This window comes from Lynx rufus, unplaced genomic scaffold, assembly GCF_022079265.1.
Source record: "Lynx rufus isolate CCGP_SWC_20201006 ecotype Redwood Valley unplaced genomic scaffold, mLynRuf1.p SCAF_24, whole genome shotgun sequence".
NCBI lineage: Eukaryota > Metazoa > Chordata > Mammalia > Carnivora > Felidae > Lynx > Lynx rufus.
The window spans coordinates 12,584,437-12,726,580 of record NW_025814839.1 but is presented as its reverse complement, the minus strand read 5'-3'; the positions used below and the strand labels follow the sequence as shown (position 1 = coordinate 12,726,580).

General features: G+C 47.7%; 4 protein-coding genes across 7 annotated transcripts; 2 read left to right on the top strand and 2 right to left on the bottom strand.

Moving 5' to 3' along the window:
* Positions 1-3,367: 3,367 nt before the first annotated feature.
* On the bottom strand, positions 3,368-13,486 carry UNG (uracil DNA glycosylase). The gene is made up of 7 exons (XM_047088449.1): positions 13,355-13,486; positions 12,508-12,714; positions 11,853-11,948; positions 9,486-9,583; positions 8,487-8,575; positions 7,024-7,202; positions 3,368-4,418 (listed from the first exon to the last, which is right to left on the bottom strand). The coding sequence occupies exons 1-7, from the start codon at positions 13,484-13,486 to the stop codon at positions 4,278-4,280; spliced, it is 942 nt and encodes a 313-aa protein (XP_046944405.1). The 3' UTR covers positions 3,368-4,277.
* Positions 13,487-15,748: 2,262 nt separating this feature from the next.
* On the top strand, positions 15,749-20,385 carry ALKBH2 (alkB homolog 2, alpha-ketoglutarate dependent dioxygenase). Of its 2 annotated transcripts, none has more exons than XM_047088147.1 (4): positions 15,749-15,869; positions 16,213-16,644; positions 17,633-17,831; positions 18,876-20,385. In XM_047088147.1, exons 2-4 carry the CDS (start codon positions 16,368-16,370, stop codon positions 19,180-19,182), a joined length of 783 nt encoding a protein of 260 aa, XP_046944103.1. In that variant the 5' UTR covers positions 15,749-15,869; positions 16,213-16,367; the 3' UTR covers positions 19,183-20,385. The 2 variants fall into 2 exon arrangements, with proteins under 2 accessions (XP_046944103.1, XP_046944104.1); XM_047088148.1 differs by having other exon boundaries at positions 15,749-16,078.
* USP30 (ubiquitin specific peptidase 30) lies at positions 19,374-48,546 on the bottom strand. Of its 3 annotated transcripts, none has more exons than XM_047088146.1 (13): positions 48,356-48,546; positions 44,596-44,705; positions 43,295-43,477; positions 38,308-38,411; positions 34,648-34,746; positions 33,798-33,843; positions 32,201-32,295; positions 26,426-26,485; positions 25,854-25,940; positions 25,175-25,255; positions 24,860-25,049; positions 22,357-22,477; positions 19,374-21,803 (listed from the first exon to the last, which is right to left on the bottom strand). In XM_047088146.1, the coding sequence occupies exons 1-13, from the start codon at positions 48,436-48,438 to the stop codon at positions 21,539-21,541; spliced, it is 1,524 nt and encodes a 507-aa protein (XP_046944102.1). In that variant the 5' UTR covers positions 48,439-48,546; the 3' UTR covers positions 19,374-21,538. The 3 variants fall into 3 exon arrangements, with proteins under 3 accessions (XP_046944102.1, XP_046944101.1, XP_046944100.1); XM_047088145.1 differs by having other exon boundaries at positions 24,860-25,079; positions 33,798-33,840; XM_047088144.1 differs by having other exon boundaries at positions 24,860-25,079; positions 48,356-48,545.
* Positions 48,547-80,010: 31,464 nt separating this feature from the next.
* SVOP (SV2 related protein) lies at positions 80,011-141,178 on the top strand. Its single transcript, XM_047088506.1, has 15 exons — positions 80,011-80,197; positions 85,555-85,640; positions 87,181-87,279; positions 92,707-92,778; positions 102,349-102,473; positions 117,398-117,461; positions 119,353-119,478; positions 120,180-120,308; positions 121,849-121,922; positions 125,419-125,495; positions 129,166-129,273; positions 132,759-132,870; positions 133,775-133,856; positions 139,090-139,179; positions 140,972-141,178. The coding sequence occupies exons 1-15, from the start codon at positions 80,011-80,013 to the stop codon at positions 141,176-141,178; spliced, it is 1,638 nt and encodes a 545-aa protein (XP_046944462.1).
* The last annotated feature ends 966 nt before the right edge of the window (positions 141,179-142,144 follow it).

The window sequence follows — 142,144 nt, the reverse complement described above, 5'->3', positions numbered from 1 at the left end:
ATTCCGGGCTCAGACCTTTGGAGAAACAGTCTCCTCTGAGCCCGCCGGCGTAAAACCAATCTCCAGTCCACCAAGATCTCCAAGGGCCGCTCGGTTTTTCCGCCAGTGTTCCAGCCTGGTTCCGTAACATACAGAACACAGGGCATCTGGTCAAAGAAGCTGCTGGTTGGGCTGCAAACCTGACCCTTCATAAAAACGCCCATATCTCCTTTTCACCCCAAGAACCACTTAAATCACAATTTCTGGGAGCGGGACTGGCATTCATGTTTTTGTTTCCCCAGGAGACAGGGAAATGAAATGGACCCCATGAAAGAAAAGGCTGGGTTTTTTTTCCCCCCTTACTTCTTTTCCCGCTTCTATTCTCGTTAGGACCTGCACCCCCACCCTATCCATGGCTTCATGTATGTCCTCCTTGCGAGGGACAGGGAGTTAATAATATCTCTGGAGTCTTCCAGCACGACAGAGAACCTCTCAGGCGGGACCGGGTGAAGCCTTCATGCACACATTCCAGACCGCTCGTGTTGGACATCGATGCCAAGACCCCCTGGCTCCAAGGAATAAGTGATTTATGAGGGACACCTGGACCCTGTCCTGGTTCTGACCGGTCCCCGGATGCCTGGAGGGACACACGCACCAGACCACAATCCTCAGTAAAAACCCCAGGCCCCAGGCAAAAACGAGACTTCATGCTCTTCCTTCCCAAGTCTTGCCAGATGCTCCCTCGGTCTCTGCTCTCGCTTCCTGCGGGCTCACGTTTGATTTCCATTTTGCCAAGAACCTTCTTGGCTGGTCCCCAGGGACCTCTTCTGGGTCCTCACACCCAGCCTGCCTGCATCGCCCAGGTGAGCATCCGTGGGGAGTCTTAAGGCAATACAAAGGGCTTGTTTGAAGCCTGTGGATACCACCCCCCACCCCCCGACCACAAAAGCCACTAGCTGAGAGGGACAGGAAGACACAGGAAATAGACAACTGAGTAGCAAAGACTGCAAAGTATCGAACTCCTGGTCTGACCTCAAAGTTCAAAGCGTCAGAAGGACTCTAAGTAGGAAGAGAGGCCACTCAAGTTCCAGACTTTTCTCAGCATGCGTCACCACCAATCAACATGCCAGGACCCTCCGAAGTAGCCCAGAGCCTCCTACCTGTTCTCCCTTGTACATCTCGAAGGTTTGACAAGGATGGAAAGTCACTGCCAAACACCGAAAAGTTTGCTTCCCCAAGTCCAAAACTCTACTTTTTTATACTAGGTGCAAACTGAAGCAGAAATCAAATTTTAAGAGGGACAGAATGTCCCATGTAATAATGGGAGCATATTAACAACATGTCTAAAAAAGCAAAAACAAAACAAAACAAAAAAACCCCACATTCTCTGACTTTGCCCTGCTGGACTCTGTTCAGATAGTGACTTTCACATAATTAGTTTACAACTCGGGGTTCCCAGGGCATTTTGCATTGCGGACTTCCTGGTTTCCAAAAGCCCTCGGCAAATACTCTTCCCCTTGCCTGAGAAGGGAGACAGAACGATTCTGGCCGGGTTCTCACCTGCTCCCACAGTGAGCCACGCGGAACTGACCGGTGGCAGGATGCCACAGATGGGCACTGTCACTGCAGACATCTGAGTGGGAGTTCCTAGGACAGGTGTCTTCGACCTGTTTCCCTATGGCAGTCAAACGAAGAGCGGTCTTTACATGTTAAATGCTCAAGGGGGGGAAAAAAAAATCAAGATTTCGTGACACGTGCAAATCACATTCAGCTCCAATCTCAGTATCCGGGAAGTTTTATTGGAAAACAGCCACACCTGCTCATTTACGTTTACCACATGGCTGCTTTGTCTGCAAAAGAGAGTGGAGTGGTTCTCACGGACAGAACCAGGGCAGACCCTAGAATACTGACTACCTGACCCTTTATATAGAAAAAGTATGCTGACCCCTGACCTAAAAGGCCAAGATTGCCTTTTATCCATTTCTGCAAACCTAGTGCTGTGATCATAGCAAATCCCAAAACATGAAAGAAAACGACCACTCCAGAAACCAGTGATCAAATCTGCATTTCTTTTGGGGGAGGGGCAGTCATAAACCACTGAACCCACAGCTCTGTGTTCTGTTTAAAGTATCACTAGGGGCGCCTGGGTGGCTCAGTCGGTTAAGAGGCCGACTTCAGCTCAGGTCACGATCTCGCACTCCGTGAGTTCGAGCCCCGCGTCGGGCTCTGGGCTGATGGCTCAGAGCCTGGAGCCTGCTTCCAGTTCTGTGTCTCCCTCTCTCTCTGCCCCTCCCCCGTTCATGCTCTGTCTCTCTCTCTCAAAAATAAATAAAACGTTAAAAAAAATTAAAAAAAAAATAAAGTATCACTAGATGTCTAAGGCTCACTATTAAACAAGAAAAAGCAAACGAGTTCACTTTCTGAATGATTTACAGTAACCCAGAGTTCACCGCCTCTCCCCTATGGACAGCATTGTGTCGGGAGCCAAGCATCAAAGCCTAACTGATGTAGAAATATCACCTCTTCATTCCTCACTTGGATAAGGGAGCTGTCCCCCCCCCCCCCCCCAAGTTACCAGAGGGCAAACTGAGAATGCATCTTTGTTCTAGATCTTCCTTCTGTTGAAAGCCTGCTTGCCCATGGCAGTGTGGGATCACATACCCTCCTTCTGAAATGTTTAGAAAACGAAGGCCTGGATGGGAAGCAACGTTCTCGAGCAAAAGGTTTCCAAATCCCTGGGCAGAGAGGAGGTGGGGCCGTTAGCACTGGATGCGTTCTCGCCCACTTAAATACTAGCACGTGTTAACCAGGCCCTTCATATACTTCTGGCTTCCTTCTTCATCAGACACCAGGGGAGTCCAGGCTTTGAGCGTGAGGATCCACCCACCACCCCGACTCCCAGCCAAGTGCTGGCAGGTCAGTGGGCCATCAGGGCTTCTTCCTAGTGCCCTAGCCTCACACCTCCAGTCCAGAGTCCCAGGGAAGAGTCTGCAAACACTAACGGGATGGGGGCGGGGGAGCTCCCCTTGCGCTGTCCCAAGGCTTGGCAGGACTCGCAGCCACGATCCCCGGAGAAACGCTTTTCCGGCCCCATTCGGCCTCTTTAGGGTCTCCGCAGTTCCTGACCGCCTACGTACGGCCCCCCGGCCCCATCTCCATCTCCCTCCCAGCTCGGGTGAAGCCCAGCGGATGGTGACCCTCCTGAAACCCGCCCAGGGCTTACCCGGCCTGGAGAGGTGGGCGGCTCCATCCGAGGGGCGGGGCGGAAGGGTGGGAGGGGGCAGCACTTCCTGCCCACAAAGGTTGCTGCAGCGATCCCACCCGCCAAATCCCTGCCCGGCCCGAGGGAGCTGACAGAAAGGGCACTGGGCACGAAGTGAAACTTCAACTATCTTTTTATTGCCAAGCTCACTCGGAGTTAACGCCCCCTTTCCCCCAACTAACACAGCAACAGCATCTCTAACAGGATGTAGGACGGAGGTACAGACCTAATAAAAGACGGTCTCCCCGACAAAGGATTAAAAAATATATACATCTCCAGAAGTATTTTTAAAACAGCAAAATTCACCAGTGTTGAAAAAAAAATCCCCATGTGATTTCAGTCCATAAAAAAACAGCAATTGGCACTCTGTGCTTCCTGAAATCCCCCAACTCGAGATACTCCAGAGAAGAAAAGCATTTCCTCTTTAAAAAAGAAAAAATAATAATAAAAAAAACCCAAAATAACTCCCCTTTCTCTTTCTTCCAGTTCAACTTCCACTGTTCATTCCTAGGAACACCCATAGAGTAACTAGAAAACAAGCCCCAGTTCACTTCCCTCTCCCTATCTGTTGAAGGCTCACTCAGAGATCAGTCCTCAAGAACTTTCAGCCCCAAATTTCTGGGAACTTGCAAAATGTCCTGCTTCCTGCAAGGAGGAGCCTCGGGGCTCTCAGAAGGATGCGGGGAGCAGTGTACTTGGCCAAGAACGGGAAGCCAAGCTGGGCAAAGGAGGGCCTTGCTAAATAAACACACCCAACACTTTACAACCTAAAGTCCAACTAAAGTAACAGCTGGCTGTACCACAAGGTGCTTCTGTCTCCTGTCCCCTTTTACCATAAAGGTGACACAGAGAGCGGTGGTCTGGAGTATTTGACCGCCTCTCTCTCCCAAATACCGTGAAGGTATATTTTAGTCCAAAGGCGTGTTGCAAAGACAGACATAAGGTCCCAGAGTAGAGCCTCTGCTGCCACTCTTGGCGAGTAACTTCACTAGCAGCTTCTAAAAGACGGCCCAGGGACAGCCTCCCCAGTTTAGGGTCACAGATCCTTCCAGTTGATGGGCTCCTTGCCAGACTTCTGCAGCAACTCATTGGTTTTAGAGAAGTGTCTACATCCAAAGAACCCTCTGTACACCGACAACGGGGAGGGGTGAGCAGTCTGCAGCACATGGTGACGTTTCTGAAAGAGAACGAGAGAATCAAAGTCGGCACGTCTAGGACCGGAGGCACTGCCTACGCAGCGGTCAAGTGCCCGTATCTTAGGATCTAGCGATCCCACTGCTAAGAGTACGTTTGCCAACGGACCCCACGGGGTATAGACCCACGTGGAGATGCAGGCATGAGGTTCCACGGCTTAGGTCAGGAAGACCTCACATCATAAACCCAGGGTTAGGCAACTGGCTGCAAACATTTCCCTGAACTTCTTACAAGGGGACACCACGAGGATATCAGAAGAACAAGGTTGAGCTACGTGGGCTGATGTGGAAAGACCTAAATATCGCAAGTAGAAGAAAAAAGGGATAATTACACAAAAAGGTTTTTTTGGGAAAATATCTAAGACACTAATTATAGTTCCTTTAGGGAAAAGAAATAGTGGAAGGCATTTATCTACTTTCTGTTTTACACTTTCCTGTATTACCTGAACTGTCAACAAAAACAGAACACTTTGATTTTTTAAATGTCAACTCTAGTTAATGGAGCAGGAAGACCAGGGACGTTTGTTTTCGTGCTTCTTTTCTGTATGTAAATAAAAACCTCGGGGCACCTGGGGCGCTCAGTGGGTTGAGCATCCAACTTTGGCTCAGGTCATGATCTCATGGTTCCTGAGTTCAATCCCCGGCATCAGGCTTTCGGCTGTCAGCACCGAGCCGGCTTCAGATCCTCTGCCCCTCCTCTCTCTGCCCCTCCCCCATCCACGCTCCGGCAAAAATAAAAATATTAAAAATAAATAAATGCTAGTTCACAAGTGTTTTCACAACATCCCTGCCTTCAAACACCTCCATCCAGGAGGGGCCATAATTAAAGCCAGGCAGCGCAGTGTGGTTAAGAACCGGAGCCTGAAGGGGCACCTGGCTGGCTCAGTCAGAAGAGCACGCGACCCCCGATGTCAGGGTCAGGGGTTCAAGCCCCACACTGGGGGTAAATATTACTTATATAAAAAAAAAAAAAAAAACACGGAGCCGGGAGCCAGATGGCCTGGGTTCAAGTTCTGACTGCCGCGTCGTGTGGCCCCAGAGAAGTCAAGGAGTCCAGCCCGCACTTCAGTCTTCATCTGTAAACGGGGAAGAAGAGTGCCCGACTTGTGGAGATGCCGCGAAGGGACAAAGAAGGCCCGTGGGTCTTGATGCAGCCTGACAGGTAACGCAGGTTAAGTGCTTACTAGCCTGGCCCTGAAAATGTGAGCCATGCTGGGCTCTGAAGGAAGTCTCTGGACCGAGGAGGCACGATATTCAAAGGCAGGCAGGGAAGCGGGACACAGGGAAGAGGTGGGGGGGGGGGGGAGTGTGGGAGCTGCGGCTGAGAGGCAGCCCGGGGCGTGCTCGTGCTCAAGACCCCACCCAAGGCAAGGCCTTCCACGGGGGGACTCCATGGGACACTCCGGCAAGATCAGGTGAGGGCCCGGGCCAGGCACAGACAGGTGGGGAGGCGTCTGAGAGCAGGGGAAAGGCTCTGAAGGCCTGACACCTGCGGGATGGGGAGGAGGGAGGGAGAGTGCGGGATGGGACTTCTGTTTGGACAAGCGCCTCGGCGGTACCCTCCACCCTTGGGGAGTACGTGGGAGCAGGTTCAGCGAGGCCGGCTGAGGAAATGAGAGCGTTAACTCGGGAAGCTCCGAATGTGACGTGCTTCGTGGCAGCCGGACAGACAGACCCAGCGCTCGGGAAAGCCACTGGGCTGGACCCGCAACTTGCTTCTACTGACCAAGCTTTTATAAGCGCCTCCCGTCCAACCGGACCATTGTCGATAATAAAGATTCAAACATGAAGAGCCACGCGGCCCTTCAGTCTCCCCAAGGCAGAGATGGAGACGGCTCGCACGGACACTTCCTACTTGCCTAGAGAATCAGATCTCAGCAGTTAGTTCATTCATGCCAGATTTTATTATGCGCTGCCTCACAACACCTGAAAACGTCTGGTTCCTTGACACAGACCCTCTGTAGAGAGAGAAGCGCCTTCGCGTGACTCCTACTCGGTTGCCGTTCACGTAAAGGCGCGGGGAGTAGACCCCAGAAACAGAAAGCCTTTGGTGGCACCGTCAACGGTGAGCGGGAGGAGGACTGGCATCAGGGGAGGCAAGGGGACAGGATTTAAGGCCGGGAGGGAAAGGAGAGATTCAAGGATGGCGTCTGGCTTTTAATCTCAGCACCAGGTATGCTGCTCCTTCTGGAAACAGAGGGAGAAGAGCAGAGAAGGAGCACGTGGGGGGAAGCCGAGGGCGGGCGGCTCGGTGGTCACGGGGTCCTTGGCCTTATTTGCCACTTACTGCATCGCTTGCACCGAACGGTGCCCGCATCATTCTACGTATGTGGCAGGTCCACGCCCGTGTTACTAACGCTATTGAATCAGAAGTTGGCCCGGTGCTTTCCTCTCACACAATTCATCATTCTTGTAATTTGTCTGAATTTTGCTTAATTTTCAATGGCAAACCTGACCCTAACTCTTAAGTCTTTAGGGAGAATAAGCTTCATCTTAGGACATGGGTTTTCCAAGACCACACAACAGAAAATTCCTAAGATTTTCTCAACTGGCTTAAAGTGTTTAAAAGACAAAACACAACAACCATACCCTATCGATGGCACTGCCTTTCTTCTGAGCGTAAGAGCCCCAGAGCAGGAAGATGAGGCCGCTGGAGTTGTGATTTAGCCAGGACACAACCGCATCCGTAAACTCCTCCCATCCTCTCTCCTTATGCGAATTAGCCTGATGTGCCCGGACGGTGAGGACTGCGTTGAGTAAGAGAACACCTACAGACACACAGCAAAGAAACGGGTGAAAAGACAAACGAGCCAGCCCAGACACCTGACAACAGGGGCTGTGCCCGTGGAACCGTTCCCGTGTCGGGGTCCAGCACAGCTGTCTGAAACCGGCTCCCAACATGACTGCTGGGCACCTCTGGGCAAGACCAGTGAGCATTTTATTTTCACCTCTGCAATTTCAACATCTTCTAAGTTTGTAACAGTGAACGTGCCTTACATCAGTCATCAGGGTTGTTTCAAACATCTATCTATCCCAAGTGGGGCGCCTGGGTGGCTCAGTTGGTTGAGCCTCCAACTTCGGCTCAGGTCATGATCTCAAGGCTTGTGAGTTCAAGCCCCACGTCGGGCTCTGTGCTAACAGCTCAGAGCCTGGAGCCTGCTTCAGAGTCTGTGTCTCTCTGCCCTCTCCTGCTTATGCTAGGTCTCTCTCTCAAAAATAAACAGACATTAAAAAATTAAAAAATAATAAGAGAAAGAAAAAAGAATCTGATGGTAAATATTCTTTCCTTATCTGGTTATAGTTTATTTGTTAGAAAGGGAGGAAGGAAGAAAGTCCGGCCGGCTGTCTGCTTGGTTCAGTTGGTTAAGTGTTCTATTTTGGCTCAGATTATGACCTCACGATTCACAAGGTGGAGCCCTGCATCGAGGTTTTGGTGGCCAGCACAGAGCCTGCTTCGGATCCTCTGCTCCCAGCTTGTGCTCTCATTCTCTCTCAAAAATAAACGTTTAGGCAAGAAAGAAAGAAAAGAAAGAAAGAAAGAAAAGAACCAATGAAAGAAAAGAAAAAGGAAGAAAAAGAAAAGAAAAAGAAAAGAAAGGAAAGAAAGAAAAAGTCCTGTAAATGGTGCTCAACAGAGAAAAAACACAACCCGAGTGCTGAAATGAGAAAGGTAAGGTCACCTCCCAAGTGGTCAAAGTTAGCAAATATAAAACATTAATTACAAAGGGCACCTGGCTGGCTCAGTCGGTGGAGCATGCAACTTTGATCTTGGGGTTGTGAGTTCAAGCCCCGAGTTGGGTGTAGAGATTACTTAAAAATAAATAACAAGAAAGAACAAACTTTTCTCTTTCAAATTACAGTTAAAACACGAAAGAAAACACTGGCTGGAGGATAAAGAGGAGACACATATTTTGTCTTGTATAAATGCAGTCAGTCTGTGAGAATGTTCCAGTGCTGTGTTCTTTTATAAACATAAGCAAGCAGGGCAGGACAAGGGAAGACTGTGCTGAAATCTATCCAGAACATATCTAGCAGCCAGGTAGGTGGCTTACCTTGTTTGGCCCACCCGGACAAATCTCCGTGACCAGGATGAACAAAACCATCTATGTCTGTAGACAGCTCTTTATAAATGTTTTCCAAACTGAAAGTAAGCCAGGAGAAAAACAAAAAACAGATCTTGAGCACAATTCTGAAAATCCAGGAGCCTCCAACATACACGTGGATTCCAGCCTGCACCCCAGCCCGGGGAGGGGGAGGGCCGAACGGACCTGGCGGATTCGTGAGGAAGCATCACACTCCTCCGACCGGCAACCTTGCCAAAGACCTTTCCTTTGGTTTAGGCTTGATTTAAGGAATAGCACTTTGGATGATTTAAGTAAATCAGCCCAGGAGTTACAACCTCCCTCCCAATTAATGCTTCCAGTTTTAGATCTTTGTGTATTTGTTATGTTCTTACGTTTTATACGTCAAATTCTCCAAAGCAGTGGTTTTTTTTTTTTTTTTTTAAACATTTTTTTTTTCGTTTATTTATTTTTGGGACAGAGAGAGACAGAGCATGAACGGGGGAGGGGCAGAGAGAGAGGGAGACACAGAATCGGAAACAGGCTCCAGGCTCTGAGCCATCAGCCCAGAGCCTGACGCGGGGCTCGAACTCACTGACCGCGAGATCGTGACCTGGCTGAAGTCGGACGCTTAACCGACTGCGCCACCCAGGCGCCCCCAAAGCAGTGGTTTTTAATCAGGGGTCATTTTTGCACCCCAGGGGACTTCGGGCACTGTCCAAAGACATCCATCACTGCCATTTTACCAGCACCTCTAGTTCTGCGGGGGTGGGGGGGGGGCAGCGGGTAGAAGCCACTACTAAACACCCTTCAGTGCACAGAACGAAACCTCTCCCGCAAAAAGATCCAACCCCTGATGTCGACAGTACCAAGATGGAGAAATCCTACTCCAATGGCTATTAGAAGTCTCCCAAGTGCACTTATGATCCACAAAGCACACACCTGAAAGTAATCACACTTGGGCCCGAGCCATCTGTGAAGCAATCGTACCTGGGTGGAGGTGGAATGGGTCTTTGAACACTAAAGCAGAGACCGTGGGCTTGATTGGGTCCGTGATATGGATCTTGTCCCAGGATGACAACCTTCACCTGTGAACACCAGGTGGCAAGAGAGTAAATACTGTCGCATAGGCAGTTTACACGAACACCTGCCTGCCTGATAACCTGTACAAAGGACCGTGATGAGGAGACAGGCGGCTCTCCAACCCAACTAAGAAGCCCCAGAAGGGAGAGGGTGACCCGGCACCATTACTTTCCATTATCAAATTAGCCTTCACTCAGTCACCCTGCTGCCCGGCCCCACTCCTTCTCTGACGCAAGTGTGTGAAAACAGGTTCAGGTCTGTCTCATCCCCTTCGTTTTTCAAATTTCAAAAAATGTGCCCTTGGCACAAGTACAACCATCCAGAAACACACAGAGTGGTTCGGGGCCTCCTGCTCTTCCTTTATCCCCTCCTGAGTCAACGCTGTAAAGTGACCTATACAATAGGGGTTATTGTACTCATCACCCTACATTTTTGTTCCTCATATCGTGCCTTTTACGCGTCCTCCAATCCCCAAAGCACTCAGCCACTAATAAGTAGTTGGCTTGTTTCCTAAGTTTTTTCTGTCACAAGAAAAATACTGCAGCAAACACCCTAATATGTGTATCCTTACACAGTTTCTCTACGTATGGAACAGATTCAGAAGAGCGGAGGCGCTGGTCCCAGGACAGGTGTATTTTACAAATTGCTTTTCAATGAGGGGAGGCAATTCAAATTCCGTACCAGCAACACAGGAAGAGGCCTGTTCCCCCATATCCTGAGGGATGGAACAGAAGAAGGTCAAAGGTGCTGGAGCAGGTGGCAACATGCAATTTCAAGGAATGAGGTCACTGTCACAGGCAGTATTAAAATACAGCTAGTCCGTTCGATCCAGTGCCGGCCCACCTCCTCATTCTCATGTTTCTGGCCCTGCTGTTCCTTCTCAGAAGCTTCTCTCATGCCTAACATACACCACATCCTTCACAACCCAACCTTCAGACATCGGGAAGTTTCTGTGGACCCCCTGCTCCTCCCATTGGTGCACACTCTGTCCTCAGCATGTTCTCCCTTGTGAAGCAGCCAGTCCCAGCAGGGAAGCCTTCGGTTCCGGTCCTGGATAAGGGACGACCCTGAAGGAGTCACTAAACCTCCCCGTCTGTCAAGACAACTCACTGAGCCACCTGATCCACAGAACTGTCACGTTCTCCTTTTCCTGTTGACAGTGGTCACTGGTATTCAAAACAGGACCCACTGTTCAAACAAGGCACCAACTCGTACTGAATTAAACAGGACTTGGTTTCTTTAACTTTAGAAAACTGGGAGCTCTATTCAAAGCTCTTGCTCTAAAGTGAAAAACTGTCAAGTCTGCTAAATATTAGGTGTGACAGACTTATCTAAATGGGTTATTCACCTAATCTCATTTCTATGAGATTTAACAGAGACAGGATTTACCAAATCACACATTCCTGCCCTTGGCTTACAAGACGGGGAAGGGAACAGGATAAGAACAAAATATAAAATCTCAAGCCCCGAGCTGGGTGTAGAGAGTACTCCAGCATGAAAAGACACTAAATGTACTGGAGAGGAAGCCCAGATCACAAAGGTAGTGGGTAACAGGCTTCCAGGAGGTGCCATAGATGGATCTCATCGAGTTTTTCAAAAGACAGAAGAGAGGATTCTTGTCACACTGTCCAACTCTGAAGCAAGAGGGTTGGGGGTGGAGGACAGGCCGGGCAGTAGGCCACGGCTATTTTCATGTTCAGCTTCTGTCGTTCATACAGTGTGAAGCCATAAACAAGCTTCTGAGCAGGAGACTGAAGTGACCAGACCAAGCCAGTCAGTAGATGTTGCACGGAATGAACCAGAGCAAAGGGGTCTGTTAAAAGGGCAGCAGAATTGCTGAGGCCGGAAGAGCTTGAAAGCATCACCTATGAAACACAGTGTGGTCAGACAAAGAGAGTACTGACCTGCCGGTCAAGGTGGATGGACAATAACCAACTGAAAAAGACCTTACCGCTTCCTGCCTCAGTTTCCTCACCGCCACCACAATAAGATGTGAGGCTGGCATGGAGCTGCTTTCAGGATTAAATAAAATCCAAAAAATTAGAGCACATAGACCCAAAGTCTATGTATAATTTTTTCTTTTTTGCTGCCTTGGTGGCACATGCTAAAAGTCAGAAAGTTAACAGGCTACAAAACAGCCAGCCCAAAACTCACCACTCCAGCATTTATCACTCAATGATGGACAGTGCCTTAACTCCAGGGCCATTCACAAATGACTACTGGATTCTCACCCTCCCCCGCTTTTACTAAAACTCACCGACAACTTGTACTTACATGTCTTATGTCACACATTTGCGTCCAGGTGAAGACTTGGTGTGGGGGTGGATACACGGTGTAATGTTTTCTTTCTTCTGCAACAAATCCCATGAGCTGAGGTAAAGGCAAATTAGATTTAAAATCAGATTCTCACCGGAAAGCACGACAATTCATTAAGAAAACTTCCAATGTAAGCTAACAGAAGCACCACCTAGCTCCCTGCCGTGTTTTATACCCAAATTCTTTCGAAAAACAGCAAGGAACAACTGTACTTGCGAGTCACTGATCCCACTCCAAAGTCAGTACCCTTCCCCTCTGTTTCGACTGGGTCAGAGTTGATGGGCCTGGCTGCTTTGACTTCCTCCTGGTGCCAACCCCTCCCCTCTTTTTGTAAAGGTCGAACCGGGTGTGAATGCAGTCAGGGGTTTTCGATTTTACCACGCAGCTCTTCCCTGGAGAGCAGACCAACTGAATGGTTAACAAAGACCCCGATCATCTTACAGTAAACTCTTAAGGCGTGCAAATGCAAAACACCATGGGTGTATTTTACTCTCGTAGCTCACAAGGACGTTAAAGGAGGGAATACAGAAGCCTACGGAAGCAATATCCTACAAACGCGGACTCGGCAAGTTGTACTAGCAACACAAAAGGGCCCCGCAGCCTCCAGGCTTACCTTTATGAAATATGGTTTCCCGAACTCGGCGCTGAGGTGCTTCTTCCAACTCTCACCGAAACCCACGGGCACGTTGCGCGCGGCGAGTCTGAGCAGGGCTGCGGCCTTGTTCCTCTGGATGCGGACCAACTGTTCGGGGCTCAGCGGCGAGGTGGGGGGCGTGCCGGGGTCCTCCTGTCCGGCCCGGGCCTTCTTGGCGAGGCTGGCCTGCAAGCGATCCCCGCGCAGGCTGGTCACGAGCCGCAGCGGGCCGCGCCCGGGCGCCCGCAGCTGCCGCCCCCATCCCCAGGGCCCATTGCGCAGCACGCCCATCCGCGAGGACGCAGCCGCCAGGGGGCAAGTCGCAGCAAAAACGGAGTGAGGGAGCCCAGCCGGGAAGGCAGGCCGCTGCCCCCAGTTTTGGGTTGCGTACCAAACTGCGGCGGGCAGAGAGGCAGGAAGCAAGGCCCGCGACACCTCCGGAGGGGTACCAGGGCTGGGAGGCCGCGACCCAGGAGCCCCGCCCCCTCGGACCCGCCACCCGCGTCCCCACGTGGTCTTTTCGCGGCAAAACCACTTCGGGCTCCCGCCCCGTGTCCTCTCCGATTGGACGGCGGGCCGAGCGGGGCGGCCCCCTCGCGTCTGATTGGCGCCGTGGGCCCCGCGATCCATCCCCATTGGCTGGCCCCTCAGAATGGCCGCCGATAGAAAACTGCATGGGCTGTTTTGAACACGTGCAGGCGGCTTTGAACACTAGGACCCAAGTTAACGGGTCAGCGGTGCATCCCTGTTACCCCTCGGTCGGGCGGGACCCCGGTCCCTCCTCCCGGTCCCTTGCTCCCGGTGCCCGGTCCCCGCCGCGCCTCACCGCCGCATCCCCGCTCTCCTCAGCTACCGCCGCCACGCCGGTCCCTGGGTCGGCCGGCTCGGGGCTGCGGGTACGTCGTTTCCCGGCGGGGTTCGGGGAGAAGAAGGAGTAGAGGGTCTTCTGGCCAATCATCCCGGAGCCGGGGAGAGTGAACGCGCGCCGTCCGGGAACCCGCGGTATGCGCCGGCTGCAGCGGTCCGAAATTGGCGCCAAACGGCCCGCGCATGCTCCGATCGGGGGGGGCTGGGCAGGGGGCGGTGGGGGTCTAATGCGCATGTGCTAGAGGGCCCGCGGAGCAACGCCCCTGGCTCCTGGTGGGGCTTGGAAGCCTCTGGCGGGAGGGTGAGTTTTCTTCGGTGTTTTAGTCTTTCATTCATTGTACTCAGCAGTCACACCTCTGCCTTGGGGCCCGTCCCTTCACCTCTCCGCAGTGGAAAGGGCTGGAAGTACCTGCCCCACAGGGTTGTAGCGGGGGTGAAATTAGCATTACAATAGTAATTTGTTTTGCCCTTAGGTCCGGGTCAACGCCCCTGTTTTCACAACCTACTTTACTGATCATAAACTAGGGCCTAGTGCAGTCCTGCGTTTAGCCTAACCTATAAGATTTGGGGGAGACTGGAATTGAGGTCTTGAAGAGTAAATTCCAGAAACTCTTCCCAATACACCTGCGATTCTTCTTGTTCCCTCCCTCCCTCCCCGCGTCCAAACCATCAACAGGCCTCTTGGCTCTATCTCCAAAACAAACCCTAGATTCAATTGCCGCTGTGCGTCGCCTGGCTACCATCCTGGCCGCTCCCCTCTTTGCCGCCAGAGTGGTGCTTTTGAAATGTAAATGACATCGTGGTAATCCCCAGGTAAAATCCTCCTATAGTTTTCAAATCGGTTTTAGAATTAACCCCAGCTTGTTACGCTGCTGGTAGAGCTGTTTCCCCGCTCGGACGGGAGCCCCTACTACTGCGAGGTGGCCGAATCTGGCTTTCTCACATTCACTGGACAGTCCAGCCTGTCCCTTGCCTGGCCTGTACGGCCTTGCACACGCTGCCCCCCCCCCCCCAACCTGGTAAGCTTTGGGTCTCAGGTCCCTTCCTCTGAAAGGCCTCCTCCTCCCCCACTTTCTAGCTGGTCACTCTATAGCTTCTGTACTGTCTATACTTGTTTATTTCCTTGTTCCTCTCCACCTCCAAAATTGAACCCTGCTGGGGGCAGGGACTTTTATCTGACTGCTGTTGTGCTCCAGCGCCTGGGGCAAGGAGCCCGGTGTGTAAGGAGAGAAGCCCCTAACTCAACTTCATTTGCGCTTCCGGCCACTTTGGGAAACAGTTCAGCAGCTTGCGTATCAAGTGAACCAGACGCTTACCACGCACCCCTGCGGTTCACCCAAGTGCAATTAAAATCTGCATTCGCACAAAAGCTCATGCGTGAATGGATACGGTGACTGCATTTGTAAAAACGTGCCTCATGGGGTGGGGTGGGGTGGGTAACAAACTGTGGGGCATCCATACAAGAGAATGCTACCTAGCAGAAGGAACAACCAACCAATGCAAACAAGGGGTGCGTCTTGAAAGCTTTTGGACTAAACGAAAGGCCAGACCCAAAAGGCTGTATATTGTATAGCCTTCCTAAGAAAGTCTGGAAAAGACAAAACTATAGAGACAGGCAACACCTCGGTGGTTGGAAGCTCAGGGGTGAAAGGGAGCTGATAAGTAAGAGGCTTGGGGGGATCTTGTGGGGCGACAGAACCCCAGGGAGCCTCTGGAGATTCCTTGCGCTGGTGGTCACACAACTGTGTGCTTTTGTCGAAACCTGCACAACTGTGCGCCGAGATCATTCAAAAAGAGGGCCCCGGTCTCCCCGAGCGTTCGTTCATTCCACCGGGGGAGACAGAGAGTAAACCAAAATTAGGAGCACTGACGGAACCTACCATTTATTTGGAGCACAGAAGCATTTCGCACACATCTTATCTAATAGCCCTCATGGTGCTCTCAGGGCATAGGTTTTATAGCCCTTACTGTATAGATGAAGCAATTCAAACAATTCAAAACAACTCAAGCAATTCAAAACAGAGAGTTTTAACAGCTAGGGTGGTGGAGACGGATAGAGGAGCCATGGAATCGTGCTCCCACCTGGTGGCCCAGCTCCCTGCCTGGACGCCCAGTGGCCCCCTGAGGAGAGGCGACACCCAACAGCTGCTCCCAAACCACACAGGATCCTCAGCCTGCACAGTCCAGGCAGTCGGGCTGAAACCCGGCAGTGAGTGCCGCGCGCCCAGAAGGCCAGCAGGTGGCGCCAGGAAGCCGCCACCATACTGTTTGTAGGCGCCTGCATTTCCCGGCCGGCGCCGAAATCCGCCCGGAAGCAGTGCTGCGGCACGGGTGTCGTTCGCTTCCCGACAGCCCTGCCTCCGGTGTTTGCAGGGTTCAGGGCGGCGCGGGTGCTCTCTGGGGTTTCTCAGGGCGCCCTCGCCTCCCCCTGGCCCCACGCACGGGCCGCAGTTCTTTTGGAGTTGGGCGTGCGGGTGATCACGTTTAACTGTTTTACATTCAGATTCTGAATCGTAGCCATTTGAGGATCGCTGTGCTTACCCGAGGGGGTAGTGGCGTGGGAGGGCCGGTCAGCATGTGGGTTGAAAAGGAGACACGGAATCTGCTTCTCTGAGTGACTTTAGGCGAACCCCTTCACCTCTCCAGGCGTCCCAGGAAAGGCGTCCTTTCTTTATAACGTCAGGTGCTTGGGGGTGGAATGCAGGCTTTGGGGGTTTTGCAAGCTGGCCAGCTTATTGTGATTCATAGCCAGGTGTGGGAGATCCAGGACATCCTGAGGGACCCTTCCAACTTCTACATCCTCTACTTCTGTTCTAGAACATGGTGTTAAAAGTGGGAACTTGAAAGCACCGCGGAGAAATGCAGTGGGACCACTCCTCCACCAAGCCGATTTTTGGATCTGGGACCGAGCCTGGGTAATCTCTCTCTCCTCCCTGCCTCCGGCGCCCAGGTCTTTGCTTCGTGGAGACAGGATGGACAGATTCCTGGTGAAAGGGGCGTTAGGGGACCTTTTGGGAAAGAGGGAGCGAGAGGCGAGCGGAGAAGGGCCAGCAGGCCTGCAAAAGGACCAGGAAGGTGGCAGGAAAAGGCCGAAGGCGGAGACCCCGGGGAAGGCAGGGCACCAGGCCGGCCCCAGCTGGCAGCACATCCGGGCTGAGGGCCTGAGCTGTGATTACACAGTCCTGTTTGGCAAAGCCGAAGCAGACAAGATTTTCCAGGAGCTGGAGCGGGAAGTGGAGTATTTTACAGGTAAGCAGAGGACCGTGTGTGTTGAAGACTTGTTTGATACAACTAGCGGTCTGTGTTTGGAGAAATAACGAACTCGGGAGCCATTGGTTACGGGTGACTTCATTTACTGATTCAACACCTATTCTCTGGGCCAGGCAGACACACATTCTTTGGGCGCCCCGGGACACAAACTGGAGAAAAGTTTGCCCACCCACCACTGGGAGCTGGCAGATGCTGAGAGTGACTTGCCACTTGGCCACTGATTAGAATCATCTGGGAAGGTTAAAAATAAGAAAAAAGATGCTGCGTTCTACCCGGGACCAACTGAATCACAGTAGGGTGGGGGTGCAGCCTGGGCATCGGTGTTTTTAGAAAGCTTCCAGGTGATTCTGAGGTGCAGCTGGTCTCGTAGGAGACACAGCAAATAACCAGGTAGTTCCTCCCAACGGGGGTTCTCTGCATCACCTGGAGGACCTTGTTGCTTCTGAGAACGTGGATCACCGGCCCCTCCGCCACGTTCTAGCGGCTGTTTCTGGGCGATGCCGGGTGACACGAACGCACCCTGAGAACGCCTGCAAGGTGGCAGAGCACTTGCAGGCATAGAAAAGCCCACGGAGACCCCAGCCTACAGCCTCAGCTGCATTAATTTCACTTTCTTGGGGGCTCCACACCCTCGGTCCCCGCGGTTGGCAGAATCACCCTAGCGTGCAGCCTGACTTCAGCTTGCTTGCGTTTCAGCCTCTTGATACGTTCCCACTGTAGGCAAGACAATGAAGCCACGGTATTAAAAAAAAAGAAAATGGACAAGACCGTGTTTCTGTAAGTGTAGGACAAGAATCACTGTCCTTACATGAACATTTTGGGCTAGCAACAGGGAGTTTTGTCCTTGGTCAGGAGACTAAATGTTACTTCCTGATTTAGTCCCCTTTCGATCCTGAATACTCAGGGAGCAAACGCGTGGGGTCCTCACCTGCCTGCCCTCCTGAGCTGCCATGTTCTATCTGCACAGGCGCGCTGGCCAGGGTCCAGGTGTTTGGGAAGTGGCACAGTGTGCCCAGGAAGCAGGCGACCTATGGCAACCCCGGGCTGACCTACACGTTTTCGGGCCTTACTCTGTCTCCAAAGCCCTGGATCCCAGTTCTAGAGCGCGTCCGGGATCGTGTTTCTGCGGTGACTGGAGAGACCTTCAACTTTGTGCTCGTTAACAGGTGACGTCCTACCTGCGTTTTACTTTTTCTTCTTTAGGTTGCTGGACTGAACCGTATAAATCTTCTTCTTCTGAAGGCATGAGTTTAGATTTCACCATATTTTACTCATTTGTACAAGTTATTCCTTAGTGCAGCAGGGACAGCACCAACGGTCAGTCTTCGTGGAGCCCGTGCTGCACTGGGAAGCGAGAGGGGATTGTCTGATGAACAAACAGTTGAACAAGATCATTCGAGATGCTGACAAGTGTCTGAAAGAAAATTAAACAGGCTGATTTTGCTAAAGAATGGCGAGGAGGAAGGGATCTGGGTTTAAGTCAGGGTTTCTCGGCAGCGACACTGATGTTTCAGGCCAGATGATTCCTCTTGGGACTGCCCTGTGCATCACAGGATGTGAGCAACATCCCTGGCTTCCACCCACTGGATGCCAGGGGCACCCCCTTCCCAGTCGCAGCCACCAGAGTGTCTCCAAACATTGCCAGGCGTCCCTTGGGCGGGGGACAGAATCGCTCTGCTTATGAACCCTGAGTTTAGGGGAAGGTGGTTAGCAGAGGGCTTACCGAGATGCTGATGCTGGAGTTGGAGACTAACTGGAGAGAGGGCATGAGCCACACAGACATCTGGAGGAAGAGCAGAGGGGGCTTGGGGTGCGTATAGAACGGAAATCCCACTGATGTGGCTGGAGAAGTGAGGGAGAGAGGGGTACCAGGAGCTCAGAGATGGGCACTTACGATTATCTGTGCAGAGTCTAAGTGTAGGGAGAAACCATCTTATGTTATACGGGTTTACATACACAAACTGGGAGGAGTGGAAGACGTGTTCGTGGCTTCTTTTGGTGAGGTGTGTTTTAAGGTGAGGGATCAAATAGGAAGAGGTAAAATGGAGACCAGGCGCGGTTCATCTGCGCACCCGGAGGAGGCCCCCCCGCCCCTGCAGAACCATGAGCGGGGGCTGCTCCTCGCACCTTTCACGCAGTAGGACAGCAAGCGTTCTGGCACATTCCGGGAGGGAGCCGTTTTGTACATCGTGCTTGTTTTCTCGTGGCAGGTACAAAGATGGCCGTGACCACATCGGTGAACACAGAGATGATGAAAGGGAACTGGCTCCCGGGAGCCCCATAGCCTCGGTCTCCTTTGGGGCCTGCAGAGATTTCTTCTTCCGGCATAAGGATTCTCGGGGGAAGCAGCCCTCCCGGAAGGTGGAGGTGGTCAGGCTTCAGCTGGCCCATGGAAGTTTGCTTATGATGAACCACCCGACCAACACTCACTGGTATCACAGTCTCCCCGTCCGAAAGAAGATTCTGGCTCCACGGGTCAATCTGACATTTCGCAAAATTCTGCCTACTAAAAAGTAAAAACTTTGTCAGCCGTTTGTAAGTCTGTTTTCTCCTCCCACTCTGCTCCAGGAGGGAACTGGCATCCCCTTTCCGAAAAGGGAACGCAGAAGAGGTTTAATCCAAGCGTGGGGCTTATCGCACAGCAATGCAGGATTCCGAAAGAGGACGGCTTTATCAAATTGGTCAAGTGTGAAAGAATACCAGTTGACTTTTTTTCCTAACAAAAAGATTCTTTTATTACTATAATACACAGCAGATACAAAAGGTACCTTTAGCAAATACATGAATCAGCAGTTATTATGGCATAAACTACGAGTTTAACTTCAGTTTTTTGCCAAGAGAAGCCACTTTGTAAATAACTTAAAGCCAGAAATAAGATGATGTGGCTGCTACTCAATGCCTAATAATTTACGAAATGAGGAAGTCAGCTTTAAGTCAGGTTAAGAGACTGCACAGATTATCATTCACATTTACAACCTTGGCTCCCACCCTGGCCTCTGACCAAAGATCTGCTGACAGCTAAACGTTCAGAGGATCGTCCCCTTTCGTGCCCAGCGTGTCTCTTTAGTGGCAGGCTTCAGAGAGTAAGCGGTGGCAGGAGAGCAGTGACCGAAAGCCGCGACTTTGCAACGCCGCGTAAGGTCACATAACCGGGGGTTTGTTCCACCAGACCCAGGCAAAATAGGTGGACTGGGTTCAGCGTCAAAGCCAGGGCCTGCCACGGAATCAGGAAGGGGCGTCAGCAGTGAAGGCCTCAGATGCTTCGAACTGTTCCTCTCTCCCTGATGCCCGGGGCCTGGAGAACCTTCACAGTATTTTCAATCGGTAGTGAGTCTGGAGTCCTCGGGGGTGAGTGCCGGGCCAGGCGGGATGGTGATCACCTGGGCCACTTCTGCTTTTAGCCAACACCCAGGCATCGTCTAGAAGTGTCTGCCAGCCTGCCCCCACCAGAAGGAACATGGTCCTCAGCCTTACCTCGGGGGACCTTTTAGACAGCTCTGATTCCAAATCTTAACTCTGAGGAGTCCATTTGAGTTTGGTATCTTTTTTTTTGTTTGTTTAAATAAAACTAGCTAAAACATAGATACTACTGTGTGTCCTCAAACTTCCTGTGGTCCTGAGAGGCATTCATGAGACTTATCCAAAGAGGGAAGAGAGTGCTCAATACAGTCTTTGTATCAGGCTACTAGAAACCAATAAATTTAGAGTACGGACCTGTAATGAAATGACAATACTAGATGATCAAATGTAATGATACGTTTTTTAAAAATTGAAAACTTTCTCTTTTTTTTGTGGGAAGGGCTGGGGTTTTGATGCTCACTGAGTCTTAACTGTTCACTTTACAAATGAGGAAACGGAGGCTCAGAAAGAAAGACTGCGGCCCCACGGTCAGTGCCCTTCCTTCTGAACCCAGCTCTCAAACCAAGGCTAGGACTGTCCTTTTACACAGCCCCCAGCTCCACCTGTAAACCTCAGGAGCTCTGCATGGGCCATGGAGTTAGGAACCACCGTCCAGAGTGGAGCTTTGTCCAGAGCAGAGGAGGCGCAGATGCCAGCACGGAGGCGGCCCCGTCCCGGCCATTCGCACAGTTTTAGGACGTACCGTCATCCCGTCTCTGGGGCACGGTAAGCAGAGAGTTAAGAGCGACCCGGGAGTTCACTCACAACTGACCGAGCAGTGAAAGAATTTCCCCTGGGGGCAGATCTGGCAGGTGCGCTTTTACTACATATAAAGAATCCAAAGATTAAAAAAGACCCACAGAAAGAGGAGGTGGGTGTTCTTGAGGCGTCTCGTAACTGTCCTGTTGCCATCCGTTGAGAAACTTGGAAGGAACAGAGCTTTCCAAAAGTTGTTTATAGGACTCTTGGACAACGTATATTTTCCCAAATGGACGTGCTACAAAAGCAATCGAAAGGGAAAGGCACTTTTTCTTCTAAATTGTTGCCTTTAACAATTTCACCAATTCTCGTGAACGATTTTTATGGGCCTGCTTATTAAAAATAAAAGATCTGGGCTGAAACCAATCGGAGGATTAGACAAAGTTACCTCCCCTCTGAGAACACCTAATGTGGCCGAATATAAAAAAGGTGGCTTCCAGAGTTGGATTTCTTTTAATTAGCAGGTGAGTAAAAAGACGTTCTACACAGAATGAATGCTGTCCCAGCACAAGGACACCGTCCGGTGCGCACCATTCAGGGAGCCTGATCTGGTTTGAACTGGGGCCACTGGCTCCTGCGTGGAGCCTGCTCTTAGAACACACCAGAAGGCTGAGGACTCTAGTGGGGCCTCTTGCGTGCACACACACAGTCTGATTTTGCCTTGTTCCTGGCCCGTGTGGACAGTGCCACGGCTCTAGCTCCAGAGCCGGGGTGGTCATTCCTCTGACCTGTACTCCCGGCCCTGGTGCTGCATCTTGGAAAGGACGCGCTCGTAAAACAGCAGGTAAGCGCTGGAGGACAGCACCTCCTGCAGGCTCGCCTTGCGGACGGTGTCATCGGAGATCCACAGCCACTGGTTGCTGGTGGAGAGAGGGTTCTTGGCCGAAGGAGGGGACCGTCGGTAAGTCACGAAGTGTCCTGAGTGCATGTCTCCATGGTGGACGACAACCGCCATCAGCCGGAAGAGGTACGTGGAGGAACTGAATGGGAGGAACGGATGCCAGTGGTTTACCGATAGGAAAAAGGGTTTCGGACAAAAACAAAAAGTAAGTCCTAGATGTTCAGTGACGGGGGACTGATTGGACGGTACATCCGTACAAGTGATTACTACACAGCCATGACAATAGGGACTGATACTTACTGGCATGGGAAGATGCCCATTCCGTGAGTGTATGTACCCTGTGTGTAAGCACACGTACAACTTTAGAGCGGAAGGCTTTAGGGATTTAACTGCTCATCTCTACGTGGTATCCTGAGAAATTTGAAATCTCCTTCTGCATACTCTATACATACATTCACACGTGTATACACAGAAGACATATATTTAAATTCTACGTACTTTTAGAATTCTTATTTTTAAAGTGATTTCCGTTTTGGACGAAAATAGGAATGCATAATAGTGAAATCACACCTTAAGATGAAAGAAAAATGTCCCTCCACATTGGCATTCATTTCTGTGCTAAGCTAATTTTGGAAACCAAGAGAAACAGCAGCGACAACAGATGAAGAATGTGCCCCTAAAGAGTGGCTCACCTGTAGTCAGGAACAACTGGGAGGGGGAAGGGCATTGGGGCTGGCAGGGTAGGCAATAAAGATGGGGAGCAGGCGCCATTCATAAAAATTTGTGTTTTCGGACCCCCTGGCTGATTCAAAACTGCAAGAGAAAAAGGCCCAAGGCAATTACAAGTCGCAGTAGCTGTGGGTAAACAAAACATGGCTTCGATTACCTTGAGCTTAACTCCCCAGCAATGCTACAAAGAAAAAAAACCAAGTATTTCATTTTGTGTGATGTTGATTGATAAAATGTCCTTTTTGTCCTTGGCTGTTTAATCCCAAGTAGAAAACGTGTGTCCAGCTCCTGGTCTGCTGTTCACTTGGAGAGCTCTGTGAACCTTAAAGACTCCTATCCCTGATCCCTGTTTGCTAAAGACGCACCAGAGTTAAGCTGTAGCTAATTTACTGACATTTCGACAAAGCCGAGCTTTCTCAACCTGGACGCTACTGACACGTGGGCCGGATAATTCTTGGTTGTGGCGGGGGCTGTCCTGCGTGTGACAGGATGTTTCTTGGCACCCCTGGCCTCTATCCACCAGATGCCAGTAACACCTGTCTCCCATTTGTGGCAACCAAAGACGCTACGAGCTACTGCCCAAAGTCTCCTGGGGGACAAAATTCCCTGGGGAGAACCACCGATCTAAACATTCTCTCTTCTTTCGTTGCCAGCTTCTAAAGAATACCAACGTGTAACAGCGTGAATAAATGTTTATGGATGCAGGTAAAATAATGAAGGAGATGCTGATGTCTTTTTTCCTTTCATGGGTCATTTTTGGGGGCCTGTAAGTACCAAGTCAGTCACTGTGGGTCATATGGTGGCCATAGTCAGCATGCTGTGATGACTAGCAGACCTGCACCCCGCCCCCTGCTCCCCCCAGGAAAGGAAGAACCCAGAGTGAGGCAGCCCTTGATTTAAAACAGAAGCTAAGGGGCACCTGGGTGGCTCAGTCGGTTGGGCGTTCGACTTCGGCTCAGGTCATGATCTTGCGGCTTGTGGGTTTGAGCCCCACGTCGGGCTCTCTGCTGACAGCTCAGAGCCTGGAGCCTGCTTCGGATTCTGTGTCTCCCTCTCTCTCTGCCTCTCCCCCTGCTCAAGCTCTGTCTCTCTCAAAAATAAACATTAAGAAAAAAATTTTTCAAACAGCGGCTAAGACTGAGCCCTCTTCCCACTACAGCTGCTTCTGACGTTCATCTATTGATCAACTGAGAAAAGGCAAAATACAGTCTCCCTGTGAATGATGTCCTGCCAGGCCACACAACTATGGATGCAAGAAAGAATAAAAGCAGTAAAGGACGCTGAGTCAGGAGCATCTGGGGTGCGGGGAAGACAGCCCTCTGGCTTGACTGGGAGCAAATGTGGGGGCTGAGTATGGGCTCAGAGCCCTTAGAGTCTATGGGTTTTCCTCATCTATTTAATTCTAAAGAGCTCAATGTGTTACATAAGATAGCTTTTAAAAACTCCCCAACACTGGGGCAGCTGCGTAGCTCAGTCGGTTAAGTTCCCAGCTCTTGATTTCCACCCGGGTCATGATTCATAGTTTCATGAGTTCAAGCCCCGTGTGAGCTCTGCGCTGAGGATGTGGAGCCCACTCGGGATTCTCTGTCTCTCTCCCTGCCCCTCCCCCACATGCATTCTGTCTCTCTCAAAGTAAAACAAATTTAAAAACCTGCCCATCACTACCTCTGGTTCTCTCCCAATGGACTAACGCTTGCCCTCCGACCAGTCATTTCGCCTCCTGGGGCCTCCGATTTTCCCCTCAGCGGGGCTGAGGGTCCCAAGAGCTACCTGCGGTACTGGGGCCCGACTCCATTATTCATCTCTGGTGAGGACAGCCGTGGAACTAGATCAATAAGGAATTCAGTAACGAAGAAGTCAGTGATCATTAGCCAGGACCCTCCCTCCCCGCGTCACCCGTATAAATGAGATGACCATACTGGGGGAAGAAATTCACTGGACTGCTCAGAGCCAACGAGCATTCGTCAAAAGACCAGAATAGCGATGTTAAGGTTGTCTTCCCAAATTTTTTCAACTATGATTTATCGTTTTTAAAACCATACATCTCGGGGCGCCTGGGTGGCGCAGTCGGTTAAGCGTCCGACTTCAGCCAGGTCACAATCTCGCGGTCCGTGAGTTCGAGCCCCGCGTCGGGCTCTGTGCTGACTGCTCAGAGCCTGGAGCCTGTTTCCGATTCTGTGTCTCCCTCTCTCTCTGCCCCTCCCCCGTTCATGCTCTGTCTCTCTCTGTCCCAAAAATAAATAAACGTTGAAAAAAAAAAAATTTAAAACCATACATCTCATTACTATGGACGTTTGCCCTCTTTTAAAGGGATCTTCCCCCTCACACTCCCAGTGCTGCCGTTCTCAGGTATTTAAGCCACCACCGGACAAGCTCCCTCGCGGCACAAGGGCCCCAGAAGGCGGTAACACCAAATCCCTTTTCTCTGTGCCGCACGTTCCGTGCGTCGGCTCCTGGGGCACGCACCTGATCTGGGGGCGGCCGGCCCGTCCTGCAGGTCGAGCGAGGGCCCCGCGCTCTCGCCAGGTTTAGGGCTGTGCTGCCCGGGTCTGTGCCCCAGGAGGTGGTACTTGTAGATGTCCATCATCAGGAACTCATTGAACTGCACGTGCTCATGGCGCTTCAGGGGCGTGCCGTGGCTGGACCAGCTCAGCCGCTGCAGGTGGATGCACAGACACTGAGGGAGCTGCGGGCGAGAGAAACCGAGGCAGCAGGCTGTCGGGGGCGGGACCCGGCGGGTCCCTGAGAGCTAGGCCGACAAGGTGTGTGGCGTGGGCTCACCTTCCCTAGTTTCAGCTGCTTGACAAAGGTGGTCCTCTGGTGTTCCACCTTCTCCCCATCCAACGTCCCTTTGGCTTCAATCTGAAATGAAAGAAACCTCTCTGCAGAATTTCTTGTAACGCAACATCTGCGGCAAGCCGCAGGGCCGGCCGGTGTTCCGCCTGGATTCAGCTGGCGCCCGACTTTGACCCTGCTGAAGGAGCTCAGCCCCCCAGTTAATCGTGACCTGTTGTCAGTTTTAGTCGTCAAGCGACAGTGACAGAGGGGGCAAGAGAAGCGAAGCAGCAACGCTAGAACTCTGACGTGGCCACGTCGCCTGTTCTGTGTCTTCAAAAATTCTGCTCCACACGGTTCCTCTTCTTCAGAGGATGAAACACAAATGCTTATGGGAGTCGGGCAGGGCAGGTAAGCATCAGTACAGCAGGGTGTGAGACAAGAGGGCTGGTGGCGGGGCATATGTCCTGTCTCAAAGCACAGCAGAGTCTTCCTGTAAACATTCTGTGGATGAAGTAAAACTCATCCAGAAAAGAGGTGTGGTCCATGGGCTACTGATTTCCCAGCCAAGTTACGTGACTGTGGCTAAAACGACCATCCGGGCATAGTCAGAAGAGCTCGCTGTGAGAGGCGCTCTATCAGGACACACAGGCCTAGGGGGTGACACTGGGGCTTAGGGGCATACCTGCGTACAGTTGTCACATACAACGTCCCGCACTGATTCTGATGAGATAAAGTGGTGAAGGCAGTGGTCCAGGGTCAGTGGATGCCCCTTGAAGCACCAGAAAACAAAATTCACGATTATAACTTAAAAGAGAGCTATACTGAAACTCTTAACAGATGGCAGTGTGATCCCAGAGCTTTATTTGCTTTTATGGCCAATAAAGCTTCACAGATACTACTGGACATTCCCTGAGCAAAGTGGAGCTCCAGGCACCCTAGGCCTGCTCCTACGAGCTATTACGTAACATTGTAGAAACTTAAGGACGTCTACACTGTTTTAGATATCTTTGCATTTGAGAGTAACATGTGTATGTACACTCAAAAAAGCCAAAATTCCTGCAGCCAGAGAAAAACCATCCACTTTCTTCTCCCCCCACATCGGGCCATGGTACCACACACGACAACTAAGACAGGTTCAGCCAACCAAGCGTCTGAGTAACGCACAGCACCTCAGCTACCCAAAATGCCTCAAAGCCCTTTCAGACTTAAATGTCTCCAAGACAGACCCCAAATAAACCATCGCTCAATACGTACCCATGTGGCAGCTGGAATACTCAGTGAAAGGCTATCGAAGGTATCGAATCGAACGGGACTCTGAAACAAACAGTGCAGAAAATCCAGAAAGGATGCAGGTTCAAGTCAAAGCTTTACAGATGGGAAGACACAAGCCTATGAAACAGTTTAATATTTAGATGCCCAACATTTCCATAATGGAACACAGTGTACTTACCCAGAAGCAAATTCTAGGACAAACAACCTTGTCAACGTAACAGGCACAGTAATACCGAAGCACAGCTTGTAAGGTAACTACAGAACATACCTGACCCAGCAATGTAGGGATTTTATCCTCAGGAAATAACCCTGGACAAAACTACAAGGATGTTCATCACAGCATTATTTAAATTGGCACAATGTGAATAACTGAAGTTTCTAGGGAATGACTAAATAAATTACATCATGTCCACATTAAAAACAGTATAGAAGAATCGTATGAGTATACAGAAAGATGTGCCTGTTACAGTATTAGTTGCAAAAAAAAAAACAACAAAAAACCAGATGATAAAACAGGGTAAGAGTTCCTGCTTTTGGTGATGACAGAGTAGCTTGGCTAGACTAGCTGTCCTGAGATAACGCATATAAATTCTGGACCAAAACAAAACGCGGCAACTGGAGAGCTACCGTCAACGCTTGGGAAAACAGGAACTCCGTGGGGAGATTTCCACTGTGTGACTTGTTGCCCAGGGGTGCTCCCCAGTCTCGCAGTTCAGTGTTGAGTGGAAAAAAGCAGCAGTCTTACAGGCTGGAAGTATCAGAGGACTGAGTCCAGGGCTGGTAAAGAGGCTGGAGGAAATCCCAGAAAGAGGACAGCCACAGAGAGGAGGAACCCCCAGATCAATGTATAAACCCTGCCCAATTCCAAGGCAGGCACACGCCCGTGTGCACACCCACACCAGACATGCAGGCAAACTCCAGGGGCCTGGCAAAAAGCAGAAGCTAGAAGCTGAAAACACTCAGCAGAGATTTTGCTGCCCGGTGTGGGGAAGACAGTTGGGCTTTGAGCTCAGCCAAGTTAACTGTACGCCAGAAGATAATTCATTTTTTAGAGAAACGTAACAGAATCCAAAGTCTCTACTACGATGTTAATTAATATGCAATAAGAAATGACTAGACATACACTACGAAGAAAGAAGAAAATGTGAGCCATGGTGAAGGACCCTACGGATTGACCTGGATACTGAAATGAGCACAAGGACCTTAGCGAGAACTATGACCAACATGCTCAAGGACACAAAGGAGAGAGTTATTTAGTCCTGGTGGAGGACAAACGGGCAGTCTCGGTAGATATCCAGCAACTATGAAGAACTAAAAAGAAATTATACAGCCAAGAGCACAGTAACCAAAATGAAAACTTTGCTGGACAAGCACACAAATGGTGATGGCGAGGAGTCTGTGAACTTGAAGACAAGTAAACAGAAATTATCCAATCTAAAGGACATGGAGGAAAGAGGCTGAAGAAAAGCGAACCAAGCCTCAGTGAGCTGTGGAACAGTACCACGCGAACCAACAAGTAGAGAAAGGGGCATAAAATTTGGGGGGAAATTAATGGCAAAAAATATGTACGAGTTTGGTGGAAGACATGTACAGATACATGAAATTCAGCAAATTCCAAGCAAATACAAAGAAAACCATACCTGGGCACAGCATGGACAAACTGCTGAAACTCAAAAATAGAGAGAAAACCTTGTAAGCAGGCAGAGAAAAAAAAAATGACACTGTACCTACAGGAGAACGGTATGAATCATGCCGACTGTGCATTAGAAAAACTGGAGGCCAGAAGACCACAGAACAATGCCTTCAAAGTGGTGAACTGCAAGGAAACAAGGCATGCGTGGGGGCCGCCCCTTCCACAGCTTGGAGGTAGGGGGCGGCAGGAGAGAGAATGGAGGGTGGAATTTGCGCTAAGAGGTTGGGCCCTGGCTCTGCCAGTCTGTGAGGCTGGGGCACGGCTCATGTCCTCAGGGGGCTCTGACTGGCAGGGTGGAGGGCATTCGGTGGGGAAGACGGGTGGGAGCTCAAATAGCAGCCTACGATGGTTCCGCTCCGCCCCCCAAGGGATGATGTCACTCCCACGAATCCACTTCCGGGCCTGTCTTTCTGCTTCAGTGGCTTACTCAGTTATTCTTTGCCTGATGCTCAAGTGTAATCTGTAGACTGCTTCAAACACCACAGGTGGCCGTGGCAGGATCAGAAGGGGCGGGCAGGAAGAGTGGGGAGCAAGGAGAGAGAAGGAGGACTCTGTTATCTAGAACAATTACTGGAAATTCACCAGCTACAGCCCAAGGTAAAGCTGTGAGGTTCCTTCTGTCCCTGTTAAGTTGCTCAAGAAGTAATGCGTTTTCTTTTTTTTTTTCTTTTTTAATGTGTATTTATTTTTGAGAGAGAGTGCAGGAGAGGGGCAGAGAGAGAAAGGGACAGAAGATCCGAAGCAGGCTCCGCGCTGACAGCAGCGAGCCTGATGCGGGGCTGGAACCCATGAGCTGCGAGATCATGACCTGAGCTGAAATTGGACGCTCAACCTACTGAGCCACCCAGGCGCCCCAGTAATGCGCTTTTCGGAGCTCATCAGCAAGGCACAGAGAGACGCCACAGTAACGCCTCCTTGAAGGCCTTTCTTCCCCTACAACTCTTCACCTAGACCTTCCCCTTTTCCCTTCCTTTCCCTGGCATTGTAAAACAGCAAGTCAGCTGTGGGAGGTATCTGGACACAAGGGTTTTCCTGCACCGTAAGCGGATGCGAAGCAATCCTTCGTGCCCTGCCCGGCTGGTCTTCCCTTCCACAGACTGAAATGACTTTTTGTGGTCATCCATGTCCCAATGAGACACCATGGCTGGAAACAGACGTGCCGAATTAGTTCAGTCAAAAAAGCAAACAAATCAAATCAAACCAAACCAAAACAACAGCAACCCCGAATCTGTATCTAACAAAACTATTCTCAAAAAGAAAAAAAAAAAAAGGCAAAATGGAAGCCTTTTCATGAAAATGAAAACTAAATAAACTTGTTGCCAATAGACCTAAGAAATGTTAAAGGAATCTTTTTAGGCTGAAGGGGAAAAACATCAAAGGGACTTGCGTCTACAGAAAGGACCAAAGAACACTGAGAATGGTAAATAGAAAACATTTCTTCAAAAACTTCTTTTAAACACATAAACTGCTTAAAGCAAAAATTATGACATTATCGTGGAGTTTGTAATATGTAGACGTAATACATATGACAAAAATACTACAGAAAAGGGGGTAATAGAACTCTACTTTTGTAAGTTTCCTGTATTTTACAGGGAGTATATTAACTCTAAATAGACCAGGATACATGAAAATTGCATGATGTAATCACACACACACACACACACCCCACCCCCCCCCAATGTAAAAAAGTAGAGCTAAAAAGCCAATGGAGGAATTACAATGGAATACTCAGAAGTATTCAATTAACCCAAAGGAAGGCAGGAAAGGAAGCACAGAGGAACAAAAAAATTCTATGAGACAAACAGTAAACAAACGGTAAACTAACAGACTTAAGTCCAACCACATACTTACGTTTAAACATAAATGGACTAAGCACACTAATCAAAAGGCAAATTGTCAAACTGAACCCAATTATATGCTGTCTACAAAAGCTACACTTCAAATACAAAGGCAAAAATTAGCTCAAAAATAAGAGAATAGAGGGGCGCCTGGGTGGCTCAGTCGGTTGAGTGTCCAACTTCGGCTCAGGTCATGATCTCAAGGTCCGTGAGTTCGAGCCCCACATCGGGCTCTGTGCTGACAGCTCAGAGCCTGGAGCCCGCTTCAGATTCTGTGTCTCCCTCTCTCCGCCCCTCCCCCACTCATGCTCTGTCTCTCTCTGTCAAAAATAAACTTAAAAAAAATAAGAGGATAGATAGATAGATAGATAGATAAATTAGAGAACAAAAAGAGATACCCTATAGAAACACTAGTTAGAAACTAATGGGACGAAATAGACTATTAAAACAAGGAGGCTTACCAAAGACATAGAAGGACATTTTATCAGGAAAGTAAGAGTCAACTCATCATAACAGCCCATATGTATATACCTAATAGCAAAGCCTCACAAGAAATCCTACGAAAATAAAACTAAAGAAAGAAAGAAAAACATGGGAATGCAAGCTGGTGCAGCCACTCTGGAAAACAGTATGGAGGGTCCTCAAAAAACTAAAAACAGACCTACCCTACGACCCAGCAATTGCACTACTAGGTATTTACCCAAGGGATACAGGTGTGCTGTTTCGAAGGGACACATGCACCCCCATGTTTATAGCAGCGCTATCGACAATAGCCAAAGTATGGAAAGAGCCCAAATGTCCATCGAGGGATGAATGCATAAAGAAGATGTGGTATATATACACAATGGAGTATTCCTCGGCAAACAAAAGAATGAAATCTTGCCATTTGCAAGATGTGGATGGAACTGGAGGGTATTATGCTAAGTGAAATTAGTCAGTCAGAGAAAGACAAAAGTCATATGACTTCACTCATATGAGGACTTTAAGAGACAAAAGAGATGAACATAAGGGAAGGGAAACAAAAATAATATAAAAACAGGGAAGGGGACAAAACAGAAGAGACTCATAAATATGGAGAACAAACTGAGGGTTACTGGAGTGGGGGGCGCGGATGGGCTAAACAGGTAAAGGGCATTAAAGGAATCTACTCCTGAAATCATTGTTGCACTATATGCTAACTAATTTGGATGTAAATTAAAACAAGTAAAATTAAACAAAAGACAGGAAAGAAAGAAAGAAAGAGAAAAGAAAGAAAGAAAGAAAGAAAGAAAGAAAGAAAGAAAGAAAGAAAGAAAAACAGATAATTCTAGCAAATAATTAAGGAAGAAACAATACCAAGCTTAACCAAAGTCCTTCAGGAAACAGGAGGAAGGAACACTTCCCAGCTTATTTTATGAGTATAGTATAATCCTCATAACAAAACCTGACAAAAGACATTACAAGAAACCGTAAGACCAATATTCCTCACGAACACAGACACTAATCTCCTTTAGATAATATTAGCAAACCAAACCCAGTAATATATGTAAAAGAATACATCACAATAAAGCGGGGTTTATTCTGGAAACACACGGCTGGTTTAACATTAGAAAAATCAATCACTGCAACTCACCATATTAAGAGAATAAAAGAAAAACATGATGCTGAGTGAAAGAAGCTAGTCACAAAGGAGCACATATGGTACGATTCCGTGTATGTGAAATGTCCAGAAAAGGCAAATCTATAGAGACAGAAGTAGGTCAGTGGTCGCCAGGGGCTACAAGTGTGGGGGAGATGGAGAGAAACTGCTAATGGGTATGGGCGTTTTTGGCGGGGGTTGAAAATATCCTAAAATGGATCAAGGTGCTAATTACGCAATTCTCCATTTTTGTATTTATGTCGGAAATTTTCCAAATAAAAAGTTATTTTAAAACATCAAAGCAAAAAAACAAAAACAAAAAAACGCCCAAGCAAGAGAATCTATTGTGTCTACCATCAGTAGAGACCCAGCCTTGAGACTCGAATTCCTGCCAATCCACAATGGGTCTGCCATTAGTGCAGAAAATGCCCCTGAGGGTCAAAGGACAGGTTGACACTGACTAAAGGGAAGCGGTCAGTCCACTATGTGTGCAGAGCCCAGGCGATCACAAACGCCATATACCAATGTCAGTCCATTCTCCAGATGCTTCACGAATCTTAACTTGAAAGAAAACCATAGAAAATATCAAGTTCTGCTACTGTAATTACCTGGTGCTCACAGTGTTTGCAGACCATGTTGCTCGTAAGTCTTCCATGGAAGGGATGCTGGGATTTCCAGTGATTGGACGTGGGGTGAGGTGACCCTGGAACACAGAACACGTCTGGATATGCCACCTCCAGCCCCTTGGTACCAACCTCAAAATTCACCCTCCTTTTCAGTACGTGGTAGGAACTCCCCTCTTTAGAAAAAAACGTTCCTGGAAGGTAAACTGAAATAGCTTTCCTTACTGACTTCCATCAAAAAAAAAAAAAAAACAAAAAAACAACCCGTTCCCTTTCACAGGAGAATTGATACAGGTCCTTAAATGTGGTTTCCGTATAATGGGTACAGCCACATTTAAAAAAGGAATTTGTAGGGGCGCCTGGGTGGCGCAGTCGGTTAAGCGTCCGACTTCAGCCAGGTCACGATCTCGCGGTCCGTGAGTTCGAGCCCCGCGTCGGGCTCTGGGTTGATGGCTCAGAGCCTGGAGCCTGTTTCTGATTCTGTGTCTCCCTCTCTCTCTGCCCCTCCCCAGTTCATGCTCTGTCTCTCTCTGTCCCAAAAATAAATAAACGTTGAAAAAAAAAAAAATTTAAAAAAAAAAGGAATTTGTGGGGCGCCTGGGTGGCTCGGTCGGTTAAGTGTCCGGCTTCAGCTCAGGTCATGATCTCACAGTCGGTGAGTTCGAGCCCCACGTCGGGCTCTGTGCTGACAGCTCAGAGCCTGGAGCCTGTTTCCGATTCTGTGTCTCCCTCTCTCTCTGCCCCTCCCCCGTTCATGCTCTGTCTCTCTCTGTCCCAAAAATAAATAAAAAAATGTTGGAAAAAAAAATTAAAAAAAAAAAAAAAGGAATTTGTGTTGAATAATGGATTTTCACATTCACTTTAAAATGTTTGCGATGTCCAAAGATGGATACCACAAGGCAACATTCCAGAAAGTGAGATAAACGTCTGAAAGCCATCAGAATAAGCGAGTTCTGAAAAACTGGGATTTTTTTTGATAGGATGGGAAAGGAATAAAGAGCGTGGTGTGCTAGTCAGAAAACACATACCCTAGACTCAGGCAACCCTGGGCTGGGTCCCAGCTGTGTCACCTCATCTCTGTGAGCCTCGTTAAGATGCTGCAGCCGCTGGCACCCAGTCTTGGGCTCAAAAGCTAATCGTTATTATTACTACTGATGCACAAAGGAATCAGTTTGTCTTATTTTCCCCCCTCTTAAGTTTAGGTCTTAAGAAAACAATTCCTTCTAAGGAGGACTGTGATCGTTTGCTGAGGACATGACAGTTTCAGCTTTATTAAGTTCCTCGAGTGAGATCAAGGCAAGAAGGTAGAAAGAAAACCCTTGTCTGAGGTGGAAATAGGTCCGTTACTTTTGTTCGGAGCGGGAAACCAAGCAAGGCCCTGGTGTGAGGGGAACGATTCAAGATGGTCCCAACGAACAATGGAAAGCTGTTCCCAAAACACAAGCTCCTTTGCAAGTACGCACTGTTCAAGCTGGGTTGGATGTCACCAGAAAAAAAAAAAACAATTTTTCTTAAACAACAACTCATTGTCACATCTCAAAAGTACCCATCTTCTGTGTTACAGTTCAAGGGGAGTGATTACCTCTCGTACGGCAGGTTATTTGTTTAGGAGTTATCTCTGGCTGCTGCTGTAGGGAAAAAAGAAGAATGAAAACAGACTGAAAACCCAGCCGCAATCCCTTCTACACCCTCACGCGGCTCCTAAAGCTTACAAGCTTCTCTGCTGATGGCGCCACTTAAACCCGACTTTTAACAAGAGATCCTAAAAGTAGCCCTGGTGATCCTCTCTGGTTGGTGACTGTACCCAATCATCAAATGCAATCAAAACACATTTCCTCTCTCTGGAATATTCCCTCCCATCCCTTTGCTAGTTAACTTTTACCAACTCCCTAATATCCATAGTGTTCTAGGGAAATGAGGATTCATTTAGCATTCCTATGGCTCCTTGTTCCCTAAATTAGATGGGGGGCAAGGGGGAAGAAATACCTTTTCTTCTCAAAGCCAATACAAATCGTAGTGATGAATCATTTTAAAGAGGCTTGGTACCCTAACCAAAGTCACCAATTGCAAAGTTTACAGCTTAAGACAATCCCCCAGCCCCACTCCCACTAGTAATTTTTATTGAGACTTTTTTTTTGACAGAGAGAGACAGAGTGTGCGCATATGCACGCACGGAGGGAGGGGCAGAGGGAGAAAGAGCATCCCAAATAGGGCCCAAGCCCAGCACAGTGCCCGATGCGGGGCTCGGTCCCACAACCGTGAGATCATGACCTCAGCCGACACCAAGAGCCGGATGCTTAACCGACTGAGCCACCCAGGCGCCCCGAGACTTACTGTGGAGTTGAAAGTGGTGCAAAGATTACACTTGTGCCCCCTATACCTATTAAATATGCACGAACCACATACACGTATTGAGAGGATTAATGACTTACCTCCAGGGAGTGCACATCAAACAAATGTGTGACCCGGGGCTGCCGGTCCCGCTCATCTTCCAAGGACGAGGTAATGACGTGGAATAACTCGTGGGCATCCTGTCACAGGGCAAAGCTGCCTCAGAGAGGCCCGAGGAGGCTGGGGCCGCATCAGAACCGCCCTGCGTAGACCACCAGGCACACCTGCAGCCACTGGGGCAGAATCTGCCCCCCACCTTCTCAAGGTTCAGCCCATCGACAGCTACCTCCCCGACACTTTCCCCGTAAAGGCCCTTCGACTAAGGGGCTCAAGGGGAGAGAGAAGGAAAGCAAGCTTGGGGCACAGGGCGGCCTTCACACCTGCCACCTCCCAGCCTGTCTCAGCTTTGTCAACATGGCCCTGACCTCCGCCCCGCCTACTTTTGTTGTGGTGGTGGTAAAACAAACACATCACATAAACGTTACGGCTTTAACCATTTTGAAGCGTACAGTTCCATAGGGTTAGGTACGTCCACACGTCGTGTCACCGTCACCACGGCCCATTCTCCGAACCGTCCCAGCTTCCCCAGTTGAAACTCTGTTCCAGTCAAATATCAACTCCCAGCCCCTTCCCCCCCGGGCCTGGGCACCCACCGTTCCACTCTCGGTCTCTCAAAATCTGGCCACTCTCAGAAACTCACAGAAGGAATCACACAGTATTTGTCCTTCTGTGACCGGCTTGCTACACTCAGCACAATGTCCTCAAGGCCCGTCCACGCTATAGCCCGGCTCACAATTTCCTTCCTTGTTTCCCATCTCAGGCCTGTCCTTTGCACTCCGGCCCGAGCACCCGGCCCACATCTTCACACAGGGCCCCTTCTCATCCTTCACGTTTCTGCCGGAAAGGCACCTGCGCAAGGAGACCCTCCCTCGAGGACTCTCCCCGACTCAGCCCCCTCCCCCCCAGCCGGTGCAGCGGGTCCTCTACCCGAGACACAGCCCGAATCCCAGAGGACTCTGTCTCCCCTGCCCCAACCCTCTCTGCCTCCCCTGCCTCTGAGGCAGGCCATCCCCGGCCCGGACACCTGCTCTGGCCTCTCCACTTCCCTCTCTGCTCCCTCTGCCCGGCTCCGGTCCCTCGGGTACAGCACGTGCCATTCACACATAAATCAGGTCACGGCAGGTGCCTATAAAGCCTCCAGTGGTTCCCCCACTGCACACCGAGTAGAAACCCCCCTCCGGCCCAGGGCACCGGGGGCCCCGCGCAACCGGCCCCCTGCCACCGTCTGAGCGCCCTCCCCTCCTCGGCTCTGCTACGGCCGGCCCCAGCCACACCGACCTCCCTGTCCTTCCCAAACACCGCAGCCTCGAGGCTTTCGCCCCGCACCCAGGCTCTTCACAGGACTCACTTCGTTTCAGACTTCAGGTCCCAGCAAAAATCTCGGGTCTCCAGAAGAGTCTTCTCTACCTGAAGGAGTCCCCCCACTGCTCTTCTCTCCCCGCCAGCTCCAGGCCCCTGACACTTGCACGGTCACTGTCACATTGGCGCGCTTATCTTGTGGTTAGCACATTTTGAAATGACCTCTTTACTGTCCACAGAAACCTGCAAGCCATGTTTGCCGCTACAACCCCAGGCCCCCCACAAGCCCTGCCTGAGGCAGGCATTCGATAGGTATTTGTTGCAGGGGACGAACCACTGGATTCTACGCCTGAAATCATCATTGCGCTACATGCGAACTAACTTGGATGTAAACTTAAAAAAAAATAAATATTTGTTGCACGTATAAATGAAGCCCCTCCTAGGCTACGAATGGCCGTGATGGAGAGTGATGGAAGTACAAAGCTAAAAGGCAAGGCCCTCGAAGGACGCACAACCCAGGGGTGGACGCGGCAGCCTGGCTATTTATCGAGTGACGCTGCCGCAGCCTGAAAGGGACCAGCTTTTCCAGGGCAGCTCACAGACAAGGCATCTGGACCAACCCTTGAAGCTGGAGCAGGGGTTCGCCAGAGGGAAAAATCTCAAGACAAGATGCCGTCAGACCCAACCCTATCGTGTCTGTGAGCCACGGAGCTCCTCGGCCTCGAGGAAAGGAAGGTATCGCAGACGGGGGCGGGGCTTCGGCGGGCACTTTAGCACCAGCTGGGCTCCAGCCCTGGCTCTGCCACTCGGAGAGCCGTGTGACTTCGGGCAAGCCACCCTGCTCCCCCGAACCTCGGTGTTCTCATCCGCAAGATGGGGACAGTGACCGTGAGTCCTGACGGGGCCGTTGTGAGGATTAAATCAGAGAACTCAACGGAGGCACACTGGCCCAACACAGCCGCCACAGCCCTGGCTCTAGACCCTGAAGAGTGGCTGACGGTGCGAGTCTGCTGCTGACCGACTAGGTCCGTAAAGCGGAGATGCGGACAAGGCCCTGGGCCAGTAGCTCCGGCTGCCTCCAGAGGGCAAGAGGCTGGCGGCCAGCCATGCTTGCCTCTTTCCTGTGCACAGCGCAGCACCACGTGGCTCAGTGACTGCTACCTGCGGAAGCTGCTGGAAATACATCCAAGGAGTAACTGGGACTGCAGTCAAGGGTCCTTGACAGACAAGCACGACTTAGCAAAGGTATCCGATGTCCCTGGGACTACATCTCAGCCATTCTCTCGGGTTAGAGAGAGGAAAATGCAGCTAAGTCGTGCCAGTTACCAGAGGAGGACTTAGTAAGAATTTTCTAAATGGAGAAACATTTCAACGTACAAGGGATTCGTCGAGATGCGTTGTAAGGAAGTAGAAAGAGCGTCAACGCCCGTGCAGCTTCAGACTGAAGTGGAAACAGAGGTAGTCTTTAAAAACAAGGGGGGCTGGGAAGGCTTCCCCCCCTCACTTTTCAGCGTTTTTAAACGCATTTCACTCCCGTCCCACCCTTGTGAGGACCCACGGGCTGTCTCCCATTTCTCGGGTCTATTATCTGGATGGTGGAGGCAGAAGCCGCCCACACAAAGCTGGTCCCGAGACCGTCCTGGAAAGGTAGCCAGGGAGGCCGTACCAGCACATCACCGGAAGCTAAACGCCCTGTCCCTACAACTTAACTCTCAGCTTCGGTCTCAGACTCACCGTCAGCAATAGCAGCGGTCTGAGGGTGTGGGGTGTGGTCAGGACCAAAAAAGGCAGTGACCCTGCAGTTGTGGGAAAGGGAGTACGAGTGGCTGGAAGAAGGCCCTGGGGGTGCATATGACAGCTGCTCAAGGTCTGGGGCTACTTCAATTCATCTAGCCTCTAAAAACGGATTTCTTTTTAAAAATGGGGGTGTGGTTCAAAAAAGCCCCTCTAAGCCCCAAAGGTAAAGCCACCCGCCTCTCTCTGGAAGATCCAGGTGGCCCTGGTATCCAATGACGTGCAAAGTCACTCCAGAACAAAAAAGAGGTTCGCTCTTTGGCAATGAGGTGTTCCTGCCCTATCCTGCTAACCTTTCCACCCAACGGGTAAGAAACAAACAAAAACCGTTGCATTTCTCCTCTGATCGCGAGAATGGGAACAGAACTTGCGATCTGGTCCCAGAATACTAAGGCAGGCTAGAATGCCACAGAAATGTACACTCAGGCCAGGCGAGCGCAAGGTCAATACTGGCATTTTTTTCTTCATGCCTTAGCAACGAGGCTACTTTTCAGCCGTCATCGCGAGCTCAGGCCCCAGTGCATTAGTGGGCAGAATGGGAGGTTCACCTGTTCTTCAAATGAAGAGATCTGCCATCTGTACATTCTTAAGACATCCAACAAGCAGCTCGCATCTAAGACCTCATCGTCAGTAACTTCTTGGCAGGACAAAGCTGGAAACCAAAAAGGTAACGCCATTAGTAAATTCACTAGCCTCACAACAAGCCAGGAAACCTGTCCTGCACAACATATCAAAGCTAATTAAGCCTCTCGCTGTAAGATCCACCTTGAATTATAGTTCTTTCATTATTCCTCTTTGTAGCCTCAACCACTGCACAGAGGGCTGTTAGGCACTGCGTATTTGCTGAAGGAATGTGATCTTTCATGAGGCTACAGCATTTACATGAAGTAATCGATTTCGGCTATTTGAATTATCGTCATCGATATAAATTGCTGCGAGATTCCTCCTGAATGAAATGATTTTAACTCACAACTCTGAGGGCGGAAGGCCCCTCAAGACTTCATCTAGTCCAACCCACACTCAGTGCTTAACCCCCTCGCCCCACCCCACCCAACAGGACTCTCTCTGGGGCCACGGGGCCTCTGCTAGTATCTGTCTGCACTGGAGTTTCTGATTATCACGGGACAAGCTCTACGGGGCAGCATGAAAGGGTCTGCTGAGTAGTTCACTTTTCAGTCATATGTAAAACCAAGCCTAACAAACAAAAATGAACGTGTGACGGGCTCACGAGTCTATACTGTCATCACAGCTAGATCAAGGGTTGGCAAGCTGTTTCTGTAACGTGTCCGACGGTAGGCGTTTTAGGCTCTGTGGGCTCTGCCGAGACTACTCAACGCTGCTACTGTGGCACCAAGGCAGCCAGACCGCAAGCAAGTGGGCATGGCTGTTTGAATAAAACTTTATTTGCAAAAACAGGCCGCGGAGCAGACCTGACCCACGGGCCAGAGTTTGCGGACTCCTGATCCTGACGGCCCCCTTCCGTCGCATGTCTCGCCGGCCCAGCGCTGCTAGACAGAGTGTGGGAGATAAAAATACAAGGGCCCGCCACCTCTGTGCAGTTTCCCGAGTTCAACTACCTCCAGACCGACTAAGCCAGCCTGTTGCTTCTCTTTAATTTGCAGTTGGTAAACTGGAGAGAGTCCTTTGGACACTTCGGGCTCTGACTCAAGAGCCTGAACGTGGTGGGGACTTTGGGGGGTGGGGGTAGCCTGTGGAGAAGCAGCAGCCAGGGGAGCCAGTGCTAAGTCCCGAGGCTCCTCTTAGCACTGAGGACCCTGGTGTCACATCTTTACCCTCCAGAACAAAGGGCGCCCATTAGGACAGCAACCGAACCTCCTTCTTCCTCTTACGCCCCTCAAGCAGCCTGTGTGGTAGCTTTTTTCCTCTCAAGGAAAATTTTAATGTCTCCTTTAGCCTAATTTTGCTTAAAATCCCACGAGGTGATTTAGCAATATCTACTAATTTTTATGTCCTATGATTCACGTCCTAGCAGTCTGACTTTCTCAGGATCTACTGCAGGCAAACACAGGCCCGTGTGCACTAGAGGCACGTACAAGACCATTCGCTGGGGCCCTTCTATGAGCACAAGGCACCGGAATCCAACAGCTAAGTAAACTGAGGTATCCTGACGTTCTGCATACTGCACAATTGTGAAAGTGAATGAGGTTTGCAAATCACATATCTGATAAGGGACTGATATCCAGAACGTGTTAAAAGCTCCCCAAACTCAACAACAACAAAAACACAGACAACCCAATTCAAAAACGGACAAGGGACTTGAGTAGACATTTATAAAAAACAAAACAAAACAAAACGATCAAAACAACTATACAAATGGCCACACAAAAACTTACGCGCAACATCACTTATCAGTAGGGAAATGCAGATCAAAACCACAATGAGAAATCACTTCACAGCCATTATGGCTACTATCAAAAAGACAGACGGTAACGAGTGTGAGCGAGGAGGTGGAGAACTGGAACCCTCTGCACACCTGTTGGTGTGAATGCAAACTGGTGCAGCTGCTCTGGAAAACGGTATAGTGATTCCTCAAAACATTAAACAGAATGACCATTTGGTGCAGCAATCCCACTTGGAGGTATACAACCAAAACAATAAAAAGCAGGGACACGAGGAGGTAGGTATCTGCACACCCGCGTTCACAACAGCATCATTCGCAAAAGCCAAAGGTGGAAACAACCCACACGTCCCTTGACTTATGAATGGATAAACAAAATGTGGTATGTACATACAATGGAGCATTATTCATCTTTAGCCTTAAAAAGGAACAGAATTCTGACACCTGCCACCACACGGATGAACTTCAAGGACGCTGTGCTGAGTGAAACAAGCCGGACACACAAGGACAAATATTCTATGACTCCACTTCTATGAGATACAGAGTCAAACTCAGAGACAGGGAGTAAAATAGTGGTTTCCAGGGTCTGGGGACAGAGGAGAATGGGAAGTCACTACCTAACGGATACAGAATTTCGATATGGGATGATGGAAAAGTTCTGGTGATGAAGAGGGGTATGGTTGCAGAGCAATGTGAATGTACTCAGTGCCACATAAATGTGCACTTAAAAACGGTTAAGATGGTAAATTTTATGTTATGGGTATCTTGCCACAATTTTTAAAAACTGGGCAATGGAGGGGCGCCTGGGTGGCTTAGTCTGTTAAGCATCCGACTCTTGATTTTGGCTCAAGTCACGATCTTGCGGTTTGCAGGTTCGAGCCCCACCTCGGCCTCCGCACTAGCAGTGCAGTCTGCTTGGGATTCTCCCTTTCTGTCCCTCCCCTGCTCTTTCAAAAAATGAATAAATTAAAAAAAATTTTTTTAGTTAAAAAAAAAACCCAAAAACAAAAAACCGGGCAGTGGAAATGAGTAGGCAATTCACAGAAGACAGAAGACCAATAAACTCACAAAAGAGAAAAAAAATGAAGGAGGTAAAGCTATATGTGGGGACATGGACATTTCTCCAATATGTATTATATTATTTGCTTAGGAAAAAACATAAATGAGACAATATATTATTTTTGTGGGTACTTAAAAACATATTTCAATGCATAGAAAACAGCCTGGAAGGATACACTTATATTTTACTTTGGGAAGAAAGGAGGGGAACAGGATTGGGGCAGTGATAAAGGGAACTATGGCCTTATGTAATGGTTTAATTTTCTACAAGGAGAATTTATTCATGCATTACTTGTATAATTAAAAATTACCTCTAAAAACCAAAATAAAAAGTCACTGAGAAGCAGACACAGAGAGGGGAGAACAGACTGAGGTGGAGTGGCCCTGCACGGCTCTGGCTCCCAGCACAGCATCACGCGTGTGCAAAGGGGAGACCCGAAGTCACGCTAGGACGGCTCCTGAACCTGCATTATACTGCCTTGTAGGGACATTTCAGCTTTTCACTCTGGAATGGTATTTATTTTTAACAGGGTAGTAGAAGATTTTTTTTTAATTTTTAATTTATGTTTATTTTTGAGAGAGACAGAAAGACAGAGACAGAGCGTGAGCAGGGGAGGGAGGGGCAGAGAGAGAGGGAGACACAGAATCCAAAGCAGGCTCCAGGCTCTGAGCTGTCAAAACAGAGCCCAACGTGGGGCTCAAACCCATGAACCATGAGATCATGACCTGAGCCGAAGTGGGACGCTCAACCGACTGAGGCACCCAGGCACCCCTAGAAGAAATTACTTTCAAACTGCCTGTTATACAGAACAGTAGAACTCGCTTTCCGTGTCAGGCTGGGCTCGCCGGGGAAAACACCCCAGTGAAGCAACAATGAGCTGTTTTTTAAATCCATTTTCTTCCTGACTGTGAGAGTAAGCTGTAGAAATATGGTTGTTTTGTTTTCTCTTAATGTTCCCAAGCTGTCAATTGCACAAGACCAAAACGGCCTGTCCGGCCTTTATCTGTGGACATTTTTGCTTTGCTGAAGTCAAATTACATCGTATTTTGAACACTGCTCTTTTTAAACTCGGTATTATAGCCTATGCCTCTCCCAAATTAAAAAAACAATACAACACAACACTTTATAAAGACGATTCATAACGGCTACGTAATATTTCGTTGACTGCTTAATCATTCTACTGCTGGACATCGACATTTTCTACCCCCTGCCCTCCTTTGTAACAAGGTGTTGGGAGATCTTTGTACATACAATAGCATTTCCCAAATCGTGTTCTGTGGAATGTCCTTGGGATGTCAACAGATGTTATGGGAGGAAAAACTAGTTCTACAGTCAAAAGAACTGGCCTAAAAATGAAGTTGGACTGGTGATTTCCTTTACCAATACAACCTTTACCAAGACTGTTATATGTGTGACTTCCCAAGCTCGGGGTTGCTGTTCAGCCATTCCTAAACTGGCTTGCTCTCAGAATTCCATTTCAGGCTAGTGCAAATCACGGTCGGCAGAATTATTAGGTCAAATGGAACCAGGCATTTTGCAAGCTATCACTGTGTGGTTCCAAGCTGCTTTCCAGAAAGTCTGCCCTACGTTACACCACCACCAGCACATGTGAACACGTCACCCATCGGAACTGTGGATTGTTCAGTCTTTGCTGACAAGCAAAACGACGATAACCCCTCCGGTATGCTATTTGTATTTCTCTGACGATGGCCACGTTGAATATTTGAGGGTCTGTTAGATACACTGTGAACCTGCATACAATCTGTACTATTTCTTCTGCGAATTACCTTACCTCTTAGGCTAAGACACTTCTTTTCTTTAAACTTTAATAAACCAGAGTACTTCTCACTATCAAAATGCTTATAAGTGGCAGTGGATGTGTTTTCTTCCCGAAAAAAGCTATTAATAAGCTGACGATAATTTAAAAATAAATGGCTACATCTTTAATTAAAAAAATAGCTGTTTGTATCTACTGGACCCTTCCTGTTTTGTTTGTTTGTTTTCCATAACGATCTGTACGATCTTTTTTCACACAAAGGCTATTAACCCTTTGCCTGTCGCCTGGGCTGCTGCTTTCAAAACGCACACAATCCCCTTTAAATTCCCAGTTAGATACCTTTGAGGAGGTGCAACAAGGTTAAGGATAAATACTGGTGTGGGGGGGGCTCCTTCTGATCCCTGGTGTACTGGGTGGTAAACTCTTCCAGCCACTTGATGAAAGCGGGGCAGGCAGACAAGCCTTGCAGCAGGGAGTTCATGAAGCAGGTGTTCCCTAAGTTGACCAGCCCGGGCACCAGCCCTGAAAAAGTCGGGGGGAGAAGACAACAGCACATCACATGGGACCGGCTCTTTTTTCCTCTCCCATTTGGGAGCCAGAGTTTCTGCACTGTGGCCTGGAGTTTAAGATCCCGATCTCACAAAGTCCGTGCCCACTGACATCGGGGGCCAGGCATTCGATCCGTGCCCAGGCCCGGTCCTAGTGTGGCTCCTTCAGGAGACTGTAAGCGACAGAAGGAGGTCCCCCATCACGTGTTACATCTGAAGGCCGCCACGGTGTGTGGCACAGTTTGGTTTACGCTGAGTGTACAAAAACACTCAGTAACAACATCTCTCTCTTTCGCCCCTTTTCTCCCTCCTTTGGTAAGAAAGCAACGTTTCTCAGAACAGAAGAAAACAACTGCTCTTTTGTTGCTCCCCAGGACAATGATCTTGTTCTTAGAATCAGTTCGAAAGACACCACCATAGCAACTGTGATCAGTCTTTCTGCAAAGAGATCGACAAAACCTGACATACATCCCTCTTCTGCTGAAACTTTTTTAAGAAACTTTTTTTTAATGCAAAGTTCTCAAACGTGCACAAAAGAAGAGAGGATATATAACGGACTCTAATCAGAACCACCCCCAGATTTAACAAGGATCAACATTTTGTTCCATCTATCCCTTTTTTGGTTTGCTTGTTGTTGCTGACTTTTAATCAACACAGTGAGAGCAGCATTTACAAGAGGGGGTACTTCTTTAAGGAAAGAGAATTTTGTATTAAAGACACTAACTTGAAACGTTTACTCGTGACTAGCTGCTAGTCAGTGAACCCACAAACGCGTCACACAATGAGTCAGTTGTGGCACTGAACAACACGAGTACCATGTTAAGGAGAACAGCCACGTGAACTTTTTCATTACGGAGCACGTCTCAAACTCGAGACTGTAGAGGGGGTGAAACAGAAATCTTTTCACTACAGGGTCTAAAATAATGAGTCGTTAAGATGAACTTCTCTTTAAAAGAAAGTACTGTTCAGAAACCGAAGATACAAGAGAACAACAACAACAACAAAACCCTCCCTTTTTTGTACTGTTTTGGGACGGGAAGGGCTGGGGTCAAGCGCACAGACCAGACTAGGCTGCGATGACCTCATTCTTACCTTTTCTACGCTTCTTCCTTTCTGTAATGGGACCCCAAATCACATAGATCCCTGCGGCAAGGGCAGCAGCAAGTCCCCCTATAACACCCCAGTTCTTCATGACTTTATATCTAAAAAAGAAAATAGGCTTACAGTCTTCCCTCATCATGGACACAATACGTATGACTATAGACACAGGTGCACAGAAATAACATTTCATCAAAATAACCCAATGGCCCACCAAACACCTAACTTTCAAGTTGAAGTAATGATACTGTTAGGATTATGTCTTGAAAATCAGCACGTTCAGACGTCAGGATTTAAAACCGAAGTCAGAGCACAGAAGCCCCATCTCCCTCAGGGGGCATGCCGAGGTTCTCCCCTTACTCTGCCTCCCACGCTGCTGTCACACCGGCCACCTCAGGACCTTTGCACTGCTCCTCCCTCTGCCTAGAATGCTCCCCCCTGCCGGATCACTGCATGGCTCTCTCTTACCTCCCCTTCATCTCTTTTTTTTTTTCATTTTTTAATGAAAAAAATTTATTTTTTTATTGAAAAAAATATTTTTAATGAAAAAAATTTATTTTTTATTGAAAAAAATATTTTTTAATAAAAAAATATTTATTTTTGAGAGACACAGGGTGCAAGCGGGGAAGGGGCAGAGAGAGAGGGAGACAGAATCCGAAACAGACTCTAGGCTCTGAGCTGTCAGCACAGAGCCTGACACCGGGCTCACGTGGAGCCGTGAGATCATGATGCGGGGCTCGAACTCAAGAGCCATGAGATCATGTCATCTGGGCCAAAGTGGGACACTTAGCCAACTGAGCCACCCAGGCGCCCCCCTCCCCTTCACTTCTAACCAACAATTAGAACCTGTACTCCTGGTTCCTTTTACCCAGTTGTTTTTTCTTTTTACCACCTTCTAATATAACATTCACTCATTAACTAGGGCTATTGTCCGTCTCCCCCACTGGAATGCAAGTCCCCGTGGGCAGAGATCTTTGTCTCTTTTACTCACTGGCATATCCCAAGTCTCTAGATCATGCCTGGCAACTAACAGGTTCCTAGTAATATTTACTGAATGACTGGATACTGGAGAAAACATATAGAAATACTAAATAGGGAAGGGGCATACTATATATAGCATAACCGATCTACTAAACATTTACTAAATTAAAAATTTCTTAATTTGAGGCTTGGCTTAAACACTGAAGTTATTTTACTACAAACGAAGACATTTCAGCAGTTTAAAACACTGTTTTTATGCAAAGTTATGTATTTCCACCAAATAAGACAAACTGTGTGTGTGTGTGCGTGTGTGGGTGTGTCTGTGTGTGTATACACATACATGCAACATATACTGGTATATATGTGTTAGATATGAGTACATATGTGTGTGTAATATATTCTTATGCCAATATTTGGCTCATGTGAACCTTGTTTTGAGCTCAGCTCAGTCAACATTAACTCAATGAGGAGTCACTAGTGATATGAGTAACTCTGTCTCCAACAACCAACACCTCCCTAAGGTCACAACTAATACGATACATAACTGATAACGGAATTCCAAATCAATCTTTGTTCTCCTAAGACAGAGTCCATAGAACATGCGCAGAGCTGGGTTAAGAAAGGAGAGGTGCACTAATCTGGCTCAATTCTGGTTTTCCTATTCCTCAGGGCGTCATTCCACTTTTGCAGCCTCAGTTCTGTTACCTGTGCAATGGGCACAATCATGAGATCCAGCTCATGGAGTTCTCAGAATCAAAGCACTAGTACACAGGATGCAAAGTAAGGGCTCGGGGAGCCTGGGTGCCTCAGTCAGTTAAGCATCCAACTCTTGAGAGCAGCTCAGGTCGTGATCTCAAGGTTGTGAGATCGAGCCCCGCGTCGGGACTCCGTGCTGAGCGTGGAGCCTGCTTGTGATTCTCTCTCCTTCTGCCCCTCCCACGCTCACGTGCTCTCTCTCAAAATAAGTAAATATTAAAAAGAAACAACAGAGGGCTTAATAAACGTTAGCTGCTACTATTAAGTATTATAATCTCAATTTCATTTGTGAAAGCTATTCTTGAATTTCTTAGCACACGACTGCGCTGACTTCCACACAACAGGTGCATTAACAAAACTGCCCAGAAAGGTTAAAAAGAACCATCACTGAAAGCATAAAAAAAGTTTTTTTAAATGTTTATTGATTTTTGTGAGAGAGACTGAGCATGAGCAGAGGAGGGCAGAGAGAGAGACAGACACAGAATCCGAAGCAGGCTCCGGGCTCTGAGCTGTCAGGACAGAGCCAACAGGGGGCTCGAACCCAGGAACGGTGAGATCATGACCAGAGCCGAAGTCGGCCACTCAACCGACTGAGCCACCCAGGCGCCCCTAACCAAACACCAATATTTAGGGGTGCATACTCTATGCCAGGCACTGTGATGATCTTATCCCATCCTCAGAACAATCCCACAGAGGTAGGTTCTATTATCATCTCCATTTTCACCGATGAGGAAACCAAGAGACGAGCCAACTCCGTCAAAGTGAGAGAGGCCGCGTGGATCTGAGCGCATGCCCGTCGGGCTGCCGGGTCTGTGCTGGAAACCACAAACCTCGTGCGGGAACCTGAAGGACAGAGCGTCAAAGGTATGGGAGCGGGGGCTTGCCCAGGTCCTCCGCAGGGTATGGACAAAAACCCCAGCACATGGTGACTCCGGAAACCCCAAACCCCTGCAAAATGACAACCCGAGGAGAGTAGTGGGGTCTGGGAGTAAAAAGACCTGTCTTCTCCCCCAGCTCTACTGTGAGGTCAGCTGTAGGCAAAGCCGACTCCGGGCCTGTTTGCCACCTGCAGAATGGGGGCACTGGACAAGACGGCCGCTGAGGGCTCCCAGCCCTGGGAGCTCCCTAAACCTGCTCCAGTTCCAGAGGAAGGAAGCTGAGATGAGCGGCAGGTCTCAGCCATTTAGGGTCAGGAATGGGGGTGCAGCGCTCAGCTCTCAAGCCTGGAGCTTGTGGGAGGATGAGTAAGAGAAGGGAAACAGGGACCCTGACACGTTTGGGGGACCCATACTATTGGGGTTCCTATTGGGGAATGGGAGGCAATACCAGGACTGGAAGCCTTCACAGGTTAAGGGGTGCTGATCGGTTCAGGGACTCTTGCAAGATAGAGATTCACTAACAAGATTGAGAATCAGGGATCCCTGGCTTAACTAGGCGGTGGGGAATGGGGGGCAAGAGGAATAGGGGTACTGCCCAAATCGAGGAAGACCCGGGGTGCTTTGCAGGGCGTGAGAGCACCGTGGCAGGATTGGGGAGCGCAGGCAGACCAGGAACTGACATGGCTGGGGAGTCCGGAAGGACTGGGGGTGCCCTGAAAGGATTAAGGGGTCCTGGGAGGCCTGCGAGGTCCTGAGAGGTCTGAGGGGCACTGGCAGAATTCGGGGCTTTGACGAGCCCGAGGGTGTCTGGAAGTTCTGGAGACAAGGACAGGATTGGAGGAGGCAGTGGCGGGCGGGGATGGGAGGGCAGGGCGCTGAGAGAATTTGGGGCGCTAGCAGAACTGGGGAGGGCTGACAGAATTGCGTTGCCGAACGACTGGAGGCCCTGGAGGCCCATCCCCCGTCCCGCCTCGGGGCCTGGGTCTCCTACCAAGCCCGACGCAGAAACCTCCAGAATGCTCGCTCCGGCCCCGGGGACCCTGCCAGGGTCGTGAAAAGGCCGCCACAGGCCCAGGCTGGGGACCCTGGCCCCGGCCTTTCCGGCCGCCCCCTCCCCGCCCCCCCCCCCCCAGGCTCACCTGACGGCCGCCCCGGTCCGCAGGAAGCGCTGGATGGCCCTGTCGGCCGCGGTCATCGCCGCCTGGGCCCGGGAGCTCAGCATCGCGGCCGCGCGGGAGACCCGCCGCCGCGCCCCCCGCCGCCACCACCTCGCTGGACTGAGGGCTCCGAAGGCTCCCGAGGCGGCGGAACCCGCGGCCACAGTCCCAGCTCCTCCGGGGAAGGTAGGCCGGGGACCGGCTCCCCGGAGAACCGGAAGCAGCCGCCGCCGGAGAACAAGAGACGACGGACCACATCCTTGTTTTTCTTTTTCCCCGCTTAGCAACGCGCGCGGGCGTCGGTTACCGAGGGAGGCCCTGCGGCCCGCTTGGTTTTTCAAGTTTTCGGGCTCCGTTCGTTTTACATACGGGCATCCCACTTCCAGCCCCTGGGGTCATTTTAATTTTCTTCGTTATGAAGAGGGCAGCCGAGCCCGAAAGCGGGGATCAGGCCTCGGCCACCAATAGTTATTGTCGTCAGAGTGGACATAGGTTGCAGAGGAAGGGCCTTAGTGAGCATGTGGTCCGTCTCTGACGGCATCAATGGAGAAACCCAGGCCTTTGATAACAGCCACCAAACATAAGGTGTACTTGCGTGCATTGCTGAGTACGTCACATGCATTACTTTCAGCCTTCACAGCACCCGTATCATGACCCACACTTCACATCCCAGGAGACCCACGATGCTTACAAGTAGCTTGTAAATGGAGGAAAGGAGATTGGCAGGGAAGTCTGAGTGTCCCCAGAATAGCGCTGTACGGTTGAAATATAACCAAGGTCACATTTTAAATGATCTAATAGCCACATGAAAGTTAAAAAAAAATCCAATTAATTTTATTTTTCTTTTTTTCCCCGCCCGCCCCTGAAATTAATTTTAGCAATAGCTTTTACTTGACCCGATATATCCAAGATATTGTCATTTCTTTGTAAGCATTATTAATGAGATCATTTACATTCTTTTTTTTTTTTTTTTGTCTAAGTACATCTTAATTTGAACCAGCTCCTTTTTCATGCGCTCCATAGCTGCTCATGGCCAGTGGCTACCACATTGGACAACACAACTTTTCAGCATTAGAGCCAGAGAGAATGTGTGCCCTCCCTTTTAATCACTTTCTCCAACTCCAGAGCAAGTGATGGCGCCTGCTTTAGTACAGAAATCAATGCTTTAGCTCAGTGGTTCTCAAAGTTTTTGGTCTCAGGACCCCTTGGTATACTTAAAAATTATTTGAGCTTGAAAAAAAAATTGAGAGCTTTTGTTCATGTGGGTTATATCTAACTATACTTATGCCATTACAAATTAAAATTGAGAAATAGTCGGGTTCCTTTTAAATTAAGTATAATGTATACAGTAAGACTCAACTATATTTGGTTTTGTGAATTTTGGCAAATGCATAATCATGTAACCACTACCACAATCGATACCATGATATAGAACCTTCCCACAACCTCCCCCCCACACACACACACACAAAATTACCTCCTGTCCCTTTGTAGTCCAGTCTTCCGCCCACCTTCAGCCCTAGCAACCACTGACCAAGAGTGAGAAAAGTTTTAAAATCCAAGACTCCCAAATGATTTTGCCCAACTGTAGGCTCACGTAAGCGTTCTGAGTCCATTTAAGGTAAGCTAGGCTAAGCTGTGATGTTCAGTAGGGTCGGTGCATTAAATGCATTTTTGACTTCGGATATTTTCCACCTATGATGGGTTTAGGGCAACATAACCGCATCACAGGTCAAGGAAGATCTGTACTCCTCATTCCATGAAGTTAACAATGCCTGCAGCCTGACCCCTGCTGCTCATTTGACCAGCATGGGTGCGGCTGTCATTGACTAATAGAAGTTCTTAAAAATAAAGACAGATTACTAATTTATGTTGATAACACTGCTCCCAGAAACCAGGCAGTGCCCGCTCTCACATCCATCAGGCAGATCAAGGATTTGCAGCATCCTGGGAGATCACAAGGTCATCTGTCAGAGCCTTAGGCATCTTTCAGCTGCTGGGATTGTTTTGCAGGTAAATGGCTTATTTGAGATCCTAACCTCCACCGGATAAAAACCCCAAGCGGTGTTTTCCCAATTGCCCCCACCTGTTACAGTCAGTCTCGCTCCTTTGACACCAAGGAGTAGGTCCCTAAACAACGCAACTTTGTAGCCACTGCCATCTCATTTCAATATTTTTTTTATTTAAATTTTTTTTTCAACGTTTATTTATTTTTGGGACAGAGAGAGACAGAGCATGAACGGGGGAGGGGCAGAGAGAGAGGGAGACACAGAATCGGAAACAGGCTGCAGGCTCTGAGCCATCAGCCCAGAGCCTGACGCGGGGCTCGAACTCACGGACCGCGAGATCGTGACCTGGCTGAAGTCGGACGCTTAACCGACTGCGCCACCCAGGCGCCCCTCATTTCAATATTTAAATCACTGTCCTGTTTATTTTCTTATTTAAAACTCAAACGTGATTCAAAAGTCTTCTCCCAGACTCCCGGAGGAGGGAGTGACCCGGAGAGAGAGGAGTCTAGGTCTGAATACCTTTCCCACTTTCTCTCCTACCTCCCCTGTGTCTCAGAAAGCAGACTTCAGAAATTGTGATCGCGTTGTCACACAAAGCCACAAGAAAGATCTGGAATCCAAACGAGAGCCTTTTTAGTATTTTTAAAAAGTTACCGTTGTGCTGTATTTTCCTACCACATAGGTAGACTATGAAAAAGAGCATTGAGGGGCGCCTGGGTGGCTCAGTTAGTGGAGCATCTAACTCTTGATTTCGGTTCAGGTCATGATTTCCAGTTTGTGAAATCGAGCCCCGTGTTGGGGCTCTCCCTCTCTCTCTGCCCTTCCCCTGCTCTCTAAATTAATTAATTGATTGACTGATTGATTGATTTTAAAAAGGTATTGAATTCCATTCCAGCCTTTACAACTTGATACAGGGTTTGACACAGACTTTTCCTTGGAGTACTCTCATTAGTAGAGACCTCGGTGCCCCTCTCCTCAAAAGCCACACTGACTGGGGCGCCTGGGTGGCGCAGTCGGTTAAGCGTCCGACTTCAGCCAGGTCACGATCTCGCAGTCCGTGAGTTCGAGCCCCGCGTCAGGCTCTGGGCTGATGGCTCGGAGCCTGGAGCCTGTTTCCGATTCTGTGTCTCCCTCTCTCTCTGCCCCTCCCCCGTTCATGCTCTGTCTCTCTCTGTCCCAAAAACAAATAAATGTAAAAAAAAAAAAAAAAAGCCACACTGACCCAACACCTCTTAATAAACCCTGAGGGCAGGACTGGCACAAATGGCTGGGTTTGGTTGGCAACTCTCTCAAGGTAGATTATGTAGCATTTGGTGTCTTTTCTCCTTGGCTTTGGGTCTACATGCCTGTTCTGGAAAAACAAGACAATCCTTTCACAAGTGTGAAACACCTGCTTTTTATTTCCAGGCAGAGAAAATAAAAACAGAAGGATACAAGCTGTGGTTGCTTCATAAGACTATCCCCCCCCCCAAAAAAAAACCCGAACAAAAAACCTAACAGTAACAACAAAATGACTCAAAAATGGGTAAATTCTCCCTCAAACAGCACTCCAGCACTCTCCTGCCCTCCTCTCCTGTTGTTGTCGTTTTTCCCAGAAGTCCTCTGACCACACAGTTGGCCCTCATATCAGCCAACTCCCCAGATGAGTTATGGGTTGACCCCAGGGCCAGAAGGGGATGGGGTGAAGTTGATAAGCATCGCCTCAGATTTCTAAATGTTAAGTAGAGGTGAAAAGGGTTTCTTTGCTCAACTGGACCCTTTGGGGAGTCAAATGTAGTGTTAATAATATTAAGACTACAGGTGTGAACTGGGCTTAAATAAAGAGATCCTTGGTTCTAAATCTAGACTGAAACTTCCATCTGGCTGACTGCGTGAACTTAGGCAACTCATCTTTTTCCCTGGGTGTGATGGTTAATTTTATGTGTTAACTTGGCTGGGTCCTGGTGCCCAGATATTTGGTTATTCCAGATATTTCGGTGAGATTAATTTCGGTGAGATTAATATTTAAATCTATAGACTCTGAGTAAAATCGATTGCCCTTCCTAACATAAGTGGGTTGCATCCAATCAGTGGAAGATCTGAAGAGAACAAAGAGACTGATGGCCCCCAAGCAGGAGGAAATTCTGCTAGCAGATGGCCTTCAGACTTGAACTACAATACTGGCTCTTCTCTGGGTCTCTACCTTGCTGGCCCACCCAAAATATTGGGGCTTGCTAATTTCCACAATCATGTGAGCCAATACCTTAAAATTGATCTCTCTGTCTCTGTCTCTCCCTTTCTCTGATAGAATGTATATCAGATTGGAAACATGAAAAATATAACACACAGTGATGTCGACTACATGAGGAAATAGGCACTCTTGGGCATCCCTGTGGGAGAGTAAATGACTATCTCCATCCTAGACAGTTTGAACTACTTAGAAAAATTAAAAATCTGCATATTCTGTCACCTAAGTAGGTAGCGTACACACACAAGAATAAGGATATTTAGGGCCGCCTGGGTGGCACAGTCGGTTAAGCGTCCGACTTCAGCCAGGTCACGATCTCGCGGTCCGGGAGTTCAAGCCCCGCGTCAGGCTCTGGGCTGATGGCTCAGAGCCTGCAGCCTGTTTCCGATTCTGTGTCTCCCTCTCTCTCTGCCCCTCCCCCGTTCATGCTCTGTCTCTCTCTGTCCCAAAAATAAATAAACGTTGAAAAAAAATTTTAAAAAAAAGAATAAGGATATTTATTGCAGCCTTATTGCTAATACTCAAAGATTGGAAGCAATCTAAATATTCAGCAAAATTATGGGAACCCCACGCAGCTTAGTACCGTGTACTATGAAAATAATGAGCCAGCTCTTTGTAGGTTGACAAGGAAGGTTCTAAGATTCCAAGACGTTGAGAGAGAACAGTGAGGTGCAGGACAATGAAATTGAATGCTGTTATTTGCAAGAGAGAATAAAAATTAAGTGATTATAAATATAGGGCTAATAAAGAAACTAGGAACACAGCCTGCCTCTTGTAAGGAAAATATGTTACTGAGGACAGGGAAAGACATCCTTTCGTCCTTTTGTACCATGGGCATGCATTATTTATTCAAAAAATAATTAAAAATTTAAAACCTGAAAAACATAGGGGAAACGGTATCAAAACTGACATCCCTTCTGGTAAAAAATGTTCATTAGAAACTTGTAAAAAAAAAAAAGTGAAAAAGCAAACTATCATAGGATCAGTTTGATCTCAAATTTGTAAAAAGATATTTATGTATGGGTGTCCCTGCATCACAAAATGATCGGAAGGTATACTCCCAAAGTAGTAATTCTGGTAATCTCTTTGTGGTATATAGTAGTAATATGTATTTTTTATTTTCTTCTGAACGCTTTTGCATGTTATCTGAATTTCTATACTGATCATTTATTTCTTCTAGTTAGAAAAGCAATTTTTAAGAGAAGACTATATGTAAAATTTTGCCTTTCTTTATGCAATAGTTCTGAATTGTTGCAACGTTTGTAACTCATATCCTGGTTGATCTCCAGTCTCCGGGGGATCCTAAAACTCAGCTTTTAGGCTCATCTTACCTCAGATCCTGATAATAATCATAATAAGACCACAGTTAACCTTTCCTAGGTAGTCCTTTATAAAAATAATTTGCAATTAGCAGATGCAGTCATCATTAATTTATATGGCTGATCAATTCGTACATTGTGTATATTCACCCTCTTAAACTAGCAAGCCTCTATAGGCCTTTTAGAACTCGGATATGGTTAATCGTGTATTACCATATGGTAATCGTGGTAATCGTGTTTCCTCCTATTTGATGTTAATTTATGTCTTGTCAAACAGTAACTGTATTCCTCTCTTTGTTTTTCCCCGGTAAGAATGGCATTCAAAGTCACCCACTCCTGTTCAAACAATAGTCCTGTAAGACCTTAGCACGTTGCCTCAAGAAACTGCCAGATAGTTTTCCAAAGTGTTTGTATCTGCCCCCAGTTTCTGGCACAGGGCTCCCGGAACCTTTGTAGTTTCCTAAGTGGTACGAGCACCAGGAGCGTCTTTGGTTCTACTGAGGTGATTCTGAATGGGCTCTGGATGGCTCCTGGATGATTAGAAGCTTGGAACTTTCGGCTCTACCCCTCATCCTCCAGAGGAGGGACTGGAGGACTTAATAATTGATCATGCTTATATGAAGAAGCCTCCATAAAATCCCAAAAGTAGGGGTTTGGAGAGCTTCCAGGTTGGCAAAGGCATCCCAGCTCCGTGGGAACAGAAGTTCCTACACACATGGGGCCCTCACAGTCCTCACCCTGTGTATTTCACCCTCTGTATTTATTCATCTGGCTGTTCATCCATACCCTTTAATAAACTGATGAATGTAAGGAACTATTTCCCTGAGTTCTGTGACCCACTCTAGCAAATTCAGTGAACCAGAGGAGGGGGTAATGGGAACCTCCAATTCTTAGCCAAATTGAACAGAAGCTGTGGGTAACGTGGAGACCTACTAATTGCAGATGGTATCTGTAGTGGGGTGCAAGCAGTTTTGTGGGACTGAGCCCTTCATCTGTGGGATCTGACATTCTCTCCAGGTAGACAGTGTCAGGATTGAGTTACGTCGTAAGGCATGCAGCTGGTGTTACAGAGAATCGGTGGGTGTGGGAAATCATGGTATGAGAAATCTGGTGACAGAGGTGTGGTGAGTTTGGTAGTGGTGTGAAAAGTACAAGAGCAATCCTGGAAGAGCTGGATTTTTCCCAATTCAGGAAAACTGTGCAGGTTTTCCCTACACGCGGGTTCAAAGAGCTAAAGGAACGAATGAGACCAAAGTCTCACCAAATAGAGGACGCTAATAAAGAGATAGAAATTATAAAAGGAAATCAAATAGAAATTATGAACTTGAAAGAATAACTGAAATGGAAAATTCACTAGAGGGACTCCACAACAGATTTGAGCAGGCAGAAGAAAGAATTCGTGAACACAAAAATAGATCAATCAAGATTATCCATTATAGGAACAGAAAGAAAAATAAAGAAAGAACAATGATCAGAGGCTTAGAGATCTATAGAACACCATCAAGCATGTAACACATGCACAATAGGAATCCCAGAAAAGAGGAAAAAGAAAGGGGCATAAAGAATATTTGAAAAAATGATGGCTAAAATTTGATGGGAAACACATCCAAGAAGTTCAGGGAACTCCAAGGAGGATAAATTCAAAGAGATTCACACCTAGACACATAATTAAGCTGTCAAAAGACAAAGAAAATTTGGAAGCAGAAAGAGAGGTGACTCTCAAACAAAAGGAATCTCAAAAGATTAACGACTGATTTCTCATCAGAAACCATAGGGAACAGAAGGCAGTTGGATGATATGTTCAATGTCCTAAAAGAAAAAAGAACTGTCGATCAAGAATTCTGCATCTGGCAAAACTACTCTTCAAAAATGAAGGAGAAATTAAGATATTACCAGATAAGCAAAAACTGAGATTTGTTTCTAGCAGTCTTGCCCTGCAACAAATACTAAAGGGAATCTTTCGGATTAAAATGAAAGGACACTGGGGTACCTGGGTGGCTCAGTAGGTTGAGCGTCCGACTTCGGCTCAGGTCACGATCTCACAGCTCGTGAGTTCGAGCCCGGCGTCGGGCTCTGTGCTGACAGCTCGGAGCCTGGAGCCTGCTTCGGATTCTGTGTCTCCCTCTCTCTGCCCCAACCCACTCGCATTCTGTCTCTGTCTCTCTCAAAAATAAATAAACGTTAAAAATTTTTAAATAAAAATAAAATGAAAGGACACTAGTTAGTAATTCAAATCCACCTGAAGAAATAAAGAGCATCTGTAAAGATACTTTCAAAGGTAACTTTGGTACTCAAAGGTAAATATGAAAAATGGAAAAATGTGTTTTTTGTTTGTAACTCATTTTTGTCTTCTGACTTAAAAGGCAACTACATAAAGCAATAATTATAAATCTACGTTGAACATTGTGTGCCCACACAATGCATAAAGATGTAATTTGTGGGGTGCCTCAGTGACTCGGTCAGTTAAGTGTCCAACTCTTGATCTCAGCTCAGGTCTTGAGCTCAGGGTCATGAGTTCAAGCCCCATGTTGGGCTCTGTGCTGGGCATGGAGCCTACTTTAAAAAAAAAAAAAAGATGTAATTTGTATCATAACAACTTAAAAGGTGGGAGAAATGAAGATACACAAGGGCAAAGTTTTTGTAGAATAATGAAATTAAGTTGGTATTAATCCAAACTAGATTGTTATATATTGAGATGTTAATGGTAATCTTCAGGAAACCACTAAGAAAATGACTAAAATATATATACAGTGAAGGAAATGACAAAGGAATTAAAACGGCACACTAGAAAACATATATTAACACAAAACAAGGCAATGATGGGGGGAATTGAGGAACTAAATAGACATAAAACATAATTTGTTTTCTACATGATCAGTGATCACATTAAATGTAAATGGACTAAACTCTCTAAAATCCAGAGATTGACAGAATGGATAAAACAATATGATCCAACTGTATGCTGTCTACAAGAGTTTCATTTCATTTTATTTATTTCTTAATGCTTATTTATTTTTGAGAGAGAGAGACAGAGACGAAGTGTGAGTAGGGGAGAGGCAGAAAGAGAGGGAGACACAGAATCCAAGGCAGGTTCCAGGCTCTGAGCTGTCAGCACAGAACCCAATGTGGGGCTCGAACTCATGAAGTGTGAGATCATGACCTGAGCCAAAGTCAGATGCTTAACTGACTGAGCCACCCAGGCACCCCTACAAGAGTTTCATTTTAGATTCAAAGACACAAATAGGTTGAAAGTAGAAGAATGGAAAAGGTCTTGCCATGCAAAGAGTAACCAAAAGACAGCTGAGGTGACTATGCAAATTTGAGACAAAATAGACTTTAAGACAAAAAAAAATTGTTACTAGAGACAAAGAAAGACATTTTATGATGAGAAAGGGTCAGTCCACCAAGAAGATATAACAATTGTAAGCATACACACACTTAACAACACAGCCCCAAAATACATGAAGAAAAAGAGGACAGAATTGAAGGGGAAAATGGACAACTCAAGAATAATAGTTGGAAGGGCACCTGGATGGCTCAGTCAGTTGAGCATCCGACTCTTGATCTCAGCTCAGGTCTTGATCTCCGGGTGGTGAGTTCAAGCCCTGTGTTGGGTTCTGCTGGGTGTGAAGCCTACTTAAAAAAAAGAAGGAGAAGAAGGAAAAGAAGGAGAAGGAGAAGAAGGAAGAGGAGGAGAAGAAGAAGGAGGAGGAGAAGAGGAAGAGGAGGAGGAGGAGAGTTGGAGATTCCAATACCCCACTTTCAATAATGGGTAGAACAACCAGACAGAAAATCATCCAAGAAAGAGAAGTTTGAGCAACACTGTAGACCAACCATATCTAGCAGACATCTATAGAACACTCCCCACAACAACAGCAGAATACACTCGCTTCTCAAGTGCACATGGAGCATTCTCCAAGATAGACCATATGGTAGACCATAAAGTAAGTCTCGGTGAACTTAAAAAAGATTGCAACCATGCAAAGTATGCTCTCCAACCACAATGCAATGAAATTAGAAATCAGTAACAGAAGGAAATTTGGGAAATCACTAAACCGACGGAAATGAGATAACACGTTTCTAAATAATAAATAGGTACGAGAAGAATTAACAAGGGAAATTAGGAACCACTTTGAATGAAAGAGATTGAAAATACAAGTCACAATACTGCAGAGAAAAGCCCATCCCTTCTTCCATGTTGACTCATACCTTGAACTGCTTCTGCTTGATAATCTCGTCCTCAGGTCTCGATAGGCGTCCTGCCCGCTGATTCACATTTACCTCTTGCTTATTTTATGTCCCTCTGGCAACGCAATGTCTGAGGGATCGTGGTTTTATTAGGAGAGCTTTAGAGTTGGTCTTTTGAGCCAGCCTACCAAAATGCAGGAAGAAAAACAGGACAGGATTGAAGGAAAAAACAAGTTCTCTCTGCCCTCTTCAGGCCTCTCTCCTTGTAGATTAGACATCTTGTACTTCATAGGAGAATGAGACGGATGACCAAGGGACTCTTTGAAGTTGTAAGCCTTTACATTTTTTAACAGGGCTTAACCTCCTAGCCAAGCCTTCCCTTTCTACTGGCTCCTAGGGTAAAGTCAGTAGGTAATTAACAGCTCCCCGCACAATGCCAGGGACCTGGGAATGACTCCAGGTGGAACTGCCACCCTACCAGCCTGGCTAGCAGACCGGGGATCTACCACCAAAGGTCTATTGTCCCCTTTCGGTTTTTTATCCAGTTTCAGAGAAAGAAAAAAAAATACAAATCTATTTATGAATTTAAATCCACAAGTTCCTTTTTAAAAATTAAATGCCATTTTTATAACTAGTGGAATATTACCTTAATAATAGTAAGAGGATTTAGCACACAGTTGACAGGAGAACCACTTGTACACGACACACAATTGTATAGTCAGTATCTCAGGCTAAGGGGCAGCTTGTCAGTCTTTATTCCAGCCCCTATTGATTTGTTTTAAGGATCTGAGGTGAGAGATCGTGATGCATTACTCTGATGTGAAGTAAAACCCATCTGGCTTTTGGCATGCCCCCATTTCCCAGACAGATGGATAATGTGGTTAGCTGGAAGTAACTGCCTTTATAATATTCATATCTGCTCAAGGATGTCTCAAAGATCAGAGGTCTGAACAAATATGGGTCGTATTTTTCTTGGCAGATGATCTAACCCAGATACAACTTTAGAACAGGGGGGCTCAGTATGGTCCCCAGACCAACGGAGTCAGTGTTGAACCGGGGGGAGCCTGTTCAAAACGGAAACTCTCAGGCCTTGCCCCAGACCTGCTGGATTAGAAACTCTGGGGATGGGGGCCAGTCATCTGCATGTTAACAAGCCCTCTGGGGGGCTACCGACTGACACGCGAAGGTGAAAGCCACTGCTTTAGAAAACTATAAGCATATTTCTAAGAAAGCAGAGAAAACATTAATTCTGTAAGATCTTTTAAATGCCTGTTATGTGCTAAGTACTGTTCTCCTAGTTCTCAGGAGGGGTGTGCCTCCAAAGTCTCCAGAGAGCAGGGAGGGAATCTAAATGTGGGAAGCTTGCTGTAGGCTGACTGCAGCCTTGATAGGGCCCGGCAGGCTGCCTGGAGGCCCCAGTCGCTAGTGGCCAGAGAAGAAGGCAGACCAATGGTTGAGGAACACAACTTCCCTCTTCCCCAGGAAGCTTGTGATCCTGGTACGTGAAATCTCTCCTTTTTTAACTGTTGAACAACTTGGAAGCCAAATGTTAGGATTATTAAAAAATTATTATTTTTTTTTAAAAAAAGAACAGCTCTATTGAAACGCAATTACATACCCCACAATTTGCTCTTTTTAAGCATATAATTTGATGACCAGTTGATGAACATTTGCGTTGTTTTCCACTTTTCGGTATTATAAATAATGATGCCATGAACATTTGTGCACAAGGTCTGTGTGCACTGCGTTTTCATTTTTTATGGGCACATACCTCTAAGTGGTATCACGGGGTCATGAGATAACTCAGTGTTTCCATTTTTGAGAAACTGCCAAACCGTTTTCCACAGAGGCTGCCCCATTTTACCTTCGCGGCAGCCGTGTATGAGGGGAATGTCCAGTCCCACATGCCCACCAACACTAGCTATTGTCTGGCTTTTTAATTTTAGCCATTCCGGTGGGCGTGGTGGGATTTGTCACTTTGATTTCCATTTCCCTCATGACTAACGATGTTAAGCATTTTTTCAAGTTATTATTTGTCCGTTTTTAAATTATGTTGTTGTCTTTTTTATTATTGAGTTGGACGAGTTCTTTATGTTGTTTGAAGTAAGTCTCTTATCGGGGATATGATTCGAAACTATTTTCTCCCGTGCCGTGGGTTGTCTTCTCTTAATTGTGTCCTTTGTGGCATAAAAGCTTTTAACTTTGATATAGTCCAACGTATCTAATTTTTTCTTTTGTCACTTGTGCTTTGGGTATTGTGTCTAAGAAACCACTGCCTAACTCAAGGTCCTAAGGGTCTACTCCTGTACTTTCTTCTAAGAGTTTCATAATTTTAAATCTTTATCTTTAAAGTATTCTTGTTAACCCTTCAGACTACTCAAAACACATCTCTGTGTGGATCTACCTTACAGTTGTGGAGTAAACAACTGTCAAGATTTGTCTGGGACTCAGGGCTTCCCAGGACCTGGAATTTCCAGTGCTAAAACTCAGGGTCCTGGGTAAACCAGGATGAGTTGGACACCCTACCAGGGCGCCTCCAACTTGCCACCTCTAATAGAAACCATTTCCCTGGCTTTCCGTGGCTTACAATAGATACTGAATCCCTACTCACCTGAATGAAAGATCAGTTTGTTTTCAGTTTAAGGAGCATTTATTGAGTGCACACAATGTAAAACCCTGGGGTTGAGTTTAGTGAGGGATATTAAATTCCAATTTCAGTGCCCATAAATAAAGTTTTATTGTTCTAGGCCCTTGGGGTGCATCAGCAAACCTTTATGGAGCTTAAGTTCTAAATAGGGCAGCTATTCTAGCAGGAGGGGAATGGTGAAACAGAGAGGGAGGATTTTTGAAGGCAGGGATTTGGTTTTATTAATCTTTGATTCCCCGGTGTCAGGGCTATAGAAATCAATAATGCTTGCCGAATGAATGAAGTGAGTGATCTTTGGCCTCCTCATATTTAACTTTTTTTTTTTCTTGATTCATTTCACTGGACCTGGCAGCCCCCCGATGACAGTGACATGCCTAACTTGTCGTCTCGCATATGCCCCAGTGCCTATTACAATGCCTGGCATGCAGTAGGTGCTCAATAAACAGTACCCTAACTCATGCGTACTGTCTTTACATGTTTCATTCCCTTCATGTGCTATACCAGCCTGGGTTTCAAGAATATCGAACTGAGAACAACATAAACGAATCCCTACAAATAAACATTTAGAGAGGCGGTGTCAGCCGAAGAGCGCTCATTGGTACCTCGACAGCCATTTCACAGGCTGGTGTGCCCTATAGGCACCCAGTAAAACATCACCAACCACGGAGAGCCTGTAAATTCCTCTAACCAGAAGGGCTCTCCCCGCCCCCTCTCCCCGCGCTGCCTGCTCTGCCCTCCGCCTCCTCCTCTCCGCCCACTCTCCTGGCGGCGGCGGCTTTGTCTCGTGGGCTGGTCCCCGGCGGCTCCCTCCCCCGAACAGCTGCCGCCGAGGGAGGAAGCGGCGCGGGAGCTGTCCAGCACCCCGGTGCTGAAACCCCGACCGCGAGCCATCCACCAACACCATGTAAGGGCCATGAAAAGGGCTCGTCCTGGCGCAGCGCGGACATGGAGGAGGACTTATTCCAGCTAAGGCAGCTGCCGTGAGTATCATGGGGGCGAGTGCGAGGCAGACAGGCTTTCCTTTAAAAAACGAAAACCTGCAAGGGGGCATCTCTGCATGGCTTCTTGAATTGAAAAGGAACTGTTTGAGAGGAAAGAATTAGGCCCAGAGGAGACAAGCCATTTTCCTACTCCAGGAGCCCAGCCTCTGTATCTCTGATTCAGTTCTATTTTTCAGATCCGTCAGAGTCTTATGGGGAACAAGGGGTGTTATGTTTTCCCTTTTAATTGCTCGCGATCCTAAAGGGATTTTTGAGGTCTGTGTTTTAAGAAAGCGTTAGCTGCTGTTTTGAAATGTGGACTGAATTGATGAGTCCATATGCAATGACATCGGTTTTTCCCAGCCCTTCTCCAAGGCTGTGAAATCCCTAATTTGTCTGCAAGGTCTTTGGGAAGGGAATGATACCGATGTTGCAAAGTGGTGTCTAAAAAGCCGGAATACCTTCCTAGAGGGGAGGCTTGGGCAAAGTCTTGTTGTTTATGAAGTGTGTGAATGAGAGGGCTGTGCACGGTCGCTGAAACCTCTTGCCTTCTTCTGAATGAAAAGGTTTTTGTAACAGCCAGCTAGAGTGGGACTCACTGTCGATGGCTATCCTCAAGAACATCAGGAATACAAAGCTAGAGGATGGGAATTTGTAAGGAATGTCAAATTTGCTCTGAGAATCTTGGGGGAATAAAACCAAGCAACGGAAAGGACAGGGGCCTTGTAGAGGGGGCTTACAGATTTCTCCTACTACAAGCCAATGGTGATCTGTTAAGCAAATTCCAAGACTATGAGATGGGGCATTAACAGGGATTTCTGTTTTAATTTTTAGAAGCACCAGCTATTTGGATGATACAAGTAGACATTGTTTGGATTTGTTGGAAAGGATACATCATTGTTAGTATACGTGTGTTTTCTTGACTTAAAAAATTTTTTTCCTCTCTAAGCCACCGAGAAATTCTCCCAAGTGACTTTTAGTGTGACTGATACAGCTCTCTGAGGCTCTGAAACCTGAAGGGTATTGTAATGTTTACTTCTCAATCGGTGTAAAATTAATTTTCATTTTAAAATTTTAATTATTCTTTTACGTTTTTATTAATTGATCCACAAACAGGGTATCTTATGTAATGTAGGGTTATTTCACAAATGCTAAAGGATGCTCAGTGTTAGAATTTCCAGAGGTCAATGTATGAATACGTAAAAATATTCATATCTGAGTGGAAATCTCTTAAGGGAAACATACCACTTTCGTTGAAAATAAATATGTCCAAAAACCAACCTATTAACTCAGAATAAAAAGTAATTCAGAAACTGAAATATGAAGTCTAGTACCTAGAATAGGAATACAATATATATTGGATCTGCAGTTTACTGAGATAAATTTTCAAAAAATGTCAGAGCATGTGAACTTTGCAGATTATTCAGAGACTCAGGTATAGACATGACACTATTGTGACAATTCTTTCAATTCAAAAAAAAGGCAAAAATAATCAGAGGGTTTTATTTATTTAAAATTTAAAATTAATTTAGTTTTTTATATTAATGTACAATATAAGGCACTAATAGAATCTGTACGGAGGATAAATAAAGTTCAAAAAGAAGCTCAAGAATAAAAAGTAAGTCTCTCTCTTCCCAAACTGCAGGTTAAGTTTCTTGATTGTTCTCCCTGATATTTTAACAGATAAATACATGTATTATCCATTAGAGGGGCCAGTGTACCAAGATCGCTGGCTCTTGAGTGAGACAGACTTGAGTTCAGATCCTGACTTTGCCACTTTCTGCTTATTTGACTCTGAGCAAGTGACTTAACCTTTCTGAGATTGAATTTCCCCAGCCATAAAATGGGGCTCATAATAGTACTTGATTCACAGAGTTGCTGTAATGATCCAGTGACATGACGTGTGCTGAATGCCTGGCAAACACAAAGCATTTGACGTATACTAACTAATATTATTATTACATCTAAAAAAATCATTTATAAAAATATATAGAGGCTCCCTATGCTGAAAGCTTCAAAATTGTAATCTGCAATTTGAATGAAGTCAAAATTAGCCCTGAAATGTGTTGACCACTATTTATAAAAAAAGAAGTAAAAGGAACAGCCACGTGAATCTGAGTGGGTTACAAATCACGACTTAGATGTTTTTTAAACCACACCCTGTGTATATTGTGCACAGATTGCAGGCAACAGATTTCCTGAGAGCAATATGGTTTAAAGAAAAAATCAGAATGCCTTGTAGAGGGTTGGCAAGAGTGAACTTTGGAACAGGCTCAGTCTCATGGGAAGCCAAGTGTTAATAGATTATAAGCCACTAAGTAGTTTACAGGGTTTGGGGAGGGGGAAAGGGGATAAGGATGTCTAAGAAAACAGTCCCGCCTTGCAGTTGGAAGCTCCTTCACACAGCTCTAGGATGGTTCATTTCAGGCTCCAAACAACCTCTGCTTTTCACCTGCTGTCCATTCAGGCGCAGCACCGTGTACAGGAGATTCAGGAGGCTGAGATTTTATATCCAGTTCTGCGTTATTGCGTGTCCTTGTGCGAGACTTTTCTGGGGCTCTCCTTTCTAGGATGATTTCTTGAAAGCAACTTTTGCAGACTACATTGGTTGATTGGGTGATTGATTGATTCACTCATTTCATTCATTTGGGCACCACCCTAGGTACAAGGGATTCTACGACTGAATAAGCTAGACATGGTCCTTGCCATCAAGGAGGCGACAATCTGAAGCTGCAATGTCCGATATGGTAGTCACTAACCGTATGTGGCTATTTACATTTAAACTTAAATTATGCAATTTGTACATAAAATCATTTCTATAGTATAGTATATAGCATAAAATATAATTTGTAAATAAAATATGCGAAATTTGAAAAAGTCAGTGTCTCAGTTGCACCGATGACATTTCAACTGCTCAGTAGCTACATGTGGGGACCCCTGGGTGGCTTAGTCGGTTAAGCATCTGACTCTCGATTTCAGCTCAGGTCATGATCTCACAGACTGAGTCCCTGCGTTGTCAAGCTGCATGATCAACAGCACAGAGCCTGCTTGGGATTCTCTCTCTCACTCTCTTTCTGCCTCCCCCCACCTCAAAATAAATAAATTAAAAAAAAATAGCTACATCTGGCTAGTAGGTACCATATTGGACAACACTGGTCTAGTGCTAGGAGAGGCAGACCTTGAACACATCTTGCACAGTAATTGTGAGAATTGTCTTTTTTTTTAATTTTTTAATGTTGATTTTATTTTTGAGAGACAGAGAGCATGAGCAAGGGAGGGGTAGAGAGAGAGGGAGACACAGAATCCAAAGCAGGCTCCAGGCTCTGAGCTGTCAGCACAAACACGGGGCTTGAACTCACAAACCACGAGTTCATGACCTGAGTCGAAGTCTGACGCTTAATTGACTGAGCCACCCGGGTGCTCCCAATTATGAGAATTGTCTTCAGGACAACTGCAGGGTGCGATGAGACTAGTTCTAGATGGGGGAGAGGCAGGACCAGTGAAGGATTCCTTGAGAATGTGACATTTCAGGTGAGCCCCCAGGGATCATCTAAGGAGAAGAGTGGGTATTTTGGACAAAGGGAACTGTGGAAGCAAAGGCACCAGAGTGGAAAAAAGTGTCGTGTCTCAAAATCAAGCCAGTGGGGGGAACATAATAAACTGGCGGCTTGAGGGAGACTGCAGAGGATGGCAAGGACCGGGCCATACGGGGCCCTGTAGTGTGTGACAACAAGTTGGAACTTCAGACTGTGTCTGCCCAGTTCACTTTCTTCCTCTCTCCTTTCTTACCAACTTTGTCTTCAAGATTAAACTCAAGTGCATTACCTCAATGAATCTTCCACGGACTTCTCCTGAGCTTCAGCAACAGCAGGGGTAAAAGTGTGGGCTGTGAGGTGGGCAGATGTGGGTTCAAACACCTGGGTGGCCTCGGGCCAGTGACTTCATCTCCCAAACGCTGGGTGTTCCTCCATCAAGTCAGGATAATGGCCGTATCTGCAGGGCAAGGCTGTTGTGAGTGAGAATCAGAACAGTCATCTCTGGGAAGCTCTTAGCTCAGTGCCTGGCTCCAAGTTAGGGCTCAGCGAATGGTGCTGGCGTTACCGGTCTTCCTTCACTCTAGATTTGTTTCCCTTATCCTCCAACATCACCTGGAAGCCATGGTCTCCTTTCTCAGGACACGAAGAAAATGCTCCCCAAAGGGGGAGATTCCTGGCCAAGGAGGAGAGATGGGAGTTCATTATCTACTCACTTCAGGCAAAAAGCAGAGAGTTGTTTTAATAGCCTAGGGATCCTCAAGGTCAACCCACCGAAACCTTTTAAAACCTCAAGTTCAAAGCTGCTCACACCCCATCATTTCAAACACATGCCAGCCGACCTTACCTCTAGGGGATATGTGTTTTAGTGACTTAAAGGGGAACAATCTGGAGGCCAAAGAAAGAATGTCCCCTTGCAAAGGGGACCGTGCAAAATGTCCCCTTGCAAAAAGGCCATTGCTTGGGTGATCTTAGGTTTTAGGGAGGATTGTCGCAGGGTCTGCTGGCCCGGAGAGTGGTTCTACAGCCCCTGTGAATCTCTTCTCCGTCTGTCTTAAAGAATTATGCAGATCTGACTGTGAATTACTGTGTGATCTTAGGCAGTGTATTTAGTTTCCTGAGACCTAAGGGGTTCCCCGGGCCACCTTGAGAGGCATTCTCAGCTTTAAGATTCTAAGCTCCCTAGATGGGTGCCTGGTACCACCCTGGCTTATGGAAATTATTCCGTGATAACTACTAATTATATCTCTTTCACTCTGTAGTACGTGGTTTCTCAACTTTGACATTATTCACATTTCAGACCAGATGGTACCTTGTGGGGGGGGCGTGGCTATGCATTATAGGATGTTTGGCAGCATCCCTGGCCTCTACCCACTAGATGTCACAACCTGTCCCCCCAAGTTGTGACAATCAAAAATGTCTCCAGACATTGCCAATGTCCCCTAAGAGACTAAATTGTGCCCCAATGAGAACCACTGCTCTAAAGTGTTTTAGTTTAGGTAATAAATTATTCAGTGTCTCTATTCCTACAGCATCTTTGGGTCTCTCTTCCAACCTCATTTTCTCTGACCTTAGTCCTGTCAGGACCCTAGTACGTGCTCTTTAGTCACCTTCTTCCACCCTCAGTATACTGTTGGTAAAAAAACTATGAGGTCCATAAGGACAAGAGCTCCGTCTGACACACAGAAGGTCCTTACAGCATGCTTGCTGAGTGAATGCATGAGTCAGTTACAAAGACAAACTACTTGGAAAGGTGTAGCACAGCTCTCTGCTCCCTGTCGCCCCTCCACTGAGGCCATGGCACAGAATGAGCAAGTGTGGGGGCTCTCTACTCAAGCAGACCTGGATTCAAATCCTGACTTTCCTGCTAAACTGGAAGGCCATCTTTTCTTCTCCAGGCCCCAGTTTCAAGCGCTTAGTAGAGCTACCTGCACAGAGTAAGGGCTAAATAAATGTTAACTGTTATTTATTTGTGATCGTTGCCTTTTGTCCAGAATATAAGCTAGTGGCCCACTACCCAGGGAACAAGGTCAATGCTATTCAGGTCGATGGAGGTGGTAGGAAAATACAGAGAACTAAAATCCACGGAGAACTAAGCTTTCTTCTAATTATGGACGTCTAGAGATTCTGGAATGGAAGGGATCTTAAAGGCCATCGCATCCAACCCCTCATACCTTATCGCCCCAACCCAGGGCAGGAGGGCATCAAGCGGTGGCTTTCAAACATCTGTGGCCACCCTCGGTGGGTTATTAAAATTCAGATCCCTGGGCTCTACCCTGCAGAGACGCACAAGCCTTAAATCAGGAGAATGGCCCAGGAATTGGCATTTTAATCAGCTCCCTAGGGGTGTTCTTGGCCGCAGAGAAGCATCGGCTAATTGGTTAAGACTGTGGGCTGTGGAACTTCTCCGGCCAGGGACTGTAGTACACTATATTCTCTCTAGGGATCCTGAACCAATTGATGTGATGTCCCCGAGCTTCTATTTACTTGTCTATAAACTGGGCATATTAATAACACCTCCTTCCCAGGGTTGTTGAAGAGGTTATAGAAGATTGTAAGTATATATAGCATTTAGGTGTGCTGAAATGCTGCGTGTTAAATATCATTACCCTTAGGTCCACTCGTGGATACCCGCCCACCTCTCCTAGACCGTCTCTCATAAAGGAGAGGCCCACTGCCTTCGAAAGCAGCCTTTTTCGTCTCTGGACTTCTAGCCTAAGAAGGCTCCCCATGCTGTGCTGAAATCTGCTTCCCTCTCCTCTATCCCCAGAAGCTCAAGCTCTGGTCTCAGGGTCCGAGTTGAACAAGTGCCATCTTTCACGTGCCTAAATTTGAAATATTTGAAGACAGAGGTCCAGCTCCTGGGAAGACGCTTCCCGAATCGCACGGCTCAGGGAGTGCCCAGGTCTTATCTCGAAGGGAAACGAAAAGCGAGTCCATTTTTAAATAACCTCGGCAATCTCCATTGCACTGGGCCCACGGTATCGAATCCCATTGGCCGATAGGTCTCAGATTCCTAAGAAGCCCCAACGCCACGCCGCTGAGCACGTGGGATAAAACCGAGGGATGCTGGTCCTCAGCGCTGACCGACTGAGTTCCCCAAACAAGTGGGCATTTGTTATGCCTTGTAGACGGGTCTCTCAGGGAAGGGGTCTTCCTCTACTCATCGGTGGGGGGTGGGTAGGGAGGACAAATAACAAAAGCTTCACCCCCACCCCCTTCCCCGGTTTAGTCCCCCTAATCCAAGCCACCATCACCTCTCACACAGCCAACCGGACAGCCACCTCCCTGGTCTCCCTGCTCCCTTCCTTGCCATCTTTCTGTGTTAAACATGCCTCTTATTTTCTATAGTCTAGTGTTTTGGCATCTTGGGGCCTTGCGTATCCTGGAGGGGTTGTCCCTTCCGGAATTAACTAGTCATGATTCATCTGCCAGTGCACTTTTCGTACACAAGGTAACCAACCCAGAGCCACTATCCACCTGTCCTAATCACCCCAAGGCCAAGCACCAGGCAGCCCCTGTGCCCCAGAACCTGCTGAGATTATCCACACTGAAATTACTCAAACCTCAGCCCGCTTACCCGGCCTCGCCTACTCCTTCCTGTGGAAACCAGGATAAGGGCTCTTGCCCACCTTTCCCCCTCACCCTCCCTGCCTTTTTACCAACTCAGGTGCGTCCCCATATGGCGCCTGAGGTGTGGCAGGTTCCTCTTGTGATTTGGGAGTAGAACAGAGTGTATTCTTTACCAACAGTTGTCTCCTGGTCCGTCGGTCTTGCTCTCCCTCAATAATATTATAACCTGCATTTTAAACCACCCTCCACAATCTGCTCTTCCTCTTGTGGAAACATGTGCCTGAGTGATCTTCTCAAAACTCAACTCTCATCATCTTCCGCTCTCTCTTGCCTGCTTGAAACCTTTCAATGGGATCCCCTGGGTCTTGGGATAATGTGGAAAGTCCTCACTGTGGTGTCCAACGCTTTGCATGACCCAGCCTGTCTCTCTGACCTCCATGCCTTGGCCCTGCCTCCGGGCCTTTGCACCAGCCATTCTCCCTGCCCTCTCTCCAACTGAGCCCAGCTCTCCTTGCCCTCTTGATCTCAGCCTCCTTAGGGAGGTCTACTCTGACTCCTCCTTTCGCCAGTTCTTTACCTTCCCACTCCTTTCCTTTCCTTCTCAAGATCCATTCATTGGCAAATGTATTATAATTTCTTCGCTTACCATCTCCCCAACTAGAGCACCCACCCACCAACTAGAGCATGAGGGCAGGGACCACATCTATTTTGTGCCTTTGGTATCCCAGCACCCAGCACACCGTCAGCACTCAGTAAACACCGAAATTACCGAATGATTGTGCCGGGTTGTGCAAGACACTCTTGTCTATATTGACTCCTTTCATCTCCTTGGCAACCCTGTGAGGTGGGGATTACCATCTCCATCCAATCAGGGAGGCAACCAAGACTCAGAGAGGTCAAGTAACCTCCCTAGGGTCACACAGCAGCAACTAAGTGGCACGGACAAGGAATCCAAACACAGGTCAGTCTGCTTGCCAGAGTTGGGCTCCCTTCTTCCCCAGGACAGACCATGTCTCTTCATGATGGGACACTATCTGCCACCCTGTGAAAATCACAGTGAGGGGTAAGCTTCCCTTTCAGTCTGGTAGATTCGCTAACTCAGGGGATAAAAGCCCAGAAGCTCAGATGAAAAGAGAAAAAACTTCCGTATCTGAAATACCCTAACCAAGGCTCAGACCCTAATTTAAGGAACTGGAGTGAATTACATGATGGTACAAATACGATTTTTGACAGCCATTTCCTCAAGCTCTTCTCTTCTTTAAATAGCAAAATTATGTGAAATAAATGTTCCCTGCTATTTTGGTAAATTACATGCTGTATATACACAACAAATGCCAAGAAATTTTGTAAGCCAACCTGTTTCCAAGCCCTCATACATTTAACATATGTCATTGCGATTTTCTTTATCTTTCCTATCACATTTTCCCCCCTTGGGAAGTCTTGACTCAGAGAGTTGATAAATACTTTCAGGAACCCGACCGAGTCGAAATGTAGTCTGCTTTTCTGAGAGTCATTTGGTGTCAAAGGTCTCTCTTTATGTCTGTCTTTAAACAAGTTTTCGTAAAGAAAGATGCGCTGGCTTCTTGGGGTTTGCCGGAGTGGGAATGTGAGCAGATCCCGGTTTAAACCTGCGGGGAGCTAAGTCACTTTCTCAAGGTCATATTTCACAAGGGTCAGTGTCCTCTGAGCTCAGGCAGAAAGGCGATCCGAGCGGGACCAGGTGGAGGGAAGGTGGCATTTACTCAATGCCCGTGATTTTCCCGTTCCTTCGTCAAGCTCAGCTAACCTCTATAGCGGTCCTGAAAGCTCCTTATCATCCCCATTCCACAGATGAAAGTGTCTGCACTGTGCTTAGCAGGTGCCACGTTATCAACAAGCGCTCTGGAAAGAGTTGCTGTTGTTACTTATATTACAAAAGCAATATATGTGCAGGTTTAAAATTGCAAACGTTAGAAAGGTCCAAAATGAAAAGTAGAAAAATGTCCTTCCCATCCAGAAAGTCCCCATTTCCGTGCAGTCCTTCTTCCCAGAAGAAACCAGCCTGTGATTTCTTATGTATCCTTCCAGAACGCCCAGGACGGTGGAAGAATACTCGGTAGCATCGTTTGTCCAACAAAGGTGCACACAAATTATCTGGGGACCTGGCTAAAATGCAGATAGATGCTGATTCAGTAGCTCTGGGTCAGGGCCTGAGACTCTGAATTTCTAACAAGCCTCTAGGGGATGCTGGGGCCCCTGGTTCAAGACCACACTTAAATCTTAGTAGCAAAGAACCTAGATCACGTAACCACATTCTAGCATATTTAATAACGAACCCTGACAATCTTTTCCTGTTGGCTCTTAGAGATCAACTTGTGTGTGTGTGTGTGTGTGTGTGCGGGTGTGTGTTTATTATGGCAAAATATACGTAAGATAAAACTTACCATTTGGACAATTTTAAGCATATGGTTAGCGGCCTTAAGTACCTTCACGCTGTTATGCAACCAACACTACCATCGTTTCCGGAACTTTTCCATCTTCCCCAGCTGAAACTCTGTCCCCATTAAACACCAAATCCCCCTTCCCCCCAGCCCCTGGCAACTGCTATCCTACCTTCTGTCCCTGTGAATTTGACTATTCTAGGCCCCCTCGTATAGGCACACTCATACAATATTTGTCTTCTCATGCCAGACTTATTTCATTTAGCATAATATCTTCAGAGTTCATCCATGTTGTAGCGTGTCAGAATTTCCTCTTTTTTAAGGGCTGAATAATATTCCACTCTATGTCCAGACCACACTCTGTTGATCTGTTCGTCCAATGATGGCCCCTTGGATGGTTGAGACATTATGATAGGGATCAACAAACACAATTTTTTAAACATTCTCTTAAGTGGATGCACCATAATCTATGTAATTACTCCCCTCCCGATGATTACTGCACACAGCATGCCAGCACCAGAAGAGAATATAGCAGAGCGGCTGGGAGTGGGGACTCTGAAGTCAGACGGCTTTGCCAAAGTCTGCCTTAGACACCTGCTGGGTGACCTTCGTGCAGCTCCTGGCCCCTCTGGCCTTCACTGTCCTCATCTGTGAAATGGGGTTAGTGACCGTGAAAAGTACATAAGGTAATCAATGCAGAGCACAGGCATGGCACCTGACACCCGGCAGGCTAACAACACTTATCAGCCGTTGTTTGTATCGTAAGCCGTTGCCTTCTCACGTCTGTCCCTGCAACGAACTGCCAGCAGCATAATTCTGCGTGGGAGCACAGAGCACTGAACGTTTTGAAAGCTATCACAGAGTACCTTCCCCAGAGTTGCAGTGGTCCCTTTAGTCACAGAAAGAAGTGTGGAGCCCTTGGATGGTCCTTGAGGAGAGGATACGATACAAGCAGGATCCCGAGGAGATTGTCGGGCTTCATGGTCATTCCCTCTGTGATGTTACCTTGGAGTCAAGGGTGATCCATTCATCTTCCCTTCATCCCTGAAAATGAGGTGATGACGCATGTAAATGTCCATTTCCTTCTCGGGGCGCCTGGGTGGCTCAGTCGGTTGAGCGTCCGCCTTCAGCTCAGGTCATGAACTCACGGTCTCTGAGTTCGAGCCCTGGTTCGGGTCGCACTCTGTGCTGACAGCTCATTGCCTGGAGCCTGCTTTGGATTCTGTGCCTCCCTCTCTCTCTGCCCCTCCCCCGCTCACACTCTGTCTCTCAAAAAGAAATAAACATTAAAAAAATTGTTTTAAATGTCCATTTCCTTCCCTTTTCTAATACTTCTCTATATTTCTATCTCCCATGAATACCTAGGGGACTGTTGATGTTTCTGATGTGGGGGTTGCTTCTTAGGGACAGGAAGTCCCACTTATTTGAAATTCCTTCCCATTTAATACCACCCCTTACTCAGAGGGTTGCAGAGTTGAAATGTTACCCCCGCACACGCCCCTAGCTAGCCTTTCAAAGCTTTTTTTTTTTAAGTTTATTTATTTTTGTTAGAGAGAGTGTGAGAGGACGAGGGGCAGAGAGAGAGGGAGACATAGAATCTAAAGCAGGCTCCAGGCTGTGAGCTCTCAGCACAGCCCGATGCGGGTCTTGAACCCACAAACGGCGAGATCATGACCTGAGCTGAAGTCAGACACTTAACCGATTAAGCCTCCCAGGTGCCCCCAAGGCAGTAAAAAAAAAGTTTATTTATTTATTTTGAGAGAGAGAGAGAGAGCACAAGCAGGGGAGAGGCAGAGAGAGAGGGAGAGAGAGAATCGTAAGCAGGCTCCGAGCTGTCAGCATGGAGCCCGACACGGGGCTCGAACTCAAAAACCGTGAGATCATGACCTGAGCCAACGTCAAGAGTCCAACAGTTAACCTACAGAGCCACCCAGCCGCCCCTCACGGCACTTACCTGTAGCATTTCTCACAATGTGCAAGACAGCTCCGTGTGGGCACACACACCTTTTTCAATGCCCGCCTCCCTCCCCAGCAGCAGACCATGAGCCCAGCAGGAAGGAACCTCAGTGTGCTTGGCTCACCCTTGAAACCCCAGTACTTTTGGACTCGCTACGAGGCAGGTGCTCAATAAATATTTGTTGAATAAATGAACAAATGGATTCTAGTAACATCGATGGCAGTATTAAAGATTGAGGGGGTTGGGTTTTTTTATGGTGAAATACACAAACCAAATTAATCGTTTTAATTATTTTTTTTTTAATTTTTTTTTCAACGTTTATTTATTTTCGGGACAGAGAGAGACAGAGCATGAACGGGGGAGGGGCAGAGAGAGAGGGAGACACAGAATCAGAAACAGGCTCCAGGCTCTGAGCCATCAGCCCAGAGCCCGACGCGGGGCTCGAACTCACGGACCGCGAGATCGTGACCTGGCTGAAGTCGGACGCTTAACCGACTGCGCCACCCAGGCGCCCCAATCGTTTTAATTATTTGTAAGTGTACATACACTCGCCTTGTTGGGCAACCACACCATCCTCCGTCTCCAGGACTATTTTGTCTTCTCAAAATGCAACTCTGACCCCCTTAAACACGAGCCTTCCATTCCTTCCCAGCCCCGCCCCCACCACCCCTGGCAATTGCTATTCTCCTTTGTCTCTGTGAAATTGAGTTCTCCAAGCATCTTGAAAGTGAAATCATACAATATTTGTCCTTTTGCGACCGGTATGTTTCACTTAGCATGATGTTTTCAAGGTTCGTCCGTGTCGTAGCATGGATCGACGCTTCACTCCTTTATAAGACTGAATAGTATTCTATTGTGTGGCTAGGACCCCGTTTTGTTGATCCATTCATCAGCTGAGAGACACTTGGGTCGCTCCCACCTTTTTGGGCTCTCATGACTCATGCGGCAGTGAACTTGGCGTATATTCACAATGGCATGCAACAGTCACCTCTATCTGGTTCCAGGGAATTTCCACCGTCTCAAAAGGAAACCCGGTACCATCAGGCAGCCACCCCCCCTTCCCCCACCACTCCCAGATCCCGGTGACCGCTAATCCACCTTCTGTCTCCATGCGCTGGTCCATTCCGGATACTTCACGTAAATGGAATCATACAACATGCGGCCTTTTGCGTCTGGCTTCCTTCGCCCAGCTTCACGTTTCAACGTCCATCTGAGTTGTGGCAGGTGTTGGTGATCTGAGGACTCTTAACGCAGCGGTGCGCTATCGACCATTCAAACCAGCCCTAAGAGCAGATTGACTGTTGAACGTTCAGAACATTTTGGAGCCTGTTATTTCACCATCGGCAGGTTGAACTTGGTCGCATATACACCCTGGATATCGTCACATGCTACACATCCTTATGGCCTGGGGGGTTTTAGCTGAGATTCAGTCTATGGGCATGCCACTGGCCTGAGAACAATCCCGTGGTCTCCCTCAGCATGCCCCCCAAAGCTACCCCCAAAGAAATGCCTGGTCAGAGGAAAACAGTGTTCTTGCTGCTTAAGCAAAGCCCCAGACCCCAGCTTCTAACCAGATTTCCGGGCCCCAGGCCTTTGCTCCCAGGGGACACCTGCCTCCCGGCTCCAGGCAGGGGCATCTATCTGTCCTGTATCACAGGGGTCCTGGGCCTCTCGGACGAGGTAGAGGGGCTGCAGACACCCACCTCCGCCGACAGAGTAGGGGCTCCGATCCTCGGCACGACTGCTTCATGACCGGTACGGGGCAGGCGCGCAGCAGAATCGTTTGTCTGACTCCGTGGCACGAAATCAGTCCGCACATCAGCAACGGCAGCACCACCTGGGAACGTGTCAGAAATGCAAAATCTCAGTTCCCAGCCGAGATCTTCTGAATCAGACCCTCTGGCCGTGGGGCCCCGGCCATCAGGGTTGTGACCAGCCCTGTAGGGGTTCAAAGACTCCATTCAGCTAAAACGCCCTGCAGCAGTGTGATGACCTGGGAAGTGGTCGGCCAGGCTGGAATAGAGCTGTGCCTTCTGATTCCCGCTCTAGAACACATCGTTTCCCACTGCCTGGCAAGTCTCCTACATGTAGGCCAGCTCAGTTCAGGCATCACCTTCCTTCCCCAGACGCCTTCTCTCTGGGGAGAGAAACTGATGCCCAGTGATTAGGACCTAGGGCTCTAATACCAAAGCCAACCCGGCTGAGGCCTCAGCTCCTTCAAGCTGTGTGACTTTGGATGAGTGCCTTAACCTCTCTGGGCATCAGTTTCCTCATCCGTGATGTGGGGATAATAGCGGTACCTAATTCATAGGCTAATTGTCAGGGTAACAGGCGAGAATGTAAAAGGCTTATAGCATAGCTCTTAGCGCATAGCAAGTGCTCAGTAAAAACAGCTCTGTGGTTTGAGAACTAGTATCTAAGAAGCTTGAGGGAGGGGAATTCGAAGTGTGCACAGTGCTTTACATTTGTTTGCATAATAACTCTGGATGGGGCTTATTTGTAGCAGATACCATTGGTGCCGGTCCCAGATCCCCTCTACCAGGCTGGTGAATCTCCCAGGTGCCATTAGGTTTGGCGGCTTATAGCTCCCAGCTGCGGTCCGCTCTGAAGAGTGCCCTCAGCTGAGGGGAGCCGCCTCATCTGGGGACACCTAGGAGGCTATGCCCTCCGCCCCTGCGGTGACGTGCCAATGACTGACGCGAGCCCAGCCCCCAGACCTCTGGGTGGGACCATCCTGGTGGCATAATTCCCACTCCAGAGCTCCCCAACGGATCAGATTTCAGCAAAAACCACATCCCCGCCTTGTCCTGCCTCCCTCACTTCCCAGTGGAAGTACTTCCTTAACAAATCCTCGCTCAAGAATCCCCAGCTCATTTTTGCAGCGATCGAAGAATTCATCATGAAATTCATCCGGAATCCCATGGAACCCAGAACGGCCAAAACAATTTTGAAAACGAAGAACAGAATTGGAGGTCTCACACTTCCTGATTTCAAACCTCACTACAAAGCGACAGTGACGAAAACCACATGGTCCTGACCTAAGGAAAGACATATAGACCAAGGGAATGGAGTAGAGAGCTCAGAAATGAACCCTCATGTGTAATGGTCAAGTGATTTTTGACGAGATCATTCAATGGGGTGAAGGGCGGTCCTCTCAACAAATGGTGCTGGGAAAACTGGATGTCCACGTGCAAAATAAAAGCCGGACCCCCACCTTATGACATACACAAAAATCAACTCAGAACGGATCAAAGATCTAACCCTATAAAAAACTCTTAGACGAAAATATAAGGAAAAAGATTCACGGCATTGGAGCTGGCTGGACTATATCACAATTAAAAATTTGTGTACATCCAAGGACACAATCAACAGAGCTGAAAAGGCCACCTGTGTAAAGGGAGAAACTATCTGTAAATCATATATCTGATAAAGCATTGATATCCAGAATATATTCCCAATACACCTGATTTAAAAATGGACAAAAGCCTTGAACATGTTTTCAAAGATATACACATGGCCAACAAATCGGTGCTCAATTTTAGGGAAATTCAAATCCAAACCACAACCAGACACCATTCCACACCCATTAAGCTGGATTTTATTTAAAAAAAAAAGAAAAGAGGGGCGCCTGGGTGGCTCAGTCAGTTAAGCGTCCGACTTCAGCTCAGGTCACGATCTCACTGTCCGAGAGTTCGAGCCCCGCGTCGGGCTCTGGGCTGATGGCTCAGAGCCTGGAGCCTGCTTCCGATTCTGTGTCTCCCTCTCTCTCTGCCCCTCCCCCGTTCATGCTCTGTCTCTCTCTGTCCCAAAAATAAATAAAAACGTTGAAAAAAAAATTTTTTTTAAAAAAAAGATGGCAAATTTTATTTTATGTGTATTTTACCGCAACCGGAAAAGAAGAGAATCCCACCGTAGGCTCTGTGTCTCAGGCATCGGATTCATGATGCAATTATCACACCCAATTTACAGAGGAGGTAAACTGAGGCTCAGAGTGACTGTTATATCTTATCGGCCGGGGATGATAATAGTCACTGCCATTCAGGGTTTTGTGAGGATTAAATCAACTAATGACGCGTGTAAAGACCCCTGATCAAGAAAGAGAGTTACCTAGGAAGATGTGGGAGAAGGAAATCAGAAAGGAGTCACGGTAGCTTCCACTGAATTATGGCCAAACGTTGGCAATTTTGTGTCGTGCAACCTGACAGTGATGTTCGGTCCTTAAGCTGGACAGCGGGGCCAAAATATTTCTGCCATTGTTACCTATACGCTTGCATATGTTTTAAATATCTCAAAATAACATTTTTATGGAACGAACGTCAGAGTAGGTAGGGAGCAATAGAAGGGTTTGGAGAGAGAGCGTCCCGTCTTTGGCCGGGAACGCGAGGTTTTGATCTGACAGAAATGTGAGCGAGTCACGTTGACTTCTGGGGCCACGGTTTCCTGGTCTAGTAAAGGGCTGGTAAGGATCCCAACCGCGACCGTTGTGCGGATCCGAGCGCTTGGAAAACAACACCCAGAATGAGGCATGGAACGTAAGCTCGGGGCTGCCAGCCGGGGGTGGTGATGCTAGACGGGATGGAGTGAGAGCTCCAGGCTTCAGTCAGACCAGACCAGCCTGCAAACCCTGTGTTCTAGGTCCACCCCAGGCGAGCCTCACAGCTCAAGCTTTCCAAGCCCAGCCTCGTCCGTGAGTGGTGTTTCAGGTATTTGCAAACTCGCTGTGATTTCATCTGCTTTTTCTCTTCTCCAACTTCGTAAGCAGGACGTGTTCCCCCTGCTTCTATGCCAGAGCACCAGTTATTCTCGGTGAAATGCAGGGGATCGTGCAACAATTAATAATAATAGTAACAGTATGTTTTACTTAGATATTTCTTCTTTTCTACCCTTTTTTTTTAATGTTTATTTTTGAGACAGAGAGAGACGGAGCATGAGCGGGGGAGGGGCAGACACACACACACACACACACACACACACACACACACACACAGAATCCGAAGCAGGCTCCAGGCTCCGAGCTGTCAGCACAGAGCCCGACGCGGGGCTCGAACTCATGGACCACGAGATCGTGACCTGAGCCGAGTCGGATGCTCAACTGACTGAGCCACCCAGGCGCCCCTCTACCTCTTTATTTTTTTAAGTTTATTATTTATTTTGATAGAGAGAGAGAGAGAACCAATGGGGGAGGGCAGAGAGGGGGGGACAGAGGATCTGAAGAGGGCTCTCTGCTGTCAGCACAGAGCCCGATGTGGGGCTCGAACTCGTGAACCATGAGATCGCCAAAGTCAGCCAAACCCGAGCCGAAGTCAGATGCTTCACCCACTGAGCCACGCAGGCGCCCCTCCTTTTTTAGCTTTTTAAAGCATTGCCCAAATTTGCCCTCTACGCCTTCATGCTCCTGACTTTCCAGACTTCTGTTTTCAAAGCCCTAAGAGCAACGGGCATTACTCATTCAACATCGCTCTCTCCCGTGACCCGTGGCTGGGACGCCTCTGTTCTGTCCCCACCGTGACCCCAAAACCCACCACAGGGCTGGCGGACGGTAGGAGTTTTGTGTTTGGGAGTGAGGGAGATGGAAGGACACAGGTAATTTTACTGCTGAGCCCCAGATGAAGAGATCGCCACTCGGAGAAACCAAGGCTTTTCCAGAGTAACAAGAAATCATTTGAAGGAATGTATTGCAGAGCGGAGTCCGTGGGTCTCAAACGCGAAAGCCTACAAGCCCAGACAAAAGGGGCAAGTGCCAACTAAGAGGAACAGAGAACAGGTACAAGTGGCAAAAGACCCTCCAGGCTGGAGGTAACTTGGAGAGGAAGGGACTGTGATCAACCATGGAGTGTGTGTCCCATCTACGGGGAGCCCACTACCCAGATTGAGCCACATGGCTCCCTTACAGGAAGATGAGCCCCAGGTGACCAGTACTCCACTCTTTTTTTTAACTAATCTCTCCACCCAACATGAGGCTCGAGCCCACAACCCCAAGATCAAGAGTCGCATGCTCCACTGACTGAGCCAGCCAGCTGCCCCAGATACTCTACTTTTTTTTTATTTTTTTTTATTTTTAAAAAAAAATTTTTTTTTCAACGTTTATTTATTTTTGGGACAGAGAGAGACAGAGCATGAATGGGGGAGGGGCAGAGAGAGAGGGAGACACAGAATCGGAAACAGGCTCCAGGCTCTGAGCCAACAGCCCAGAGCCCGACGCGGGGCTCGAACTCACAGACTGCAAGATCGTGACCTGAGCTGAAAGTCGGACGCTTAACCGACTGCGCCACCCAGGCGCCCCCCAGATACTCTACTTTTTGAAGAGACATGAAGAATCTGGCTTTCTACAGTACTTCTCCCAATTAAAAAACTTGGGCATCCACTTTAACTATAAAAAAAAGACTGTAAGGGGAACTTTTTTGTGGACATAATGTCACCCCTTAGGTGACCACAAATTGTTACCCCTGACACAGAGAGAGGAGTCTAAATTCTGAAACACAGGTGATTCCAAACAGTATTTACATCTACAGCAAAGGTATCCTCTTTCACATAGCCTAGCTCGTGTATAGGGTCCCCCTGGAGTTGTGCAGTGCCCAACCTGTACAAATGTACGTGGCAGCCCTGATACATTAACTCTTAAAGCTGTCACACACACCCCCCCCCCCCACCAGTCCAACTCAATGGAAATGCCACCCCCTACCTGCACATCCATTCGATTCTCCGGACCATGAGAAAAAGCCTTTCACCTGTCTTGGGCACAAGAGCTGTTCAGCAAGGGCATTGAAGGGAAGTTCTAGCCATCATGACCAGATTTGCTCTGTTCTCTAGGGTGGTGAAATTCCGTCGCACGGGCGAGAGTGCCAGGTCAGAGGATGACACGGCTTCGGGAGAGCATGAGGTCCAGATTGAAGGGGTCCGCACGGGCCTAGAGGCTGTCGAGCTGGACGATGGGGCAGCTGTGCCCAAGGAGTTTGCCAATCCCACTGACGGTGAGGGGGCTCTGCATTTGGGATGTCAGCCTGGGCCACAGCCAGGGGCTCTGAGGTGCCAGCGTTACCTCCCCAGATAGCACTCTCAGAGGTATCTAGGGAAGGGACAGGTAGGAGGGCCCAGAGGGCCCAGAGGTGACACTGGGAGTGTGGGCAGGCCTACATGGCTGACTCCAGCAGATAAGGTTACATCACAATCCCTGCCAGTCTGCTTCATTGCACGATACTCAGCTGAGGACAGCAGCGACGATGATGATGATGGTGATGGTGGTGATGTTAGTGGTGACGGTGATGATAGTGTAATGATGGTGGTGAGGTGACAGTGATGATGATGGTGAGGGAAGGAAGGGGAGGGGGAGAATGATGAGGAGGAAGAGGATTCTGATGATGATGGCAATGATGATGATGGTGGTGATGATGTTGGTGATGATGTTGATGATGATGGTGATGGTGGTGATGATGGTGGTGATGATGTTGGTGATGGTGGTGGTGATGATGATGGTGATGATGGTGGTGATGATGGTGATAATGTTGGTGGTGATAGTGATGATAGTGTAATGATGGTGGTGAGGTGACGGTGATGATGATGGTGAGGAGGAGGATGATAATGGTAGGAAGAGGATGATGATGGTGAGGAGGAGGAGGATGATAGTGATGATGGCAAATGATGGTGATGGTGACAACGGTGATGGTGGTGGTGATGAAGAGGATGGTGATGATGGTAGTAATAATGGTGATGATGGTGGTGATGATGGTGATGATGGTGGTGATGATGTTGGTGATGATGGTGGTGATGATGTTGGTGTTGATGGTGGTGATGATGGTGGTGATGATGGTGATGATGGTGATGATGGTGGTGACGATGTTGGTGATGGTGGTAATGGTGATGATGGTGATAATGTTGGTGTTGATAGTGATGATAGTGTAATGATGGTGGTGAGGTGACAGTGATGATGATGGTGAGGAGGAGGAGGAGGAGGGGGAGAATGATGAGGAGGAAGAGGATTCTGATGATGATGGCAATGATGATGATGGTGATGATGGTGGTGATGATGTTGGTGGTGATGGTGGTGATGGTGGTGATGATGGTGGTGATGGTGGTGATGGTGGTGATGATGGTGACGATGGTGGTGATGATGTTGGTGATGGTGGTAATGGTGATGATGGTGATAATGTTGGTGGTGATAGTGATGATAGTGTAATGATGGTGGTGAGGTGACAGTGATGATGATGGTGAGGAGGAGGAGGAGGAGGGGGAGAATGATGAGGAGGAAGAGGATTCTGATGATGATGGCAATGATGATGATGGTGATGATGGTGGTGATGATGTTGGTGGTGATGGTGGTGATGGTGGTGATGATGGTGGTGATGGTGGTGATGATGGTGACGATGGTGGTGATGATGTTGGTGATGGTGGTAATGGTGATGATGGTGATAATGTTGGTGGTGATAGTGATGATAGTGTAATGATGGTGGTGAGGTGACAGTGATGATGATGGTGAGGAGGAGGAGGAGGAGGGGGAGAATGATGAGGAGGAAGAGGATTCTGATGATGATGGCAATGATGATGATGGTGATGATGGTGGTGATGATGGTGGTGATGATGTTGGTGGTGATGGTGGTGATGGTGGTGATGATGTTGGTGATGGTGGTAATGGTGATGATGGTGACAATGTTGGTGGTGATAGTGATGATAGTGTAATGATGGTGGTGAAGTGATGGTGATGATGATGGTGAGGAGGAGGATGATAATGGTAGGAAGAGGATGATGATGGTGAGGAGGAGGAGGATGATAGTGATGATGGCAAATGATGGTGATGGTGACAATGGTGATGGTGGTGGTGATGAAGAGGATGGTGATGATGGTGGTAATGATGGTGATGATGGTGGTGATGATGTTGGTGGTGATGGTGGTGATGGTGGTGATGGTGATGGTGATGGTGGTGATGATGGTGGTGATGGTGGTGATGATGGTGACGATGGTGGTGATGATGTTGGTGATGGTGGTAATGGTGATGATGGTGACAATGTTGGTGGTGATAGTGATGATAGTGTAATGATGGTGATGAGGTGACGATGATGATGATGGTGAGGAGGAGGATGATAATGGTAGGAAGAGGATGATGATGGTGAGGAGGAGGAGGATGATAGTGATGATGGCAAATGATGGTGATGGTGACAACAGTGATGGCGGTGGTGATGAAGAGAATGGTGACGATGGTAGTAGTGATGGTGATGGTGATGATGGTGGTGATGACAGTGATGGTGATGATGTGGTGGTGACGGTGATAGTGAGGATTATGGTGTTAGTGATGAAGAGGATGATGATGGTGGTGGTGATGGTGATGATGATGATGGTGGTGTTGGCGGTAACGGTGGCAGTGGTGATGAAGACGATGACGATGATGGCGATTATGGTGATGGTGATAATGGTGATGGTGCTGATGATGTGATGGTGGCGGTGGTGATGAAGAAGATGGTGATGGTGATGATGGTGATGATGATAGTGATGATGGTGGTGGTGGTGATGATAATGATATTAGTGGTGGCAAAGACAATGGTGGTGGTGGTGTTGATGATAGCATAATGATGATGGCGAGATGGTGGTGATGATGGTTGTGGTGGTGGTGGTGATGGTGATGATGCTGATGGTAGTGATGATGAAAGTGGTGATGGTGGTGATGATGGTGGTGGCGATGGTGGTGGTGGTGATGACGGTGATGGTGGTGACGGTGGTGATGGTGGTGGTGGTGGTGGTGAAGATGGTGGTGATGGTGGTAATCATAGTATAATGATGATGGTGAGCTGGTGGTGATGACGACAATGATGATGGCAATGGTGATGTTGATGGTGGTGGTGGTGACGGTGACCATAGTGACAGGAGCAGTGGACATTGGCTGAGGATTACTCTGGGCCAGGCGCTGTAAGTACCTTGCCCAGGGTCACACACCCCAAAATGAGAAAAGCTGGAATGACAGCCAGGCAATTCTCAGAGCCCACCTTCGTACCCATGATCCTGTGCTCCTCTGAGTAGAGCTAGTCAAACAAGAGACACCCGAGGCGATGCTGTGGCACCTGGTCTCCCCTCACACACAATGCTGGTGGATGAGAACATCCCATGCATTCCTGGAAGGCCCGAGATTCCCAACGTGAGAGAGGGTTCGTGACTCAAACCCAAGGCCTGTTGTTGGCAGATCTAAGGAGGCAATGACTGGGGAGGGGGCAGGCAACGGTTGGGAGCAGTGGCTTTACTCCCAGGCTGATCCGACTCAGCTCCAGGATCTACTGTGTGGCAGTCACATGCCACTGGGCAAGTCCTTGTCCTGCTCTGCAAAACGGAGCTGGGACTGGGTCTGAGCTAATGGGTGAGACGGGGATGAAATGAGACAGTGGACGTCAAGGTCTTCATGCAGTGCCTGGCCCATGGTGAGCCATGAAACATGCACCATTATTCTGTTATTACTGTTCTTACTACTGACGCTGCTGTAGGACTTAACTCTGCTTTCTCCTCTGTATTTTTTTGCTGGAGGAAACTCGATCCTGCTGGTGTGATAGACACCAGCTCACACTTCTGGAGAAAATTGTGATTGATGTAAGAGGCCCATGATCGAAACTCGAAAAACATGCCAATCCCAGCAGGGGCTGATGAGATCCTCAGAGGCAGCCCACAGAAGGGCCACCCAGTGTGCTCCTTTAGTATTTTTAGTTTGCAATTAACGTGTTTTGGAAACCACTTTAGATTCACAGAGAAGTTGCAAGCGTAGTTCAGAGAGCTCCCTCAGACCCTTCCTGCAGCTTCCCTTGACATTAACATCTAACCGGGCTACGGTGCATTTGTCAGAACGAAGAAACGAACACTGATGCAATACTATTTACTAAATACCAGACTTTTTTTTAAGTTTTTAAATTTATTTTTTAAGAGAGAGAGAGAGAGAGAGCACGCTCAGGCTTGCCAGAACAGGGGAGGGACAGAGAGAGAAGGAGAGAGATAATTCCAAGCAGACTCCGCGCTGCCAGTGCAGAGCCCAACGCAGGGCTCGAACTCACGAACCGTGGGATCATGACCTGAGACGAAACCATTGAGTCGGATGCCCAACCAACCGAGCCTAAACCCCAGACTTTTGATTCAGATTTCCCCAGTTTTTCCAGCCGTGCTGTTGCAGGGCTCAGTCCAGCCAACTATGTTGTATTTAGTCTTTCCATATTTTTCAAAAACACTTACGAGCTGATCGATTATATCCTATTTTTTTCTGAGCACACAAATAACATATGCTGCTTTGGAGAGCATTTTCCACATTCTAGAATGGCACAAAGTTGGAAAGTTACAAAGATGACTGTGAACAGTTTGTGGACACTCAATCTTACTGCTCTTGGAGAGCACACACACACATACCTAATTTTATCACAACCACAGCCCTTAAGGGTGCACACCTATCTCCAGTTACTTTTTTCACTTAAGGATATAATGCCGACACCTTTCCACCTGAGTGCAGCGGCATTCTGCTTTCGAAAAGTCTTTCCTGACTCTGGATGCAATACGTTGTGGAAAAAAAAAAAGCCTAAAATCTCAGAGGATTTCTCCCTTCCTCTCTCCAAAGACAACAAGAATGAAACCATAATGTAAAGTTTTGTATGTATTCCATGCATATACACATACCTACATTCAAATGCATACACATGCACACAGGCATGTGATTCCAAGAAGAGAATCACACTAAACATGTTTTCCATTTTACTTTGGGTTTTTTTAAGTTTATTTATTTATTTTGAAAAAGAGAGAGAGAGAAGGCATGTGCAAGTGGGGGCAGGACAGAGAGAGGGAGAGAGAGAATCCCAAGCAGGCTCTGTGCTGTCAGCACAAAGCCCTACGGGGGGAAGGGGGGGAGCTTGAGCCCACGAACTGTGAGACCACGACCTGAGCCAAAACCAAGAGTTGGACACTTCACTGACTGAGCCACCCAGGCGCCCCTGTTTTGCTTTATTTAAAAAAAAAATTAACAATATGTTGTGTGCATATGCACATTCTTTTTAACAGGCAGGTCATATGTCCTAACGTCAATATATACAAATGTATATACAATCATGATCTACATAATAGTTTATTTAACCAACCCCTGTTGGTAGACATTCTGGGTTTTCCAGTTGTCCCTTTTACAAACCATGCTGCAGTGGGCTTTGTGGCCAGAAAGCTCTTCATATTGGCTGGAATGTTTTTCTAGGATGACGTTTCTAGAAGTAGTATGTGCTGCCTTTACTAAGCTTGGCTGTGGACCCTCCCCCTTCCCAGACACCCCCGCACAAGGACAACTGCAGAGTGCACTCATTCCTTCGTCCCCTCCCCTTTTCTCCTTTTCCAGATACTTTCATGGTGGAAGACGCGGTAGAAGCCATTGGGTTTGGAAAATTTCAATGGAAGCTGTCGGTGCTCACGGGCTTGGCCTGGGCAAGTATTTGTGGGCGTGGTGACCTCACCTTCAGTCTCCAAGACCCCCCCCACCCCCCGCCCGGGATGCTCAAGTGGGTTCTAGGGGCTGTACAGAAGGACATAGTTGTCTCCACCTGAAGCCTTTGCTTGAATCAATAAAAGTTTGTGTTACATGACCCTGGTGATCTGAAGATCTGCCCTTGGGGGTAGTTTGGGTGTGGTTGGCGATGGCCCTCAAGGTGGCTTTGAAGCTTCTGGCTAAAGAAGTGGTTCTCAACCCTTTGGGGCTCGGGGTTGCTATAAGATTACGGTGTCATCTGTGGAGCTCACCCTAGGTAAACACACACAAATAAAAATGTGCTTTCTGGGGGTGCCTGGGTGGCTTGGTCGGTTAAGCGTCCGACTTCGGCTCAGGTCATGATCTCACAGTCCATGAGTTCGAGCCCTGCGTCGGGCTCTGTGCTGACAGCTCAGAGCCTGGAGCCTGTTTCAGATTCTGTGTCTCCCTCTCTCTCTGCCCCTCCCCTGTTCATGCTCTGTCTCTCTCTGTCTCAAAAATAAATAAACGTTAAAAAAAAAATTAAAAAAAAAATGTGCTTTCTGCTTCGAGAGGCTCATGGTCCCTTGTTAAAAATCCCCTGATCTTCCTCTAGCGCAGCGCAGCTAGACCTTTTTTTTTTTAATGTTTATTTTTGAGGGAGAGACAGAGTGCGATGGGGGAGGGACAGAGAGAAGGCGAGACACAGAAGCCAAAGAAGGCTCCAGGCTCTGAGCTGTCAGCACAGAGCCGGACGTGGGGCTCAAACCCACAAACTGTGAGTTCATGACCTGAGCCGAACTCAGACGCTTCACCGACCGAGCCACCCAGGTGCCCCTGCAGCTAGACCCTTAACACAGCGGAAATGGATTTTTGTGAATGCTGCATGACCTACTTTTTCAAATGGATCTCTAATTTCCCCACCTCATTCCTCCCTCCTAATTTGAAAAGCCTCCCATATTATCCATCACATTCCCGTGGCTACACGGGGCTGCTTCTGAACTCTCATTTCTGTCTAGTCTCATAAAGGTACCATGGTGTGTGATCACTGGAGCTTCCTAGTATGTGTTAATTATTAGAAGGTCATACTTGTTAACGGAACTGACAATTCTGCATGAACAATGACCTATAAACCAAAGCCAAGCTAGTCTTTAACCGAGCCAACGAAAAAAGATCATGGTCTGTCTGCCTCTACGAAAAAGTTTTTCTGGGATTTTAGAAGCATAGTAACATTTCCCCACTTCGTTTGGGGGGAGGGGTGCCTCTGTTTCTTCAACACAGAAACACGCAGAGAGAATGTTACACGCCCCTTTGTCAATTCCCACATGGTAACATTCTCTTTTAACTCCCGGAGTTTGCAGTGTGTTTTGGTGCGTGGTAGGGCGCTCAGCAGCAGCTAGTGGAAGAGGGGTTTTCTACGTGCTCTCCTAGGGGTCATGGCCTTGGTGAGGGCGCAGCCGCCCCGCTCCCGGCGCCGGGCGGACCCGGGCTGGCCTCACCGTGATTGCTTCCTCCCTGCAGATGGCCGACGCCATGGAAATGATGATCCTGAGTATCCTCGCTCCCCAGCTGCACTGCGAGTGGAGACTCCCCAGCTGGCAGGTTGCGTTGCTGACCTCGGTAGGCAACCCCCCCCCCCCCCCCCCCCGCCCACGGGTCTCCTGTGGCCTTCAGGACACCCCCTGGGGTGCTCTGTGGGGCTAAAGGCTCAGGCTGAGCAGGATAAAAATAAAACCCAGGTTGGAAACCACTGATCCCAGCTTCCCTAACTCCTCTGTGCACCTCAAACATCGGGGGCAGGTTTGCAGCAAATACTGCTCCCCCCAGGAGTCCCAGGACGTGAGGTCCCAGACATTCTGCTCAGTGGCTGGGAAGCTGGAACCCACCGGGGCATAAACCTTTTAAGCCTCCCGGCAAAAACGAGATGCCGGTTCCTCCCACGACCAGGGAGATCTGAACACTGAAAGGACACAGCGCCTGACACATAGTAGGTGTTCCGTAAATGGTAGGGAGCGTTGCTCCCTGGCATGGAGGCTTGAAGGAGAGTGAGGGAGAACCCTCCGTATTTGTCAGGGGAGCTCAGCAGCAGCCCCTCTACAAGGGAGGGGAACGGCCAGGCTGGATAAGAGGATAATAATGGCACAAAAGCTAATATTTATTAAGCTCTTGCTGTGCAAAGGGCTTTACATATATTGTATGCAATCCATGCATACTATGTATTGTACTCTTTAATCCTCACAACCCTAGGAGGCAGGTACTATTGTTAGCTGAGGAAAAATGAGGCACAGAGAGGTTAAGTCACTCACGAAAGGTCACACAGCCTAGCCACTGGCAAAGTACAGTAATTGCTAGCTAGGAGCACCTCCAAGAATGCTACAACTGTTCTGGAATGGCCTGAGTGCCTTCAGCAACCAGGACTGGTCCGATACCAGCAGTAAAGTTGTACAGCCTTGTGGGAGGAGTGTTGAAACTCCTGTGTTTTGCAGTTTAGTCACCTAGACGTGTGACCTTGAGCGAGGCACTTTCCGGCTCTATTTCGTCACCTGCGAAACGGAGGTGATAATGCCTGTTTTCCTGCCAACAGCAAAATGCGTAGAGTGCCTAGCACATGGTAGGGGATGAATAATTGAGACTTCTTTCTCACCTTCCTGATTTTCACTGATTCCCCCCTCAAGCATACCCGCAGGTCTGTGTGTTTGCAACGGGGAGCCTTTCTCGTCTTTTGTCATTTGGTTCCGCAACAATCACCACTTACCGAGCTCTCATTATGCGCCAGACTCCGCGCTGAGGGTTTGACACGGTTATCTTTTTAACCTTCTCAACCCTGTGAAAGAGGTGCTCTTCTCACTCCCATTTCACAGATACGGAAACTAAGGCTCAGAGAGGTGTGGTGACCTGTCCAAGCTCCCACAGCCCATAAGAGGCTCTGCTGGGCCAAGAGCGCTCCCTTGGGGGAGAAAAACTGGGGGAAATGTGGGGGGGGGGATGCTTAATTCTTCTGGGGCACAAGGATAGCACATCATTAAGGCAGCAGTTCACCCCAAGACAGCAGTCGTCAAACATTTTTTGCTCTCGGTCGTTTAGAAGAGATTTTTTTTTTTTTTTTTTATTTAAAAAAAATTTTTTTTTAACGTTTATTTATTTTTGAGACAGAGAGAGACAGAGCATGAACGGGGGAGGGTCAGAGAGAGAGGAAGACACAGAATCGGAAGCAGGCTCCAGGCTCCGAGCCATCAGCCCAGAGCCCGACGCGGGGCTCGAACTCACGGACCGCGAGATCGTGACCTGGCTGAAGTCGGACGCTTAACCGACTGCGCCACCCAGGCGCCCCTAGAAGAGATTTTTCTAAAAACTAGGCCGGTCCCAGGACTTTTATAGGTTTTAAAATTGACATTCAGTGTCTTTATTTTCTTTTTCTTTTTACTTCTTTTCAAAGTTATTTATTTCTCCTGAGAGACAGCACACGTTGGGGAGGGGCAGAGAGAGCGGGAGACAGAATCCCAAGCGGGCTCTGAGCTGTCGGCACAGAGCCTGACCTGGGGCTCAAACTCAGGAAGCCACGAGATCAGAACCTGAGCTGAAACCAAGAGTTGGACGCTCAACCCGACTGAGCCACCCAGGCACCCCTACTTTTTTTTTTTTTTTTACTTTTTAAAAAACGTTTTATTTATTTAGAGAGTGAGCGCAAGTGGGGGAGGGGCAGGGAGAGACTCCCAAGCTGGCACTGAGCTGTCAACAGAGCTCAGTCTCACAAACCATGAGATCATGACCTCAGCCAAAATCAAGAGTCAGCACTTAAACTACTGAGCCACCCACGTGTTCCACCTGTTTTTTGATTTTTTATTTTTTTACTTTTTTTTTGACATGAAATGTTTTTGAATTGTAGGTTGCAGATGCTATGATTTCTGGTGTATTGGAAATATAAAACTAAATAAAATTTCAAATCACTTTTTCAAATGTGTCCAATGGAATTGAAGTAGTTATCTGATACCCATCACACCATGTTTTAAAATAACATGAATAAGGCCTTCAGAAGCACTTGGAGGGGCGCCTGGGTGGCTCAGTTGGTTGAGCGTCCGACTTTGGTTCAGGTCATGATCTCTGGTCCATGGGTTCGAGCCCTGCATCGGGCTCTGTGCTGACAGCTCAGAGCCTGGAGCCTGCTTCAGATTCTGTGTCTCCCTCTCTCTCTGCCCCTCTCCCTCTCGTGCTCTGTCTCTCTCTCTCTCTCAAGAATAAATAAATGTTAAAAAAAAAGAAGTATTTGGAGATTCTGCATTGCCTTGTTTGCTTCTCGAGCTGGCATTTCCCTTCCATTTCTCCCTGTTTTCTCGTAGCCGTGTTTTGCTTTGCTCGAAAGCATATCATTTATCACCTGTCAGAATTTTCTGGGACAAAATCTATAAATTTTAAATTATTGTTTTTAATTTTTCTGAGCTCATAAGGTTCTAAGTATTGAAATTTTTCTCCTGCACTGAGTTATCGTGATAATTTTTAAATTTTTTTTTTTTCAACGTTTATTTATCTTTGGGACAGAGAGAGACAGAGCATGAACGGGGGAGGGGCAGAGAGAGAGGGAGACACAGAATCGGAAACAGGCTCCAGGCTCCGAGCCATCGGCCCAGAGCCCGACGCGGGGCTTGAACTCCCGGACCGCGAGATCGTGACCTGGCTGAAGTCGGACGCTTAACCGACTGCGCCACCCAGGCGCCCCTCGTGATAATTTTTAGTAACGTGCAACAGATCAAAACAAGAAGGAATTAATGCTGATAAATATTATTAAACACAAGTGGGTTTTTTTCTCCGGAATGTACCTCTTAATGAGGGGTACGCAGTATCTCCCCAATTATGTCACGTATTCTTGGGTGATTACTTTCTGCTAAAATGAGACAGGGCTTGGCAACAGTTTCGTTCCCGTTTTCCATTTTTACTGAATGGATGTAAATATGAAGAGCTTTGTTTGCATATAAAAATTGGGGGGGGGCGGCTGAAGGCCTTGTGGAATAATCCATAAACTAATGCCACCTGGTTTTTTCAACAACTTCCGAGCTACATGCTGACGAGCACACAGCAATCGCTCGTCAAAGATTATTTTTAGTGATCTAATTTGCTGACAGCTTGATTAGGCTCTCTTTCAATTTGGTTAAAAATAATAAAAAGGAATTGGAAACTGAATGACTTGCAAAAGCATTTGTAACTGTGTCATTGGTGTCCCTTTTGAGGTGTCCTGGGGGGTTTAACCTCAGAGCCCTGCGCTGTGAGGGGTACCGCAGAGGCTGGGGCAGCGAGAAGTGGGAAAGGGGGTGCTTGAGAAAGGGAGGTGAGGCAGGGAACAGGCGAGCGCCCTAGCCTGTTCTCAGGAAAGAGTGTGTATGGAAGCTGAGGACCTGGAAGATATTTTCTTTAAAGTAGCCATGGCAGGGGGCGGGCGCCTGGGTGGCTCAGTCAGTTGAGCATCCTACTGCGGCTCAGGTCATGATCTTGTGGTTTGTGAGTTCGAGCCCCGCATCGGGCTCTGTGCTGACAGCTTGGAGCCTGCTTCGGATTCTGTGTCTCCCTCTCTCCCTGCCCCTCCTCTGCTCATTCTCTGTCTCTCTTTGTGTCTCTCTCAAAAATAAATAAATATTTTAGAAAATTAAAAGAATAAATAAATAAAGTAGCCATGGCGGGGCGCCTGGGTGGCTCAGTCGGTTGAGCATCTGACTCCAGGTTTCAGCTCAGGTCACCATCTCACGGTCTGTGGGTTCGAGCCCCACGTTTGGCTCTGCACTGGCAGCTCAGAGTCAGCTTGGGATATTCTCTCTCTCTCTCTCTCTCTCTCTCTGCCCCTCCCCTGCTTGCATGGTCTCTGTCTCTCTCTAAATAAAGAAATAAAACTTAAAAAAAATTTTTTTTAAGTAAAAGTAGCCGTGTCCGCTCCTCCCTTGGAGTGCCTGCCTCTGTGTAGCCCCTGTTTGCAGCCCGCTGCCCGAGGACATGCCTGAAGGAGTGGCTTTTGGGTCAGACAGCACTGGGCAGTGCCCTCACCTCTTTGGGCCTCAGTTACCTTGTCTGCAAAATGGGGATGATATCGGCACCCACCTCGTAGGCTGCCGCGAACATTAGGTAAGACGTCAGTGTAAAGAGGTTAGTGTGCTGTCCCACTCTTGGTGAGGACGAGGCATGAGAGTCTAGGGTTTAGGACCTGGCTCTCCCCTCTCCTCCCTGGGATACTGAGCAGGTTTCTTAACCCTCCGAGCCTCAGGCTCCCCATCTGTAAAATGGGCACAATCATTCAAACCTCATCAGCTCTGTTCAACAATAAACAATGTAACAATGACTTTGCTGGGCACACCAGTGAGCGCTTGGTGAAGGTTCCTCTTGCGAATAGCCTACAGATCTCATTCCAACCTCCTGTCTTCTGTTGTTCATATCCTCCAAACCCTTGATATTTTCTTTTTTTTTAATTTTTTAAAGTTTATTTATTTTGAGAGAGCGAGAGCGAGCGAGCCAGTGGGGGGGGGGGGCGGGGGGGCAGAGAGAGAGGAGGACACAGGATCCCAAGCAGGCTCTGTGCTGACAGCAGAGATCCTGACATGGGGCTCAAACTCACAAACTGGGAGGTCATGACATGAGCTGAAGTCAGATGCTTAACTGACTGAGCCACCCAGGTGCCCCTACCTTTGATATTTTCTCAGCAACAGGGCGACACATTTCTTTGATGCAGTGAGAAGTTGGTACGATGCTAGCTAGCTCTATAGCTATACTGCCTGATTCCAGCCTGTCCCGCCTACACCTGGGTGACCCTGGCCAAGGGACCTGCCCTCTCTGAGTCTCGGTTTTCTCCTCTGTAAAATGGGGCTCATGGTATCATCCACCCCACAGGATTGTTGTCAGGCTTAAAGGGTCACATGAGCGTGTAGAATACTGTTCGCACCTTAACAGGCTCTCAGCCGATGTTGGCTCATTAGTATTACTGGGATGTGATGTCACAGTTTCAATCCGTTGTTCCCTTTCTCTGTGATGCTCCGTGTCAGTGTTTAACAGAAGCTGTCTTTCCATCCACAGGTAGTCTTTGTGGGCATGATGTCCAGTTCCACCCTCTGGGGAAACATCTCAGACCAGTACGGCCGGAAAACAGTAAGGCGACCTCTCCTAAGCGCATGTCCTCCGGGTTAATCTCCATGGTGACGCTGACAGGTGGCAAGCCAGCGCTCTGCTTAGCGTTTGGGAGGCCCGATTAGCTCTGTTGAAATGCAATGACAAGACATGGCTCTGAGGCCATCGAAATCCCACATTCCTAGTGGGGCCCGAGCGTGCACGTTTCAGAACGCAGAAGATGCTTTGGGTGCCCTCTCCGGTCCCCTTGGCACCCCCCCCATTCCCTTACACCAGGCTGGGGGCAGGCAAGGGCTGGTAGATGAAGACCTCAACTTTCTTGCCCTCAAGTGACTCATCTGTCAATCCCAGCAGGATTGAGCTCTGGGGCCCACCGTGGGAACCTGCTCATGAAGGTACCCTGAATTGTCTGCCTGCCCCACCCCTCCCGGGATCACCACCCAAATAAACTAGAATTCTTGTGTCAGGGTCTGCTGCTGGGGAGGCCCAGCCTAAGGCACGACATGAAATGGATTTGCAAGCAAGAAGCAAGAAGGGAACTTACAGGTCTGGCATTGCCATGAGCTCTTAACTGTTTTATTTGTTACTTCGTGGTCCCCTTTGTATGTTACGCTGCTCACGTTTTGCGGGGCTTCGCTTGGGTTCTTTGATACCTTCAGTGTGTGCATGCGAACTTAGGCCTGATGGGAGAAAAGATCTGTGTAGATCCAGGCAGGCTTTACTTGGTTAAGTGCCTTGCTCGGGAAAAGCCGCCCCTGCTGTTGCGCAATCCTGGGTGATCGCACCCCCTGACTGCTTTATCGTCCTCTTCAGCCTGCGGGTTCCTCAGAGGCAGGGTGGTATAGTGGTTACGTGCTTGGGCTCTGGAATCAGGTGGACCTGGGTTTAGTCCCTGGGTTTAGTCCCCTGCCACTCCTGGCTGTGTGACCTCAGGCAAGCGATTGACCTCTCTGAGCATCGATTTCCTCAAACATGTAAAGAAAAAATAGCAGCGTCTACATTGGAGGGTTAATTGAGATCCTGAGTATGAATGGCTTTGTAGAACGCCAGGCACATCAGCGACACAGGACACATGTCAGCTGGCATCGCAGTGATAGCATTTCTGACAAATTCCCAGGTGATGCTGTTGCCACGGCTTATCTGAGGCCCGTACTTTGAGAACTATTGGCTTAGACTAGTTTAGACTCTCTAAACCAGCTTAGAATTCTGTTAGGAAGGAAGAAGGGAGATATGGATGCCGAGTAGGTAATAGGCAGGGCCCACTGTAACCCGCATGCCATGAGCTGAAAAGAAAACAGTGGCTTGTATGGCAGGCCCTATACCAACCACGATACGTGCTTGGTGCTATTATTGTTCTGATTTTACAGAAGGGGAAACCGAGGCACAGAGCATGGGCAGTTTGCCCAAGGCCACTTAGCTTGTGTGTCACAGGGCCAGGTCTTACTCTTTCTGAGTCTAGACTCTTCCCTTAACTGTGATGCCAGCGGCTTGAATGTGTAGGTGTTCAATCAATAAATGTTGCCTCGATGAGTGAATGAATGAATGAATGAATGAGTGGCTGAACATTGCAGTCCGGCTGCAGCCCCTCCCACTGTGGCTGGGCCGGAAACATGTGGGCCAGCAGGCACCTGGGAGATGTTGACTAATAAAACCACCAAGAAGTGGCTGGGGCAGGACCAGAGGCAGCCAGGCTGGGAAACCAACAGTGGCCATTGTAGCTCGGGGACTCTTGGTTGGTTTTAGAGACCGGGGAGGTCAGTGGGGATGACCTCTCCAGCCTCCGAAAGAGGACAGAAGCTGGATTATTCTGGTCTCCAGGAAGTAGCTCCCTAAACTCTGCCCCATACACACCCTCCCACCCGCTTCCTTTTTCTGGAGGGTGTAAGTCATTGCTTTAAGGATTTTCTGGCTGGAAGATAGAACAGACCAGAGCTGGGGTGGGGGTGGGGGCGGAGGAAGGGAAAGATAGAGGGAAGGAGGAAGGAAGGGAGGGAGGACGGACGGAAGGAACACCCCTTAAAATAAAACAGAGCCATTTCTTGGGCAGAATTGCAGCAGTTAAAGGAGTTGTAAATGTGTGGCTGAGGCTGCACCTAACATTGGCCCTCGCACTTTTCAAATAATCGAAGGAAAAAGCTCTTCTAAAGTCTTCACGTGGCTTCTTCCTGCGCAGACTGGGCACGGGGTGGACGACCTGTCCCACTGTCTCTGGCTAAAGAACAGTTTTTATTGACTTGCCCCTGAGGCCAACAGGCATATGCACAAAAAATGCAGGAACCCATAACAAGGAACTTTCCTCTGCCCCAAATTCTATTACTCAGTTGCTGAATCACGAAGCCATGAGGAGTACAAGGGGAAAGAAGTGAAAATACCTGAATCTGGGGCCTGGGTCTGCCCCCGAGGTGACTCAAGTTATCCCGCCCTTCTTGGGGCCTCAGTTTCTTTATGTCAGAGGAGATTGGATTCAATAATAACTGATAGTGATAGCTACCATTTACAGAATTCCCCAAACTGAAGGGCAAATGGGTTTGTCGTCCCTTGTGTCTGTTCTAATTGCTCAGTAGGGGATGCCAGACGCATGGATTTGAGGAGTCAGAAGGCTCAGTGGGACGGTGCTGTGATCGATTAGTGATGTCTGCCAGGGGCACAGGACAGGAGGATGGATCAGTGAGTGCAGTATACCCCTTGAGGGAGGTGGCTGTGCCTGCTTTGCTCACTGGGGTGGGCTGGCATTTGGGACAGCCTTATAGCAACCACTCCTTGTAAATACTTCGCGAGTGGCTGAACAGGATGGATGAAAATCAAATCTCCTTGTTGCCACTTTCTGCCTCTCTCTCATCCTCTCCAGACCAGCAAGTGACTTTACTGATGAGTGTTCTTTCTTTATGGAAAGTCCACAAAGGTCATTAGCTTGTCATCCCCTGGAAGAGGGTGTTCACTCTGTCATTAATGTCAGTCGTGCCTACGGTGTTCCCAGGAGGTAGCCCTACAGGACGTAGATGTCTTCATTTTTCTGATTGGTCTCAGAGGAGAAAACTATGGCTTATATTTTAAAGAGATTTGTAGGGGCACCTGGGTGGCTCAGTTGGTTAAGCATGGGACTTCGGCTCAGGTCACGACCTCACAGTTTGTGAGTTCGAGCCCCACATCGGGCTCTGTGCTGACAGCTCGGAGCCTGGAGCCTGCTTCGGATTCTGTGTCTCCCTCTCTCTCTGCCCCTCCCCTGCTCATGCTTGCTCTCACGCTCTCTCTCTCTCTCAAAAATAAACATTAAAAAAAAGAAAATCAAAAAAAATTTTTTTTAATTTTAAGAGATTCATAGGTGGGTTTTCAGTAATGCCATTTACTGAATCTTGTGAGTCCTGAACACATTTTGGCAACTTCTAGAACAGTAGTTCTCAACGGGGGAGGGGGTGGGCAGGTTTTGTCTCCCCCTTCCTCCCAGGGGACCCTCAGCAAGGTCTGGAGACATTTGTGGCTATCACAAGTCAGGGGAGGGGTGCTCCTGGCATCTAGTGAGTAGAGGTCAGAGATCCTGCTCGATACCCCAAAGTGCACAGGACAGTCCACACCACGACGAATTGCCAAGTCCAGAATGGGAAGGGTGCCAGGGCTGAGAAACCAGGCGCCCAGAGAGAATGCACGTATCATGAAGAATTCATTCTTCACCGACTTACTGCATAGCCTGGGACTGCTCCGCCCTAATTTCCTGTTTACCTCCAGTGCTCACTGGGACACGTGAAATGCTAAGGTGACATCCCTGTGAGAGCACGGGCTCTGAGATCTGACTGCTAAGATTCCAATCCCGGCCGGCTCCTCCGCAGACAGGCTGCTGCGTGACCCCGAGCAAGTGACTCAGCCTCCCCGTGCCTCAGTTTCCTCCTCTCTTCATGGGATAAAAATAGCCTCTCTTCCCCAGGGGTGTTCTAGGAGTAAATGGGCCCTTGCACCGAGAGCTCTTGGCACAGAGGAAGCAACTCGTAAACGTCCGGCAGTGTTCCCATCATTTGCCAAGTTCAGGGTGCCGATAAATGGCAGTGCCGGTGTTAAAAATGCAGGTGTGTCTGGCTCCAGAGTCCACATCCTTGGCTGCTGGGAGACATAACTGAGTTATCCCCCGGGATTCAGTTGACCAGTTGGACATTCATCCGTTCCAAAGAGATGAAGCTTGGGTAGAGTGGTCCACGCAAAGCTGGCACGACCAGAGAGGAGAGAAAGCGCCCCCAGACTGCAGGGCCCCCTCCTCCCTGCATGGAATTCTGGCCCAACCGCAGGGAGGACGGATCAGGTTCTAATTATAAAGCCTCTGTAGAACTCCTCCAGAAACCGAGGGTGAGCCGGGCAGCTGGCGAGCTTTAGCAAGCGCCAAGAATCTCCTCCTAGCTCCTTGATCTGCCTCCGCCCAGCTGGGAGGCTTCTGGGAGGGCGTCTGCTCCATGACTTTGCAGGGGAATCACATAAGGGGTTCGGACTCAGTGGGCCACTTTGATTCCTACAGAAGTCTCTACACCCTGCGGGCCTGTGGCAGCCGCAGAAAGGAAGGGCAGCTGCAGGCGTGTGGCCTCGCGGGGATGAAGATACACACCCAGGTTCCTGGTCCCATGCTTCACCCCCTCTGTCGAGCGAGGGAGGCGTAGGCAGGTTTTTTCACTTCTCGGAGCCTCAGTTTCCCCATTTTCCCCTTCCGTAAAATAGGGTTGACAAGAGGAGGAGTTCAGAGGATTGCAGGGAGGGTTATGTAAGAAATGTATGTAATGCACTTAGAATGGTGTCTACTAACACATGGTTAGCCCGTGATCCCTGGTAGCTATTATCGGCTGTGACTCCAAGAAAACACGGTTTAGAATATGATCAGGTCACTCTCTGGTTCAAAGTCTACAGATCTAGCCTGGGTGGCTCAGTCGCTTGAGCATCCGACTCTTGATTTCAGCTCAGGTCATGATTCAGGGGACGTGGGATTGAGCCCCGTGTCGGGCAGGCTCCACGCTCAGAGTGGAGCCCACTTAGGACACTCTCTCTCTCTCTCTCCCTCTACCCCCTCCCCCGCTGGCGCTCACTCTCTCTCTCTCTCTCAACTAAAATGAAAAAAAAAAAAAAATTCAAAGGCTGTAGGTCCATGCCCTCTATGTCATTTATAGGTAAAGGGGGGAAGGAGGGTGACAGGCAGGCAACAGGCCTCTCATCCCCATATTTTGAGGACCCCCAGGCCCCTTTGCCCCGTGACTGTTTTCCCCGTCCTTGTACATGACTGGAGACCACCACCGGGGGCCGAGTAGACGGTCTTCCGAGGCTGAGCAGTGCTCATGACAATGACATCAGCATGCTCCTTTTGGCGGTTGCAGACCCAGAACCCGAGTGGCAGTAAGACCCTAAGCCTTGGAGCAGCAGCTTGAAGTCTTTGCAGGCTGCAGGTTGTAAACCCGTGAGCCATGAACCGAGTACGGCCTACCCAGGTGTTTCATTTAACCCGTACGATAGGGGACAGGATGTGGAATCAGTTGCCTCTGTTTCAAAAATGTATTTTGCATAAAAATAAGGAGTTGTTTTTGTTTGGTTGCTTTTTGGTTTTGGTGGGGTTTTTTTTTTTTTGATAATTGGGCGGTCTGGCAGCCCAGGGTCCACATTTCATGATGGCAACTTTGGGCTAGAGCTGAGTAGAGGCCGACAAGACAGGTCAAGGTCTCTTGCGTTCACTCGGACCCACCTGTCCTTGCTGCATGATATTGTCACATATGTTCTTGGTCAGAGGCAATGGGAACCGCCAAAGGCCCAGGAGGAGGGGAGGGGCTCATTGGAAATACGACCTGGCATTGGGGGTTGGAAACCTTGACTCCAGTTTTGACTCTGCTGACCTTGGACAAATCGCTAGACTACTTTGGTCCTCCCTGCGCTGGTTTGTAAAGTGGGAGTGGAAACAGCAGCCTCTTTCCACCGGCTGCCCGCGAGGACCCGGTGTTAACGACGTGACAATGAATTGCAAAATGCAAATCCAAGTTCTGTGAAGTCAGAGACTCTAACTGCCACGTCCCCTGTAGCCTGGGACAAAGGCCCATGTTTAGCAAACAGCAGGCACTCAATATATGCATGGCAAAGGGATGAATGAATGAATAACAGTATCTTGACTGCCAGGCACGTGACAGGTACTCCATATATGCATATTGAACAAATGAATGAATGAATGATGCATAACAGTACCTTTAGTTCTGGGCACACAGCAGGTGCCCATTACACGTATAGTGAATGAATGAATGAATGAATGGTATATAGCATTATCTCTAGTGTCTGGCATACAGCAGGCGCTTGATATACGCTTATTGTTGAATGAATAATTGAATGAGCCAGCTAACGGATGCATAATGTCTATACCTCTATCTGTAGAGCTTGGCATACAAGGGATGCTCAGTAAGTGAGTGTGGAAGGAAGAAAAGGAGAGAGAAGAGGGAGACGAAGGAGCCAACGATCCGAAAGGCGGGACAGATGTTAGGCAGAATGACAAGTGAGGTTAACGAAAAGCTCAAAGGCCCGGAGACGTTTCTGCAGAGTCCCGAGCAGTGCTCGTGCCTTTGCAGTAGCCCTGACGGTATTCACGAAGGGTTGCTGAGCCCTCATTTCCTGGCCAGCTGGAAAGCCCTGGCGTCAGCGGGCCAGTGCAGAGCCAGCTGCAAGTGTGCTGTGACCCCACAGGACAGGTCAGCATGCAGGTCTTTGCTGCCTAGCATGGGGTCCCACGGTGACCCCAGCGGGATAACGCAGCTCCCAGGTCGTCCCTAGAGGGAGGCTTAGCTTGCAGGTGCCAGCCTGGGTGCCCTTTTCTCTTACCCTCTCCTCTTCTCCTGCTGTTTTCCTTCTTTCCTTTCATTTTCTCTGCTGCTAATGATACCCTGTTTCTGATTCAAGACGCCTTGGGTTCCAAGGAAGCAAACCCCTCTTAAATTAGTTTAAGCCAAAAGAAAGGAAGTAAGCATATGTGTGGCAGGTACCGATTTCATAGTCACGGGTTTTAGGGGAGCAGAAATGGGGCTTTATTATTGTTGCAATAGATCCGGAGCTCCCTAGGCTTTCCTAATTCCTATCCCACCTGTTTTGGTATGCACTTAATAGCGTTCTTTATTAGCAACTTTGTTTAAAAAAAACAACAACACCTCAAATGCATGTTTTTGGAAAAGGAAACTTTATAGAGAGTCTTAAATAGGAAATTTAAGTAGGCGTAAATAGGAAATATCTGCAAACATGATTACAGTGAAGGGGCGCCTGGGTGGCTCAGTCCGTGAAGCCTCAGGCCATGATCTCATAGTTCGTGAGTTCGAGCCCCGTGTTGGGCTCTGTGCTGACAGCTTGAAGCCTGCTTTGGATTCTGTCTCCCTCTCTCTCTCTGCCCCTCCCCTGCTTGTGCTGTGTCTCTCTTTGTGTCTCAAAAATAAATAAACATTAAAAAAAATTAAAAATAAATGAATAAATAAATAAATAAGTAAATAATACGATACAATGAAAAAAAATCCAATGTTACTAAATTCTAGTCAGTTCTGGTAGCCCCCCCCCCCAGTCTGTTAAAAAGAGATTGGCAGGTGTTTAAAAAGGTGTTAAAGACAGACTAGCACCACGTGGATACTTTCTCTTGGACGTAATCAGAAGACTAACGATGGAAACAAAAAGAAATCGCTTTCTTGCAAGGTAATGCAAGTTATTTAAAATGTTCACCCACCGCTGAAAATCATTTTCCGAGAGACTGGAAATCATCTGGCAGACCTCCAGATTTCTCCTTTTAATCAGTTTTAATTTTTTTTTTTAAGTTTATTTATTTAAGTAATCTCTACACCCAGCGCAGGGCTCGAACTCACAACCCCAAGATCAAGAGTCGCATGCCCTTCCGACTGAGCCAGCCAGGCACCCCTGTCCATTTTATTTTTAAAGCTAAAACCACTGTGCTTCACGCTTTCCCCCAGGGGGACAGGAGAGTGAACTCAAACCTGGGTCTGGGAGAAGTGCTACAGAAAGAGACCTGCCGGGACCCCATGTTGCGGGTCTAAAATCCACGTAAAATTCGCATTCGACTCCACAACGCCTTCGGTGTTGGTGTGATATAAAAATCCTATTTTAGGGGCACCTGAGTGGCTCAGTCGGTTAAGCGCCTTTGGCTCAGGTCACGATCTCACGTCCTTGAGTTCGAGCCCCACGTGGGGCTCGGCACTGACAGTGTGGAACCTGCTTGGGATTCTCTCTCCCCCTCTCTGTGCCCCTCCCTCACTTTCTCTCTTCCTCTCTCTCTTTCTCTCAAAAATAAATAAATAAATATTTTTAAAAAATTAAAATCCCATTTTAAGTTGGATTCGTCCTTAATTTTTTCTGAGTCTCTAAGAGTAACATTCCCAGCAGATGCACTGTTTGTCTTATAGCATTGTGTGCCTAGGTGGTTCTCAACCCCATCAAATACAATGTCCCCTTTACTCAGAAAGTGTTATAGGGGCACCTGGGTGGCTCAGTTGGTTCTGAGGCTCTTCATGAGTTCTAGCCTCACACTGGGATTGCTGCTGTCGGTGCAGATCCTGCTTCAGAACCTCTGTCCCCCTCTCTCTCTGCCCCTCCCCCCCCAAAAAATAAACATTTAAGAAACTTGTAATAAAAAAAGAAAATGTTATAAAAACTTTTAATAATGCCCCTTAATTATCCAGAAATAATTTCAGAAATAAAATAGCCACTCACATAATCTTGAAAAAGAAATCGTGTATAAAAATATTAAAAGATAAAAGAAATCAGGTATAATTCCCCAGCTGCGACAGGAGAGAGAATTTGTTTCAAGGCAGCAAGTAATTAAATCGGATTTATTGTCACAATGGAAAGGTGCACGTATGACTGCCTAGGTAATGAAGGGAAGTGGTTAACATTTGTCCCTGGTTATAAATAAGCTTGTGTGTAATTGAATTTTGTTGCTGCTTTTCTCTTTATATTTGACATTTTGAAATAGGTTTAGATGGGTCTATTCATAGATACACATAGAAACCCAGTGAATGCAGACGGATACTGAAGTGTTCTCTCAGTGACTCAAATACCATATGGAGCGTTGCCACGGACAACTCGGCTTTCTGAAATGATGAACAATTGTGTAAAGTTCCAGATACAGCCACGTACCGACTTCCTTTGATTTACCTAGAAGCCTCATTCCTGCAAAATTAAGTGTGTGTGCAAACTCTGTCCTCCCCCCCCCCCATCTTATTTATATATAAAATACAGTGACGGTCAAGGTGCGGATAATGGTAGTTTTCACCTGCGTGACGGTCAGGTCGAAAGTTCAGCTTGGGTCGGTGCAGGATACAGGACCGGAGTCACGGAGTCTCAGGCACGGGGGGGACATCTAACGTCTCAGGGCCGTGTACATCAAATGCCGATCATTGAGACAACTGAGAATGCCCCACAGTTTCCCCACACATGCCCCCCCCCAGGGGTTGGCCTCATCGCACAGAGAACCCCTTGGATCTCCCCGGTTGTGTGGGTTACCCTTTAGCATGACGTCATTGATGGCTTTTAACATGCTCGGGGCCGCGTGACCTGGAGGTACGGAGCAGCCCTGTGACTTGGTGTCTTTCTTCCCCACAGGGGCTGAAGATCAGCGTGCTCTGGACCCTGTACTACGGCGTCCTCAGTGCTTTCGCCCCCGTATACAGCTGGATCCTGGTGCTCCGGGGCCTGGTGGGCTTCGGGATCGGAGGGGTCCCCCAGTCGTAAGTAAATACCCAGCTCTGGCCAGCCAGCCAGGCAGCCAGTCAACTACGTTCATGGCCTCAGAGGGGCGCAGAGATGGCCCACTAGGGCTTCTGGTGTCAAGGAGGCGTGACGTAGCCAGAGAATTACCATTATTAGTATGGTGATGATTGACAATATAAAAGCAACACACGAGGGGCGCCTGGCTGGCTCAGTTGCTGGGCCGCGAGACTCTTGATCTCGGGGTTGTAAGTTTGAGCCGCGTACTGGGTGTAGCGAGTACTTCAAAATAAGATTAAAAAAAAAAAAAAAACGAAGAAGAACACGGCAGTGGGAAAGTCGTAAATGTGAAATAATAGTAAAAACAAAAGATCTAGCATTGCTTGGGCATTTCTCTTGGACGCATCACAACAGCCCCAGGAGAGGTATGCTATCAAGTGATTGCAGGCTCCGTTTTTATAGTTGAAACCAAGACTCAGGGGGTGAAATCATTTCCCCAAGTCATGTGGCCCGTGGTGGAACTAAGACCCCGAGTCTGTCTGCCTACACCGCCCGCGCTCTTAACCATCACGCGTGAGGCCCCCTTCCGCGCTTCCAACCGAAGCGCGAGGTGGGGAGCTGGGCCTAACCGTGTGTGAACTGAGTGTTGTTTGGTTGGTGCTGTGGTTAAGGTACTGAGAGTAGTCACAGTTGTAGGAAAAAGTCCCTCTCCCCTGGGAGATTGGCAGACGATGGCCTGTGGGCTACATCTGACCTGCTGACTGCTTTTATAAATAAAGTTTTATTGGGACACAGCCACACCTGTCATTTGCATATCACCTGTGCCCATTTTCCCATACAGCAACAAAGTTATCTCTGCAGGGACGATATTTGCTATCTGACCCTTTATAGACCACGTACGCTGAACCCAACCTAAACGATGATAATGGCCAAAATTTACTGTTTACTAAGTGGTAGGTGCTATTCTAAACGGTTTACCATATTATCTCATTTAATTCTGTCAAATCTCTTGGGTAAATTCTATTATTTTTTGTTTTTTTATTTATTTTGAGAGAGCTCAAGCGTGCATGCACACACGCTAGTAGGGAAGGGTCAGAGAGAGAGGGAGAGAGAGAATCTTTGTGTTTTTAAATTTTTTAAATGTTTTATCTATTTTTGAGAGAGAGAGACAGAGCACGAGTGGGGGAGGGACAAAGAGAGAGAAAGGGAGACACAGAATCGGAAGCAGGCTCCAGGCTCCGAGCTGTCAGCACAGAGCCTGACGCGGGGTTCGAACTCACGGACCGTGAGATCATGACCTGAGCCGAAGTCGGACCCAACCAACTGAGCCACCCAGGCGCCCCGGGAGAGAATCTTAAGCAGCGCAGAGCCTGACGCGGGGCTCAATCCCACAAACCGCGATATCATGACCTGAGCCGACATCAAGAGTGAGTGGTTCAACCGACTGAGCTGCCCAGCCACCCTGGTGAATTGTATTATTCATCCCATTTTACAGATTTTTACAGATTTTACTGAACCAAAGAGAGGTAGAGTGATTTACCCCAGGTGACACAGGCAGGAAGAGGCAGGGCCAGAGTCTGGACTTAGTTCCTCTAACTCCAGAGCCTGGGCTCTAACCATTGCATTGTACTGCCTTTCGATTAAGGATGCAACCATAAAAGACTCTTAAATACAGAGAACAAACTGAGGGTTGCTGGAGGGACAGTGGGGAGAGGGATGCGTTAAACGGGTGATGGGCATTAAGGAGGGCACTTTTTGGGTTGAGCACTGGGTGTCGTATGTAAGTGATGAATCACTGGGTTCTACTTGTGAAACCAAGGCTACACTGTATGTTAACTAACTTGAATTTAAATTAAAAAAAAAATTATTTTTTTGAAAGACCCAGAGGCAGATTCGGGAAGATACAGGATATTTCATAGGAAGGGATCTGAAGGAAAAGAGGAAGCCGTACCTGAGAGTCTGAGAAAGGCTAATTCCTTGGAAGGCCCATTCTGGTTAGCAAGTTGGGGTGAGATATGTAAGAATTGAAAGCTGCGGTTGGACAGGTAGACCAGGGCAAGTTTGCTAAAAGTCTTGAATGCCAGGCCAAAGGGCTTGTCTACAGGCAGTGGGGAGCCACTGAGAGTTCTTGAGCGGGGGGGGGGGCACTTTGGAAATGTTAATCTGGCAATGGTGGGTAGGATGGGTTGGAGGTAAAGAATGATAATTCCTGTTGCAATAAGTTAGGGAAATTTCACACAGGACCAGTTCATTCCATTCATTCAACCAATATTTCTTGAGCACCTACTATGGCACCGGCCTGTACTAGATGCTGGGGGTACAGCAGTGAGCGAGACAGACACGGTCCCTGTTACAAGTGGGGATCCCGGGGAACAGAATGTGAGATGGAGAGTAGTGTGCACGTGGTTACTGAGACCGGCACCTGCAGGGCAGTGAGAAAACCGTGAGTGAGCAGAGGGAGGAGTTGAGTACAGCTGATCCTGCAGGAGTTCCAGAGCCAGGGTGGCTCCTTAGAGTTTCCCAGATCGAGGCTTGGGGGCTGGACCTCTGCCCCCTCATATCAGCTGCGTTGGATGCAGGCTGCTCTCAAGGAGGGAGCACGATCTTGGGCAAGGCAGCTACTTTGGGCTAAGGTAATTCCTGCAAGGGACTCAATTCTGAGCTCTTAGCAGGTAACATTTCTGGTCATTCCAGGGGATTGTGTGTGGCAGTCCCGAAGGGGGAGCCTAGGTGGTCACATCACAGCACCCACGACAGTCCACCCCTTGCACCTGTTAGATCCACTTGCTGAATATAATTTCACCCCATCTGGGAACAGTTTCTCCAGGATTCTGGTTGGTCTTTTCCCTGAAAAGATCATGTCCCATGGCTAGTGGGACAACCTACAGTCATCTGCTATCGCTGCTGGCCTCCAACTGAGGCTGAGTGTCTCCCTCTCCCGCTACTCGTTGCAGGTTCCCCTCGCCTTGGGTCAGCACTTCTGCTGATCGAGATGGTTTCCCTGGCAGAGTGGTCCAGACCCTATGCCCGAGTCACCATGCCCGACCCAGGCCGTAGCTGCTGCCTGTCCATTTAATATCAAAATCGGGCAGGGGATTACCAAGAGATGTCCAGTGTATCGCCTGGGTGCCCCATCAGATAACAGTAGCCGTACCACCTCCCGATGCCCCATTGCTCAGGCAGAATGCTGACTCTCTTTCTTGACACAAGGAATCCAAAGTTACTAGGTGGCAGGCATTGCTTGAAGTCTGACGGGGTTCTTGTGGTGTCCCCCAGTGGGTGAAGCATGCCCTCTCTGGGAACCAGGACCTCTAAACCCACAGGTAGGGGAAGTACAAATTCCTCCTCCAACCCTTTGAGTTCAGAACGATGTATCCTTTCTGCATAGCACCATGCGATGGGCATTGATTTAAGGTTGTGTTGTGTCCTGGAAGACAGTAACCTATCCTCACCGGGCATCATCTCCAAGCCGATGCCTCCGTGGCACCTTCAAGAGTCTCTTCCATCCCTCTCTCAGGCCAGCACCTTCAAGGTGGCACAAGATATGACAGGACCCGTGGATTCCACGGTCACGTACCTGCTGCTACATCTTCTTTGATATGTATCAGCTTCCTAGGTCTCAAGCACTATTACGTGGGATTCTGTGTCAATGAGTCAAATACCCCGAAAGCCCTCAGATAATGGTGCTGGCAGGAGAGGCAAGCCAATACCCAGAATATGTGCCAGTTCCAGTCAGGACGAGTCACTGCTCCTTCCAAAATGGGAGATGTCCACTATAACTAACTTTTATGTTGTGACATGGGATGTGACATGGGATGGTTCCACCCTGGGGGCTCTGCGTTGGTCTCTGCTGCTGGCCGACTGGCTCTTCAGCTGCCAAACTAGCAAGATTGGCTTTGGTGCGTGAGGGTGTGGCCATTGCCTCTGGGGGGTTAACAGTTCACTGGTTGACTCCTTGGGCCCGTTGAGTATCACGATGGGGGACGGCTGGGAGAGGGGCTCTAGAAGGGTCGTGCTAACACTGAGGTAGAACGGCTTAGGTCCTGGTCACCAGATTCGCATCCTGACTCTGCCGTGATAGCCGTGTGCCCCTAGGCGAGTCACTAGACCTTTCTACGCCGCAACTTCTTCGTCTCTCAGATGAGGACGATAGCATACCTACCTCATGGGGGTCACTTAGAATATTAAATGACAACACACGTGAAGTGCCCGGGACAGTGCCCAGCAGAGCACTTAGTGAATGTCAGCATGTGTCTGGTCTGCCAAAGACTTTGGTGAGAAGCTCAGGTGTCCGCGTGATGGATGTTGGACTCACTGTGGGTACTTATGGAAAGAATAAATGGGGACAGAAGATGTGACCACGTGGGATTTAGCCTGGGAGCTAATCCCCAGACTCTTTCTGCCACTTAGTGGCTGGAAGGGCAGTGAGTGGCTCTCAGTTCTCAGCCCTTCCCTCCCTGTTCATTATTGATCCCTCCAGGGCTCTGCAGAGTAGGCATTTGACATACACTCCTGGACCTCGGATGGGTTTAAAAGCCACTAGAACTTGAGGCAGAAACCATTAAGCCAAGCCCATAAATCTGGGCTGGCAGGGGCTTGTGGCCGCTGTCCTCCACGTCTGGACCAACCCCAGGACTTTCTGCGGACGCAGCCACTGCCCCATTCATGAGCCATTCATTGACTAAGGAACAGTTTTCCCCCAGTGGCTGGAAGGAACGCACTCACACAGGTACGCGTTAAATTCCTTTCTCAGGGATGCTCAGGTGGATGATGGCAGAACCAGTCTCCAAATGGCTACCCGGACTTTCTTCCCGTCAGAGGGGAGGGAAAGGAGCTAAGTATCGAGAACGTGGTTCTGGTTTGGAATGGTGGGATGAGAGGCGCCATTTTTCTCCTTCTCCTTCTCCACACTTTCTGGAAGCGTCACAAAAGGCGTGAGAAATAGAATAGACCCTTAACAGTGCTGGAAAGCAAGAAAAGGGTGCCATCCGCCGACCAGACATTTTGAGGAGCCTCTGGAAGACTGTAGGCAGACAGGATTCCAATGGCAGAGTAACTAGGAGAGAGAAAAATCACCTCCTAAAAATGCAAAGGGGAGAGATCTTCAGGGAGAGAGGACAGGACACCGGGGGATACAATTAAGGACACAGAGCAGCTGGGCCTTTACCCCTTACCCTTATGTCGTGCGGGTCCTCAGATTGCCCGGCTGCTCCCGACCCCCACCCCCCAAATGTCACGCCTCCCGTTTAGCTGTTCATTTACTTAATGCGACCACAGCCCTTCTGTTTGTTTCTTGAGCTATGACTACTTCCCGAGCTCCAGACCATGTGCTTTTGATCCACATGACCATTTTATTTTTTTTTTTTAATTTTTTTTTCCACGTTTTTATTTATTTTTGGGACAGAGAGAGACAGAGCATGAACGGGGGAGGGGCAGAGAGAGAGGGAGACACAGAATCGGAAACAGGCTCCAGGCTCCGAGCCATCAGCCCAGAGCCCGACGCGGGGCTCGAACTCACGGACCGCGAGATCGTGACCTGGCTGAAGTCGGACGCTTAACCGACTGCGCCACCCAGGCGCCCCCCACATGACCATTTTAAAACTCACAGAACTTCAAAGCATAGATATTGTTATCCCCATTGTGCAGATAAGAAGACTAGGGCTTTGAAAAAACTGAGTAACATGGGGCACCTAGGTGGCTCAGTCAGTTAAGCATCCAACTCTGGATTTAGGCTCAGGTCATGATCTCATGGTTTGTGAGCCCCAGCCCCACGTTGGGCTCTGTGCAAACGGCCCGGAGCCTGCTTGGGATTCTCTGTCTCTCTGCTCCTCTCCTGCACGCTGGCTCTCTCTCTCTCTCTCTCTCTCGAAATAAATAAGTAAAACTTTAAAAGATGATGAAGTAACCTGCCCAAGGTCACATAGCTAACAAATGGCAGGGCTCGTATTTAAACATCCCTTTTGACACTGCGAGTATATTCTCCTAAATACTCCACTCCATGGCTCTTTGGGACGTGAGGAGAGCAAAGAAAAAACAGAAACAAAATGACAGAAGAAATATTTAGTCACCCAAGAGAGCCATTGGCTTCCCAGCACCTTGGTTCTATCCATTTACATAAAAACAATCATGCCTTAATTATGCGATGCTCTTAAGTAGTTCTAAAAATGTCTCCCTTAAGTTCATTATTTGGAAACATTTAGTTGAAGATTTTTTTCTTAGTTGAAGATTATTTTCAGTGTTCATTTATTTATTTGGAGAGAGAGAGAAAGAGCGAGCAAATGCAAGCAGGGAAGGGCCAGAGAGAGAGAGAGGGAGAGAGAGAATCCCAAGCAGGCACCCGACTCAGGGCTCGATCCCACGAACCGTGAGGTCATGACCGGAGCCAAAATCAAGAGTCAGATGCTTCATCACCTGGGCCACCCAGGCGCCCCCTCGTTGAAGATATTTTTATGTAATTCAGTGTAACTCAGAGTTTCCCATCGCTTAGGCTTTGCACCACCTCGCAAAACAAATGGCTAAGATTTTGCTGTGTAATTTTTAACAATTCAACAAGCAGAAGTCCCTACAACGAATTATTGTAAATACAAATGATATTATTTGAGACTAAAAATTGTTGTTCTTTCGGTTTTAGTGAGGTATAATTGGCATCCAGCACTATATATATATATATTCAAGGCTTACACTATAATGCCTTGACTTACATATCTTGCAAAATGATCACCTCAATACGTTTAATTAACATCCATCATCGTATCTGCAGACTATATTATTAATAAAGAGCCCATCCCTCTGCCCTGATGTGGGTTTTTTGTATGCTTCCTTTTTTCCTTCTTTTTATTTTTATAATTAAAAAAAATTTAATGTTTATTTATTTTGAGAGAGAGTGTGAGCGAGGGAACAGCAGAGAGAGAGGGAGAGAGAGAATCCCAAGCAGGTGCCCCACTGTCAGCACAGAGCTGGAAAAAGTACTCCGGCTCACAAACTGCGAGATCATGACCTGAGCCAAAATCAAGAGTCAGATGCTTAATCTACTGAGCTACCCAGGAGCCCCTAATTTGTTTTAAATTTTAGTCCCCAACCTGGGGCTTGAACTCACAACTCCAAGATCAAGAGTCACATGCTCTACCAACTGAGCCAGCCAGGCTCCCCCTCTCTCTTTTTCTTCTTTCTTTTATTCCTTCCCCCAAGGTAGGCATTTATGTTGGTCCTTGGAGATAATGTTACTGTTGTAACATTAATAACGACAATGATGATGGGACGCCTGCGTGGCTCAGTCGGTTGAGCGTCCGACTTCGGCTCAGGTCATATCTCACGGTTCGTGAGTTCGAGCCCCGCATCTGGCTCTGTGCTGACAGCTCAGAGCCTGGAGCCTGCTTCAGATTCTGTGTCTCCCCCTCTCTCTGCTCCTCCCCTGCTTGCCCTCTGTCTCCCTCTCTGTCCCTCTCTGCTACTCTCTCTCTTTCTCTCAAAAATAAACATTTAAAAAACATTTTCTTGGGGCGCCTGGGTGGCGCAGTCGGTTAAGCGTCCGACTTCAGCTCAGGTCACGATCTCGCGGTCCGTGAGTTCGAGCCCCGCGTCAGGCTCTGGGCTGATGGCTCGGAGCCTGGAGCCTGTTTCCGATTCTGTGTCTCCCTCTCTCTCTGCCCCTCCCCCGTTCATGCTCTGTCTCTCTCTGTCCCAAAAATAAATAAAACGTTGAGAAAAAAAAAATTAAATTAAAAAAATAAAAAATAAAAAACATTTTCTTAAATGATAATGATGATCATAGTAACGTCCACTGAGTGCTTACCAAGGGCAAGGGACAGATGAGAAAACAGGCTTGGAGATCGAGATCACAAGTGACATGTTTAAGGCTAAATGGCTATTGAGGGGAGTATGAAGTTACTTCTTGCTTTGTAACAGACCACCCCAACATTTGTGGCTTAACGACAGTTTACTGAGCTCAGGGTTCTGCAGCTGGGCAATTGGGTTGTTCAGGGCTCGGCGGGGCTCCCTCATGTGTCTCTAGTCAACTGGTGAATTGGATGGGGGCTGGCCAGGCTAGCATGGCCACAGCTGATTCATCGATGCTCCGCAAGCCTCTCAAACTCCGGCTGGCCAGCCCAGGCAGCCGGTCACGTGGTCACGTGGCACCCGGGTAGGGGTCCGAGTGAGGATGCAAAAGCCGTAAAGCGTCTTGAGGCCCAAGGCACAAGATCACTTCTGCAACGTTCTATTGATCAAGAGCGAGTCTCAACGCCCAGATTCAAGGGATGAGGAAACAGACTTTGCATGGAGGTGATCTGCAAGGGAGCAAGACACAGGGAGGGAAAAGAGCGGGGGGGGGGGGGGGCCGGGGGGGGGCGCCTTGTGCAAACCATCTGCCGCATGGAGAAACTGGGTTCAAATCCAGGCCCATCTAATGCCAAAGCTCTTACATTTCAACAGATACTGTAGAAGGATTCTGAGCTTGTACAGTGAGAAGATGCTGATAAATCATTAATGTCCACTGGGTCCGTGATAGTGATTTGGAGATGATTCTGGAGAGGTAGAACTCGAGGTTCAGAGAAGTTTCTATTCCCTTTAATTAAGAGTGGAGGGGGTGCCTGGGGGGGCTCAGCCGGTTAAGCGTCCGACTTCGGCTAAGGTCATGATCTCACGGTCCGTGAGTTTGAGCCCCACGTTGGGCTCTGTGCTGACAGCTCGGAGCCTGGAGCCTGCTTCGGATTCTGTGTCTCCCTCTCTCTCTGCCCCTCCCCACCCCCGCTCATGCTCTGTCTCTCTCTGTCTCTCAAAAATAAATCTTAAAAAAATGTTTTTAAATGATCATTGCCACTAATTGCAAAATACACAGAAAATATATGGAAGAGACAGGCTGGCCCCAGGGTAGAACGTTTATTATTTCCAGCAGAGGGTGCTGTGTTATTTCCGTAGAAATGCCACTTAGCTAGGAGAATGAGCTGGACACCTGCCTTAACTGGCACCCTGCTTGTGTGTTAGCTGCTCTTCAAGATTAATACTCCAGTTCGCTGCCCATCTGTTCCACCTTGCAAGGTCTTCAGAAGATTCTTCAGATTCTTGTCTAGGTGGAACGTGCACAAACCCACCCTTAGCACTGCGGTTTCTCTTTAAGACCAAGCAGAAACGGCAAAGGGAGGTCACAGGTCCCTTCTTTCCAAGCACGTGATCCAAATGGTAAGTCTCTAACTGCCAAGGGCTATACATTCTGAGAATTTTCGGTGGGAATTTTTTTCACGCCACCGTCAACCGCTTCTTGGCATTGCTGCTTTCACTGCTCGTTCTTTTATTTTTCAGTGTGCTTGTAATAATCCCTACACTTGGGATGGAGGTCAAACAGCTCATTTTCATCATGAACCACTATAAATAATGGCCAAATGGGGAGCGCGACAATTACAGGAAAAGAGGTTTCTTGTGGCATTCGAGGCAAAGACAAGAAATTGAAAACGATCAGAGCATTAATCAACAGGGTTACCGCTGTTTAAAAATAATGCAGTAGACCCGCGAATATTAACATGGGAAGGTTTCCCAAATGTCTTATTGAAAGCAGATCCTGACGCAGAGAAGCTAGGGCAAATGGTTTACTCTGGGAGATTCTGCAACCCACGTCTCCAGATTGTCCCGTTTAAGGGGGAGGGAAACGTCGTTTGTTGAGAGTTGCCCCTGGGAAGTTTAAATTCCTTGGCAAACTAGACTCCTCGTCTGCCACCGAGGTTGGCAGAGCAAGCCTTAATAACCAGAGAGGGGCACCTGGAACAGTCATCTGGGCGTCCGCCTTCCACTCAGGTCATGATCTCACTGCTGGTGGGTTCGAGCCCCGCGTCAGGCTCTGTGCTGACAGCTCAGAGCCTGGAGCCTGCTTCGGATTCTGTCTCCGTCTCGCTGCCCCTCCCCTGCTCATGCTCTGTCTCTCTCTCTCTCTCTCTCTCTCTCTCTCTCTCTCTCTCACATGTAAAATAAAACATGAAAAAAACTTTTTTTAAATAACCAAAGAAAGCACTCAGGACAGAGTTGCAGGAAGCGGCAGGTGGAAAACTGTATTGACAAGGAAGTTGGAAAAGTCGGGCATTTGTATGGGTTGAACTTGGACAGTATGCTGCATGTGGGAAGGAAGGAAGGAGGAAGGAGGAAGGAAGGAAGGGGAGAAAGGAAGTAGGGAGGACAGAAAGGAAGGACAGGAGGGAGAGAGGAAGGGAGGAAGAGGGAAGGAAAGGAAGGGAAGAAAAAAAGATAGCATTGCTTGCATTTATTTATTTAGCTAGAGAAGGGGCTGGAAGTTTGCAAAGCAGGCTCCCGGTAGTTATGGCTTTGGGGGGAATGGAAGGGAAGTAGGGGCAATGGGGAAGAGGAAGAGGCACCATATACTCTGTATATTTGTGTATTGCTAACTTGTCTGAAACGAAAATGCATTCGTGAGGTGCTGCTGCTTCAACTAAAAAAAATGTAAAAAGAAATAAAAAGACTCTGTGCTTATAGCTTCATGATAAGAAGAAATCCTTGACATCGAAGGACAGGAATAGCTCTGCCCCCTGGAACATGCCACGGCACAGTTTCGCAGTTAGTTGTTGAACTTTCCTGTGATGGAGGAAAGGTGAACATGCTTCTCGCTTTATTAGTAGTATTTATTATTATTATTATCGATTTTTTTTGAATAATGTAAGCACACCGTGAGGAGAAGAGCATAAGGTGTCAAAGAAATCATCCATGGTAACCGCTGTGACCTCTGCAACCACTATAATCTGGGTCCCCGTTCTCAGAGCTGAGTTAAATGAGATTCCTGATGGTTTTTGCTGAGCGAGGTACTTGTGGGCATGTACACTGGAACGAGTTTGGGGGGGACCACTCTGACAATATATATCAAAAGCCTTCAAAATACGCATAGGCTTTGACACAAATTCTATTTAGCAGGGGCCTAGCCTAAGGAAACCACGTGCAGACAAAAATGTCTTCAGCCTGATGACGTTCACTGAAGTGTTGTTCATCGTCGTGAAACCATCCAAATGAGGAAGTGGTTGGTGGGCTAGAAGCTATAGACAGATGTGGGTGAGAATTTTGGCTCTCCCACTTACTGACTTACTAGCTGCGTGATCCTGGTCAACTAACAATTTATCTAACGTAGATAGATCTAGAGATGAAAATGAGAATCAAAAGTACACACACACAGGGACACCCGGGTGGCTCGGTTGGTTAAGCTGCTGACTCTTGATTTCGGCTCAGGTCATGGTCTCACGCTTTGTGGGCTCGAGCCCCGCATCGGGCTCTACGCTGGCAGCGTGGAACCTGCTTGTGATTTTCTCTCTTTCCCTCTCTCTCTGCCCCTCCCTGCCTCTCTCTCTCTCTCTCAAAATAAATAAACTTTTTAAAACTTAAAAAAAATACGTACACACATACAGAGGATTATAATTATCTACCCCATTTATTTGAGATGCTTACTGAGATAATTCATGTAAAACATCTAGAAGAATGTTTGGCATATAGTAGGTCCTCAATAAAAGGTAGCTATTATTAAGAAAAGTATGGTTCAGGGGCGCCTGGGTGGCTCAGTCGGTTAAGCGACATTGGTTCAGGTCATGATCTCACGGTTGGTGGGTTCGAGCCCCACATAGGGCTCTGTGCTGACAGCTCAGAGCCTGGAGCCTGCTTCGGATTCTGTGTGTTTCTCTCTCTCTCTGCCCTTCCCCCATTCACACTCTGTCTCTCTACATCTCTCAAAAATGAATAAACGTTAAAAAAATGTAAAAAAAAAAAAAGAAACGTATGGTTCATGCATGTGATGGAATATATGTGTGTAAGAGGGTTTTAAGTGGTATGGTAATGCTATTTATAAATCAATGAAAAGTAAGGTTTAAAATTCTTTTTTTATTTTTTTATTAATTTTTTTTTAACATTTATTTATTTTTGAGAGACAGAGTGAGACAGAGCACCAGCAGGGACGGGCAGAGAGAGAGGGGGACACAGAATCCGAAGCAGGCTCCAGGCTCTGGCTGTCAGCACAGATCCCTACGTGGGTCTCAAACTCACTGACCGGGCGATCATGAGCTGAGCTGAAGTCGGATGCTTAACTGACTGAGCCAGCCAGGTGCCCTAGGTTCAAAATTCTTGAGTATGATCTTAGCTAGAGAGAGAGACTGAGAAAGAGGGATAAAGACAGAAGATCAAGACAGAGAGAATATACTAGAATACTTATACTGTGAAATGAACTAGATGACATTGCCTTTTCTTCATACTTTTTTCTAAATAGAGTGTATATACCTGAACTACTAAAGCCCTAACCTTTCCTCTGAGGCTCCTAAGAATTCTTCCTTCTCTGGACAGAGGTGTCCTTTTATCATTATTCTGAGAAGGACTTCTACTGGCGATAGAACTGTTCCCTAATCTCAGTGGTATTGCTAAGACCAACTTTCAAAATGTTAGATGTTATGCAGGGAAGGACGTCATTCGTAGAAGCAGAGGTTCCGTAGAAGCAGAGGTTAGTCAGAGATTCTTGTATAAGTGATTTATTTAGGGAATGCTCTCGGAAACCCGTAAAACCGTGAAAGAGGCAATAATGTTGAAAGGAAGAAGTTAAGCAAAAGTATGGTTTCTGGTGACGTCGAGACTCGGGCTGATCCCACAGGGAACTCAGGAGTGTTCTTTGTTCCACAAGGTCTGTCCTACGTTGAGGCAATGGAACGGGACTTTTGTAAGCACATACCAGTCTGTCCTGGGGAGAAGGGTTGTAACTCCTAGACACTTCTCTGGTGAGGCAGCCACAGTTGCTCAAGAGCAATCCCAGAAGAGGGTTGCAGCATTAGCAGCAGCAGCTGGGAGTTGGACACGAACTAGTAAAGGGGCATCCCAGGAGACCTAGATGGGTCACCAGCATCCATCTGCCTCAAAAGGGTTAATGGAAATGAGCCTCTCTCTCCCCGGCCTCCCTTATGAGGAGCCAGGAGAGTCACATGACGCTATCTAGTAGCTCCGATGCTTGACTTAGGTGGGAGATGTGGGGAAAGAGAAAGCCTGCTCTTCCTAACAAGCTGGAAGGCAGCATGGGGAAGTCGTTTAGAAGTTTCCTTCTCTTCCCAGCGTGGCCGGCGGCTGAGGAAGCGGAAGGCAGGGGAAGGGGCACGAATGTCGTAGATGGAGGGGTCGATGCAGGTAGGACGTTCGTTACATTCAGCAAACCAATAAGTTGATTGAGCAAATAAGAAATATATTGAGGAGAATGAGGCCCCCGTGTCTCAATGTCGAAGAAGGGAATTATAAACATGGAAACCCGGGAGGGTTAGAAAGAACCCTAACCTTCTGGTTGGACTGGAATTGAAAGTATCAGTAAGAACTCGTTGTTTGTTAAACATATATATACACAGATAGGTATAGAAACATGTGGGTGTATGGAGTGCATGTGGACAGAGAGAAATGGAGAGACCAAGATAGATGATAGATAGAGAGATCTCTTAGCTGCATCCACTGAGAAGGCCTAGAAGCAACGACAGCCCAGCAGCAATGAGCACACTGACATCAGTATTTGGTTTCTAAATACCGTCTTCTACCGAAAGGAACCAGAACCTCTTAGAAAAATGGCTGACGCCGTGGCTGGGACCAGGAAAACACACCATGAACTTGGACATCTTGTTGTGCCAGAAAGTAAAGAAGAGTTCAAGGAATGATGGAGGCATGTAAAAGAGACATAGGGATTGGTTTAAACGGTCTTCCAACGAGGGGCACCTGGGTGTCTCAATTGGTTAAGCGTCCAGCTTCGGCTCAAGTCGTGATCTCATGGTTTGTGGGTTCGAGCCCCACGTTGGGCTCTGTGCTGCTGGCTGAGAGCCTGGAGCCTGCTTTGGATTCTGTGTCTCCCTCTCTCTCTCTGCCCCTCCGTCGCTTGTGCTCTGCCTCTCTCGTGGTCTCAAAAATAAACATTTTTTTAAAAATCAAAAAAAAAAGTCTTCCAACGGTCAGATCTGGGACAGTCTGAGCATCAGAAGAATAATGGTAGTAGTGGGTTACAACCCACTGAATAAAATAGGAATCTACAAGTTCATACTGACTCGCTGAATGAATAGGTAGGTAGGTAGGTAGGTAGATAGATAGATAGATAGATAGATAGATAGATAGATAGATACAGGGGAAAAGGGAAATTCCTCCTTACAGTAGAATATCCATTCTAAATGTAGAAGGAACAATGGAAATTTAAAAAATACCACCTGTTACCATCATAGTAGTGTTGATTCAGGCAGGTATCGTCCATGGGTGGGATACTGAAGCTGATGGGTAGAGGTTCTAGGGAGAACAGGATATTGGCATAATCTCTGAATTTTTCCCCGCAAAGTAATCCCAGATGGAAAAAGGATAACTTTAGGGTGGAGAAATCTGTCAGACACCATCTTGAGCCAGTGATGAAGGTTAATGTCACCAGTGATGAGATGAGTTGACACCATATGGCCCTGATGTGAGGCACTGGAAGGAGCTTAGTATCATTTCTGCGGGGTTCTTGCCAAGAAAACATGGCCTGAGTCTGGTCACAGGGAGACAGCAGATGGACTTAAGAGGAGGAGCATCCTACAGAATGAAAGGCCTGGACTCTTGAAGACTATTCAGGACGTGAATAATAGGGAAAAACCTGAATAATGTTCCAGATTGAAGTTGCCCGTTGTCGCACTACCCTATTTTCTCCTATATTTGCTGGGTTGTGGGTAGGGCTCCGTGTCGGCAGTTCTAAATTTGAGAATCATGTGGGGAGTGAGTGAATGCAGATGCCAGAACCCCACCCCTGAGAGTCTGTTCCCAAGGGTTTGGGGTGGGGCCTAGGGATCTATGACCTTAGCCGTCATCCTAGGAAATTCCGAAGTAAGTGGTCCACAGACCACCCTCGGAGGAGTATTGGCCTAGAAATTCAGAAAGCGGTGGCCTCTTACTCAGTCCTGACCTTAACTCTCTTCCTGTCTCTCTGCTTTCCCAGGGTGACACTGTACGCGGAGTTCCTTCCCATGAAGGCCAGAGCTAAGTGTATTTTGCTGATTGAGGTAAGGAGGGTGGTCTGGGTTTCCCAAGAGCACTCAGTCCCTGAGCAGGAGATTCTCGGGCATCTTGAGCCACAGGATGAGGAAATGGGAGTTTAAGAGAGCTCTAACAGACTCAGTGTGTGGAGACTTAAACGGGTCAATTATGTCAATTCTGACATGGTCTTTTTGCAATACGGATAAACCCTTCAATTGACAAAAAAAAAACCACAATCGATCTCTTAAAAAAATGGTGGCAGGCAGGTGGTATTTCCTTCTTGGACTTCACGTGGCTTTTATCTGAGAGTTGGTGCCGAGAGTTGGTGCGTAAGGGGACTAAAACTCCTGTCCCCCATCCATATCATCACCCTCCACCCCTGTTTGTATCCAGGCTCACCTGTGTCTTGTGTGAGGGGCCACTTCTGTAGCCTAGAGGCTGCCTTAAAACTCCCTCGGTCCAGCTCGTCCCTCCGAGCCTTCTTTCTGCCAAGGTTTTGTGACCCGTTTTCCAGTCATGGTTCTGGAAGATCTCAGGGCCAATATGTAGCTGCCCAATGACCCCTCTAGCATGCAGGCAGTAGAGTTTATTTGTCCTTTCGGACACTGATGCCCACAGTGACGACTATGATGCCACTCCGACGTCTCTAGTCACCATGACCACGTTGACAATAGTAATCACATTGACGTCACTGCCCAACTTACCACCCAGACTGCATCTACCCCTGATCAATAAGGATTGTAGTCATCTGGTCCACGCTGGTATGGATGAACCAACTATTTAAATATTGAGATGCGTTTATGCCAGCAGATCTTGGTCCCTGATTACCCCTCATCGCCTGACACCCTGTCCACTCTTAGGACCCCCTAGAACTTCCCATGATCTAGCATCTGAAGAGTTAACTCCTGGCACAGTCATGGTATATGTGTGTGTGTGTTGAGAGCGGGGGGTATATGACCGGTGTCAGGTGCCTATCCTGGGTTGGTCCAGTTTGTTAGACATTTTGACTATCACCCCTGGTTGGCAGCAACAGAAATAGACTGTGGTTGAGTTCAGCCAAAGAGGATTTAGGAAGGCTCTCGGAGTCCCCCAGAACTGATGGAGAAGCTGAAGGGCCATGTTTGGCAATGGACAATAGTTGTAGGGCCTGAGCAGGAGACAGCATACTCAACTTAGGATAGTTTGAAGAGGGTTTGATAAAGGGACTATTTCTAAATAGCCCCAGGCCTGAGGTGCCAGTTGCCAGGCAAAGGCAGGAAGTAATTAGCAGCCCAGAGAGAAAGAGAGACAGAGTTGTGTGTCCAGGGCGGTTGGACAGGTGCTGTGACCTGCTGAGAGATGCAGCCAGCCCAGGACCACCGTGCAGGGAGGGAGCCAGAGGAATAAACGCCCCCACATCTCTTTCCTTCCTCCCTCCCTCCCTCCCATGTCCTGTGGGGCTCCCCATTGGCTGTAGCCAGTGGAAAGCCAGAAGACAGGGAGCCTGTGGATGCAATCCATACAAAAAAAGCAAGGTGGGAAAGGATGGCGAGGCAAACAGAAGATCGTCAGCCCTGCAGGGAAGAGGCAGTTGTGATAAAGGATACTAGGGGCCTCTTGAGCGAGAGAGATGGATGTCAGTAGACAAAAACAATATGTCCGTTACCGTATTGACCTCGCGCGATATTGACGGCGTTGATCTCCCTAAACCAGAGCTGCCACATCGTACCCACTCCAGTGGGTACCACGCAATTATGACAGAGGAGGTGGGCAACGTGATGGTCCTGCCAACTATGAAAAACAGGGAAGACGGCCATTCCGACATGGCTGACCATGAGGACCCTCCCCCGTGTCAGTAGCGTTGTCCGCAATGACCCTGACATTGCTCATGTGTCGGCCACGCTGCTCCCGTCGCTGATCCCGTTTTTCCCCTGCCAGGTCTTCTGGGCCATCGGGACAGTGTTCGAGGTGATCCTGGCCGTGTTTGTGATGCCCAGCCTGGGCTGGCGCTGGCTGCTCATCCTCTCGGCCGTCCCGTTGCTTCTCTTTGCGGTTCTGTGTTTTGTAGGTATCCTTTAAGAGATGTCAACCTTTGCGGGGCACCTGGGCGGCGGCTCAGTCGGTTAGGCATCCCACTTTAGGTCATCATCTCACGGTTTGTGGGTTCTAGCCCCGCATGGCGTTCTGAGACGTTTGGGATTCCCTCCGTCTCTCCCACATCCTCCCTCGTCCCGAAACGTTCTTCTTCTATCTCTGTCTCAAAATAAATAATCAAAAAAAAAGATCTCAACCTTGGCCACTTGGCTTTCTGCCGTTCAGCCGTTCACTGTGTTTCAGTGGGGAGGAGGTAAAGGAGGACACTGTCCTGCAGGGACTCTTTGTAAGATGATGTTTTTGGAACTCTGCCAGCCGCACCGATTAATAATAATAATAGCAACAGAAACAACAATCATTGCATGAACCCATTCCAGGTATTGTGCTAAGCGTTTTGTCTGGATTCTCTCACTTAACCCTCTCGACAACCTTTACGAGGTGGGATCTATGGATCTATTGTTATCCCCATTTTGTGGATGAGGAAATGGAGGCACAGAGAGGTCAAGTAATTACTCAAGAGACACAACCAGGATAATCAATGACAGAGCCAGGATTTGAAGCTAGCCCTCTGGCTTCAGAGCCCTAAGCTTAAAGACTCCACACCCCGCTGAGATACGTGGCTGGGACCCCGTGTTCTGTTCCACCCTAATCTGCCACGCCTGTCCCCACAGTGGCTGCCGGAGAGCGCGAGGTATGATGTGCTGTCCGGGAATCAGGAGAAGGCCATCGCCACCTTAAAGAGGATAGCGACAGAAAACGGAGCCCCCATGCCGCTGGGGAAACTCATCATCTCCAGACAGGTCGGTGCCTGGCCCGCTGTCTGTGGCGTGTGTGTGTCCGTGCGCCTGGGCGGGAGTGTGTGTGTGGGTGGGGCGTGCTCTCCAAGGAGGTGGCAAATTCTGAGACAAGCAAAAAGCGCACAAGCAGACTAATTCCCCAAAAGCCAATTTTCCTGAATTAACTTGCCAGTGTATCTTTTTTACCAAAAACTGTTTCAAGGAACTTTCTGAATATATGTAGCAAATAGGAGTATGTTTTTCCTGTGTATGTATTAACACATTTATTTCCTCAATATATGCTCTCTATAAATATGTTAAAGGATCTATTTCTAAATATATTAACCTATTCCAAAATATAGTCAATAAATACAAACATTCTCAAATACATTCAATAAACCTATTTAATGGGTGTTGTCTTTTCATTCAAGAATATACCAAAAAATATATTTTTATTCATGAGGACTATTCACAGGTAGACTAAGCCACCTAAAACCCATAATCTTTTTTTTAAACATTTAGCATGGTTAAATAAGCAAGCGTTTCTCAAACTGCTAAGAAAAATGTTTTCGTTAAATATACCTAAGAAGAATATTATCACAGTCCTAGAATATACTCTTTTTAAAAAATTTTTTTTAACATTTATTCGTTGTTGAGAGACAGAGACAGAGCGTGAGCATGGGAGGAGCAGAGAGAGAGGAGGAGACACAGAATCCAAGCAGGCTCCAGGCTCTGAGCTGTCAGCACAGAGCCCGACGAGGGGCTTGAACTCACGAACTGCGAGATCATGACCTGAGTCTAAGTCAGACGCCCAACCAACTGAGCCACCCAGGCACCCCCTAGAATATACTCTTAAAAAGAACATTGTAGGGGTGCCTGGGTGGCTCTTGGTTTCAGCTCAGGTCATGATCTCACAGTTTGTGGGTTCAAGCCCCGTGTTGGGCTCTGTGCTGACAGCACAGAGCCTGCTTGGGATTCTCTCTCTCCTTCTGTCCCTCCTTTATGCTCTCTCTCTCTCTCTCTATTGCTCATAAAAAATAAACTTAAAAAAAAGAACGTTGTAGAGCAAAGATTCGATAAATTAGCAAATTATATGAAATTGGCAAATGGGTCATTTAACTAATCAACCTTTGACACATTGGCTTCTGGTGAATTGATTTTCAGTACATTGATTTTTGTGATCTTGACCTAGAGCTGGCTTGGGAGGGCATTAAATGGTTGGATGCCCCTTGGATTGACTGTCTGCTCCCTGGGTCCATGGCACTGCCTGAGAATCCCTGGGGGTACCAGGCCCAAGGAGTCTGCTTCCCGCTACCGGGATTGCAGAATGTTTCCATCCTTGGGGAACCAAGCCTGTAGACCTTGCTGGGGTCCTGGCTGGAGGGCCTCACTGGGCCGGGAGACTTTGTGCCGTGGGATCGGGTCCTGGGTTCCCGGAATCTGAGCATGTAGCCCACCAGGAGCTTCCCTCCCTGCTGTGGGTGCCCACGGTCTTAGGCTGCCGGCTGGGGCCCATACTTCTCGAGGGGAGGAGAGCAAATTGCACGTTCTTGTCTTGAAACAGGAAGACCGAGGCAGAATGAGGGACCTTTTCACGCCCCATTTTAGGTGGACAACCTTGTTGCTGTGGTTTATATGGTAAGAGCTGTTTCTTGACACCTTGATCCCCTTCATTCATGCCCTGTTTTGCTTTCTGTTTTTTTTTTTTTTTTATTTTCATTTATTTATTTTGGGGACAGTGTGAGAGACAGAGTGCAAGCAGTGAGGGGCAGACAAAGGGAGACACAGAATCTGAAGCCGGCTCCAGGCTCCGAGCTGTCAGCCCAGAGCCCGATGCGGGGCTCGAACTCACGAACCGTGAGATCATGACCTGAGCCGAAGTCGGACGCTTAACCGACTGAGCCACCCGGTCGCCCCTTTGCTTTCTGTTTTTACGTGATGCACAGATAGCTCTTTGATCGTGGGCAGCAGTTGCAAAATAAAGTGGTTTGGGTATGACTTTCCTGATTTCTGCCTTATTCAGGTATCACCCGTGCTATTCTTTTCTTCGTCGTTTTCTTTAATTGGACTCCCTTTTTACTCAGTTAAATGTCCTTTTTAACTACGTTTTTCATTTTAATTCCAACACAGTTAACATGCAATGTTATGTTAGTTTCGGGTGTAGAATACAGTGATTCAACAATTGTATGCATTACTCAGTGCTCATCATGATAAGTGCACTCTTAATCCCCATCACCTATCTCACCCGTCCCCCCAGCATCCTCCCCTCTGGTAAGTTCTCTATGCTTAAGAGTCTGTTTCTTGATTTGTTCTCTGTCTCTTTCTTTTCCCTTTGCTCATTTGTGTTGTTTCTTAGATTCCACATATGGATGAAATCACGTGGTACTACGCTTAGCATTATACTCTCTCGTTCCATCCGTGTCATTGCAAATGGCAAGATTTCATTCCTTTTTATGGCTGAGTGATATTCCATTGTATATATATATAGACCACATCTTCTTTATCCATTCATCTATCGATGGACACTTGGGCTTCTTCCATAATTTGGCTATTATAAATAATGCTGTAGGGACGCCTGGGTGGCTCAGTCAGCTAAGCATCCGACTTCGGCTCAGGGCATGATCTCACGGTCCACGAGTTCAAGTCCTGCATTGGGCTCTGTGCTGCTGACAGCTCAGAGCCTGGAGCCTGCTTCAGATTCTGGGTATCCCCGCCCCCCCCAACCCTCCTCCACTCACGCTCTATCTTGCTCTGTCTCTCAAAAATAAATAAATGTGAGGGGCGCCTGGGTGGCGCAGTCGGTTAAGCGTCCGACTTCAGCCAGGTCACGATCTCGCGGTCCGTGAGTTCGAGCCCCGCGTCGGGCTCAGGGCTGATGGCTCAGAGCCTGGAGCCTGTTTCCGATTCTGTGTCTCCCTCTCTCTCTGCCCCTCCCCCGTTCATGCTCTGTCTCTCTCTGTCCCAAAAATAAATAAACGTTGAAAAAAAAAAATTAAAAAAAATAAATAAATAAATGTGAAAAATAAAAATTAAAAAAACAATAAATAATGCTGTAATAAACATGGGGGGGCGTATATCCTTTCGAATTAGTGTTTTTGTATTCTTTTGGTAAATGCCCAATAGTGCCCTAACTGGACCATAGGGTATTTCTATTTTTAATGTTTTGAGGAAACTCCATACTGTTTTCCAGAGTGGCTGCACCAGTTTGCATCCCCACCAACAGTGCACAAGCGTTCAGATAAATGTCTTTTAAAACACTAAAAAAAAAAAAAAAAAACTTAACAGCAGGCCATAGAGAGAAGGCCCTCCTCAAGAGAAATATAGTAAAAAGTAGCTAGATTGATGATTTGCCAAAGCTCTGAGTTACTGTACTTAATAGAGAGAGAGGCAGATGTTGAGGACTCATTAGCAAGTAAGTGAGACTAGGAAGCCATCAAAGTACAGTTGACCTTCAACAGTGCAGAGTGGGGGTTAAAGGCACAGACCCCTGAGTAGTTGAAAATCTTTTGATCCCCCCCAAACTTCACTAATAGCCTCCTATTAACCAGAAGCCTTACTGATGAACACATATTTTGTCTGTTATATGTATTATATACTGTATTCTTAAAGTAAGCTAGAGAAAAAGTGTTATTAAAATCAGCTTCAAGAGAAAATGTAATTGCAGTATTTATTGAAAAAAAAATCTCCTTATAAGTGGCCCCTGCAGTTCAAACCTGTGTTATCCAAGGGTCAACTGTAATTGAAAGGAAAATGATAATGCCTGCTCCCTTACTCCTCTTTCCGGGCCATACTGCCTTCGGTGTACCACCAGTGGCATGGGACCCCTGTTTGGGGAACCACTGATTTGGTCAACACGTGCAGCCTTAGAACTCTCAGTCCTGATACTGGTCTATTTTCCTTAAAACGCGGCCATTCGCGATGGCTGGATGTGGGCAGGGTGGAAGGGAGGGATTTGTACAGAGTAATTACCTGAAAATCCACAACCAGTCAAATCTCAGCTATTCTTTGAACTCTCTACGAAATCATGTATGCAGCATGAATAGTGTGCAGAAGGGGCCTGGCTAACACTTTTCGGAGTTCTGGTGTAACCACTTATCCCTTTCCCTATGCACCTTTGAGGAGAGGTACTAATTAGCAGGGGATCGTCCTGAAAAGTGGTCAATTGCAGGCAAGTGGAGAGGAAGGCCTTGATAATAAACAGAACTGGGCTCCAATTCTGCCCATGCATTCCTGAGAGCTGAACCAAGCATTTATTAAACACCTGCTATATGCTCAATACAAGTGCTCAGTCTGCAGGATTTTTGAAAAGGGAGAGGAGGTGGTTGACCTAGTTAAGGGTGTCTGTCTTTGCATGCATGTGACTCATTTGGGCCGACGCTACCCAAATACCGAAGCAATTAATTAGAGACTATTTCTTGCACCCAATAGAAATCACTAAACTTGCTAGCACATATTGTAACTCAAGGAAATTTATCACCATGGACTAATTATGACAGTTCCCACATAACTGTACTACAGGATGAGAATGTTCTGGTCCTACAGACTTGAGTGTTATGGTTCCTGGGACAATCGGGAATTAATTAACTGGGTCATTCTAATCTGAAATTTTAGGGAAGTCTGCTGACTCCACACTTGTATGGGGTACACAGCAGGTGTTTAATAAATGCTTGGTGAGTTGATTCAACTCTCAGGAGTTCAAGGGTAGAGCTTGAGCCCAGTTCTCTGTATTATCAAAGTTTTTCCCTCCTCTTCTCTCTCCACATTGACCAACTTGGCCCAGAAGCCCTGACGGATGTCAGCCATGACTGTTTTCTTCCAAATCTTGGTTCCCCAAACTTTTATTCCCTATTGCCAATTGTGAAAAACAGCCTGGTGTTCTCTGTGATATAATACAGTTGTTGGTCTTTCAAAGGACACAGGACCACATACCTTTAACACACCGCTATGCTTTGTACCTGCCATTTTCCTGCTCAAGGGCCCCAGGAACCGCCCCCCCCCCAAAGCCCCAGTGTCACCCACGTCCAAAGACTGGTCCTGGCTGCTATAGACGCAAGTCCTTCCTGAGGGGTTGGGGAAAGGGGATCTTGCATTTCTCCCATCATTTCTTTACCTTTTTTTGCTTCCTTTCTGACAGGTTTTCCAATGCGTTTTCTTACTATGGATTAGTTCTGCTCACCACTGAGCTCTTTCAGGCAGGAGATGTCTGCAGCAGTGAGTATCAAACTCCCTTTACCAGCTAACCACTCCTACCCCCACCACACACAGTCACACACACGTCCCCGCCCCTCGTTCAGCCCTTCCTGAGCCCGGCCACGCACAAACGCCAGTGACTTTGTCCCACAGACTCCAGAGAGAAAGTTTCTTCCAAATCCGAGCACAAAAGACCTGGACTGCGGTCTCCGAGATGCTCTGTAGAAACCCGAACGATCTTGTCACGATAGAAGGGACATTATAGCAGAGTCACCGCTTATGTCACGCAAAGGGCTCGATGAAGTACAACACTGAGTTTGATGGCTGTGACCCCGTGCGGTAATTCTCACGTGCATGTGAAGTCGGAGAACCGGGTAGGATCTCAACCCTGGCCACACAACGGAATCACCTGGGGCCAGTTAAACGATGCCCGGGTCAGTTTGCTCAGCATCTCCGGACCCGTGCGTTAGTGGCTTTTAAAAGCTCCCCCGGTGATTCTCTCGTGCAGCCGGAGGTGGGAGCCACTGGACAAAAGGAACAGCCAGGAAGCAAAGACTATATGCACATGTCTGGGATTTCAAACAATTCTATCTTTAAAAATAGGTTCCTAGCATTGAGCCCAGGGTGGAGGATAAAGGGATCAGGTTCTCACTTGTCTGTAGGATTTACCTGGTTATCTTTTTCATAGTAAGCCTCTATAAGCTTAGTTAATAGTTTGGTTTATTGGTGTGAGGATTTAATGAGTTGGTGGCTCAGTGGCAGGTCTGGGATTTGGTTATTGACTGCAGATCACGTGCCCCCAACAGTGGACCCGCTTAAGCAAAACAGAGGAGGATCCAGGGGAATGTTACAAAGCAGGGGTTGGCAAACTTTTTCCAGAAAGGGCCAGCTAGTCAATATTTTAGGCTTTGTGGGCCATACAAAGAAGGAAAAAAGCTGTGGACAATTGGTTAACGAACAAGCATTGCTCGTGTTCCGATAAAACCTTATTCATGAATGTGAATTTGGGGCATCCAGATGGCTCAGCCAGTGGCGCATCCGACTCCTGATTTCGGCTCAGGTTGTGAGCCCAGGGTCATGGCATTGAGCCCTGCATCGGGCTCCTTGCTGAGCATGGAGCCTGCTTGGGATTCTCTCTCCTTCTGCCCCTTTCCTCCCGCTCACGTGCTCTCGTTCTCTCTCTTTCTCTAAAATAAAAAAAAAAAAGTTTAATGAGTACAAATTTGGACTTCATATCATTTTTATGTCATGAAGTGTTATTCGTCTTTTGATTTTTAAAAATCATTTAAAAATGCAGGGGCACCTGCGTGGTTCAGTCGGTTAAGCGTCCAACTCTTGGTTTCTACTCAGGTCATGATCTTGTGGTTTTGTGAGCTCAGGCCCTGCACTGGCTGCAAGGAGCCTGCTTGGGATTCTCTCTCCCTGCCCCACCCCCGCTCTTGCTGTCTCTGTCTCTTTCAAAATAAATAAATAAACTTAACAAAAAAAATTTTTTTAAGGTCAAAAACCATTCTTAGCACGCAGGCCAGGCAGAAACAAACTGGAGACCAGATTTGGCTTCAGGTGATAGTTTGCCAACTCCTGTTAAAAGCTCTCTCTTGGGACACCTGGGTGGCTCTGTCGGTTAAGCTTCCAGCTTCGGGTCAGGTCATGATCTCATGGCTTGTGATCTCACGACTCATGAGTTCAAGTCCCACATCGGGCTCCGTGCTGACAGCTCGGAGTCTGGAGCCTGCTTCAGATTCTGTGTCTCCCTCTCTCTCTGCCCCTCCCCCACTCATGCTCTCTCTGTCTCTCAAAAATAAATAAACATTAAAAAAAAAAAAAGCCCTTTCTTCTACCTGGGCAGGAGAAGTGATACCGTGGAACAAGCCCACGGGTGGAAATCAGGGAGCCTGGGTTCCAGCACTAAGTAGCTGTGTGATCTTGGACAAGTCATTTATTCAATATTTTCTATAAGCCAGGTACTGATCTGGGTGTTAGGGTACATCAGTGACCACAAAAGACAAATATCCCTACCCTGTGAGCTCATGTTTTGGTGGGGAGAGAGAAAAAGAGAGAATAGCTTAATAAGTGAGGCAATGACATAGTGTGGTAGAAGGTGATGGGTTAAAGAAAAAAATTTTAAGAAAAGGTAAAATCATGCCTCTCATACAAATATATAATGACCGCATGTCAAAGATTTTAACTCATCAGTTAATGAATGAATTAGTTAAGAACTGTGAAAAGTCTGAGGATTTACCTATTTTCCAGCTAACAGGTTAGGCGTGCACAGTTTCCACAGATGCCTGCAAAAGACACAACACTCCTGGATCAGAGACAAAGGACTTTGCTACTCACAGTAATAGCAGTAGCTGGAGTATCAGCATTTCTTACACCAGTGAGGAGCTCCCATTCCCACAGGGTGATGTGAAGAGAGGAGGTCACACCTCCAAGAGCAGTGGGTTATGTTACAAGAGAGGATCTCTGAGCTTAGGGCTCCCAGCTCTCTTACACTGGATGGTAAGCCTGCCTGCTCTTGCCCTGTGGGGAGACACTAGACCATTGAAGGCCATAAGCAAACCTGTTCCTTACTCCAAAGGTAGACGCTCCCTGTCAAGGCTGTTGGTTAAACCAAGGTCCTTGAAAAGATAGTCCAGAACAAAGGAAGTCGGTGCCTCTGCTTATAAACCATACAGAGATGTGAGCATCCATGGAGAATTGTCTACTAACACCAGAGGTCTGCTAACACCACAAGAGGTAACAACTGGTTCAAAGGAGAGTTCAAAAGATACACGTATATAGGCAATCAGAAATGCAGAAATGGCTTTACAATTAGAGGCACAACTTGTCAGTATGCATAAGGCAGTAATCAATTGCATCACCAGACACAACTTGCATTTTGATGAACTAGAAGCCTTTGCATTAATACCAATATTCTATAATGTGCAGATCTCAAAGATAACGAAAAGCAGGACAACCTATAAGGGTACACTAGACAAAACATTTTGCCCATTTCAAAATCTTTCACGCTGTTTGTTAACAAATGTATAGGAAAAGGAGACAGTCAAGCAGGGCAAGGGAGGTCAGGAGGGTGGGGCAGAGCAAGGGGCAGTGGGTATGTTGAAGTCTTAAATGGGGGTGCTCGGGGTGACCTCCATGAGATGAGATTTAAAAAAGATATAAAGGATGTGAGGAAATTAGTCATGGGATCTATAAAGAGCATCCCGGAAGAGGCGACAGCCAGTGCAAAGGTCCTGACGCAGGAGTATTGAAGGAAGAGCAAGCGTACCAGTGTGGCTCGAGTACAGTGAGCAGAGCAAGGGAGAGAGAGGAGGTGAGATCAAGGAAGTCATGAGGGCCAGGTAATATTGGTGGGGATCATTGAGGCCACCCTGGAGTCTGTCTGCCACAAACGCACCTAGTGTGTGCCATTTCTGGGCTAAGCGCGCTCATATGCACAGCCTGCCTTCATTCTCCCACCCACCTTGCCCAGTGGTTTCATCAGCTCTAGTTTTGTGAAGAAACTGAGGCTCAGAGAGATAAAGCGCTGCTGGTTGGGATTCGAACCTGAGTCTGTCGGACTCCGGAGCCTGGGCTCTTTCCACGGTGTCCCAGCTGAATCGTACCCAGGGAAGGAGGTGTGGGGGCAGGAGGGTGTGATTCAAGTTTCTGAGAATGGCTCTTTTTTCTCCTGTCTCCCACCTTCCAGTCTCTAGCCAGAAGAAGGCGGTAGAAGCAAAATGCAGCCTGGCCTGTGAGTACCTGAGTGAGGAGGATTACATGGATCTGCTGTGGACCACGCTCTCTGAGTTTCCAGGTGAGGGAGCTGTGGGAGGTGGGGGCGGGGGCAGGGGAGCCCGTGAATGTGGCCGCTGTTGATCTGGTGGCTCCACCCGGTGCTGCTGCCTGGGAGAAAATCCCCTTTCTAGGGGAGCTGGAGATTAGTTTTTCAACCCTTAGCTGCAAGTTGTCAAGAACTGTAAAGGCTACTTAACAAATGAAGCCGCCCGTGTCACGCTCCCTGGCAGAAGACATGAGACTCCTGGGTCAGAGACAAAAGACTGTTACCCATGGCACAGCAAACAACATGAACAGCGTACTAGTGTCAGCTCCCCGTGCTCTCAAGTCCCACAAGGATGATGAGGGAGGGTCCAAGTGGATGCTACACACGCAATGGAGTCATGGGTGTAGCTGCTGTGCTCTGACTCTTGTCCTTCACTCAAGTGTGCACAAAAGCTGGTAATGGATGATGGTTGCTACTTAAGGAATTACCTGAACATTCCCTACCATGTCGTGAGTGATCTAGTCCCTATATTCTTGACTCTGTGTTCCACAGTTTTCCTTGGCTTCCCAGTATCTTCCTCAGTCCCTTTTTCACTTTGCTTACCTAAGGAATCCCAAGCTTAGGGAACCCAGATCTTTCATAATGGGCTGCCAGAAACTTGTCCAGCTTTTGATCTAGAGAGATACGTCATCTTTATGGACAGTATAACAGGCTTGCTCTTTGCTCTGGAAGGAGACAGTATCTCTATCTTCGCAAGGCTGTTGGCTATCCAAACAGAACAAAGGGCAGCCAGTACACAAAAATATAAGAGATCCATGGAGAATTGTCCCCCATCAGCACTCACACTGGAAGGACTAGTGGGGAGTCAAAAAATCCAAACCTGCACATAAAGTGAAGATAATTTATCTTTTTCCTGTAAAAAACTAGTAATTATTACAACAAGAGTGGTATTTATTGAATGCTTACTTTATGTATATCAGGCTCTATGCTAAATGTTTTCTAGATACGACTCATTTAGTCTTTTGTAAAACTTAGTTATTGAAATTCAAGTTAGTTAACATACAGTGTAGTATTGGCTTCAAGAGAACCCTTTGATTCATCACTTACATATGACACCCAGTGCTCAGCCCAGCAAGTGCCCTCCTTAATGCCCTCACCCATTTAGCCCATCCTCCCACCTACCTCCCCTCCAGCAACCCTCAGTTTGTTCTCTGTATTTAAGAGTCTCTTATGGCTTTCTTCCCTCTCTGTTTTTATCTTATTTTATTTTTCCTTCCCTTCCCCTATGTTCATCTGTTTTATTTCTTAGATACCACATCTGAGTGAAATCATACGATATATGTCTTTCTCTGACTTATTTCGCTTAGCATAATACACTCTAGTTCCATCCATGTTGTTGCAAATGGCAAGATTTCATTCTTTTTGATTGCTGACTAATATTCCGTTGTGTGGGTGTGTGTGTGTGTGTGTGTGTGTGTGTGTGTGTGTATACGTGTATACACCTGTATACAGGTATACACACACACACACACACACACATATCTCACATCTTCTTTATCCATTCCTCAGCTGATGGGCATTTAGGCTCTTTCCGTAATTTGGCTATTGTTGATAGCATTGCTACAAACATTGGGGTGCATGTACGCCTTTGAATCAGCATTTTTGTATCCTTTGGATAAATACTTAGTAGTGCAATTGTAGTAGGGTGGTTCTATTTTTAATTTTTTGAGGAACCTCCATACTGTTTTCCAGAGTGGCTGCACCAGCTTGCATACGCACCAACAATGCAAAAGTGTTCCCCTGTCTCCACGTCCCCGGCAACATCTGTCGTTGCCTGAGTTGTTAATGTCAGCCATTCTGACAGGTGTGAGGTGGTATCTCATTGTGGTTTTGATTTGTGTTTCCCTGATGATGAGTGACGTTGAGCATTCTTTCACGTGTCGGTTGGCCATCTGGATGTCTTCCTTGGAGAAGTGTCTGTTCATGTCTTTTGCCCATTTCTTCCCTGGGTTATTTGTCTTTTGGGTGTTGAGTTTGATAAGTTCTTTGTAGATTTTGGATACTAACCCTTTATCTGATAATGTCATCTAGTCCTAGGAAGTAGCACAGTTATTCCCATTTTGCACCTGAAGAAACTGAGGCTCAGAGAGGTGTAGCAAAAACAGTTCCTGGCAACTTGCAGCTGCCAGTATCTGCGTCTCTGTGCCTGAGGACTATCTCAGGAGGAATGGAAAGCTTCAGTATCTAAAAGCAAACAAACAAGGTGGCTGCAAGTGTCAGGGAGTTAACACCTGGGAGCTGCTTTCAAACGGTAATTGCAGGAGTTGGTGGTGTATAAATACCCCAGCTTCCTCGCCCATCAGGCAGGAGAATTCTAAAATGGATATTCCATACTGGCTCCCAGAGCCCCCCGGTGGAATTCGGTAGAAATGACCCGCAGTGGTAACTTGCTTGACATGCACTCTTGCCTTCCCTTCCGCATCTTACTTTCCCACCCTCCTATTGGTTCTTCTTTGGGTTGCCTCTCAACTAAACACTTGTACCTGGGCCCTTGTCCCAGGATCTGCTTCTCGGAAAACCCAGCTAAGACGCTAAGTGTCCCACACCCAGCAGGGCTAAGCGCTGTGGTCCCACCCCAGAGCCCACGGTCTTCACTCATGACTACGCCATCCATCTATCTTCCGAAAGCCTTCCCGCAAATAGCTCACAGTAAGAGTAGGGACTCAGAGTTAGACACCACGTTGCCAATAACCGTTTCCATGACTTCATGCACTCACCATGATTTTTCATGATTTCCATGGTATTGCCTTTCTGAAACTCAGAACAAATTCTTACTTATTACATTTATGATTTGTTGTTTCTGTTCACTGGCGTATCCCAAGCTCCTAGCACGACAGTTCCTAACACAAAGATAGGCACTTAATTTTTTAATGAATAAGTGTGGGAAGTGGGGCTATTGCGAGCATTTATTTTGGGGGGTTGTTTTGATGATGAAGCGAGATAACGGATGTAAAAGTCCTGAGCCCACATTTAACAGTTATTATTAATAATAAGCACCATGCTGTAGTGTCTCTACTGAGGTTAGGGAATCTTATTTTTACTTAGTCCCATTTTGCAGGGGAAGTAACTGAGGCCCTGAGAACGCAAGGGACTAACGTTCACTCACATGGTCATTGACAGGATTCAATGCCTCCAGGGTTGTTGGACTGAGGGCCTCAGTTCCCCACTGGCTGTTGGCCAGAGGCCGCTTTTCGCTCCTCGCCAGGTAGCCTTCTCCATTAAGACCAGCACCTAAGAAGAGTCAGGGGGCGAGAGAATGCCAGCAAAACAGAAGCTGCAGTCTTTTATAACCTCATCTCAGAAGTGACATCCCAACGCTTTTCTATATTCTAGTCATTGGAAGCGACTTGCTGGGTCCAGCACACTCTCAAGGGTAGCGATTATGCGGGCTGTGAATACCAGGGGGTGTTGGGAGCCATATTGGAAGCTGCCTGCCATGGTGCCCTGCTCTCTTCCAGGTGTCCTTGTGACTCTGTGGATTATTGACCGCCTGGGCCGCAAGAAGACCATGGCCCTGTGCTTCGTCATCTTCTCCCTGTGCAGCCTCCTGCTGTTTATCTGTGTCGGAAGGTGGGTCGTGAAACCCCCTCGCTCTGGCCAGCAGGCCCACTTCTGAGGGCATGGTCAGTGGCTCTTTGGGTCTGTAAGCTGTGGACTGTACTCCTGGTGGTCATCTGAGAGATCCCTCCCCAGCCCCTCACTAGGACTCTTGACTCTTGACCACAGGATCGGGTTCATATTTGCGCCTCTGAGGGGGTTAAGGGTGGGAGGGCACTTTGGTTCAGGCTTCGCCCCAACACTGTCACTTTTAGACTTTGGACATTGTCCACCAGTGAGATCACGCATACAGCTCTTTATGTATGGGTTAAAAGCATTCCTTTGTTCAATGGAAATACTTCAGGGTCCTGGTTTATAATCCCCTTTTGGCGTTTCTCCATTTTTCCATCGAGAGCCTCAAAATATGGAAGTGGCTTGTGCCTCTCTTGCTCTCGGAGAGGCCCCAGACCATACCTGATGAATCTGTGGAAGGCCTGGAGAGGAAGCTTAGACCCTGACATGGGGGTGTTCTCAGACATTTATGGGAACAATGGAACAGAAGGTCGGGGGTCAGGATGATCCTAAAAATACTGAACAGAAGTTTGCTTTCACTGGCTCAGCTGGCACCTGACTCAATTCCTGCCCCTACAAGGTTCCATCTGGATTTTCAAGTGGTTTATATCACTTCTCTCTGACCTTGCCCCCAGCCTGGACTCCACGGACGTTTGCAGCTCTTACCCTGGACTTTGGAGAAAGACAAAATTTATAAAGGCAGGCCTTTAGAGATGGCACTGGGATTGTGTGCCCGTGTGGATTGGGTGAGGGTGGGCTTTGCCCATTTCTAGGGTATAAATTCTGCCTGGGCACATAGGACTTTGCTGAAACAAGTCAACAGAAGAAAGTACCTGCTCATCGACTTTTTTATTTCTCTCCCTAGAAATATGCTCACTCTGTTACTCTTCATTGCAAGAGCGTTTATTTCTGGAGGCTTCCAGGCAGCCTATGTTTACACACCTGAGGTAGGAGAGGTGTCTGGGAGCAGCCGGGTCGGGGAGGGAAGGAGCTCTGCTTTCAGAAACATCCAGCCTGGGATCCTCAGCATGAGATTTATCCTTGGGCTTGGGTCTGTCTGGGTGGGAACAGTGAAGCTCTTCATTATTTCAGGCTATCTTCCTGTCTTTTTTTTTTTTTTTTTGCTTTTTGCTTATGAAAGCTAATGTTCAAGGTAAAAGTTCTGAATGGTAGTGAACGGTATAAAACCAAAAATTAAAGGGCCCCATATTCCCCCTTCCTAGACACAACCTTTTTGAATAGTTCAGTTTTTTCTGAAGCATACCCTAATTTATGTTAGTGGGTGTACCAGATTGGGTAAGCGAGCAACTGGGAAGAGTTTTAATACAGAAGCTAATTACAGTGGTGAGGGACAAGGCTGAGGGAAACACGAACGTGACATAGCAGTGCCCCCGAGCTTGCAGTGGGGTGAAGGTGGCTGGGGACTCTGCCGCCACCCAGAGTCGGTGGGATGTTGAGAGGGGAGTGTTCCAGGGTCCCAGGAGAGAGCTGCGTAGAGAGAAGTTGTGACCTTCAGCTGAGGGACACATGGGACTGAGGCAGCCTGGAGGGAAAGATGAGGAGAATAAATACCCCGACCCCTCTCTTCTACCCCCTCCCATCTCCCGCTGGGGTTGCCCATTGGCTGAGCCTAACCAGAAGCCAGAAGGCCAGGGAACCCTTGGTGGTCCACATCGGCCAGCCCCAGGGCAGAGAATGAGGTGGGGAAATTCGGAGGGAAAGATGAAAGACTGTGAGCCCAGGACATAGGAATCTACTTTGTTCTTTTTAACAGTTACTAACCTATACTATATATACAATATTTACTACGTATAGTATATCCTGTATACAATATACTAATATATACCACATATTACATACTATACTATATGGTGTATGTGTAATATATATATATTTTTATTCCTCCCTTTACTGTATTGTGTAGTATATAACTATATATTATATACTGCATTTTTTATACTATAAATACTATATATATTATATACTATACTATATAGTATATATACATATTTTTTATCCCTCCCTTTATTATACTGGGTAGTATATAACTATATATTATATACTGCATTTTTTATACTATAAATACTATGTCTATTATATACTATATAGTATATATATATATGTTTTTATGCCTCCCTTTACTATACTGTGTAGTATATAACTATATATTATATACTCTATTTTATTATATTATAAATACTATATATATTATATACTATACTATATAGTATATATACATATTTTTTATCCCTCCCTTTACTATACTGGGTAGTATATAACTATATATTATATACTCTATTTTATTATACTATAAATACTATATATATTATATACTATGCTATATAGTATATATACATATTTTTTATCCCTCCCTTTACTATACTGAGTAGTATATAACTATATATTATATACTGCATTTTTATACTATAAATACTATGTATATTATATACTATACTATATAGTATATATATACATGTTTTTTATCCCTTTACTATACTGGGTAGTATATAACTATATATTATTTACTGCATTTTTATACTATAAATACTATGTAGATTATATACTATACTATATAGTATATATATACATATTTTTTATCCCTCCCTTTACTATACTGTGTGGTATATAACTATATATTATATACTCTATTTTATTATACTATAAATACTATGTATATTATATACTATACTATATAGTATATATATATATATATTTTTATACCTCCTTTTACTATACTGTGTAGTATATAACTATATATTATATACTGCATTTTTTATACTATAAATACTATGTATATTATATACTATACTATATAGTATATATATATTTTTTTATACCTCTCTTTACTGTGTAGTATATAACTATATATTATATACTGCATTTTATTATACTATAAATAGTATGTAGATTATATATTATACTATATAGTATATACATATTTTTTATCCCTCCCTTTACTATACTGTGTAGTATATAACTATATATTATATACTGCATTTTTTATACTATAAATACTATGTTTATTATATACTATACTATATAGTATCTATATATATTTCTTTATACCTCCCTTTACTATACTGTGTAGTATAACTATATATTATATACTCTATTTTATTATACTATAAATACTATATATATTATATAATATACTATATAGTATATATACATATTTTTATCCCTCCCTTTACTATACTGTGTAGTATATAACTATATATTATATACTCTATTATACTATAAATACTATGTCTATTATATACTATACTATATAGTATATATATATATTTTCATACCTCCTTTTACTATACTGTGTAGTATATAACTATATATTATATACTCTATTTTATTATAGTATAAATACTATGTATATTATATACTATGCTATATAGTATGTGTACTTTATATTATATACTATATTATACTATATGGTATATATATGCATATATATTATATACTTTACAATATAGTACAGACAAATCATAATTTTTTAAAGAGTTTATTTATTTATTTAGAGAGAGAGTGGGGGAGTCAGTGCAGAGCCTGATAAGGGGCTCGAGCTCACAAGCCATGCGATGATCATGGCCTGAGCTGAAGTCAGACAGTTAACCGACTGAACCACCCAGGCACCCTGGACAAGTCATAAGTTGATAACAATTCTACGGATATTTGGCTTGTTTTCCAACTTTTCACTATCACAGACAGTGCTGAGGTAAACAGCTTTATATAGTCTTGGGCACACGTATCCTTCCTGTAGAATAAATGCCAAGATATGGAATTGTTGAGTGAAAGCCTATCAACGTTACAAACATTGAGATGAGTTGAAAAATCACTTTCTAAAATGTTGTACAAGTTTGCGCTCCACACAATAGCGTCTGAGCGTGCCTCAGTTTCCCACACTCAGGGATTATGGGTTGTTTATTTTATATCTATTGTATTTTATTTCATCTTATTTTTTCAAAGTTTAGTTAAGAGAGACTGAGACAGCGCGGGGGGGTGGGGGGCAGGCAGAGAGAGAGGAGACAGAGAATCCAAAGCAGGTCTGAGCTGCAAGTGCTGGGCCCCACGCGGGGCTCGAACTCATGAAACCGTGAGATCATGACCTGAGCCGAAATCACGAGTCAGGTGCTTAACCACCTGAATCACCCAGGTGCCCCTAGTTCATCTTATTTTAGATAGAAGCAAAGGGAGGAGAATATTATATACCAGATACTGTGCCAGGGGAAAAAGGGTGTCTGGATTAGCCCTCATTCCCGCAGCACCCCGGAGCTCTCGCTCTGAGGCATCGTCCTCACCCTGCTCCAATCCTGCCTCCTCCAAGAAGCCCTCCCAGATCTCCCCCTCCCCTGACTTCCTTGTGCATTCAGTGTCTGTGCCCCTCTTCTAATACTATGTCTGTCGATCTCGTTTGAATGGTAAACTGTGGAACATCCGCCGGGGAATACAATTACGGCAGTTAATGATGAGGTGGTTATGAGCAGTTAAGAACGAGGTAGGTATCTATATACGATGTTAATAAGATTTCAAGACATAGCGCTGAATGGATAGAGCAAGCTGCAGAATGGTATGCTATGATACCGTTTATATTTTAAAAACGATGCTGTGTATTTTGTATACACATATTTTTTAACACACCTGGGTGGATACATTCCACACCTTATTAATAGCGGGAACCTCTGGGGAGTATTTCCTAGGAGAGGTTGTAGATCCAAGGACGGCCGGGTGATTTCATTTTTGACAAGGAGAATATATTTATATGTTGCTTGTGTCGTTGGGTGAATTAAAATATCCTCTGTAGGGGTGCCTGGGTGGCTCAGTGGGTTAAGCGTCAGACTCTTGGTTTCAGCTCCGGTCATGATCTCACGGTTTGTGAGTTCAAGCCCCGCATCAGGCTCTGTGCCGATAGCTACAGAGCCTGCTTGGCTCTCTCTCTCTGCCCTTCCCCCGTGGGCTCACTCTCTTTCTCTCTCTCTCTCTCTCTCAAAATAAATAAACACTAAAAAATAGAAAAAAATAAAATATCACAGGTAAATGCATATGGTATGCACTCAAAAACTTTGCTGAGCGAATAAATAAACGAACGAACGTAGATGTGTATACGGTCATAAAAAACCTGGAAGGATATACATTCAAACGTGACAACGGCTATCTCTGAGTTTTGGGATCATGCGTGAATTTTATTTTTCCCTTCACATTCTTCATTCTTCCCGAGCTTCTGCACAGAGCATTGGAGTTGTTAGAGGCACGCTAGCTGCTGTAACAAATAACTCCTCAAAGGGAATGTATTGACCCAACAGCAGTTTCTCACTGATGAAACAGTCCAACCTGGTGTTCCAGGTTGGTGGACAGCCTCCATTTCCGCAGTGATTCAGGGACCCAAGTTCTTTGCATCTTGCAACTTCATCCAGTAATGATGAACCAAGGGTGATTTTGCCCCCCAGCGGCCATTTGCAATGTCTGCAGATACGTTGGGTTGTCACAACTCAGGAGAGCCGTGTGGAAGGTTCTCCTGCATCTAGCGGGTAGGGGGCAGGGATGCTGCTAAACATCCGCCGATGCCCAGGACGGCCCCTCACCACAAAGAATGACCCACCCCCAAAGGGCCACAGTGCCAAGGTTGAAAAATCCTGCCCCAGGGCCTTGGAGCCCTCCTTCCAGCCAGCGGACTGGGGAAGGGAGTGGAGAAGACACTGCCTTGGTCTGGAAGATGCACAGTCACTTCTCACTTTGCCCGAGGGAGAGCTAGGCACGGGGCCACTCTGGGTACGAACTGAGAAACTGTGTAAGCATTTCAATCTCTGTCTCAATGAAACGCCTTGAAAGGCTGGGGCCGGTGCTGCGGGGTGAACTAATGAAAAGAGGCGGGAGAACAGTATCTGGATGCAGAATGGGGAGCGGTTCCTGGCGGAGTCTTTGGAGGCCAGCCACCCTGGGCACCGAGGACCCCTAACTGGGTTCCCACCCACAGCTTGGCCTCTCGCCCTCTTTCTCCATTGAACCTCCTATCCCCTTTGAGATAAGAATCCCCACCTGGTCTCCCACCCCTCGATGGGTCACCAACACCCGAGTGATCCTCGCTAACTCCGGGCCCGCGGGCGTCAGTCCTATCACTCCTGAGCCAGAGTGGGGCTGGGGGGGAGGATCCTGCATTTTCTCAAGCCCGCATCCGTGGCTGTGTTTCAGGTCTACCCCACGGCAACTCGAGCGCTCGGCCTGGGCACCTGCAGTGGCATGGCGAGAGTGGGTGCTCTCATTACTCCGTTCATTGCTCAGGTAGGTGTCACCTCCGAATCCGGGGTTGGGGGGAGGTGGGGAGGGGTGCAAAAGCCAGAGCACAGAAAGCAGTTACACCACGTTCAGACGTCTGCAGGACCTTCCGTGCACCTCATCTTCTCTTACCCTAACAGCCCGTCCTATGAAAGGAACTGTGTTGCTTGCAAATGAGCAAACGGGCTCAGAAAGGCAAAGCGACTTGCTCAAGGTCACACGGCTGGCAAGCAGAGAAGCTGGGACTCAAACCCAAGTCTTTCCTATGCAGAAGACCCGGGGTGTGTGTGGTGGGGGGGGGGGTGCGCCATCTGATTGGGCCAAAAACAAATTGGATGAAAACAAGTAAGAGGAAAACAAACTGTTGAAAACAACATGATTTAGTGGGAAACAGATGTCCCTGGCCGTGGTTTCAGAGTTGGATAATGAGGTGTTTTTGCAGAATTTTGCAGCCCCTTGTGTGTCTTGAAGCATTTCTGTCCGTTTTTAGGGATCTTATTTCGAAGTCGTTTTGCTTTTTTTAATAGCCTTTATCGCCTTTTTTTTTTTTTTTTTTTTTTTTTTTTTTACCAAGGTACAAGTCTCATAACGTAAAATGAATCATTTTGAAGTGAACAGTTCAGGGGCGCCTGGCTGCCTCAGTGGGAAGAGCACGCGGCTCCTGAGCTCAGGGTCCTGAGTTCAAGCCCCACATTGGGTGTAGAGAGTACTTAAAGAAATAAAGTCTAAAAAATGAAAGTGAACAAGTCAGTGGCATTTAGCACATTCACAGTGCTGTGCAACCACCACCCCTATCTAGTTCCAAAACATTGTCATCAAATAAAAGTCCATACCCCCCCCAAAAAAAAGTCCTATTCATTAGACAGTTACCCCCTTTTTCCCCCTCTTCCCTTGCCGACCCCAAGGTGCATTTTTTTAAGTTTATTTATTTGGAGAGAGAGAGAGAGAGTGTAAGAGCAAGGGAAGGCCAGAGAGAGGGAGAGAGAGAATCCCAAGCAGGCTTTGCCCTGTCAGCACAGAGCCTGATATGGGGCTCGAACCCACGGACCGTGAGATCGTGACCTGAGCCAAAGTCGGAGCCTAACCGACTGAGCCACCCAGGGGCTCCCAAGGTGCATTTTTTTTTAAAAGGAAGCTCTACACCCAACATGGGGCTTGAACTCGTGACCCGAAGATTAAGAGTCACGTGTTCTACCGACTGAGCCAGCCAGGTGCCCCTGTGCATTGTCTGTATGTACCTATTCTGGATTTTTCACATAAATAGAATTCCGCCACGTGTTTCAGCCAAGTAGCTCTGTTCTGGGCTGTTGTGTCTGGCCAGTGTATGTCCCCACTACCTACTGTTGGTTGAGAGCTGGTCACGCACCTGCAGGGGACCGAGTCGTCTTGGGGTTTCCTCTCACTGGGAGGGGGTTACTGCCCTTACCCATCTGGCAGATGAGCAAATGAGGCTGGGCTCTGCTGTTAATCTAGAAAGTCCGCAGAGGTCCTGCTCTGAGAGAGAGTGTCGTTTCAAGGAATACAGACCCTAGAGCCTGATGGGGATAGAGCTCAAATCCCAGCCCTGTCCTGAGTATCTGTGAGAACTCGAGTATGCCACTTACTTACCCCTCTTTGAGGCTCAGTTTTTCCCCTCTGCAAAATGGGGACACGTGCCTCGCTCTGTCGTGAGGACTCAATGGGATCAGTGCAGAGAGCGCTTACAAGAGGGCCTGGAGTCATCAGTACCTCCCGAAGGGTCGGTGGCATCTGTGACTCAGGAGGGACGCCCTCACCGGCACGTGTCTCCCTCCCCCAGGTCATGCTGGAATCTTCTGTGTACCTGACGCTGGCAGTTTACAGTGGCTGCTGCCTCCTGGCCGCCCTGGCCTCCTGCTTTTTGCCCATCGAGACCAAAGGCCGCGGACTGCAGGAGTCCAGCCACCGGGAGTGGGGCCAGGAGATGGTCGGTCGAGGGGCGCACGGCACAGGCATCACCAGGTCGAACTCTGGCTCTCAGGAGTAGTGACCGATGCAGGGCTGAGCTGGTCTTTGGGGCTGTAGAAGGCAGGGAGCTGGTGGAACCCAGTTGGGGCACCGACCGTCACTGCCGACATCCAGAACTTACCCGGGGGGACAACCTGGACCAACAGGGTTTTGTGTCTTGACTCTGTTTGCTCATATTCATCGAGATCCACCTGGGAATGGGGAGGCATTTGCTCTGGGGGGTTCTCTGTGTGTGGGGGGGGAGGTTTGTCAATAACCTGTGGACCTGCATGGGAAAACTGCCACATGAGGAGTGGCCGGTGTCCCCGAAGGCCAACCGGGCGCCACCCGGAGTCAGCCAGTCGCACCCTTGGTGAACAGTAGCCAACAAATCTCTGTAGATACAGTCCAGGCCCAGAGCCCCGTTAAGACCTGCCACCCAGGGAGTCAACACCTGCCATCCACCAACAGTACCTGTTCAGTAGGTTCTCCTACACCCCCAGCCCCAGGCTTTCTTCTCTGAAATCGTGGGTGACCCAGATGTGGCTTGAACAGCTTTTTCCTGGGTCTGAGAGATGCCCTCTCAGAAGGGGCTCCTCGGTTTGCCTCCCCATAGCCTGCCCAGTGGACACTCTGGCAGATGGACGTGCACTTGAACTTGAGCCACGTGCCCCCTCCTTGCCCCTCTGGGGCTGCTCTCCCTGGCTCCAGGAGATGCACATGACCAAGGGGACAGCCGGGCTTACCCCAGATGACACCCCCAGAAAGCTGTCGTCCTCTCCCGCCCCCAGGAATTGGGGACTGAGGCCAGAGGAGGTGAGGATAAAGCCCAAGGCCAAAGCAGGGGCCTCCCCTTCGGAAGCCACGAAGGCCATGCTGGGGGCCTCTTTTCTGAGCCCTTCGTCGATCAGGCTGGTTGGTGACTCTTGGAGAAAGAAAACAGTTAACTCAGGTTTCCGTACTTTGGAGCTGGAGGGTGGGTACATGGCTAAATGGGCAGAAAATG

What these genes read in the sequence shown, in the direction of transcription:
- SVOP (XM_047088506.1), top strand. Translation starts at nt 80,011, where the DNA reads ATGACCAGATTTGCTCTGTTCTCTAGGGTGGTGAAATTCCGTCGCACG. An exon ending in AGTGTATTTTGCTGATTGAG is followed by an intron (nt 117,462 to 119,352) that starts GTAAGGAGGGTG and finishes TTCCCCTGCCAG; the next exon opens with GTCTTCTGGGCCATCGGGAC. An exon ending in AACTCATCATCTCCAGACAG is followed by an intron (nt 120,309 to 121,848) that starts GTCGGTGCCTGG and finishes GTCTTGAAACAG; the next exon opens with GAAGACCGAGGCAGAATGAG.
- USP30 (XM_047088144.1), bottom strand. Translation starts at nt 48,438, where the DNA reads ATGCTGAGCTCCCGGGCCCAGGCGGCGATGACCGCGGCCGACAGGGCC. An exon ending in AAGGAAGAAGCGTAGAAAAG is followed by an intron (nt 43,478 to 44,595) that starts GTAAGAATGAGG and finishes CGACTTTTTCAG; the next exon opens with GGCTGGTGCCCGGGCTGGTC. An exon ending in TATGTGACAACTGTACGCAG is followed by an intron (nt 25,256 to 25,853) that starts GTATGCCCCTAA and finishes CTTTCATTTCAG; the next exon opens with ATTGAAGCCAAAGGGACGTT.
- ALKBH2 (XM_047088147.1), top strand. Translation starts at nt 16,368, where the DNA reads ATGGACAGATTCCTGGTGAAAGGGGCGTTAGGGGACCTTTTGGGAAAG. An exon ending in GGAAGTGGAGTATTTTACAG is followed by an intron (nt 16,645 to 17,632) that starts GTAAGCAGAGGA and finishes CTATCTGCACAG; the next exon opens with GCGCGCTGGCCAGGGTCCAG. An exon ending in AACTTTGTGCTCGTTAACAG is followed by an intron (nt 17,832 to 18,875) that starts GTGACGTCCTAC and finishes TTCTCGTGGCAG; the next exon opens with GTACAAAGATGGCCGTGACC.
- UNG (XM_047088449.1), bottom strand. Translation starts at nt 13,486, where the DNA reads ATGATTGGCCAGAAGACCCTCTACTCCTTCTTCTCCCCGAACCCCGCC. An exon ending in GGAAACCATATTTCATAAAG is followed by an intron (nt 11,949 to 12,507) that starts GTAAGCCTGGAG and finishes CCTTTACCTCAG; the next exon opens with CTCATGGGATTTGTTGCAGA. An exon ending in GTCCGGGTGGGCCAAACAAG is followed by an intron (nt 7,203 to 8,486) that starts GTAAGCCACCTA and finishes GTGTGTCTGTAG; the next exon opens with GTGTTCTCTTACTCAACGCA.